A 144,179-nucleotide genomic window follows, 5' to 3' on the forward strand; every position below is an offset into this window, starting at 1 on the left:
AGAGAAGATTCCTGCTTTGGAGTAAAGAGTCCAACTGCTGCAGAACGTCGTGGATGAAATGGATCTCATAATTGTGATTCAAACATTACAGTAATCATGAAACAGGAACTCTCAGATTTCATTTACCACAATGGAAAAAGTTAAATACATTTATGTTATAAGCAATCAAAGATTACCATTTGGAGTTGGAGTGTAAGATAATTCATGTTTTAATAGATGTATTAACCGCATAAATATGCAAGAAATCACAAACTGGTGGATTAAGACCGATTCAAGCATTTGATACCATTGACCATAATGTACATTCAATCAAATACTTGATGTCATTGACCACAGACAGTAATACAGATATTTGACAGCATTGACCACAACATCCTTTTACACAACTGGAACATTCAGGATTTGTGGCATAGATTGTTTGATAATTTGTTTAAAAACATTATCATACCCAAATAAAGCAAAACAATAGGTCTGTGAATCCAAATTTGAAGATATTATTTGTGGTGGTCCACCGGGATCAATAAATGATATACAGGATAATCCTTTACTTTATAAAAACTAAATAAGTGGCTGCGTATCCAGGATGGTCAAAATATGGGAAGAGGAGCCGTTTAGAATTGGTCAAAAGTGAGCCGATTTGGACAAAAAATACAGGGGGCAGACAGTATTCCCCAAAACAACTCTGGATCTGCAACTGATAAGCTTTAACATCTTTGCTGGGATCACAAGCAAGCAACTGAGTTAAATAATAATACCAATTCACCAGTCACTATGACAAATTCCATGAGAGGAAGAAAGTCTGCAGAGAGCAGGTGACAGCTTACTAATATTAATATTTGCCTTATTACTAAAAGCAAGGTTGTGAAAGTTACCTCATGTATATGGATGACTCTGGCATCTCTTCTTTCAAGTGCCAATTTGTCTTGGCAAGCTGGCAAAACAAGTTAATTTTATGACATGAAAGCTTCCAAAAATGTTCCTTTCACACTTGCCTAGTAACCTTTTTTCCTAGAACCCATAGCATGCCATGCTTTGAATTAAGTTTTGACCAAGTAATCAACACAACAAGGGACATAGCAACACAAACTGATCAAATAACAACTTGTGTCAGTGTTGGAACTCAAACTCCAAAGCCAGCTCCTAGATCGGCCACAAAGCGCCATAACCCTAACAACTGTGCCAATGAACTAAGTGCCATGACAGCTCCTGCTGACAATTCTCAGCCTATGTCTGCTTGCTCTTCAGAAACTACTACTTGTGATACACCTATTAAACAGAAGCCTACAGTTGTCCCTCCTGTGCTACCTGTTCCCTCTATGGATGTCCCAACAATTCCTACCAGTAACCCTTTCAGTATTCTTTGTGTGGAAGATACTCTACTAGACTCTGATGACCCTGACCTCCCTCCCCTTCCCCTTCCCTGGATTAAGAACTCAACTAAACAGCCCAGAGCCAAGCAGTCTAAATCTAAGCCTTCAATGCCTGTGCCTGTACCTGAGCCCCTCACACCAGTGACTAGACCTGCATCACCAAAGCAAGCACCAGTGACCACACCAGCATCACCAAAGCAAGCTCCTACTGATGATCAGAGGCCATCTCAACATAGACAAAATGACAGAAGGAAACCATACTACTCGTTGGAGATTCCATACCAAAGTTTGTTAATGGTCGACGAATGTCAAGAACATACAGACTTGTCAACCGGTGTATACCAGGAAGTACACTGAGTTTGTGGACTAAAATCATTGATGCCATGATAGAAGAAACGCAGCCTCACGATGGTTACCATCCACTGCGGTACTAATGATCTTCATACCTACACGCCTTCTGATTGTATAGATAAACTTTGCCATCTTATAAGCGCTATAAGATATGACATTGACATTGTGATTTCTTCGCTTACAACACAACTCAATCGTGTTAGTAGAACTTGGATAACCAATTTTAACTCGCGCCTATATATACACTAAGTAATGAACTGTGCGCAAGATATGGTGCCCCACAAGATCACAGGAAATATGGACTAATATACAGGGCTGCAATGCCTAACTCTATGCATGTAGTTACCATCACTTGCTATTCTTCAACCTGTGCAGTGTCAGTGCAAGGTTCTCTACATGCAGGCTGGGTTGATACTATCCTTCCTGCAATTGGACACCGCCTCATAGCTGACAATGAACTAGCAGTATCTAATCCCATCACTTCAACACCAGCTTAACTCAGCTCTTCCAAGAAATCTGCCTCATCTAACTCAATTCTGAATTTTTCTTTAAACTGAGGATTTCCCACCCCTCCCCAACACTCAATCATCAAGTCAACCAAAAACAAAAACTGTCTCAACTCAAACCACAGCTAAATGTACTACCAGCAAGCATACCCAAACAATAGCAAAGGGGTAGCCAGTACCCCCTAAAAAACCCTGGATCTACTACTGATAAGCTTCAACATCTTTGCTGGGGTCAGAAGAAGCAAGCAAATGAGTTAAATAATAATACCAATACACCAGTCACTATGACATGAGAGGAAGAAAGTCTGCAGAGAGCAGGTGACAGCTCACTGATATTAATATTTGCCTTATTACTAAAAGCAAGGTTGTGAAAGTTACCTCATGTATATGGACGACTCTGGCATCTCTTCTTTCAAGTGCCAATTTGTCTTGGTAAAACTGGCAAAACAAGTTAATTTTATGACATGAAATCTTCAAAAAATGTTCCTTTCACACTTGCCTAGTAACCTTTTTTCCTAAAACCCATCACAAGTCCAAATCCATTGCATGGGTTTGGGCGAAAAGGAGGCGAACCTGTATGTGAACGGAGTGCCCGTCCCTCTTTCATTGATGATTTGGACCAGACTACTCCATGTAACGTTGCTGTATAAGGGGATCGCTATACACCTTTACAGCGAGTCTGTTACATTCCCAGCATCAAAGAATGCCAGTACCTATTTATACACCTAGGTAGAGAGAAGTAATTGAGGTGAGGGCACAACACACATGGCCACGGAGGGGTTAGAACACACAATCTCACGATCATGAGACCTGTGCTCTACCGCTATACCCAGAAGTATCAGAAGAATATAAACCCTAGACTAAACCATCTGCTTGCTTGCTTGCTTGCTTGCTGTTAGTCTCTACCACCCAAGTATTCCTACAATTGCTAGTCTTCTTCCATTGAGTACATCCCTCCGTAGTGGAGTACTAGAATCAGCCAGAACAGGACAAACAATTGAAATGGCAGTGATGTTGGAGGCATACAGTAAGTATTTCAAAATGACTAAATGCATCACTAGTTTGAATTGTCTTGTATATTCTTTTCTGGAAACCATCTTGAAAGACCATCTTTTAATGACATAGTGATGCATATAGCATCAGATAAACATGTTAAGCTAAGTAAAATAATTATATCCCAAATCTGCATGTGTTAGTGATCTTAGGGATGAAATCAAAACTCGAATGGCGGTTCTGTCCGGTTGCTGTTGTTCTAAACAATGGCAACCGGACGGAACAGGACAGAACCGCCGGTCGAGTTTTGATTTCATCCCTTACTGTCTGCATTCCACATACTCTGCACCTTTGCAGCATTTGTCCACCAACTTAAGCTTCTAATTTGTAATATCACAAGGTTTGACAAATTAGGACATCACAAAGACCAGGTACGTCTTTCATTATTATCATATGGACATACCTGATCTTCCAAGTAAATACTTTATTCATCAATCTAAATTGTTCCTAGGTTTAGATCAATGTTCATACAATGAATATTATGAATATTTAGTGGAATACCTAGTTTTTCAATGGAATAAATGAAAATTGCTGTATTGGCGACCCTCTGAGAGAATGAGAGATCCCCAAGATTCAGTGAAACCCATTGAAATATATATTCTACTTGCCTTGGCCATCCATTACCATTGGTACAGACAATGTGATTTCTGTGCATTGTAAAAATACACATCCCTTTTCAGTCTAAAGGCTAACATAGCCAGGCCCGTACACAGTTTTGGAAAAGTATACAAAAAAGTCCCCCACAAAAAATTTTTTTACGCTTTTTTGGTCCAAATTTTGGGAAGAAAGTCCACTTTTCACAAAATTGCCCCCCCTTGGAAAAACTTTTTCAAAATTGGCACCCTTCCAAATGAAACCATGCGTACGGGCCTGACCATAGCATAGCAATATTACTAGTTCTATTGAAACAAATGAGGTATCAAAATGTATTGGCTTTATGGACAAAATTTGAGCGGTGGGAAGTTACTTTTTGTGATGTGTTTAGAATGATACTTGATGACTTGCACCTGCTAAGGTAAAATCCATGTACACATGTCCTACATGTAATTCTGGTTCAAGCATAGTTACAAACACATAATTCTACCTTTATCCATACCCTCAAAAACATTGGTCAGACGGCTATATGATGTAAAATGTTTTTCTCCATCCCAATTTTGTACCAAATATTGTTCAATAACCTAATTCTTCACAAACGAAGATACAATTTGGTCACCTCTTGATATCAAACCAGATACTGCTACCTTTCAGTGTTGCTATGACAACAACCTTCTGACCTTTCTTGACCTCCACCGGTTCTTCCAGGAGGAATGCTGCTTGTTTCCAGTGAGTTTCCTTGTCCATTGAGTTCACATGATGGTCCTTGTCCATGCTGATATCAAACCAGTATGGTATCGCTACAAGGCGGCCATCTTGCGTGATTTCAACAGATATTGATTTTGATTGGTTGAGATGTGAAGGGATTGTACCGTCTGCTTCTTGACAGGGCTGGTTGAAATTCAGATGGAACATCAGGAATGGAAGCGATAACTGCTTGTAGGCAAGGGTTGACAGTGTCAGGTCCAGTTGAGTAGAGACCTGGAAGAAAAAATCAATAGGGAAATGCAAGTGTATGTGTGTGAGTGTGTCCACCAAAAAGGTTATGCGACATTGTGATGCAAATTTGAAATTGAGATAAGACAAAAATATGGAATAAAATACATAATCATCACAAAACTTCATAACTTAAGAACTAAGTATGCTAAACCTGGCTGGTTGATGTGCTTTGCACAAACCTATGTAAAACTCAAGCTCATAAGATTTGTTTAATTTGGCAGTGTTTGCCAATAAATGGCAGAGGTATCCTTTTATAGGTACATGTATTGTTATTTTCAATCCAAATTCTCTAATACAACCTTTCACCAGAATAGTTTTTCACTGAATGAAACTGCCTGATTAAGAAAAAAAATCTTGTTCTCTAATCTCTATCCACCATCACCATTCACCAATGCTGAGAATAAATAAAGGGAATGCAGCTGTGGATCCCCCATCTCCATCCCCAAAGAAAGAAAGAAAACTTTCACTGTGGACTGGACAAAGAAAAAAACCCAGCTCTACTGATGCTGTCCATAGCACACAACCTACTTACTGGTGTAATTGCAACAAGGCATAATCTATAATAAATTACTGAGTTTTTCGAATTGGTAAGGCTAAAAACTTCTACGTTTTACATTTTTTCGAAAACGGATTTTTGCGCTTCACGTGAGAGTAAAGTTGTCCGCACCCCCAATAAAACGTCCAATTTTGTTTTTGTTTACGTTAAGGGTGTCAAATTATGTTAATTAGTTTCAAAGGCACTAGCAGCGCACATACATGCTAAAAATTTTCACGCCAACACAATACACTAATGTTGACATAACATGAATTAGGCCTTCTATCCCGTCATCGGTGTGAGGATATTATGCCTGTAGTCTCAACTATTACATGACACAGTAGAAGTATGCCTGTAGTCTCAACTATTACATGACACAGTAGAAACTCAATTAACATCTATTGTTTATTCAACTAGTTGATCAACATTAGCATGTATTCTGTGTTTTTATGGAGAACCAATAGTTAACAGTAGAGTGTTTGTTTATTGAATTAGTTTGTAAGTGAAATTTTTAAGGACAAATTAATCAGGGTTGCCAAACCACACCATGAATAGGCCTACTCTGCTTTGTGGTAGTGCTATGTTTAATGTTATCAGCATAATGTATGATCAAAAATGATCATAACTTTATATGAAATAGAGTGTAAGGAAATGTGAATAAACTTGTTTCAGCTGCACAGTGGTGTAGCCAGGACTTTTTCAGAGAGAGGGGGGGGGGGGGGTGGCAAGTTTCGGGGGGGGGGGGTTGTCACAAATGGGCTAAAGAGTACGATAAATTTATCCAAAATGGGCTAACAAATAAAAAGTACAACAAATGCATAGAAATCTAAAATATCAGATCAGCCAGCAGGCCACAGGGGGCCAAGAGGGATGTGAATAAAATTGTGTTCATCTGCTCAGTGATGTAGCCAGGACTTTTGCAGGAGGCGGGGGCAGCAAGGTACATTTCAAGGTGGGGGACATACTTGGATGAAAATAATAAAAAATGAGCTAAAAGGTACAACAAATTTGTCCAAAATGGGCTAAAAAGTACTGTAGAGACTTGCTTCGATCATGATCTAATTGCACTTTCAAGCCATTGATTTATATGGAAAAGATACTAAATATTCTTCTTCTAAGTACTAAATGATAATCTCCTCTCATACCATTAATCACATTAAATAAAACATTTACATGTACATAAAATATACAAAATTTACAAACCGCGAAAGACCCTGACCGCGAAAGACGGGTGACCGCTAGTATAGTATAATATCAGTCAATCACATCTTGGGACTACTTCTCATGAAGATGCGTGTCACATCAAAAATTGTGTGAATTTGTGTGCTGAGAGTTAGTTTAACTTTCGGAAAAGTAGTATATTCACATACCTTGAAAACATTGATGTACTTGGCAATGTTGAGACCCATAGTTCGGTCATCTCCTAACACTCTGGAATCAGATAGCAGATTACTGGACTCTACACACACACCAAATATAGTGATCTCACCTGGAAGAACTACACCATTAGGTTTCAAACAAAATGTCCTGTAGTAAACGATACAATAGGTAGGGAAAATGTTATACTACTGTTTGTAAAAATCGCACAAACCCGGGTTGGATTGAAGTGGTGGCCTGATCACGATTAAGACAGCCATCTTGAATTTGGCAATGGTGTTTTAAGACAGCAAAATTCAGCCTTGTGTATATAATCCCTGAGATCATGTTTACATACATTATTTTATACTGCTCTATGATCCAAATACATTATGAATGTGAGGGCTTCATTTTGTCACAAAATATATTTGCACTCTGCAGAGATAGATTATATACCAGCTCACAGAATCCATCCAGAATCTATTGATATGCTTGAGGGAACAGCATATGCAGCATATGCTGTCATCTGACCACTCTGTTCCAAAGCATTATTGTTGCCCTCCTCTGATTTTGATTCTTTTAAAAGCATGGGTCCTACACAAAACTGGATGTGCACACATGATAACTGCCAACCAAATACTATTTGGTAGGACGTCACCTCGTTTATACTTGACATACACCCAGACTCGCACAGCCCCACACACACCCACCTACATACACAAATATATTGGTAACTTCTCACCTAGCAACTGCAATGTCCTCCAGCACCTGTTGTCGCAATGCACCAGTAGGCTCAACAACATCTACAATAACAAGATCCCATAATGCATCAGCGTTGGGATGCAGCACATCACTCTTGGAGACAAATTTGAAGTTGGATTCAATATCTAAGCCATTGTTCTTAGCTATACACTGCAATGCATGCTGGACATTTCTGTTTGGTTGTGTAATACAAACGTTTGTGGTATCATTGAGTTTTGCAGCATAAAGTCCTGCTACTGATAAAACTTGGGATAGATCCAAAACAGACAACTTGTTTGATGGATCACTAGATTGATCAGTACTGATACTGGAAGATATTGTGACAGCAGTTTTTTCTTCTGTTTTTTTCAATTGATCTGACACAAAATTCTTTCTTTCATAACTTTCAGTTTCATCTTTATTCATACTAGCTTGTATTGAGCTAGGTTTCAATCTCATTATTGTGCTTTTAATTGCATTCAAAAGAGCAAATTGAGTTTTTGAGTCATTCAACAAAGCTACGTCATGCTCTTCCAGGAACACTACATTTGTAGTTCCTTCGGATTTTGTACAACTTTGTCCTGAGCTTGAGAGATCCATCTTATCCAGGTCAACGAACCCATCTGCTCCTGACAAAGATACATTCTGTGAATCATTCTCTCTAGATATATTGTTAACCAAGGCAATTGACTTCTTCATATCCACATCATGACCTTTGACATGACTATGCGATGCATTATGGGATATCTTACAACACATCAAACCAAGATGATTATTTGCACATGAAATGGCCACTGTGATGGTATCATCCTCTTTCACACTGAGTGGGTTCTGGCTGGAATCTGTTTCTAGAAATAAAATGAAAAGAAAATGTTTAGGCTACAAAAAAAATCACTGTTCTATGGGTCCGACTGACCCCGATTTAAAGAAATTGGGGAAAATGTCCTGTACAAAAAAAAACCAGACCAAAATGAAGGCAAGTTATGATTCAACTCTTTAAGGAAATGCTAACATCCATGGTGTTTTTATCCTCATGACAACATCTGTTACCACACCACAGGCACACCCACCCTAACCCATATATTCATGCAAGTATAAATGAACATTTACAAGCATAGCAATGAATACCTTTTAATTGTGAAGTATGCACTGGGTATATTGCCTGCTCCCAGCAAGAGTCGTACCCAGGAGCTGTTGAGAGGGACTGATGGTCATCCAAGGCTAAATCAAACCATGTCACAATAGCATCAATCTGCCCACTGCAGTCAACTATTGATGAGATGAAGGATTGATGTTTTGATGTCTGTAGCTCATAGAGTTGCTGTTGGGGAGAAAAAGAAATAGGTTATAAAAAGTATGAAACACTGGTTCCTGGCTCCACATATGCAGAGTAAATCCTTTTGTGGTAAATCCTATAAATTACTTTCTGCACATAAATTATTATAATACCTAGTTTTTGCTCACATCAGTGAGTTCACCTGATCTGCAGCAACATATGAGCAGCACATATAAGGCTGGCAGGAGCCCTACCATTAATTGTGCTTTCATTATACAACATTCATTTATAGACTTGTTGGCTATTGACTGACTGATCGTTACTATTGGTAAGACAATAATTAACAGTTTTTATTACATTTTTAATGATTTTTATGTTAGTATTTGGTTGGTTTTTATTACATTTTTTCGTGGTTTTTATGTATTAGGTTGTATTGTTTTGGTACGGATATCTAATGCTTTTAACTTGGAATTTTATCACAAAAAAAATAGTTTTAGCAACTTTTACTTAGTTTTCAATAGTTGCAGTGTAATGGTTGCGACTACCAAGAAGTGCCCACAATTTTGGTGTGATTGTTCGAATGATTTGTATATGGATCCGTTTGTAATAATATAAGTTGCTATGTAGTAACTTAACAAGAACACTTCTTGGCAGACTTTACCGTCATCAGGGTTTTTTTAAGGGAAAAAAAGACGCTGCACATTATGGCAAAATGTTTTTATAGTTACTCTCAAAAACCACCCAAGTCCCTGTACATGAACACAAATTACACACAGGATTACTTCAATACTCTACTCTAAACACACAAAATGCACTGACACAGAACAGCTTCCGGGACCACATTCACAGGCGAATAATTGGAACCCAGGAATAGAAATCGGTTGGGCTGTGAATTTGGTCCAGGAAGGTGTTCATGTCAGTGCATTTTGCTGTTGTGTCAGTTGGACAATTGTTTGGTTACTGACCAGTGTTTAGAGTAGAGTATTGAAGTAATCCTGTGTGCAATTTTTTTTCATTTTTATGGAGAGGATTTTAGGATATGACCTTGTGAAAAAATTATAAGTTTCTTTTTGAGGCCAGTTTATTTTTCACATGCTCAATAGACACAGAGGATGAATTTAAGTTGTTCTTTCATACATATAACCGGCCTATGTATAGCAACAATTCCCCATGTTTAACTCAATTTGGCCAAAGTATGGACTTGGGTGGGTTTTGTATTCATATATTCATTTATTTATCTCAACCACTAAACCAGTAACATATAGATGTCTTTTTGTCATGGGCTGGTCCTCCAGGGAGGTTGTTTTACAATTTATCAATCAAGTGTGGTGGTGGAGGCTCATACCATATTTATCAACGCACCCATCCTTTTCCCTTGATGTATTCAGTTTCCTCTTTTTTATCTTTAAATTTATCATCAATGTGTTTGTTTGCTCTGGTTCTTTTTAAGAATGTATTTACTAGAGTGGTGATTAAGCATCATTCATTGATCTCCAGTTCCAGTGTTTGTTGTGCTATATGCTGTGCATGTTTTGTGTACCCGACTGTCCAACCTTAGCTTCAGTTTCAGCCGTATTTAGGATGGAGAGTTAATAGTGATCATGGCGCATGGCGTACGTGGAAAGTTCCCATGTTGGTGCATTCTAATTTCTTTTAATTTGGAGTTTGCGCAGACACTTGTTAATTTTGTTTGCCTTAAGTTTTAATTGTTCTGGTTCATGATACACAACTTAACTTACTTTAAAATGCCTTATTCTTATTCCATGATTTGGAGTAATATCATCGTAAGGATATTGTTTCTCAGAATATTTTACATGATTGGTCACATGATTAATGTTGTAAATAAACATGTTAGCCAAATGGCTCATTAGACCACTATTCTCATTATTACTTTTTTCCGACATAAATAAATAGCTACATAAAATAGATAGACACTTTTGTAATTCAAAACCCTCATTTTTGATGTCATTTTTAAAATCTCGCTACAAGCTGATTTAAATAGTTTGAGGGGCTGTAACTACAGAATTTATAAGGAATCTGCTGTAAAATATAATTGGAATGAAGAGCAAATAAAATGTCTAAATAAAAAAAAAAAAATGCTCACAGCAAACCCAAGTATACTCAGTTGAATAAAACCACCCATTTTTGAAACTGCACACAGTTTCACTACCCTAGTACCCAGGGCCGTTCCTAGGGATTTTGCCGCCCTAGGCAAAACCTCTCCCTGCCGCCCCACCAGAACATACCAAAAAAGTGTTCAGGGGGGTTACCCCCTTGAAAACTCATCAGTTGTTTTCCAGTGGCGGAGCTAGGGTTTGTGGCGACCTGGGCTATTGGGGATAATGACACCCCCTAAAAACAATTGCACGCGGAGTGAGCAAAAATGTGCACAAATAGAGCTTACCACTAATTAATTTTGGTTATAATTATATTGAATGTCGGTCTTAAATATTGATATTACAAATGACTTTGTGGAAATGCGCGCGAAGCGCGCGAAAATTTCGACTTTTATCACTTGGAGGGGCGCAGAATCGATCCTGCATTGGTCAATTCGGTGCCCCCTAAGGCAGGAGCTGTCATTTTTTTCTTCCCTTTTCTTTCTCCATTCCGGGTTTTTTTTCTTCTTTTTTTGCCCTTTTTGTTGCGACCGCCTTACCTGGCCTAATGGTCGGAACGGCCCTGCTAGTACCTAGTGTATTGATTTGTAAGGATCTTACCTTGCTGGATTATAGGCAGCGCATACAGAATGCACAAGCCTTCACCGCACTCGCATCACAAGACACGTTATCACTCACAATGAGGGACAGGGCAAGAAGATGTATCAACAGGATGTTGTTTCTAAGAATATTTTACACAATTGGTCACACCATTAATATTGTAAAATTTATAAACATGTTAACCAAATTTTTGATGCGACTTTTCTGCCACAACTAAATACCTACATAAAATTTATAGACTTTGAAAGTACATATGACTTGATTTTTTAACCCAACTACAGCTCGATGAAATTACACACCACCTGGTTCACCAACGTATTATATTTAGAAACAGAATGTGTTACAACTATGCAATGTTGCATAAATACACACAGGTGCCTACAATTTCAAGATTAGAGTCTATGTAAAATATAAATTGAATTTATTTAGAAGGGTAGGTTTTCATTTAAAATGTTAATCCATTTAATTGAATTCGTCATTTCTTTTACCCCAGCTGTGTAGCCAGCCCTCGAATTAAGGATCTGAAGGGGCACGGCAACTTTTTTAGGGCAAGTTGATAATTGCCGTGGATTTTCACTGAAAAGGCAAGGCAGCACGGCAATTTGTAATATTTCAAAAGGGCATCAAGGCAACTGTTGAAAATATGAGAAGGGCACCAAGCCAATTTTTCAAAATCGATTAGATGCATTACCGACCGTCAGCTGAATTCGACACCAAAGTAAAATTCGACTCTCAACTTTACACTAAAACTAACTGATTGCTTAAAAAACCTGCTTTAATTTAAGTTAAATTTTGCGATCCCTAGTTCTGAGCTGCAAAAGCTGCAAAACTGACTCGAAACAGCGATGAAACAGCTGTAACTTTGGTAATAATATTGATAAAATTCGCCGGGATAAAAACTATTTCGTGCAAAACATATCTAGAGATGGGCTCACATGTACAAGATAAGACGAGACCGGAAGGGTATCACCATCGGTTTGCAATGGGAAGTCAATGTTTGATAATCGAGAGAACAATTGATTTGCCCAGCGCTCAGATTCTGTTCACGACACGAGGTTGAGGAGTCTTAGTTACTAACAGCGTTTCTGATTGGTCGATAGTACGTTGGAGGTATTTCTCTGACCAATCGAGAAAATGGGAGTCAGAATGTCAGATTTCTAGCAACCAGATAATGTATAAAAGCCGATGTGATTGGCTGAATATGTATGCTTACGTAGGGGTAATGAATATTAATTCACAACAAACTATTGTGTATACTGTGATTGATAGCTGGGTTATGATGCTCGTAGCGATCGTGTTCAAGATTTTCGATTTAATTTTCCACAATTTTGCAGGGATTTAACCAGTACTTGTTAATGATTTTATAATGAAGGGACAGGGCTGACCGGCTAGGGCACCCACGGCAACTTCATTTAGGGGCACGGCAAGTGACTGCCGTCGGTAAAGGACATTTTGAGGGCATTGCGGCAATGGGGGTGGGCACCCACGGCAATATGCCGTCGGTGCCGTGGGTTAATTCGAGGGCTGTGTGTAGCCCAATGAAAGTACAGATGGATCAAGTTAAACAGTATGTTTAGTTTAACAAATGTTAATCAGAATGCAAAAATGCATATAGGCGTCTATGATGCACAGTAGAGAGTAAAATTCTCAAAATAAGATTTCTGTAAATTCTGTAGTGATGCAAAGGTGCATACAGGGGCGGCTTTAGAGGGGGGCGTCCGGCGCGCGCCACCTCTAATTTTTGCAGAGCGGCGTCTGACTTTGTGTGGGCGCCGAGCCGCGGCGGCAGTAGTGGTGGCTTGGCACCCCCTCTATTGAAAATTCCTGGATTCGCCCCTGGCATAAGATATCCGCAAATTGTATCAAATTCGGCAAATTGCATGCAAATTTTATTACAAAAAAAATCGAACACTGTTTATGAACTAAAAAATCTACCAGTGGAAATCAAGGTCACATTTAGACTGCGGAACTCGATCTTCAATGATTATTGGTTATATAACTATCATTTGAAGACCCGAGTTTATGATACATCCTCCGAGGAGCAGTTTCAGACAATAGCTTGGGATTATTGGGGTAGAGGTTATCTTTAGAATCCTTTCATGACCACTGAAGCATAGTCAAGGTTACTTGTGTGAATTGAAAGATTCGGACAAAAAAAATGTCAAAGTTCATAAAACACCAATTTGGTGTTTTCCACTCCCCATAATATCCGTCTTACGAACAGCAGCTGGGTCACATTGGGGGCCCATTCATTCTTCTCGAGTTAATGTACATGAATGTACTTTGCAATTTTGTAATTTTACTCTTAGCACTATTCTATTATATAAATTTGTAATATTATTTTGGGTATTATATTTTGAAATATTTTGCAAGTAATTCAAATAAATAATTTCAAGACAAGGAATGCTAGCCAGTACTCTAATTAATAAAGTATTGAGTAATTCACACAGTCATAACTTACAGTACTAGTAACTCAGCTATTTCGAAGTGCAGGTTGCTGTCCAATTGAGGTATCGCAAGTTATAACACCAAACCAGTCTTCTAATTTGGGAGAGGAGCCTCTCCACATCCAAGCTGCATGCATGCTTTATCAAACTGAGCAAGCTAATGAATCTCATAGTCCTGCTGCTTTTAGAACCACGCCCATCCCATTCTCTAAGGAGTTGATCACACCCCACACCCTTAGTTCAAGAACCAATGGGAGTCATTGGGCTATACCAATTAAAATCCATACACCCCATGGAAGGCAGGAGCTGAAAAGATTTCAAATGGAGGCACCCATTCAGATAACCTCATTTGAAATTCACACTCCCTGTATGGAAGATTAAGGTAGCGTCTTTCATAGGGGGTGTATGGATTTCAACTGGAATAGCCCACTGTATCATGGTTTACCATTGTCATGACACTACCATATCAACAGCTGATGCAAAAGAGCGCTTGATTGACACTTCTCAATGATCACCTACCACACATCACTTACACCCGAGTTGCCAGGATTGATTGATATGTAAAATTAATTCTTAATTATATCAATAGTTGATGAGCAGACAGTGTGACTGATCAGTGGTGAAATGGTCAATAACCCCAGGGTAGTTATACCTGAGTGATCATGACTGATGGATATCTTGGTGTAGAGAATTCATCCAATAATTAAAATTTGAAATAAAATAAAATAAAATTTTCCCCATAGAGATTGTACAGTGACTCGAGTCATTTGACTCAATTACTCAACTCGAGATATTGTCAGAAATGACTTGACTTGACTCGACCATGAAATGACTTGACTCGTTACAATTATGGGACACTCAGTCAGATCAGGGATGTGTCTACTCTCACATCCTTGGTCAGATGCCTGAAGAAATCTTATGGTTTCTGATGCAACGTGGCATAATGAATTACAAATTGTATTGCCAGTATTATTTTGAAGTTAATTCAAATAAAATTGGTTGATATTTGACATGGATTGGTTGATATTTGACATGGATTGTTTCACACAACACAGCACCACACCCATCCAAATATCAGTGGTGGTACCAGGGTAGGGGAACATGGGGGATTCCCCCATCTTGAACCTTGGTCCCAATCAAAATAAAAACAAAAAATCACCAAAATGTTCCCTTTTTAGGCCAAAAATTTGGGCCAGTTGCATTTTTACGTAGCACCACACGGGCATGTGTACCCCCATTTGGAACTTAGGAAGTGAGTATTTTGACCTCCCATTGAAAATGGCCAACAAAATAGCTGTGCCCCTCAATCAGGTTTGGTGCCCCAAAATCAAATGACTCAGGCTACACTTAAGGGTCCCCATGGCATTTTTTGCCAAAGTCAGCAGGACAGAGTCAATGTTAACTTCTACATAAATTCATCTGTGATGTTTGGCACATGTTACTGATATGTAAGTCATAGAATGTGTCACAAAATGTGGACCAATATAACATTAAAATCTTCAAACAATTACATGTATGTATTATGTGTCAGTCGGCAAAATTTATAGTTTTTTTGTTGCACATCAACAACTTATCTTTTAGACTTGGGAAATGTTTTGGTTTGGCACTTTTGGCAGTGTATGATGAACACAAATATGGTAGTTTGTAACCACCCTAGAAGTATTATACTATTCTATGGGCCACTAGGACATACATTTGTTTTTAGAGCCCAAATTACTGAAGCAAAAAAAAATCAAAACTTGAAAAAGGTATGTGCATGTCATGACCCATCACAATGTGTTACAATCAGGGGTGTAGCAAGAGCCTTGGGGCCCATGGATAAGGAGCAGTGCCCGGGCCCTTGTTGTAACATCTCCTTTATCAGCCCTATTCTAAACCTACTTCAATTTTGCTTTTGCTTGTAGCCCCTGAATCTTTGGGCCCTTGAACTTCATCCACCCTGTCCATCCGCTTGCTATGCCCCTGGTTACTGTGGTCTGCCCGATTAATTGTTGTATTTGAGCAAGAAAACTCCATACCTACCATTGGGTTGTTGAAGTCAAAGTGCATGACTTTAAACACTGGTGTGAGTGTCTTGTATCCACCAGGTAGTGCACAAAGTTTCTCAGAGGTGTACGGTTCAAAGTCAGTATCATCAAGGTGAGTCTGCTCCATACATACAGCTTTGCTTATGAATTCAGTGTTATGGAGATCCAAGTTGCCCACTGTATTGGATAACAATCTGACAATAAAAAAGTTACAGCGATAGTTTCATGAGTTTATTCATCATTTTGAGGAATTAGCATTTCACTTAATACAATGTCAAAGAAAAACAGCAAATGATGGTAAAATTGTTGCTGTATTTGTTCTTGTACAATACAAAAAGACATCAGATGGCTTGAGATTGACTGCTAAGGCCTAAAAAAAATTGTTTGATTGGCGTAACATTAAAAAAAATTTCGGGTAGGTAGGTCGTGATTCTTTTTTTTTTTTTTTTTTTTTTACTTTTTAAGCTGTAAATTTCGTTTGATAAAGGCTTTGGAACTTTTTTTCTTCTTTTTTTTTTAATTTATTTATTTTTATTTCTAATTTTAGGGTAGGTCGGGTTACGCCAATCAAACAATTTGTTTTTAGGCCTAATTGGTGATTCTCCAACTGTGTCACATTAGGACACCATCACTTCATTCATTACTCATCATTACTACTGGACTGGGTTTAACCTGTTGGTGGATATCTCTTGTTAGAAATCATACTATGAAATAGCATTTCTTGTGTTGTAGACCAATCAATCCCATTGGTCGTGCTATTTTCTAATCTCACAGAGCTCCTTTTGACTAGAAATATAGTCAACTACCTATTATAATAGCTAACATGCAATCGTTGTACTTGGTATTATTGGACATATCTTTGATAATTATCATGCAGAATAATGATCCCAAGACTTTACTGAACATTTTCATCAGGACTGTTGTTGAAACATAAATGAAGCGATTTCATACTGGTATGAATACTGGATGCTTAGCAACGCGGTTCCCAGTTGGTTTTCCAAGAAGATCGCCACAACAACAATAGTGTTGAGAAAGAAGTCTGCTAGACTTTGAAACGTCCACAGGGAGTACTGATTTATTGTACTAGAAATATGAAATCTCTTCATTCATGGTCCCAATGTCTCTTATTATACTGTAGTAAAATTCTCCAGACTTTCATAGGCTTATGTTTAAATGCCTTATTTTAACGTGTGACTTTGTCAAAAGCTTCAAAACTCTAATTACTGGCAGATTCTAAGATGCTTTAAATCATCTACTTTACATGTACCTGTGTCTCTTTCTCAAATGTTGACACTCTATAACCTGGCCATATACTGTAGCTCCAGCAGGAATGACTCTACCTCGTGGTGGCGGGAGAAGCAAGCTTTCCCAAGCATGGTGTAGTGTTTCTAGAATATGTTCACCTAGCAACCCTGCATCCACTGTTTCTGTTACTACCAGTGACACTCTGAAAACAAAAATCAAATTTATATAATGGTTGAAAACACTCTCATGTCATACTTACAGTACTTGAAAGAATAGCACAACTGGTATGCAGACCTAGTATAAGCAATGCTATTCTTGGTGTTTAAACCATATCCATTTAAATAACTGACCTTTATTTTGTCACTGCATACATTTCAATATCACATTTATAGCGTGTTTCTACTGAGCAGACGGTTGCGGGTTAATGCGAGTGAATTCGGGGTGATGCGAGGAATACGTGGTAACGGCCCCAGCAGAAACAGATCGGGTGAAGGTTAATGCGCGGTAATGCGAGTGAATCCGTCAACCACCTATTGAGGTGGTTAAATAGTGGTTAATACGCGGTAACGTTCGCAGTAGAAACAGTACGGGTGACGATTTTGCGGATGACACCGGAAGTTAGCCTATTATAATACAGTGTGAGCATTCAAAATCTGACCTTGAAAGGTCACAAGAACTATTTGCTGGACTTCCGCCTTCCCCACTAAATATGTGGGTAGTGAATTGTTACCCTGCATTAACAGCGCAGTAGAAACGACCCAGTGAATGCGAGAGGATTGAAATGCGGGTGAAGGTGAATTCGCGGTAATGCGAGGTGCTCAGTATAAACACGCTATTAGATATTACACAAATATCTTTATTCTCACCTCACACTCTCTTGATTACTGGTTCCATTCTCGTAAGATCTTATTTTTTTATTGTTTGATATCATCGAGTTAGGTTATGGAAATGCATTAATTACATATCAAATTTTAAATCAGTTTGGATATATCTAGGTTTTAGATTAGATTAAAATGATTAGCTACCCTATGAATGTAGTTAACTAGGTGCACCCAAAGGTTAAAGATATCTCAAATACAGTAGTCTGTCCAGGGGGGCTTTGGGTGCTGAAGCCCCCTGATGTTTGTTAAAATTCATGTAAAATCAACCGTTTTTGGCGATTTTAGTCATTAAGCCCCCCTGCATAACTCTGAAAGCCCCTCTGAGCCCCCCGCAGGAAAAGATCATGGACACACAGGTGAAATATGTGAAGTAAAGATCAATGACTCTTATACCATTCACCATTTTATTTGCCCTATGACAGACACAATATAAGGGCATTATTATGTTTAGATAAAACCTGGGAAATTCAAAAGGCTTTTACCAAACTGAATAGAACCTCCTAATGTGTCCACCATTCTTTAAAGGCTAATAAATGAGAAACCATTGTGGATCGAAATATTTTGTAAAAGCACAACAACTGCTATCCATACCTGTTTGGTAAATCACCTGGGACTTTAAGAGCTGATGATTTCTTGTGGTAAATACTGATTTTATCTTCCATTTGATTGGCTGTCAGTACATCATGTGACATTTCATACATTGTCTTGGACATTTCACAAGCATGCACAGATTTTGCTCCAGATTGGACTGCAAACATGCTACAAAAAGAAGGAAAATAACAAATGATAACAAACAATATTCAGCTCATGGATACATTATGACACTGTGTATTACTGCAATTACATGTTAGGCAAGTATTCATTAAAGGCTACAAAATTCTAGCTTCACTTTATATTAATAATAATAAAAATGATTTCAAGGCTACAAAATTCTAGCTTCACTTTATATTAAAAATAATAAAAATGATTTCAAAATGATTCATTAACACTAACCTCAGCAAGCCAGTCCCTGATCCAATGTCCAATACAGTATCATGTCCCATCCCAACAGCTTTCTGTACAGCAGATAAGTAACAAGTGTTCCTTGTGACATCATTGAGCATCCTGAAGTGCCATCTTTCTACTACAGAGTTGGCAATGGACTGCAAGCTGTCTTTAGCACCAGGATTGTCTGGATTGATGTCAAGGGCTTTGCGTATGTAGGATGCTGCTTCATCTGGAAAACCTAGCCTGTGAAGAGTATTGCAAAGATGGCACCAGATTACAGAGGGTGCTATTGATGAAATAATTTTACATAACAGTAAATCATGACTAATGACTGGCCTATTGCAAGGGCTTAAACTTTTGATAATTTGTGTAGATGAATATAAAGTTTAGCTCTTTGCTCTTTGAATATTTGATGAACTGTTTTCACAAGTGATACTTGAAACTGGAAGCAACGGTATAGTGAAAACTACAGCTCTCAAGTTGACAGATTCTTAGTTGTATATCTGTGGCTGCTTTTATTTCAAGATGTTCCCATCCCCATCAGGTTCATGCCCACCAACTTTGAGCGCAGCAATTAAAAAATTTGGACAACAAAACTGCCTGAATTCAAGCAACAGCGTGAAAATTCTCATGCCTGCATATAGGAGACTTTCAATAACTGCCCATTCTCAAAACCATTTCCATAACCATGTAATTGTGCATTTTAGAGATTAGAATTTGCCTATATTTAATAAGCCAGCCAAAATTTACTTAACTTGATGAATCATGTATTTGTCTAACTTATTTACATGGAATCAAGATTTGCATAATTTGATGAAAGATGACCTGAAATTAGCCTATGTAATGATACACAGGATCTAAATTGGCCAAGTCTTATGATAAACCAACTCTTAACCAACTTTGTTTTATAAACAAACCAGAATTTGATCACTAGAATTTTCCAAAGCTTGTCATGCATAATTCTGAATTACAGGATGGGTAACGCAACTTACTTGAAAAGGAAAGCACCCATACTATGCAGTAACATGTCATTATCAGGCCATAACTCCAATGCTTGCTCAAAACACCAAAAGGCATCCTTAGTTTTCCCTCTCTGGTCTAGTTGCATAACCCATTCATCTGGAATAAAACATTGACATCAGCAATATGTGCCATTGAATAAAAACAAATGTTTTTAAATTATATTTTTTAACCACAAAAAAATGGAAGCATGTAAACCAGTACTTGGCAATAAATATGATAAATTTATGAAGAAAAAAAACCCACATTATTTTATAATGTAACAAGGTTCCAAGTTTTTGTTGTAATTTGTGAAGTCTTTTGCAGTCAGGCTTGAAATTTTGTCTCTTTTCACAAAATTCAGAACACAATTGTGTGCAAATAGTACAATGTTGAATAATGTCCCATCACATTATGTCTAGATGAGTCCCCACAAAGAATTCTTGCACTGTGTACACAATTCTAAGATTTACATAGCACAATTATATTACAGAAATTGACATTGCGGGGACTCAAAGTCATACCGTCAAGCACTCATGCACCAGAGTCTTGTGTCTTGACGATGGAGCCAATTGGATTGACTTCTGACCCAGGTAGGGCCAAAAATTAAGGGGGAAATAATCACTTTAAACTGTAGATGGCTTACCTAATGCAATGGCAAACTCCTCCTTCACTGTGGTTTTAAACTCTGCAGAAAGCTTAAGAAGCATCAAGTAATTAGCACAGGCATGTCCATAGTCATTGCTTGTAAGACAGGCTTTGGCTCTGCTATGAATCTCCTCTGCAAACTTGGCTCTATTCTCAGCATTGTTGTCCATGTGATCTAGAAAAAAGATAAAACATCTAAAAAGTCATTGAAAAACAAATCTTGCAGACATTTTTATGCTTGGCTCTGATAGTCATTGTTTGTAATACAACTCTTGTAATTCACAATTATGAAATTAAAGTTTCAACTTTTTGTGGCAATTTTCGGCAAAAATGAGTTAATTCCCCGCCCCCATAAATTTACTTTTCCCCTCAATGACCCCCAAAATTTCTTTTAGGGAATAAATTAGAATGCAAGGGAGATGGGGTGGTATGTAGACTTCTTGTTTATTTCTATTGTTTTATTCCTTTGTTTCCCTGCTTCCAAAACACTTTTAAGAATGAATAATTTGTTTATATTGTGCAATACAAATCCAGATACAGATACTTTTTGTGATGTTTCTGTGAACAAGGCGGTTCTCGAACCTATAAGATCGTACATTATGGCTCAGTTTAATTGCCTCCATAATTGTTACTTCTGGAAGATAAGATTCTAAAGTTCAAGATTTTTCTATTTTCTGTTTAAACTTTCATTACATCTTCGTGACCATTACCCACAAATCCCTTGCTTTGTACAATGCAGTCAGCTTTCCAACAACACCCTCAAGCCATCATCATATGCGATGAGGATGCGATGCTTGAGTTGCGTGTGAAAACAGTCAAGTATTTCAAAGATTTCATGCCTATTCACAACAAACTAGTGGCTGGTGGCCAAATGTGTGAAAAAAATATTTAGGGGTGAAAAGATCCAAAATTCTTGAATGTTTATATGTTTTCAAGGGTAAAATATCATCTATTTTAAGATTTTGGCACTTAAAACTCCCTATTTTTTTTATAGATTTCGAGAAAAAAAAATCAATTTTTTGTCAGATTTTGGCCATTTTGGGGTGACAAAAAGTTTGACTTGCAGATTTCCTGTGAGTTTATGAACATGAAAACCATCAAATAGTGCCTAATTTTCTATGCTAATTGTGTTACAAGGGTACACTTGTGATATTAAAAGCATTGAATGGGATCCATATATTTCTTTATTTTTGTAGCAGGGGTAGAAACTTGAGGGTTTGGGTGACAATTGATTTAGAAAAAAATACAATATTCGCATCATTTTCGATTTGAACATTCGAGCAACATGTTTTTTGTTTAGCCCTGAGTATCCCCATTTTGAAGGACTTATTTTTTTTGCACCAATTTTGGCTCAAATATGCCTGTACACTACAGTGCTATGGGGAAAATTTTCAAGTTGATAATTATGCATTTTTATGTCAGATTCAGTTTCTACACAAAATTTCACCCTAGAAAATGTTCCTTTAAGTAGGATATCTTTCACTTTAAGTTTCCACCATTCTGGCCACCAAACATAAGTCAAAGCTTGAATGCTGTCATATGATCAGTGCAGAGATGGGAGCACATGGTACTATATAAGTATATATGTATATATATGTATGTATTAGGCCAAAAAAAAAAGAAGGTTCGTCTCAAAGCTTATCGCGCGCGTTTGTAAAATCCCACAATTTGACAAAAAACAAATGCGGAAATTTTTTTTATTTTTTTATAGTTTTTTCCAGAAAAAATCGGCGAAAATCAGACTTTTTTCTCAAAATACCATGAAAAAAGTCGGGAATAAAAAAAAAAAAAAAAAAATAGCGCATTTGTTTTTAAATTTCTCGTGAGCTTTGAGACAAACCTTTTTTTTTTTTTGCCTTATGTATATAAATAGACAGGAATCAGAACAAAGATCAGCTGATTGAGGTAAATATAGGAAATTACGCTACGCCTATCAAAGAGTTATTAAAAACTTCGGTCGAAGTTTTGCCACAAGTTTAAAAAAATAACGGTTAGTTCTTGAAAAAGAAGAAGTGAAATTTAGCAAAACGCGACGAGGTTTATTTGCCCGTAAGAGAGCTCTATTGTTCCGCTATTGTATCCGCTATTGTATCCACTATTGTATTCTATTCATAAAAGCTACTGCAAGAATCGCGGCAATCCCTGATATTGCTGATGTCTACCGCCACGTTTAGCATTTATTAACAATCAAAATTATCCCATACTCTTACATTTATAGTCTTATTCTCACCTTTTATATAATATTAAGAAATTGCAATTATGAAAACTACAAACTTTGAAAGTGAAAATATATTTACCATCGAAAATATATCATACTTAAATTCTATAGAGTCTATAATATATGCAACCCAGAAGTGCCCATTTATTTAAATTGTTGTAATAGCGCCCAAATATCCCCACAAATATCTTATACACAATTTTATTGATTCATTTTGGGCTAAATCAAAAGTCAGAAGTAGTTAAAAAGGGCAACATCCTAACCATTACTTGCTGCTTTACAAATTATCCTCGCTTGACCAAACACGCATAGTACGTTGATCGAAAAACCTAGCGTGGTTGTCTTAACAATGCAAAAGAGATGTACAGCTTACCCACTAACACTAGCTCATTTACAAAAACCTATTGAACAGTTACGTAGTCCATCGATAGTGCGGACACTCTTCACTGCAAACCACCAAAATTCGTGCTATTTTGGCGTTGGAAAAGAAATCTCGTGAATAGAGTGCCCTCTACTATCTGCCTACATGTTTACGTTCTAGAAATGCCAACTAAAATCATCCAACAACTTCATTTTAAGAATTATTTCAGTATAGAAATCAATAGGAACAGAAAGAGTATGGTCTACACATTCCAGGAAAATGTTTTATTTGTTTCTTCCGCCATTCTATATTTCCCTAAAATTATCACATTTTTTCTCCAAAATCCTATGTAAATGATTCTCCACGCTACCCAGAAATTATGTGCGATAAATCATACAAATTTGCCACAATTTTACATCACTTTAGACAGTATTGCAATATCTTGATGATTTTTAGGCATTTTCAACGGCAACTTGAGTATATTCAGAAATCAAATATCGCGCCAAGGGGATGACACTCTTATTCACGCATTCATTTACAACGCAAAACTTGTATCGAATCCCGGTGGTTTGCGACCAATGAAATATCCGCACCCTGGATTTATTCATCCCTTGAATTATTTATTAGGTTTGTCAAGGCAATAACCACGATCCGTTTTGTAATAATATAAAAGCACTTGCAATAGAATCCCGCTGAGTTCAATGAACTGCGCCCTGAAACCGATGGAGAGAAGCTATTCCATTGACCTCTATTAACAGGTCAGTGAGCTCTCCATACACAAATGAACAAGTACAATAGGACAAGGCCAGCACCTATTACCTGCTTTGTAACATGTTATTTTGAAGTCGTGAAGATTAGTAATCGTCTGTGCATATGAACTGCGCATTTATTATGATTCTACACCCATTTAATATGTACTCAGGTGGAACCTTGCCTTTTTAATTTTCATTTCTTTTTATGTAACAAATTCAGGTTTTTCCATTACTGCAGGGCACTGGGCAATACAAATTTAATGCTAACATTGAATGAACATGAGAATCAAGAATGGGCGTTTCTAGTACATACAGCGTCTGACTCTACCTGAGGACCTAGCCTAAGTCCCATGGGCTCCAAGAGTGGCTCTCCATACACACATGAACAAATACAATGACGGGTCGCCATTGCACTCCATACACAAATGATCAAATACAATGGAGAGTCCGACTGCCATGCAAATGAGCCAAGTGCCCTCTCAAGGGTCTGCTCTGTGATATCACACTGATCAGACTGATCTTTATGTTATTACAGCGAGGCTCACATACAATGTTCAACACAAAGTGAACGATGTTATAACTTGGAGGGCTAACAAACCAACACCGCCAAATTTGACTGACGTGTGAACAACGTGGGATGCTATGAGGAAATTGAATACTCGTTGTCTGATCATGCATGTGTGTTTATGGTTCGGATAGCGGTTACTTAGCAACTCTCGTTCCGCCTTGGGTTTATTGAATACACTCTATATAAAGTCATCAATATGTCGTTTCCAGTCCTTGGCTGAACTATTGGGTTCAGCTATTAATTTTTTAATAATTCTGTTAACCCCATAGCATTAAAAACTAGTATTTTGATAAATAAAATAGCTGGATGCGGTATGCAGCTGATTGGGGTGGTTACGGTCGTTAAAACCACTAACCGCTGAAATATGGATATCCAACTAGTTTGCCCAGGGTTACAAAGAACCGCTAACCGCGAAATATGGATATCCAACTAGTTTGCCCTCGAGCTTCAAAAACCACTCACCCCAAATATGGATATCCAACTAGTTTGCTCCGCAGGGCTACAAAGCACCATTAACCGCGAAATATGGATATCCAACTAGTTCACCTCGCATGGCTACAAAGAACCACTTAGCGCGCAATATTTTTTTTACCTCAAAAAAAGAATTAATATCTACCAAAAAACGTTTCCTGTGTGGCTTTTCACCCTTTTTTAAACTTGGTCCCATTTATGAAAGTTTCTAAAGACCCATACGAAGTCATCTATAGGCTACTTGTTGGTTTTCTTAGTTGTCAGTGTTTATTTTGTAGAGCAAATGAATTAATGTTCGTATGCGTAATTGAAGTTTTTTTCCGTATAGACGTTATAATGTATTTTGTAGCAAATACTCACTTTGTTTATTCTTCATCGTCATGTGCGATTCTGCGCCTTATGTACAGATGTAGGGCCTATATGTAGCAGGTTGACACACAGTCAATTTGCTAAGTATATATAATACTCTACTACTCTTTAAGATCACGCAATATAATAAAACATAAACCTTGAAATGTTTTTGATAATGGTTGCATGTAAAAATTAGGACTCATTCTTCATGTTATTACTACTTTACTAAATGGGACCAAGTTTAAAAAGGGTGAAAAGCCACACAGGAAAGATTTTGTAAACTTTGGCCGCTTTTTACGTTTTGAAACGTTTTTTGGTAGATAGTTATTGGTACATAAAAATGTGTACATGTATGCTGATCAATATGTTCAAGTAAACATAACCATTTACTGTTAAGTATATTATATTTTGGATTGAGTTGTGAATATTTGGAAACACTATTATAGGTTTTAAATAATAAACATAGTTCATGGATATTGGTTTGTAATAATAGTAATAATATTCACTAGTCTTAATTTGAGCAACATGTATTAAGGTATTACACTATTTTAAAGTGTTGCGATTTGGTAGTTCACAACATCTTGCGAATGGTAATGAGCTTTGGCAAAAATTGCATTGCTCATTTCCTTACGAGCGTGTAGAAGAATTCATATATCACAGAAATAATTTTGTAGGTCCTGTGGTTCTTGAGTTATGTTGTAAAGAGGGCTGAAACAACAACACTTTTGTAAAATGTACATAACTCATTAACAACAATAAATTAAGCAAGTTTTCAAATTATATAATTTGTAGAATGAACTTTTGCAAAACATCAAGGTGTTATTTGTCAATAATTTATTGATCTAGAGAATGAAAATCGATTTTTTGGTTGCTTCGACCAACAACACCTCGTCTACCCTTAAAGGTAACCAATGTCAACGTTTGAATAATATTGATTAAAGGAAACAGCCGGACGATTTAAAAAAAAACATATTGTAGTACTAGCCTTTCTTGTTACATTGACGGTATTGTTAGAATCAAACACTTTTGCTAATTAGTGTAATCAGTTAATTAAAATTATCATTGGAAGTCGCCATGTTTCGATACTTGGGCTGTAATGACGTCACATTGCACACATTGGGGGGCGCTTAGCTCGTGTGATAAGCGATATTGGCAACATGGAAATCAGCGCGAAACGGAACAAAAAAATCGAAAACAACGTACATGTGCAACCATGACTGTTTCAAAATAGCCTGCCAAAGTCATGCATTGAATTGATTTGAATGAGGAATACTACGGGAACCAGCTCCTTTTGTTAGAAGTCACACATGAGTGAAGTGGATAACCTCCATAGGAAAAACTAGCATTGCCCACTCTGCTGTATCGATACTTGGGCTGTAGTGACGTAAAGAAATGATTGAAAATATCCGCCCCGTTACCGGGAAATTTAAAGATATTTTAATTTTATTTCTTTATAACAGAGAGGTTTTTTGTACTTTAAACGAACCAGGTTTTTTGCTATTTGCGGGGAGGAGATAAGTTTAAGTGACCGCTTATGGGTTCGAATTTCTAATTATGTATTACACGTGTTTCAATGGGAAAATGCCTAATTTCGGGTGGAATTTTCTCATATTCAGAACTCTCACAGTTCAATGCCACCAATATCAGGTGAAACTATACGGTGTGTCATAAGTCTGTTCCTCCCCCATAGGAAAACCATTTTAACATGCTTGAAATTAAACTTACACAATTAATTTGATATTAATTTGTTACTGGTTATTGTTTTGGATTAATATAAATGTCACTTAGCAATTTATTTGAAGTTGTTGTCTTTCTGCAAACCTCTGATATTGTTGTTTTTCCATTAAAAATCAAGGTTCGCAGACCTTTAAATCTGCCATAACATACAAAATTAGCTCTAAAATTCTAGAACAACGGCCGACATATTTTTTTCGCTGCAATGAGCCTTAAGGTTCATTGCAGCTAGTAGCCCAAAGGCAAATAAACAGAGGGGGTACTTCCATATTGAGGTTATGCTCCAGGGGAAGTAGGAATATAGGCGGAACGGACTTTCGACACACGGTATATATGATTTAGATGCCAAATGATCAAAAATTCAACATAGGTTGACCTGAGACTTTTCTTGTTTTAACGCACTGAACTGTAAACACCTTAAAATGACAGTGCGCCCTCGAAGCTGAAAGTTACAATATGATAAGGCGACTATTTAGTAAAAACCAAAGCCGTGCGTATGAATTTTGGTACTATTACATCAAAAATGTCATATAATGACAGAAAATGTACCATTTTGAAGCATCAAACTCTAAAAAGTACTTTTTTTTTTTTTTTACTTGATCAATTTCAGCGATTTTAATGCAGTCTTTTCGAATGCCATGAAAACAAATAGTTCCTCATCGTAATTCAATGTATCGCCCAGGCCTATTAGTGGTATTTAACTTATATAAGCACAAAGGTGCTCCAATCTCGGGTAAAATGCCATGAATGTAAACATTGACATTTGCAATACATGTTTTAACAAGAAAAATTCTGGAAAACAGCATGACGAGCAAAATATCAATGATTTTCGGACACCCTGTATGATGACTGTTTTGCTGTTTTTGCTTCAACCTAGGACTATATCTGGAGATTCGTATCTGTAGCCTGTCCTAGCACGATCAGATCAGATTAAGATTGATTTAGGGTTAGTGTTCCGATATAGGCTTGCTGTTTAGTGTTAGAATTGTTGATTAGGGTTAGGTTCGCATTAGGAATAGGGTTTTTATAGGGCTAGGCTCATGGATAGGGATAGAGATACAGCTAGGTCCGAGGATTAGATATGGGTTTAAAATAGAGTTATAGATCAAGTTAGGGTTCCGGCTTGAGTTAGGATAGAGTGAGGCCACACAGGATGCTGTAGAGGCCCATATAGACAACGTGTACACAAAGACTAGGTTTTATTTTACACGTGACTATATAGGCCTTACATGCGCCTTAAAGCTTAAGCAAAATGCCTAGCCTATGCCTGTACTGTATTTACACGTATAGGTCTATGTACGTTATTTAGGGCAAGGAAATCACCAACAAAATGTGCATGTGGGTCTAATTAACAAAGTGGCATGTCTATATGATCATCAACATTGATTTTTCATCATCATTAAGCTTTCTATATGTATACGCACGCAAGCGAAGGTTGTTGAATTTAGAAAACCCTGAAATCACAGAAACCAGCCGTAAACCCAATACTAATGCCACAAGTACCCCCCACACACAACCCGTTACTACCTCGACGGGTTCTAAAAACATACCTTAGTAGTCGAAGAAGATGCACGTTTTCTTGCCGGGGCAAATACAGTTAAATATTGAGAAATGTAAGCAAAAAATAGCTAGAAAAGTCTCCATGACGAATATCAGAGCCATAGAATTCAGTGTTTCTATAGGTTAAATACCACTAATTATGTATTACACGTGTTTCAATGGGAAAATGCCTAATTTCGGGTGGAATTTTCTCATATTCAGAACTCTCACAGTTCAATGCCACCAATATCAGGTGAAACTATATGATTTAGATGCCAAATGATCAAAAATTCAACATAGGTTGACCTGAGACTTTTCTTGTTTTAACGCACTGAACCGTAAACACCTTAAAATGACAGTGCGCCCTCGAAGCTGAAAGTTACAATATGATAAGGCGACTATTTAGTAAAAACCGAAGCCGTGCGTATGAATTTTGGTACTATTACATCAAAAATGTCATATAATGAGAGAAAATGTACCATTTTGAAGCATCAAACTCTAAAAAGTACTTTTTTGGCTATATAACTTGATCAATTTCAGCGATTTTAATGCAGTCTTTTCGAATGCCATGAAAACAAATAGTTCCTCATCGTAATTCAATGTCTCGCCCAGGCCTATTAGTGGTATTTAACCTTAAGGCATAGGTCTCGTAAACCTGAGGTCCTGGGTTCGATTCCCAGGCGGGATCACTTTTTCTCCTTGTCTCCTTTATTATTTGTGACGGCGAACCTGGTGAAAATTAATGTTTATTTGTATAATTCCCGTCGATCATGCCACTGTTTTTCCGCGAACCAGGTATGTTAATTTTAATTAACATTCATTAATTTTGAATTAAAATTCATAAACAATGATAATAGGGCAAAACATAACATGACCAGCTGATCCCTTTAACGATGGTGATGTACATGAAGATTGAAAAGAATTGGCTTATCATGCTAAATAATAGTATTATTTTCACAAGCAAGTAACAGATCATGTTAGGGCATAAATCAGTAGGGTTTATGATTAAACTTAACGTAGCCAGCAATCCAGGGTGGCAAACGTCAGTATCATCCCTATTTTTACTCTCCCTCTCCTCCCTTTCCCTTTTCTTTTTCCCTTCCCTTCCTCCCCTTTCCCTTTTCTCCTCTCCTTCCCCTTTCCCTTCTCTTTCTCCCTCTCCTCCCCTTTCTCTTCGCTTTCTCCCTCTCCTTCCCTTTCTTTCTCCCCTTCTTCTCATCCCCATTTTCCTGCTTCTTCGTTCCCATTTTAGGTGTCCGAGGGGGCAGTCTGCCCCTTGCCACCCCGCTGGCTACGCTACTGGCTTCAGCATGATATGCGATGGTTACAATTTAAGGACTGATCATTAACGTTGCATAATAAACTAATATTCATATTTTCTAGATTGAGTTATGAGTTTAACAGGGAACAAAGTTAAATTCGCAGTTAGATACCCTATAAGTTAAGAGAACTACTATAGATGAATCCAATTTCACGCATTCCTACACCTCAATGGCAGCCATAGCTGGGTCCCCATTAGGTCTATCCCACCTGAAATGTGAAATGATGTGGTCTTGGCGGGGATATTAAACTAAATTCCATCACCTGTGTTACACGTAGACAAAAGAATGATGAAAGTTTACAAAACAATAATTCAACATCGATTTTTAAGGTTAAATGAGATCAAATATTGCTTTCCCTCCTGGAAAAATATATTGTGACTTTACACGTAAGAAAACATCTGTACCTATCATGCTGAATAAAGAAATCAAGAAAAAATGTGTGAAAATGTGTTTTTGGTCTATTTTGTAATGCTGTCAATGACCCGTATGTGACTTTTGTTTACTCGTCCTCCACAACAGTCGCTAAGTAAAATTGATTGACAGGCAATTCTGTCACGTGGACAATTATTTCGATTGTCTAAAACACAGACGCCTAAAAGGATCACGTATTTTGTTAGCAGTCAAGCCGATTGCAAAATTCTACGCCGCTGCACTCGTATTTACAAGCTCTATTTAGTCTATAATTGCACGGCGTAGCCATGTTGAGCCTCGATTCCAATCATGCCAATACTTATTTATTTATTTATTTATTTATTTATTTATTTATTTATTTATTTATTTATTTATTTATTTATTTATTTATTTATTTATTTATTTATTTATTTATTTATTTATTTATTTATTTATTTATTTATTTATTTATTTATTTATTTATTTATTTATTTATTTATTTATTTATTTATTTATTTATTTATTTATTTATTTATTTATTTATTTATTTATTTATTTATTTATTTATTTATTTAAAATTGCCCCCCCCTTTCCTCCCCAATTCACCCAGGGCTCATAATTTATATTGCACACCCTGACCATGTTAGGTTTGTGAATTGGGTTACCAAATATTTGTCATGTGCAAAGGGCAGGATTTGTTGGCAAGCGGAGAGGGCGGGGACTGGGGAAAGGATTTTTATGGGCCCGGGTTTATGGACATGCCAGGGGAAGCAGTATTTTTGTCAGGCCATTTTTCAAATTTTTACATTAGGGACCGTTCACAAACACTTGTTAGGGAGCCTGATGCAAAATGGGAGGCCTTAAAAGTTTTGACCCTCCTACTGAGGGGGGCCCTGAAAAAATTGACCACAAATTTTTCCGGGAAAATTGAGTTTATATGCTTTTCTGATGATGGGGTTGACCCATAATTTTCATGTCAAAAAAAGAAAAGGGGTGGGCCCTGAAATTTTGAGACCTGAAAGGGGGGGGGCAAACAATTTTCGTGATAAAATTTTTTTTGCATCAGGCCCCTTAACAAGTGTTTGTGAACGGTAGGCCTATTATTTGAGGACTTTTTGTAATTCTATAATTTTCATTTATTCATTTTTATTATTTTGTTTTATTTATTTCATATATCCTAGGCCTATATTTAGGAGAGAGGGAGAGAGAGAGAAAGAGAGAGAGAGAGAGAGAGTGGCAGGAGAAAGAAGTGGAGGAAGAAAACGGCACAGAAATTGGACACAGTTGTTTGTCATATAGCAGGGTGAATCGGAATTGGGCGAACTGGTTCTTGGCCATGCGGACATAAGCAGGCGGTGGTGGAAGCGATATCGCAATTTTGACGTCGCAATATCATGAAATCTTCACAAACAATTCTAAATTTGTTATGTGGTGTCAAAGCAAAATTATCTTACTCTAAAACCGTTGGGGTACGACAATGTATCACACTGTACGTATGTTATTTTTCAATAAATGCTAACCGTGTATTTTGAATGGGGCTGTCAGCCTTGTATTTTCGCCAGCCTCGAACGTCACGTGTCGCTTGACCTATGCCGCCTGATGAGCGCGCTACGTCATTGGGATGCGAGTTGTCTGTATCATACGATACAACGTGTGTGTGTTGTGCTGGCTTGAATTCTCGAGGAAATAATATAAAATGGTCCGTATTTCCACATTTGTGATGAAAAAGTAAGTATTTAATTTTTGATTAGAATGTCATGCTAATCATGAATAACCATGTCCATTGTGCTGTGAACAGATTGAACGATAAAGCTAAAACAATTCATTTTGTTCATGTGTATTTCTGTCATGGCCCATAACTCGAGATATTGAAATCCGTGAAAATGACAGCATCAATGTGACAAAACGCACAGATATTTCATTTTTGGCGAATCCTAGTAAAATTAGCATACCACGTGTTGTTTAAGGAGGTATCATAGAAATAATGTGGCTGAGAATTCTGGCGATTATATCATACACAAAAACAATATTATTGATGCAAAATGACAATAAAGTGGTACCAGATTTCACTCAAATTTTGTCAATGCATAAGCTTATAAAATAAAATCCACACAAGCTGTATTTTCAATTGATAGCAACATTATTATGTTGACCTGTTTATAATCTGCAGCCAAATCGAGAGAGAAATCGTGACTTGTATAAATAAATTATGGCCTCTGTCACAAAAAAAAATCTTCATGCTCATTATACATGAACAAAATTGAAACACTTTCAAAGTACATTTGTGCATGAGCTAGATTAATAAATAATAATTAATAATAATGCTTAGAATGTTAGCTTTAGATGACCTATAATTTTTAGGCCTACGATGTTTACTTTCTGCAAAAAAAAAATGGTTTAGGTGGCTGCGTAACAGCCAATTTGAACCTGGAACCATCCAAATTCAGCGTAACCTTAAGCGGATTTACTCTACCCAACTGGGCAGTAACAACATCATTTTGGTGCAGACGGGACCCAGTAATGGCCGACTGAATTCTGACCATCACTTGGCTTGTTGGATTTGTCTATACTGAAGTTAAGAATAATTATTAAAAATTGTATTCTGTGTTTGTTGACCAATTTAAGATACAAATTATAGGTAGTTATGTTTGTGTGAACAAAACATGGCTTTCTTGTTGTTAAGCTGAAATAGAAGGTTGTTGATAAGAATATTATTGATATGTATGCATTTTTTAAACAGATCTGAGTAAGGCTTCATCATGCGTTTAGTGATCTTAGACGATTATGACAAAACTAGTGAATGGGCAGCCAAATATGTGAGGAATCGCATCTTAGGTTTCAAACCAGGTCCGAACAAATATTTTGTTCTAGGACTTACAACAGGTTTGTTCTGGATTTTCCATCATTTCAATTTGTTCATTTGTTTGTTCTCACTTGCTCGCTTATCACTCCTTTTTCCTTTCTCCTTCCCCCTCTCTCTTTTTACTCTCCCTTCATTGCATTCATGTTTTTTCTCTTCCCCTCTTCTACTAATTGAATATTAACCCCAACTCCCTTTCTGCTTTTTGCATAAGTGGAAGGAAAAAGGAAGGAAGAAAAGAAGAAGAAAGGAAAGAAGATGAAGAGTAAAGTTGTTTTCTCGATCTGTACAGGTTTTAAACAACCATTCCCTTGGGTGCTAACCAGCAGAACGGGAAAGTAAACCATGCATGTGACCAAAAATTACCGCAAAAAGTGGAAATTTTCTAATTTTGTGTTTTTTTCTGCCCCCTCCCCCAGATTTTGTCAAAACTACAGCACTTAGAAAGTCTTGACTTTTGCAGGGTTTAATGTACTAAATTACATTACAATCATGTAAAAAACAAGAATTATAAAAAATATTGAGGGTGTCCTCCTCGGAAAATGTTACCAATTTGTATTTATTGACTTTTAAAGGTCCTACTCCAAAGGGTATGTACAAGAAGCTGATTGAATTCTACAAAGAAGGTGTGCTGTCCTTCAAATATGTCAAGACATTTTCCATGGATGAATATGTCAGTAAGTTGGAACTTGAACATTTTTCGATTGAAATGATTTATGATTGAGTAATTTACGAACACATGTGACACTATTATCTGTTTTATTATTATTATTATTATTATTATTTACCATGTAATATGTTGTAATGGTTTGTGGAATTCCTGGATATGAGTAAATTAACTGCTGAATTTGGAAATTTCGGATGAAGGGAGATCGACCATGGCTGTGGGAGTTTATTTGTGGTGCTTACCTGATTGGATGGCTAATAATATATAGGCCTATTCATATTCTGCTCATTAGCTTCATTCTCATTATTTGGTATTCGATAAAGATCCAGAATTATGAAAGTTTTTGAAGGTAAAACATTAAACAAGGAATACAAATTGATCAAGGTTGTATCTTTATTTATCTTTGACCACGCCCACCACTAGAAAATAACTGTTGTCATCTGACAGGCAGAGGATGATTTAAAGAGGAAGCCTCATCAGAGCAGTTCTTCTGGGGTGAACCAAATCTGCCTGGTTACAAAATTAATCAGTGACGAAGTTATCTCTTAATTTGACAGGTGCTAATTGATGTTTTAATGTTATTGCATCAATTAGCACACCTGTCAAATTCAGAGATAACCTTGTCAATGATTAATTTGATAACCAGTCAGGTTTGGTTCACCCCAGAAGATTTGTTCTGGCGGGGCTTCCTCTTTAAGGAAGCCCCATCATGCACTGCGAAAGTGTTATCACTAGAGTTTCAACTACCACTTTACTTTTCAAATCCCATTGAACTCTGTGCAAAAGATGTTGTTTTAGAATTGTCATTGTGCGTGTGTCATTATTACTTGGTCTATTTCAGAACAGAAGTGATGTGTGTTTAAATGATAATACACACCTTCTGTAGATAACATAAAATGTGAAATCGACCAGCATCTTCACAGCCTTTTTTATGTAAATATAACTGAACAAATTCAAATTAAACCATGCACGTGCAGTAAGTCTATATGCAGTGGGCGAGTAGTGGTGTCATGTTCGCTCACACAGCTATGCTAACCACAAGTAACACAGTGGAATGTCGGGTAGTGCTAAAATCATCCTCTGTCTGACAGGCATGGATTATACTATGCACACACACTGCAGTAAAATACATGTACATGTATTATGTAGTTCTGTGGGTGGACACAGCTTTGAATCAATACCCAATTTTAAGCATCCCAAATTCAACCAATCTTGACTCACAGGACGTAAGGGTCGGTTCATAGTGCATATTCAAGGCGAATATTCGACTCGAATACGTTTTGGGCGCCAAAATATATGCGGCTTCAATATAAAACTATGAACCGGAGAAAGATATATTTCTACAATTTACAGCGTTGCCGACTGTTAACAAGTATTGCCCGTTGATCAAGGTAAGCAAAATTTAGAGAATTTCTTTAACGGTTAATAAAATCATAATAGGTAAACTCCATTGAACTACCGTAAAACCCCGTCTACAAGCATATAGTGTGCTTCTGATGAAAGCTACATTAATCCAGTCGCCATTATGGAGTTTGAGCAAATAAATTACGAATCCAAGCATATACAAACAAGTATTATTTTAAGACCGATCTATTGTATTGGTATATTAACGCTTGCTTCGAATTAATTAATTATTGTCATGATTTAATGTCTGTATAAATGGGTCTAAATAGGAGCAGTGGCGTAACCAGTGGGGGCCGGGGGTGCAAGCTGTCCCCCGGACACAACAAACCTGGAAGGAGGGTCAAAAATTGGGAAGGGAAACGGGGAAAGGGAGAAAAGAGGGAAGAAAAAGAGGAAGAGAAAGGGGAAGAAGAGAAAAGGGAAGGAGAAGAGAAAAAGGAATGAAAGAGGGAAGAAAAGGGGAAAGAAGAAAAGAAAAAGAGGGAAGAAAGGGGAAGGAGAAGAGAAAAGGGAAGGGACTCAAGGGGGGGAATCTTGCCCCCGGAAGGTCAGGTCTGGTTACGCCCCTGACCTGAATAGGAGTCAAAAAGATTTGCTTTTTGGGGCATTTATGACCTGCCAGTAACAGGCGCGGAGGTTGACCCATACCTTCTTGTAGGTTTCAACTGCAAAGCAAATCAAGAAATGAATGAGTCAAATGTAAATAAGTGAATAAATAAAAAAGAAATAAATATGTCAATAAATAAGTCAATAAATTCATAAATAATTAAATAAATAAATAAATAAATTCATTAATTAATAAATAAATAAATAAATAAATATATAAATAAATAAATAAATAAATAAATAAATAAATAAATAAATAAATAAATAAATAAATATATATATAAATATCATAAGATATGATTGAAGCGGCGACACAAATATGACAGCCCTCACAAGTGTTATATATGAGACCACCCACGGTGACCCACCAAATATATATCTGTCGAGTTCAACAAAATTCAACTCCCACAAATATATTTCCGGTGAACACTTTTTTCATTGGCTGATATCCACTTGAGATCGGTATCATCAAAGTAGTACTGCTCTCATTTCATGATTCATTGAGCAATCAATTTTGGCATTTGACCTAAATACGCGTCAAAAAGATAAAAAGTCTCGTTCGAACTTGTGTAGGCCTACATTGCTAGGGCGTAAGTGTGTTTTAATGCCTGATTCACAAATTATAGAAATAAACAAGAATTTATTTTAAAAGAACACGCAATGATAGGATACCAACGCTGTGGTTTTGGTTGTTCTGCATAGTTTATGAAGATATTCATTGCAAAGCGCTATATATCCATTCCAACATATTACTTATTTTGCCCTCTTAATTATTAATTATAATTATGAATTTGACTGATAACAACGCATTACATCTTTATTCCGCCCAACATAACATCGTTTATTGGGGCCAAAAACGTCAAGAATGGGTGAAACTCCATGGCAAACGCATTTTATATCAATAACCAATGATTTACCCCCCGACCCTCACACATCCTCTGCCAGGGGTAGATGCATATGGGGACCTAGAACTGGGGCCAAACATTATTTATGTAAAACCAGGGTGGAGGCATATAAATCTGAATTTGGACTTTTTTTCTGCATCAGTCGATTTAAATAGAGCTACGTTAATATGGAAACATTCACTTGTACATTTAGGTTATGTTTGTAAGCCTAAATATCATATTATTTGCATAAAACATTACTTACCATCACTACAGCATTGGAATGCTATTGCCTGCCAAGCATTTTCCTTTACTTTCATATCATATAAATATGGAGTACGCTTGTACCGCACTAATAAGGGACACACCACTAAATCAATGCGCCATTTGTGTAACCCTAATGAGTTCGGTAAAATACAGAAACTATTTGAGGTATTTTGGGCTGGTCTTTATAATTATATCGTATTAATTATTTAATTAATTAATTAATTATTTACATTGAAGATATGGATTTTTTTTCCCAAAACACCAAAAAAAATCTTTTTGGGAAAAAAATCATATCTTCAATATGAAAGGTCAAAATTGTCAATTGATCGTCGGCTTTTCATCCCACCTACATACACTATAAGTATAATGCGGACCTATTTTCTCAAATGCGACATTTTTGGTCGTCGGCTTTTCCTCCCAGCTACATTCACTTTAAGAAAATATCATTAGATTTATAATATTTACTTCGAGGACTGTTATATCAATATGTGAAAAATATCAATTTTTAATAATTTGTCATAAAATTTGTATTATATCGTGAAAATGAAAATTATTTGATATCAGAAAGACATTCTTCGTATTCATAATGTAATTCGATATGTCTGATGTGCTCTCATGTCCCACAAAAATACTGTCGAAACGCTAAAAACGCTCATTCCAGATCCCTTGATTTTCATTGGGGATTTTTGAAATCATCGTTCGTCGAACGATATTCAGGTGACCTCGAGCCTTTCATATAAATCAATAGTATCTCGCTATCAGTTGCGCGATATTTAATCCGATTCAACTCGGCGTGTCATCATATTTTATTCGTTGCCGTATATATTTTGACGTCACAAAAAGTATTCGAAGCCGAATATTCGCCTTCGAATATGCACTTTGAACCAGCCTTAACAGTTGAACATATCTTTCTTTACATCAAAACTTTGAATATTTTCCTGAGTTTGACAACTTCCAATCTATCCATGAGGCGAACTTTTTAACCGTAGTAAACATTTGATTCGTAGTTAACATTTGAATAGGGTTAGGGTTAGTCCGTAGTTAAAATTCAAATCGGGTTAGGGTTAGATTTAGGGTTAGGGTTTAAGTTTCTCTTATTCAAATGTTAACTACGGGAAAAAATATTGCACCCAGGAGACTATTCTGACAAGGTTTCCAAACAAAAACACAGTAAGTGTGACGGGTCCTAATAACGAAACCTTTACATACTAGTAGATTATCAACATGTAAAGAAAAAGAAAGAGAACTAGACTATGCCATAATCGAATTTTGATAAATAAAAATATGTATCAGTAATCATGATGAACACATTCCGTTGAACTCAAAATTATACCAAATGTTTGTTAAAATTAAAGTGTTCAATAGTAAAATGGTCATTAAGAGTTTATATAATTAGTGAAGGTAAAAGTAAAGTATACGTAGCCCTATGTTATTGAACGCAAAATACCTTGCATAATTATAATGGCTCACTTCAATACTGAACAATTTTGTTCACACAAAATGTTTGATGACGAAAAATCGATAATATGTTACATACAATATCTAGCAGAAATATATTATCGATTTTACGTCATCAAACATTCGTTAGAACTTAAACATTACTGGAAATAGAATGGCAATAGATTAAATAACGTATATATTGTACATACAATATTGTACGTGCAATAAAAAGTCTGTATACTGCTTTAAGTATTATTATTTTTTATTATTATGTGAATGCATTTGTAAGTGCTTTGTTGTTTAAGTGTCCATATTTTGATACAGGAGTTGGCAATGATGGTCACATAGCTTACAATGGACCAGGATCTAGCCTTGTGTCCAGATCACGAGTGACGACACGTATGCATCAGGATGTAATTGCTGCACAAGCTAGGTTCTTTGATGGAGATTTATCCAAAGTACCAACATTGGCACTTACGGTCGGTATGGGAACAGTCATGGATGCCAGAGAGGTGAGGACACTCAAATATAAAATGCATCTATGTGAAAGCTATAATGTACGATCTTTTTTAAATGAATTTGGTTAAGTTTTTCCAACCTTATTGGCATTTGTAATGATTACACATACCCAAAATCAAGCTTAATTGGAATCCGTCAAATTGTTGTTTGTAGGACAATGGAGCAATTTGTAAGGCCCCGTATCCATAGGCTGTTCCCTTGTGGCGTGTGCCCTTGTTCCGTGTTCACTTGTTCCCATGTGACCTGCCACACAGACAACGAACCTATGTTTTGCTTAGTGGCCGTATCCATAGGTTGTCTGTGTGGCAGGTCACATGGGAACAAGTGAACACGGAACAAAGGCACACGCCACAAGGGAACAGCCTATGGGTACGGGGCCTAAGTGGCCAAGATATTGAAGATATGAAGTGCACAGGTTTTCTTTCATTTTACAAAGACCATGAACATGTTTTTGAAGCATTTTTTTGATGTACTTAAAAATGGCTATGCTCAATTGAATTTTAAATTGGTCCTGTCAATTGTATTCCTCTAATGATATTGCTGAATGTGGCTTTTAATTGCCTTGATAATTGTTACTTTTGGTTTTGTCAAGATAAGATTCTAAAGTTCAGGATTTTTCTATTTTCTGTTTAAACTTTCATTACAAGCAGGTAATGATCATGGTGACCGGAGCCCACAAATCCCTTGCACTGCACAATGCAGTGGAGCAAGGGGTCAATCACATGTGGCCAGTATCAGCTTTCCAACAACACCCTCAAGCCATCATCATATGTGATGAGGATGCAACGCTTGAGTTGCGTGTGAAAACAGTCAAGTATTTCAAAGGTTTCATGCCTATTCACAACAAACTAGTGGCGGATTCAGAAGATTTCAGTGAGGTTTATTGACAGAAATATGACCAGGCCAGCCTCATCAAATTTTAGCATCATTGGACAGATGTTTCAAATGAACAATTATAATTCAAATCTCTATTGTCTTAAATGTATGCTGATGATTTGGTTCTCATGTCAAAGAGTGCGCTTGGTTTACAAAAAGCTCTCAATAATTTGAATGAATATTGTACAAAATGGAAGTTAAAAGTTAACATATCTGTATCTGTATCTGTATCTGTAGCAATACTGCTCAACGCTTCAGACGAACAGGAAATGGTTGTGCACATGCGGAATGCTATTTATTGTAGTTGCTTTAGGTGGTTGGTTGCTTGCTTCTTGAATTCTTTTGAGTCTTGTATCGTGGTGATGTGGTAGGGTAGTTTGTTCCAGTCTTGTACTGTCCTTGGCCAGAACGAGTACTTGTAGCAGTCCTTATTTGCTGTTATAATTTGATATGAGTTCTGATGAGAGTGCCTAGAAGGACATTGGACCGGCAGAAGGAGGTCGTCGACCGGTAGGGGCAGGAGACCCTCTCTAGCCTTGTGGAGGATGGTTAACCTATTGGCTGTTCTACGATCTTTAAGAGAACACCAATCCAGCTCCTTCAGCATGTTAGTGACACTACTAGTTCTTTTGCGGTCATTCATAACAAAGCGCGCTGCGCGACGCTGCACCATCTCAATTTTGTTACTTAGGTCCTTTTGGTGGGGTCCCACACTGAACTGGCATATTCAATGTGGGGACGTACAAGTGACATGTAGGCATTTTGTTTGATTTGTTTGGTGCAAGAGTATAAGTTCCTTCTAATAAATCCTAATTGTCTGTTTGCAGATGATGTGTTGCGGTTGATGTGATTTGACCATGAAAGATTGTTGGAAATCTCAACTCCTAGGTAGGGATGGCATTTTGTCTCTTCTAAAATGCTGTCTCCCAGTTTGTAATCAAACATTTTAGTGGAGCGATGCATGGGTGATCCTCATGACGAAACATTTTTGGATGTTGAAATGTAGTTGCCAATCATTCTGCCATTTGACAAGTGTGTTTAGGTCATCCTGGAGTTGAACATGGTCATGATTGTGAACTATTTGCCTATAGATAACACAATCATCGGCAAAGAGCCGATAGATAGATAAAACCAAAATTATGATCTTTAATAAAGGTCGTCGTGTTTTATCAAATTATTCTTTTACTTATGGTAATAAAATGATTAAACTTTGTGCCGAGTATAGCTATTTGGACATTATCTTTACTCTGTCAGATAAATTCACGAAGGCTATTAACCTTCTTTATGACAAGGCAAACAAAGCATTCTATAAAATTGGTGAAAATTTATATAATAGCTCTAGTAAGTGTAGTTTTAAGTTATTTCTTTCTCTTTTGAGACCAATTACTTGTTATGTTTGTGAAGTTTGGTCTCCATTTTTTATTAAAGAGTTAAAGAATGATAATTTTATTAATATATGTGATAAAGTTTGTGGTGAATCTCTTCATATTATTAACTTTGTAAGATGATATTGGGAGTTCATCGTAAAGCTTCTAATCATGCAGTTAGAGGCGAGTTAGGAAGTTATCCCTTATTATTTATGCTTAGTTTATCTGTAAAGTACTGGTGGAAATTGAATAATGATTGTATGTTAGGAAACTCATCTCTTGTTATTAAGGCACTCCTTAACCCTAACCCTCCTGTATACTACAAAATACTACTAGATATATGCGCTGTTCGTGCATGCATCCCACGTGGTGTGATGACGCAATCGCCCTAAGTGATATATAGGCACGCAGTTTCGCTGGCCAGCGAAGCCCAAGACCCGTGGCAAAGTGTCGCCGACCGATTGCTTGGCATGCGAGGGGTCTCGGGTTCGAATCCCACCCAGAGCAAACAACTTCTTTCCTTCTTTTCTCTCTTTATTCTTTCCTTCTTTCCCTTCCCGTCGCCAAAAAGCCCCTAGGCGGTTAGGGTTAATGATAGAAAGTTAAATAGTAATAACTACTTTACTTGGTCTAATGGTATAAGAAGTATTTGTACTTTGATTGGTAAAAGTGAGATATGGGAAAAACCTAATATTTAAAAAAAAGTCAACGGTTCTTGATATTGTCAATTCTGGTTTAAAAGTTATTTATGATTCTAATTGGTTTTCATATATATCTAACTCTAATTCCAAGCTTAGAACTTATTGTAAATATAAAACATCTTTTGAGCATGAAAATTATTTGCTCTTTTTTAATCGTGTTTTACGTTCAGCTTTTACCAAAATTCATATCAGTGCCCATTGTCTCATGATTGAAAAGGGTAGATATTCAATTTCTAAAACTCCTCCTGAAAATAGGATCTGTCAAGCATGTAATCTCTTGGAAGTTGAGGATGAATTTCACTTTCTTATGCTGTGTAAGCTTTATGATGAACTTCGGGAGGAACTTATTCAGAATATATCTGACTCTTTTCATAACTTTAATGAGTGCTAATGAATATGATATTGTTAAAGATGTTGTAAGTTTCATGTCTAAAGCTTATACAATTTATAGTAATGATATGTAAATCCATAACACACATTTGTGGTCTCGGGCCCACTCTGGTCAAACTGTTTGCTAGAAAGCAAAACATCTTTAGGACCGACGAACATTAGATCGACTCAAACTGGATGTGTTGGAGACTATCCATATCAATGGTGTTGTACGCATGTGTATTGGGTCTATTATTGTATTGTGAAACAAATTTCTTGCTCTCATTTTCTCATATTTATCGTGCATTTTATATTTGATTTTTCGTATTTCATGATTTGATAGACCTTTAAAAAATATTTTAGTGTACACAGTTAATTTTAATATGTATTGTATGTTTTTGTTCTTTGTATTTGACTACACCTTTATATTTGGTATTTGTCAACAAAAATCTGAATCTATCAAAATATTCAGAAGAGTCAGGAATATCTTTTCTGCTATATTGCCAAATTTGTAACCCACACATTTTTTTTTTGAACAAGTTCATTTGGATTGTTAGATTTCACTGTTAACATAGTTCGTTTTATGCAAATCCAAGAAAAATGAAGATGTTAAACTCACATTTTTAGTGACGTTTCACCACTACACTAGTGGTTTCTTCAGACTGGCAACCCATCACATCTGACTGCTTCCTTTTATAGGCAACAGGAACCTCTATAGAGGCGTGATGAGTTGGTCAAAGATGTTGTTGAGTGAGTAGGCCCCTCGTCCTTGTTTAGAGTGTCTTTTCCTTTTCGGCGTATCCAGATGGCTTCTTTCAGCCACCTAGTGGTCTTGTCAGCTTCTCTGTCGATGACTTTTGAGTCCTCCCAATTGATGGAATGATTGGTAGAGACAACGTGATCAGTGATAGCTGACTTGTGAATGTCTGTGATAGATGACGTGCGGCTGGCTCTTGTGTAGGGCTTCGTTTCAAATTTTTCCACCTCTTTTTGGTGTTCTTTGAGGCGAACGCTTTAATGGGCGACGGTTTCTCCGATGTAGGTCCCAGCACAATCTCCGCAGGGAATTTCATATATCGCCTCTGCTTTTTGTTGAGGGAGTAATTTGTCCTTAGGGTGAACAAGCATACTGCGGATGGTGCGGGGAGGTCGAACAAAAAAGTCAAACAAAATAGAGCCACTCCAAAAACAAAGACTACCTCAAAGAATAAAGATGACAGTGAAAAGTCTAAAGGTATGGTTGTAGTTCCCTATGTAGAGGGCTCACCGAGCGAATATCAAGAGTTTTTCAAAATAAAGCATGGCTTTTCTACCGCTATCACAGACATTCACAAGTCAGCTATCACTGATCACGTTGTCTCTACCAATCATTCCATCAATTGGGAGGACTCAAAAGTCATCGACAGAGAAGCTGACAAGACCACTAGGTGGCTGAAAGAAGCCATCTGGATACGCCGAAAAGGAAAAGACACTCTAAACAAGGACGAGGGGCCCTACTCACTCAACAACATCTTTGACCAACTCATCACGCCCTCTATAGAGGTTCCTGTTGCCTATAAAAGGAAGCAGTCAGATGTGATGGGTTGCCAGTCTGAAGAAACCACTAGTGTAGTGGTGAAACGTCACTAAAAATGTGAGTTTAACATCTTCATTTTTCTTGGATTTGCATAAAACGAACTATGTTAACAGTGAAACCCACACATTGTTTCTAAAATTTCAGTTATAACTTTTGAATGAAGATTTATGAGAAGTTCTATCTGACTATAGCGTTCTATGGCCTTACAAATGTATACTATAAGAAGTAACCTAACCTAAGAAGTAACCTACCAGAAAAACAAAATAAGGTATATGCAAAAGCGGCCCAAAAAGGGGTTTTCCACCATTAAAAAAAAGCCCCTCCTCCTTCCTTATTTTTCAAAAACCTAGACGCTAAACATGTATTTTTTTTTAATTCGGCCTTATTGCTTGTGTTTTTACCCATCAAGTTAAATGGAATAGTCCAATTCCTCCAATGTCCACTTGAGTAGTCAATGGCAACCATATCAATTAACTCTCTGTGCATGAAGTTGTTGCATAGGTTATCAATTATTATAAATGTGTGCTCATATGCATGACTGGTCAAATCTTTCCTGCCTGGAAGTGGGCCAAACTTTTCCATATAAATGGTGCTTGGGTCAGTGCAGAGAAGACATGAGACATCTTCTCTGGGTCAGTGCCATTCCTTGAATAGATGCAATAACTACTGGTCAACACTTCAGAGTCTCATGGTGTTTCTCTTCAAATTTGTCATCAACAGGTATGTTTAAATTATCATTCAAATGTTCTAATATAAATTTTCTATTAAGGGAAGGGGTATTAACGTTTGGACAGTATTTATTGTGGGACATTAGAGCACATCAGACATATTGAATTGCATTCTGAATACTGAAGAATGTCCTTCTGATATCAAATAATTTTGATTTTTTGAAATTCGCAATGTAATACACATTTTATGGCAAATCATTAAAAATTGATATTTTTGATATTTAACAGTACTTGAAGTAAACTTTATAAATCTGATGGTTTATACTTAAAGTGTATGTAAGTGGGATGAAAAGCCGACGATCAATTGAAAATTTTGACCTTTCGTATTGAAGATATGGATTTTTTATCCCAAAACACCAAAAAAAAATTAGGTCTTTTTGGGAAAAAAAATCCATATCTTCAATATAAAAGGTCAAAATTTTCAATTGATCGTCGGCTTTTCCTCCCAGCTACATACACTTTAAGAATATATCATTAGATTTATAAAATTTATTTCGGACTGTTATATATCAAAAATTTGAAAAATATCAAATTTTAATAATTTGTCATAAAATTTGTATTATATCGTGAATTTCAAAAATGAAAATTATTTGATATCAGAAAGACATGCTTCGTATTCAGAATGCAATTCGATACGTCTGAGGTGCTCTCATGTCCCACAAAAATACTGTCGAAACGCCATAAACGCTCATTCTAGATCCCTTAAAGGAAGTCTCTGGCAATCACAACATATGCCTTATATGTTACAAAAACAATTATGAAGCACAAATCACATGCTTTTATTTAAAACAATCTTACATTGATCATGAAAACGACTAAAAACAGCCATCTCTTGAGAAAGGCGCAGGATTGGTTGTTTTAGTAAATTTCCTATACTTAAGGTATAGGGAAATTTTACATTTCGCCACATATATAAATTTTACAAATAGCACAAATAGCTAGAAGTAAATGCAAAAGACAAGGGTTCAAAGGGCTTTAACATACTGGCCATATAAGCAATTTTGAACTTAGATTATTTTTCTCATATCCTAGTTGCTTCCAATGATCGCTATTTGTGCAATTTGTGCAATTGGTGGAAAGGGCTTTAAGGTGCCGACTATATAAGCAATTATGACATTGATCGCCAAGTCCCTTCTAGCCGTCAGCAATCTGTGCAATTTATGCAATTTTGAACTTAGATTATTTTTCTCATATCCTAGTTGCTTCCAATGATCGCTATTTGTGCAATTTGTGCAATTGGTGGAAAGGGCTTTAACGTGCCGACTATATAAGCAATTATGACATTGATCGCCAAGTCCCTTCTAGCCGTCAGCAATTTGTGCAATTTATGCAATTTTGAACTTAGATTATTTTTCTCATATCCTAGTTGCTTCCAATGATCGCTATTTGTGCAATTTGTGCAATTGGTGGAAAGGGCTTTAACGTGCCGACTATATAAGCAATTATGACATTGATCGCTAAGTCCCTTCTAGCCGTCAGCAATTTGTGCAATTTATGCAATTTTGAACTTAGATTATTTTTCTCATATCCTAGTTGCTTCCAATGATCGCTATTTGTGCAATTTGTGCAATTGGTGGAAAGGGCTTTAACGTGCCGACTATATAAGCAATTATGACATTGATCGGAAATCGCTTCTAGCCGTCAGCAATTTGTGCAATTTATGCAATTTTGAACTTAGATTATTTTTCTCATATCCTAGTTGCTTCCAATGATCGCTATTTGTGCAATTTGTGCAATTGGTGGAAAGGGCTTTAACGTGCCGACTATATGAGAAATTATGACATTGATTGCCAAGTCCATTCTAGTCGTCAGCAATTTGTGCAATTTATGCAATTACCCCCCCCCCCCTTGCAAAAAAGTCCACTGTTTCAAAACCGAGTTGACTTGCTGTAAAAATCTTAATTAAACTTGTGGGACTTGTTGTAACTTCGCCGGCAGGACTTGCTGTAAATTATAACTCGCTAGCAAACCTTGTGGTAAACATTTTAACTCGCCGGCAGGACTTGCTGTATGATGATGACACTGATGATAATGATGATGATGATGATGATGATGATGACGATAATGATGATGATGATGTTGACGACGATGATGATGATAATGATAATGATGATGACGATGATTACGCTATTAGCGGGAATAAGGGCTAAATCAACCGGGAAATTTTGTGTATTAGCATTCCCCAACTAAGCCTAAGCATAATGACAAAATGAATGAAGGTGTCATTTTATTAGCGTTATTGAAATTAGGGGAGCCCCGAAAAGTTGAGTGTTACCGATGCCTCAGATTCAGTATGAACATAATATGAGTATAATATCATCACACTGCCGACGCAGCTTTTGACACATCAAAGTTCTGCCGACACATCAAAGTTCCCATTTGGGCACCCATTCTTTTTTTAAAGGAATTTTTATTGTCATATGTTTGTGTGAAGAAAACATGGCTTTCTTGTGTTGTTTTAGAAAGTTATTGATCAGAATATTATTGATATGTATGCATTTTTTTAAACAGATCTGAGTAAGGCTTGATCATGCGTTTAGTCATCTTAGACGATTATGACAAAACCAGTGAATGGGCAGCCAAATATGTGAGGAATCGCATGTTAGATTTCAAACCAGGTCCTGACAAATATTTTGTTCTAGGACTTACAACAGGTTTGTTGTGGATTTTCCATTATTTCAATTTGTTCATTTGTTTATTCCATCATTCATTCTTTCCTTTCTCCCTTCTCTCTCATTTTTACTCTCCATCACATTCATGTCTTATCTCTTTGACTTATTGAATATTAATCCCAACTCCCTTTCTGATTTTTGCGTAAGTGGAAGGAAGAAAGGAAAGAAGATGAATAAAGTTGTTTTCTCGATCTGCACAGGTTTTGAGCCACCGATCTCTTGGGTGCCAACCAGCAGACTGGGGAAAGCAAACCATGCATGTAACCATTGCCCGGCCAACGTTTTTGTGTGTAAACCAGTCACATCACATACAGACCTACAAGTTCAATACCATTTTAAACAAACATGTTTCACATACAGAGCTGTAACGTTAATACCATGTCACACATTGGTACTCGAAAGATTGGCATGTACAATTCACAAAATTTAAGTGTCTTCTACACAAAAAATACCCTTTGAGGAAAATTAATTTAGCAATAGATAAGTTTGAGGTAAATCTAAAACCAGTATTGTATAGTTCTGTATGTGAAACACTTTTATTCGTTTTCATATACATTTTGTAGAACTGTATGTGATGTGACCGACGGATGTAGTTTTGTAGGATTACACAATCATATCATGTGGCATGCAGAGCCCTGCAGTCGCTTTGTGCTGTATTGTTTTGTATAGTCTAGTAACGTTAGGGACTTAGGGTTGATATAATGCAGTTTATCTCTTATCTCTAAACATGTTATAAGGGGACTCCGGCAATCATAACATTATGCCTTATATGTTAGAAAAATAATTATCAAGCACGAATCACATTGTTTTATTTAAAACAAACTCATATTGACCATAAAACAAATAAAACAGTCGGCTCTCAACACGCGATATTCAAAATTCCCAGCGCGAAATTGTCTAAGTGCAATGGCGTAATGGTTATTTGTGTTCAATTGTCGTCAGCCTTCATTGTATTACTGGAGCGTCATTGCACTCGGCGCCGGGAATTTTGAATATCGCGTGTTGAGAAACGGATGTTTTTATTCGTTTTATGGTCACTATGAGTTTGTTTTAAATAAAACCACGTGATTCGTGCTTGATAATTATTTTTCTAACATATAAGGAATTATCTTGTGATTGCCGGAGACTTCCTTTACGGGATGGGGTATGAACGTTTGGACAGTATTTATTGTGGGACATTAGATTGAATTGCATTCTGAATACGAAGAATGTCCTTCTGATATCAAATAATTTTGATTTTTTGAAATTAGCAATGTAATACACATTTTATGGCAAATCATTAAAATGGATATTTTTGATATTTAACAGTACTCGAAGTAAACTTTATAAATCTGATGATTTATACTTAAAGTGTATGTAGGTGGGACGAAAAGCCGACGATCAATTGAAAATTTTGACCTTTCGTATTGAAGATATGGATTTTTTCCCCCAAAACACCAAAAAAATGAGGTCTTTTGGGAAAAAATCCATATCTTCAATATGAAAGGTCAAAATTTCAATTGATCGCAGCTTTTCCTCCCAGCTACATACACTTTAAGAATATATCATTAGATTTATAAAATTTACTTCGAGGACTGTTATATATCAAAATGTGAAAAATATCAAATTTTAATAATTTGTCAATTGTCATAAAATTTGTAATATATCGTGAATTTCAAAAAATGAAAATTATTTGATATCAGAAAGACATTCTTCGTATTCAGAATGCAATTCGATATGTCTGATGTGCTCTCATGTCCCACAAAAAATACTGTCGAAATGCTCAAAACACTCATTCCAGATCCCTTAAATGATTACTTTTTCAAATATTTACTTCACTTCTCTTAAAGCCATATTGTAACATTTCCATAAAAATAGATAAAGGCGATTTAAAAAAAAACCCTGTTCTACAGGCCCGACTGACCCAGATTTTGAACAAATTGGGAAACAAATTTTTCCTGTACAAATGAATCGACCGACCGACCCCACTTGAAAAGTCTGTCCGCCCGTAGAACAGAGTTTCTTTTTTTAAATCGCCTAAGTATTTCTTTTTCCAGAAAATGTTAGCTTTTTTTGTCAGATATGTTCCCTTTTAATTGCAAGCTGAACAACTGAGGTAAAGCAAGGAAAATCGGAATTTACTACCAGCGTCAATGCATGTTACTCCGTCAGTTGTGCTATGCTAAGGTCCTTTGATGTGTGTGTATGACCATCCCGCGCACCATGTACGGGCTGTGTTATGACTAATATACACGTTCGACTAATATTTCCATGATAATAATAAACCATCTTGTTCAGACGGTTTATTCAAAATCTCGGATTTTGACAAAACTACAGGACCTTAAGTCTTGATTTTTGTGTAAAAAACAGAATTTGAAAAAAATATTGAGGGCTTCCTCCTCAGCAGATAATAATACTCCTTTAATTTGTACAAATATCTATTTGTTGATTTTTTTAGGTGCTACTCCAAAGGGTATGTACAAGAAGCTGGTTGAATTCTACAAAGAAGGTGTGCTGTCCTTCAAATATGTCAAGACATTTAACATGGATGAATATGTCAGTAAGTTGTAACTTGTACATTTTTCGATTGAAATGATTTATGATTGAGTAATTTAGGAACACATGTGACACTATATTACTTAGAATGGACTACAAAACGAAGAACCGCTAAGGTAGATCAATCAATTCTCGCTATTACATAATAAGGGCGCCAGCGGTTGCGATAATAATAAATGATGTATCATGGGAAAATCGTGATGTATCATGGGAAAAGGTCGACATCAAATCCGCGCATAATCTGAATATTACCATGCTATTACATAGGAACACGTGACAATATTTTTAGTTTGTCAATATAACGGTATTACACGCAAAATCGATAGAGAAAAATTAATTGTGCACATTTCAAATCACATTATTAAGTATTATTGAGTATCGATTAGTATGTAACACCTTTATTTTGACAAACTAAAAAATATTGTCACATGTTCCTATGTAATAGCATGGTAATATTCGTATTGCGCGGACTTGGATGTCGACCTTTTCCCATGATACATCACGATTACATCGCAAACCGATGGGTGTAAACTGACGAGAATTACTAGTACAAAGTTTTTAGGCATGATTATAGATGAAAATTTGACATGGAAATCTCATATTGAAAAAGTTTGCCAGTTATGTTCCAAAAATCTGGGTGTCTTGAACAAAGTCAAGCACTTCTTGCCCAAAAATTCATGGTATCAATTATACAGGGTGTAACAATAAAATTTGTACAATTTTGACAGTAGAATGGCACAAGTATGCCGCTTATGTTTCGGTTTGATATTTATATGTATATCACGATAATTTCTTTAGCCATCAGATAAGCTTTATTTCAATACAATCGATGGTAGATAAGTGGAGATATGGCCAATTATGTAACCTAGTCTTAAAACCGCTTGGGCGACTTTTGTCTAAGTGTTACAAAAGTGACTGAATAGAGTTGAACCACGGACCAGTTGGACGGTGCTCTAATGATATGTAGTTTTAAACAATGGGGTATTCGAAGTGGTAAAAATGATTACATAATAGAATATCTCCTTGAATTTTTGAAAGTCACAACTAAGCACTGACATAACAACCTCATTTACTAGAAATCGTGGCTGTAGCTCAACAACTTCAACCCCAATTCACGTTGGAAGAGCGTGTTTTATGGTTGTGATATTAAGCTAGCACATGGAGTCAAGCAGAAACCATACGATTGTTTATTTTATAGCTCATTTTCCAAACTCACATCTTCCATCAAGGCAGAAGTATGTAAAATTTGTTAACAGAAATGCTGGCATTAGTGGTCGCCCCAGAACAGCTAGAAACCCAGCTGAACTTAATTTCAAATTGTTTTGTACTTATGGATGCAAAACCTGTTCTCAGTTTTACCAATATCTCAGGGATATGAGAAATTACTTTATTATTTGAAAGAAATAATGACTTAATTTATAGATTTTAAAGAAATATCATATTATTATTAAGTTCATGTTAATTATACGAAGAAACACCACTTATAATTCTTTTGTGTCAGTTCTTTGATGTTTAATGCACGCGAAGCATATCTCACGCGGTTCAAACTTGATTATCAAACATGGCAAAAGTGGCCCAACATGTTTTCTGGACGATTTAATTAATCGGACATAAATTTTGAACCCAAGCTAGTAAAGAAACCAACTAAACGTCTTCTTTTAGCCAAGATAGTACTGATTGTATTGCATATAACATTTGTGCCATAACTCTTTTAGTTTTTGCATGAGAAGTCTTAATGCAATTGTATAAATTTTATTGTTACACCCTGTAGTGTTCTTTTATCTTACCTTATTATATGGAATATTGTTATGGGGTAATGCATCTGTGACCTATCTAACGAAAGTATTCAAGCTTCAAAAACGGGCTATCAGAATAGTATCAAACAGCTCATACTTGTGTCATACAAAACCATTGTTTGAAAAATATAATACTCTGAACATTTTTCAAATATATAATAAAGAGCTGGGTATTTTCATGTATAAAGTACAAGAAGGGTTTACTTCCGTCATCATTTGATCATGTATTTACTGAATTAGGAAGCTTCCATGAATATGATACTAGATACAAAACAAATTTCCGACATGAAATTCATAAAATTAAAACTGTTTTTAACACAGGACCAAAATTATGGAACAGTTTACCTCAATCAGTTAAAGATGCAATAAATTTGAATTCTTTTAAGAAAGCTATCTCTTCTTTCCTAAGTAATACAAATGATAAAATGAGTAGTAGATAGTTGTGAGTCAGTAAATTGCCAGTTAATTATCACCATCATTGTTTTCCCTGGAAACGTTGCAGTTTGGCTGGGGAGGGGGGACGGTGAAGCTTATTTTGTCCTTGTTTATGGTGACATTTTGAAGTGTTTCGGCCTGGGGTTATGTTATCATTGAGTTTCATCTTATTTGTTCCAAGATTATCCTATACTTTCAATGTTTTAGTCCCCTAGTTTTCTTAGTAAGTACAGTTTGCAATTTCGTGTATTATCGTAAATTAATGCTAATTTACCCGTTGATTAGCCGTCATTTTTAATTAGCCGGTAAATTAACAACACTGACTTATTTACTTTTGTTTATCCTTTGTTTGTTAGGCCTCCGCACTTGTCTTGTTTTTAAATTGTTATGTGTGTGTGTTTAATTTCTTTTTGTAAGGTGGTGCAACACTTTTGCAGGCATTTGCCATTCGTTGCATCTCCTCCATCTTGTGTTTTTTAATAATTTTGGTGTTAATTAAGTATTATTTGTATTTTTGATGGAAATAAATTGAATTGAATATATGTTGTAATGGGTTGTGGAATTCTTGGAAAATTAACTGCTAATTTGGAAATTTTGATGGGTATTTAATTAAGAGTGATCCACCTGGCTGAGGGATCGGGTTTGTGGTGTTTAATTGTAACTTATATCACGATCTTGTACCCAATTGGATGGCTAATAAAAAATATGCATATTCCGCTAGCTTTACCTCATTATTTTGTATTCAGTAACATATATGCGAACGTTGTCTCATTCGCCGATGAGCAGATATATTTTTTTTTCCCAAAAAGGCATTGCAAAATTTGGTATCTGCTTCAGAAGTAGGCCTATATGTAAAAAGAATTCTGATCATTTGCCTAATGAGATGCAGAAGACCACTAAAGTGAATATTATGAGAGGCCCTAATAACAAATCATGTAGAAGCCTTTACATAGATTATCATCATGTGAAGAAAGAGAAAGAAATTAACTAGAAATAACAACAAGAAGTTTAAAAATCATCAACAACCTTTATAGTAATACTTCCACCTAACTTACAAGTAAAATTGCTACATACCATAGACCTGGAAATATGAACAACTACACCAGGGCTCTGCAAATAGCGGTGCACGGCTGCACGCGCCACTTGTGGCGTGCCATGGCTTCCCAAGTGGCACGCATATGGTTTAGATTTAAAAAAAAAATCAAAAAATAAAATCAAAATAAAATCAAACCCTTTGATCAAACTTCACATCCAGCAGGAATATCTCCAATATTCTACATTTCAATATAAACTTTTCGGCCTGCGATAATGACTGCTTCAAGTGACTTTCTTTTATTTATGATTTAGCAAAGGAATAAATACTATTATGCATGATGTATATATCGATGATGTATTTTCTTGACATTTTATATAGGTAAAATTAACTGACGGCATAATAATATGCCCTGCCTGACTGCCATTCTGCCCAAAATATGTCCTCTACCGACGGCTAAAATAGTACAAAATATGTTGCATCAAATCATCTATTTGAGGAAGCCTGAACTACACACTTACAAAAATGGGAAATCAGTCCACAAGTGGATCAAATCCAAGTCTTTCTCAAAAGAAATCTGACCCCAACATAACATGACCTACTTTGATTTCCAGATTATAACTTGTCACCACTTTAACATTTAATTTACAGATTGTCCTAGGGAACATCCACAAAGCATGCATTCAAAAATGTGGGATAACCTGTTCAAACATGTAGATATACTTCCTGAGAATGTTCACATTTTCGATGGAAATACATTGGATCTAGACAAAGAATGCATGGAATGTGAAGAGAAGATAGAGGCTGCTGGAGGGATTGAGTTGTTTATTGGAGGTAAAGTGGTGGTAATTAATAACTGCTTCAGTTGTTTGAAGAGTATTATGAAACATTTTGCCTTTGGAACTAAGAAATAGGGTGAGAGGCGTAGCCCTGAGGGATATACCGACTAATACATGCGGCAGATTGGTCTATTATTTGGTGACATTTCAAAATGACCCCCAATAAAAAAAAGTTTGTCTACGAAGACAGCATGCATAATGTGTTTGAATTTTGGCACATTAGTTTCCCCCATGTCTCAATGATGTTTTAGGACATTCGAAGGAGAGACCTTATGGTAGCATGAGTCATGTGTCCATGCGTAGGTGTTTGGCGGCAAACGAGGACACATACTCGCACTTCTAGTACATGTACCTTGTAGTAGTACTGAGCATAGTGGCCAGTACAGAATTCGGTTGAAAATTGTCAATTTCAGTCAAAACATTTGTGAGTAAGTTAGGTCGAACAAAATGAATTGTTTGTCTCATCATTACCCATGGTACGGTACTTGAAAATCAGTATGTGTTTTTTTAATTTAATTTGTTACAATTCAACAACACCAAGTAGCTATAGTCTCTCAATATAATGAAATTCTATTGTGTGTTTACTTTTTCGAAGTTGCCAATTCGATCAGAAATCCCGAGGAAAAATACCGAGGCCCAAAACAAAACCCGACAATTTCACACAATGACCTCAAAATAGATGGTGCAAAGTTATTATTGTCATTCATTACCGTCGTATCTAATATTTTGAAGAAATCAAAATGGCATTTTATGCCATAAAACGCTGTTAAATATAACCAGTTTTCATCATTGTTGTAACCTACCCTACAAAGAAATCAACCAGGCGAATATAACATTCGCGCCAACAAGAGCTACCAATCACAGAAGCGCGACGGCATCGTGTAGGCGTGTGCGTTGCCATAACGTGTAGCTTATACACGCACGCTCGCGCAGAAGTCATTGTTGCGCGTCCGGAGTCATTGTGAGTTATTAATGACCTCGCAATTAGTGCGCGGTCAGGCAATCAATTTCTTTTGATTGGATTACAGGCTTCGCGTATATTAATGAGGTTATGAATTATTTTTATTATTATGTGAATGCATTTTGTAAGTCCTTTGTTGTTTCTATTCACTGACAAGCTTCTTAAATTCAGCTGTCTCATATTTTGATACAGGAGTTGGCCCAGATGGTCACATAGCTTGCAATGGACCAGGATCTAGCCTTGTGTCCAGATCACGAGTGACGAAACGTACTGCGCATCAGGATGTAATTGCTGCACAAGCTAGGTTCTTCGATGGAGATTTATCCAAAGTCCCAACATTGGCACTTACGGTCGGTATGGGAACAGTCATGGATGCCAGAGAGGTGAGGGACACTCAAATATAAAACGCATCTACGTGAAAGCTATAATGTACGATCTTTTTAAAATGAATTTCGTTAATTTTTTCCAACCTTATTAGCATTTGTAATGATTACACATACCCAAAATCAAGCTTAATTGGAATGCGTCAAATTGTTGTTTGTAGGACAATGGAGCAATTTGTAAGTGGCCAAGATATTAAGTGGGTTTTCTTTCATTTTACAAAAACCATGAACATGTTTTTGAACCGTTTTTTTTTCATGTACTTTTGTTCAATTGAATCTTCAGTCCTGTCAACTGTAATGTTCCTCTCATGATATTGCTAAAATGTATCTTTTAATTGGTTTTATCACAGGAAGATAAGATTTTTCTATTTTCTGTTTAAATTACATGACAAACAGGCAATGATCCTGGTAACCGGAGCCCACAAATCCCTTGCACTGCACCATGCAGTGGAGCAAGGGGTCAATCATATGTGGCCAGTATCAGCTTTCCAACAACACCCTCAAGCCATCATCATATGCGATGAGGATGCAACGCTTGAGTTGCGTGTGAAAACGGTCAAGTATTTCAAAGGTTTCATGCCTATTCACAACAAACTAGTGGCGGATTCAGAAGATTTCAATGAGATTCATCAACAAAAAAATAAGTAATGACCAGACCAGCTTCATGAAATTTCAGCATTATCAAGGACAGATGTTTCAAATGAACAAATTATTCAGAAGAGTCTGGAAAATCTTATCTGCTACAAACTCTATGCATTTATGAACCATCAAAGACGGGTGATCTGCTAGTTAAGCAAATTTGTCAGTAAAATTAACAAAGAATGGGTATACAAGCTGTATTAAAATGATTGGTACCCATATGGCCATTTCAAAGTCATCAGGGATCATCCTATGTCAAATAGTAAAGACTGTAGGATTTTCATGAATTTCTGAAATTACGTCCAATTGAAAATATTCAGAATTTTTTTCAAGGACACCAGGAGTCAACTGAGGTCAAAATAGTGTTTGCTAAAATGTAGCTTTACAATGTTCAAGGTGATCACAAAAGCAGGTGAGACTCTTGGTTTGAGAACCAACTTGTAGTAAATATAGGTTGTTTCTTCTACTATATTACTTGTAATTGTTTGTAAGTAAATATAGTATGCATGCAGGGATGTGAGAGAGGCTCCAGGCTGGTATCATAAATACAGGGTGTCCCAGAAAAAAATACTGAGTGAATAAAATTGAAAATAAGTCGAGAAATAGACATCAGAATCAAAAAATTTAAAATGTAGCCCATAGCCTATTTTATTGTGCATAACATACAAAAATTTATTTGATTCAGTTGACTGGTTGTGAAGAAATTAACGATTACATAATGTGCGCATCAATGCAGCTCATTCCAAGTTTGACCAACAGACGCTTTTTTTACTCGCTCACCGCTTCCTAAAGATTGTGTATCTCATTAAATTTAGTCAATATTATCTATTTTATAATCCGACGGTGTTATGTTATTCATGCTATCACTGAAGATGAATAAAAATTTATCCGAGAAAACTTTTGATTTCTGCAATTGGAAGCTTTCCAACTTTAATTCTTTAAGTTGTGCAAATATGTTATATTTTATAAGAATGACAATGATCAAGTGCTTACAGCTTTATGTGTGATTTTTGATACCATGCAACATTAATGTTGAAGTTTTAAAAGATTTAAACTTTCCATTACAATTTCTTGGAAATATTCCAAAAAGTTTTGGTGAAATTGAAAAGGTGATGCAGGTGCCTTTTTTCCCAACATTTCAGAATTATATTTTTGGATTAAAGGTCCGTAACCCGATCGACAGCATCATCCCCCGATTTTTTTCATTGTTGATGAGGTTTTGGTATCACATAATAGATACTATTTTTCTCATTACTATCCTGAAATTTGACGCTCCAAGTCGATGTATTTCGAGAAATCATGAAACACAGCGGTTTTTACAGGTTACCAGTTTGTAAATAATAAAAATTACTTCGGATCATGGGTAGGGAATTAATTATGAACTTCAGTCTCCTCAACAGCTACTTTCGCTTTCAAGCGTCATACACATTCTGTGAAAAAAGTGAACTACGCTAAGTGCTGAGGAGACGGTCCGCCGTATATAATTAAAACAATTCCTTGGTGATCTCAGTTGGTTAAATAGCTCAATTGGTTAGCGCGCCATTCTTTTACCCGAGAGGTACCCGGTTCAAAACCCGGTATCGGAAGGTTTTTTTTTTCCTCTCCATTTTAACCCAAACTTTTTATATTCATTTGAAATGTACATATTGCAGGAAATATATTTTGTTTCCTTTTTTTCTGAAACGGTACGAAAAAACAAAACAAAAAACCCCAAATATTTTCCGCTCAATACGGGCCGGGCATTGTACAGCATGTCAGCATTCGTCATACTGAACGGAATTGTTGTTGTTGCTTGCCTGCCCAGAATGCAATTCACGATACAAGGTATTGGATTGCAAATTTGGCTATTTATTCACATTTACACTGAAAATGCTCTCGTTTTTTTTCACAAAGCAGCATAAAGGGGAGATATTTGATATTATTATGTAATTTTAAAGACAATCCATATCCAAAACCAATAGGGTTACCCCCTTTAATGAGATTATTAAATCGTATAATTTCTGTTATAACTGCACGTCCATCCAAGTCATGCGCTTTAGTCAAGGTTGGCGATGTTGCCTCTACAAGAGGAGATTCTGATGACGACGACAGATACAGTATACAGTAAAGGAAATTAAAATAAATTTATAACACACCATGCGATCTGAGACTTTTTTTTTTGGTTCTCCTAGATGTAATCCAGCGAGAACCTTTATAGAGAACCGGTTCTTGCGCATTTATAAGCCCTTGACAAGAACCTAAAAAGGTTCCATTCATATTTATTCGGCAAAATCGACAAGAACAATAATTATATAATCAATCACAAATTTAGCATAATGAAATACATGGATACAAGCAAAGACACCAAAAAGCCAAAATGCCAGGATAACCCATAAAGTCTAGCTGCAAATGTGTAAACTTATTTCCAATGGGGTCCTACATATCATAAAGACAAGACGGTGCCTGGGACGGAGGACAAAACAAGCAAAAGGACAGAAAGGAACAGGTTACACAAATGCAGCTGACTCTTGGGTTAACGCACTTCTGGCAAGGTGTTTTTTATGGCATATTTAAAAGTATTTTTGCCACATTTGATTGCGAACAAAAACGTAAATGCCGATGTTGTGTTGTTGTTTGGGTTTAGCGCCGCGCTGTGCTTTGTTTTCAATGGCTCCTGACCGGAAGTGACGTAGCTCCGGGGTCACCTATACCCTGCACAAACGACCAAGACCGAGTAGTCAAAATTAGACTCACTAAAGTTGTTTTTTTAAAACTTCTATGGTCGTGCCTGTACGTATCGCGTACACGAGCGTAAACGCAAAAGCAATAAATAATCACGCTGATTGGCTGATCAACGGACTTGACAACAAGCCGGTTGACCCATTGGTCGTCGGCACGGCGCGTAGTAGGCGACCTTGTCACTTCTACGCGATCGCAATTCACCAGCGCCGCACCCGACCACAGCACAGAAGTTTTAAAAACAACTTTAGTCCTCCGAATCCTTGATGCGCTAAATTCTGTGTTTACGCAGATGCAGACCCTAACCCAAACTCTAACCCCAAGTCGGCCCGGCGGTTGGAAATCACAGCCATGCAGCAGGCACTGCCACACAAGCCCACACATCATCACATGCACAGGCAGTGCTACACTACTGTACAGTGGCAGTGCAGAATTCTGCAGATGCCAAATTTTTGGCCGTTTTACACCGATTTCAGGTTTAAATGCCCAAATTGTCGCATGCGGACATTGTACAAACATATATGACTACTAAAAATTGCTCTTGTTACTCACAAATTAGTTGTCAAACTGCAGTATTTTCAATATTTTCAGGCCTGTTTTCTCCAAGTTTTCTTGTACGCGGTGGTTTAAATTAGAGAGAGCTCGTCACCAATTAATGAAATACATCCAGGTGCTGATTCAGGAAGTAAATTGCTTGGCGATCAACGAACACAGTAACTTTACCCTTTAGCATTTTGATCAAAAATGATTTATTGACAGCACCAGCACCTGACCAAAGTCACGTGGTAAATCCCTAGGTCAACAGATTTTGAGTCTCATCTTCTCTGCTTTGTGTGGTAAGTTTTACAACGTTAATGTTCAGTGTGTTATAATAAATAATATGCATTCACTAACATTGGTGATCAAAATAGTTTAAAAAAAATATATATATATATATATATAACCACATCACCATGATCACAGTGTTTTGCTGCCATGTATGGATGGTTAAGCTTAAAATTGTGAACCCGCATCCGCGCAGAGGGGGGAGAACTACTCATTCAAAAGCCATGGCCAAACCAATCACCAAGACCAACGTGTATAAATACTCTTTCATTCCCCGAACCATTCAAAGTTGGAACAGTTTGCCTGAGCATATCATCAGCATTGGGGGGAAGGATAGCTTCAAAGCAGCCGCCATGGACTTCATCAAAATCAATTAGACCACTCTAACCTCCTGTAGCAGTAATGGACGCCTGCGTCCGTAGCTACAGCCCCACAGATGTAGATGTAGATGTAGTAGGTATCCCAGGCAAACCTTAGTTTAACACATTTGCTTGTCAGCGAAATTCGCCTAGACCGGGGGCCCAAACACAATGCATATTTACATAGAAATTTGAAATTTTTTCGAGAACAGGTCGGTGAAGGAAACCTACATAAATATGTTTTCTATACTTCACTTGACCCAAAATATATGATTTTTTATGGGGATAATCAAGTCGCACATGGAATTTTAGAGGATTTTGATAGCAGTTCCATTAAAAAAAGCTGCTATCGCCATGAGATTAAGATCTAGAAACACCCCTAAATGCTGTTTTGGGGAATTTTGCTAGCAGAATCTTTTTGATGAAAGTCAATCTTCAACAAGATGTAACTTTGTTACGGAAAGTGCTATGACAAAAATGTTTTCAGTTTTGGCTTTCTTTACTCAAGGGCTTTAATTTGATATGTAAAATGATGCAGTTTGATGGCAAATTTGAATTCACCTAGCATACCTACTTAAAGCCTTTATTATTTATTAGGGGCTGTGCAATAATTATGAGCCCTGGATCTGGATCTGATCAGCACCGCCTCCCGGGGGGGGGAGCACTCAACTTTAATTTTGGTAGGGGTGCGGCGCTCCGCGCTGAACTTTGGGAACTAAGAACTGATTTTCGGGCAAAATAGGGGCTTGAAGAACTGAAATTAGGGCCAAATTATAGGCTGTTGACCTAAAAAATTCTAAATTTTTTCCAAATTTTAGCTTAAAGAGCTACAATTGTCAGAGTTTGAGGCTCAAAGAACTGGAGCAGATCCAAATGTGGTGCTTAAGGAACTGCCGGAGAGCCTGAAAAAGGGACCCTTGACCGCCGCACATACCCGTACCACCTTAACATGTGAGTGCCCCCCCGGGACCGCCTCCTCTGGAGGATCACGCTAATGGGGGTTAGGGTCAGCTGTTTAGATACGCTGGATTAAATGTTCTTTAAGCCTTTCTTTAAAGGATGGTGTAGAAGGTGCCTCGATGACCTGGGGGAGGGTAAAATTGGGGGGAGCAAGAATTTTTTGGCAAGCCGAGAGGGGGGGGGGGCAAGCAATATTTGGCACACATTCTTGGAGCGCCTTTTAATTTAAATAAAATGCTCTAAAAAGGCTTACGAAAACCATGATACGGAAACGCTTAAATATGCAAATTTTCCTGCTCGCTGCGCTCGCAAACATGTATCACAGACCATTGAAGGTTTGCAAATTGTGATCCAAAAAATTTGACATGTGCAAGGGGGGGCAAAGATTTTTTGGCGGGCCGAGGGGGGGGGCAAGCAATTTCTGGTGGGCCGAGAGGTGGGGAGCAATTTTTGGCAAGCCATTTGAAATTTCACCCCCGAGGCTCATAATTATTGCACAGCCCCTTAGCTTATTATGGCAGCATAACACTCACACAGTGATTTTTGTGATCCTAGCATCCTCTTTTTGACATTTTCAGTAGATATGAATGAAAAAAGCTTGTTCCCAAAATTTCAGTTGATTTCAATTTAAGTTTAAAAAACATTATGCATGATTATGTCTATGACGTACGTATTATTACATGCCAAGCAGTGGTGGCACCAGAATTTTTTTTCGGGGCATGGGGAGTGAAGTTCAGGGGGCAAAATTGCTGCAAAAAGTGGAAATTTACGTAATTTGGGTGGTTTTGCCTTAAAATATTTGAAGGAAAACCCCCTCTTCCCCCCCCCCCCTGTAGCGCCGCCACTGATGTCAAGGCCAAAAAATTAATTGTTTGCTTTTACATAGATCACTTTCAAAAGTTGGGTCGGTCAAGAAAAGGGTTTTTTTTTCAAGTACGGTAACAAAAAGCAGCTATAATGAAATGTGAAGTACTTGTTTAGTACAATACTCACTGACACTGACCACATGAAATTCATGGTGCACTACACTATGCTTCCGCATTTGGTGTAACCCTTCATAGTCCCAGTATATAACAGCGCCTTTGGGAAATATATCAAGCGTCCAGAGGGAACCGGATTTGAGTGACTCTTGGTTGTTTTGATAAAAACAATAGAATAGGGGCTCAACATTTATACAAATCTGTTCAGAAAATGTTCCGAACTGAATGTGCATGGGTGATAGGCTCTCGGAACAATACCGTAAACATTTGCCTAATGGCGCACCTGGACTCCTTTGCCTTGGGGTCAATTTGAGGTACAAATTGAGAGCTTCCTCTAAAATCTCAATCACAACAAGAATTTAGGGTATGTGCCCTTATTTGCTGGTGGGATTTTTATGGGAGGGCACTTTTAGTTTGTGTCTAAAATTTCAGTTATGTCAAGGGAGCCCATAGTGCCACAAACGCCTACAGTATTATGGCTGGAACTGGTAACAAGTGTCACTGAAATTCAGGATGGCGTTGTTCAGTGGTTCGTATCTTTCAAGTTTGTCTTAACTTGTTTTTAAAAAATCAAATTTAAATAAAAATTTAATCAGACATTGGTTCGCCCAAAATATTAAAAAAGTATTATTACATGGGGTAGAAAACCAAGATTACTTTTTTGTATTTTCATGTGGGGTTGGGGTTGAGGTTAGGTTAGGATTATACTTGTCGCAGGGTATACCAGAATTATTCCGACAAATGTCCATCAAGCAATTTTAAGAAGATGCAAGGGGTAGTTACTTTTTGTGGTATGTATTATGAAGAAATTAACATTCTTGTTGAAGGAAGCTGAAGGAAATCAGAATATAATAACTTAATATTGATATCTATGCATTTCTTTACAGATTTGAGTAAGGCTTCAAAATGCGTTTAGTCATCTTGGACGATTATGACAAAACCAGTGAATGGGCAGCCAAATATGTGAGGAATCGCATGTTAGATTTCAAACCAGGTCCGGACAAATATTTTGTTCTAGGACTTCCCACAGGTTTGTTTGGATTATCCACCATTTCTGTTTGTTTGTGCATGCTTGATCATTCTTTCTTGACTCCATCTCTCTCTATCTCTCTCTGTCTCCTCTCTTTCTTTCACACTGTTTGAACATTAGCATAGGGTCATGCATCATGAATTGGGGCATAGGAAAAAGTGGAGGCATTAGATTTTTGCAATTTTTTCAAGATGGAGTTTTCTCCCCAGATCTCCAGAATGAAGAGGGATACTGAAGGGCTCATATTGAAATACCCTACCACGCTTTCACACAGAAAGAAGGCAGGATTCCCTCGCTAAGCGCCAAGCGCCTCAGGAAAGCTTCGGTCATAAAACGGATGGATTATATGCATCAGTGATACACCCTGCTCAGGATTTTGTCAAAACAAGGCTAGCACAGGAAAGCTGCAGGATGGCGCACACCTTCCTGTGTAAGGGAATTTCAATATGAGCCCGAACTAGTTTTGGTCTCATTTTTGTTGCTGTTTATTTATCTGGCCAAAATTATAAAAATCAAAATCTTCATAACTTCATAACCCAGCAATGTATTAAGATGGATTATGTAATATTATTTTGGTATCAATGTCTAGTTTACCAGGTTCATTTGTTTATCTGTAAATGATTACCTTGACAATTTGGCTAAAAAAAAGTTTGTTACTTATTTTTGGGGAGCAACTTAAAGGCCGCATTTGAGAACTCCATTTTATTTGCGAAATCCAGAATAAATGATATATTCTAGCAAAAAAGATGACAAATTTTTGATTTTTTTATCTGTTTTATTTTTTTTTTAACAAAAGGCAAAAATAAAACTCAAAATTAGTATTTGATTTCAAGTTTTAGATTTTTTCGCAAACTTTGGACAAGAAAATAATAAAAGAGAAGAATAATAGTTTGTAGCAGTGACTTTTTTGTCTGCTATTCCAACATTTGCAACATTGGATATTTTGTGCACAAAATGCTTGTCCGAAATCTTGTACTGACACATAAAAATTAAAATAAAAAACCAAAAAAAAACCAGTAAAAACACCGATTCTGCATTAGGTTTTCAATTTCTCACAAGCTTTGAGACACAGGATTTAATTAAGATGGCCTAAGTAATTTAAGGTGCATGTTACCATACATTCTGACAATTTAATAAAAAATAAAAAGGCCTCGCATTCAGGTATTCAGGCCACCGGAAACAAACATGTTTTTTTTTCAAATTTATTTACCTAACTTCTTCTAATTCAATACCAATATGTATTTGTTATGACTATTTCTTTAAAAGGTGGTACTCCAAAGGGTATGTACAAGAAGCTGGTTGAATTCTACAAACAAGGTGTGCTGTCCTTCAAATATGTCAAGACATTTAACATGGATGAATATGTCAGTAAGTTGCAACTTGTAACATTGTTTAATCCTGAAATGATTAAATAGAGTTAGAGGCTTATATATCCAGCGATTTGCTCATACGGTAAATCATGAAAATCATCAAAAAAATCAGTTTTGGCACCTTTATTAGTACCATGGATGTGTTAACATACTCTACTAGAGGTTAAGCTAAGAGTCCGAAGTTTACCGTTTTCTAAAATCCATTTTCCGTGTTGTAATCCGTGTTGTAAAATTTGTAAATCCATGTCATGAATAACGCTTAAAATGTGTAAACAATAATATTAATGTCACAATAAAGTGTTCAATATCGTGATCAATATGCTATGATTGGAATATTCTCACGATAATAGGCCGACTATTACGATGTTTGGAGGGATAAAGGGGGTTCATGCCACAGTATTTTTATCATAGAAATTGACATACACAACTCATGATTGTTTTTAACATCCATTTCTCTAAATCTTTTAACAATTTTTGTCACATCATATAAAAATGTCATTTTCTATGTTGTTCCTCCGATTCCGTGATTTTCTTCCGTTTTCTGTAAAACAGAAAACTTTGGACTCTAGGTTAAGCCAAAAGCTGTGTAGTAAAGACAAAATAAGATATCTTAGATGAAACTGTAATATCTCTACTTAAAGCCATACAATCTTCTGATATGAAGTTGTTAATTTTTTTTAAACCTGATTTTTTGGCATATTTGTAATGTTTACACAAGTCACATATCTTAGCAACTTGCACCTAAATGGAATCGGCCAAATTTGTTATCAACAAGGCAATTTCAACATAACCAGAGGGATTTCTTTCACTTATGTTGTTATTTTTGTTTAAAATGGACAGAGTCCCTTCCCGGCAGTTATTACTAATGTAATTTAAGTATTTTGGGTAAAGAATAAAAAAATGAATTTTACAGAAATCGTACATAGCTTTAAGTAGAGAAATTAGCTACATCATACATGTATCTGAACTTTTTCGTTATTGCTGTTTTCCTTGTTTTTTGCCAAACTTTTCATTTCAAAAATACTTGATGACAATTTTCATGGCTTATCCTTCACTTTTAAGCAATTTATACACAATTTTTACACTTTAAGTGGTAGCTTTGAATGGGCCTTTAACCACCATGGTCCTGTGAGCTTAATCAGCTTATTATTTGTGGGATCTTATTGAAACTATTTAAAAGGAATCTTATTTTATTGATACCACATGGAGTTGGAGTAGCAGTAGCAGTGATGTCGCATGTCAACTCATCTATACCAATGTTAAATCTGTTCATACATGTATGTGGCCATTGCATTGGTTGAGGTCCAAAACCTTCAAAGATAATTTGGAATGTGTTATATAGAAGCTTTATTAAAACACAGGCAAGATAATTTCATGCAATTTTGTTGGCCAAATTTATGCATTTTTTTTCAGCCCATTTTGGGCCTGTGTTTGTGTACTTTTTTCAGGCTATTTTCAAAAAAGCCATTATTATGTCTGCACAAGAAATACATAACATTACTAATACCTTATTTTGGAATTTCATATTATAATTCGTTATCACTCCAATATTTAATTTACAGACATTCCTAGGGACCATCCAGAAAGTTACCATTCTTTCATGTGGGATAACTTGTTCAAACACATAGATATTCTTCCTGAGAATGTCCACATCCTGGATGGCAATGCAACAGATTTAGACAAGGAATGCAGGGAATATGAAGAGAAGATAACGGCTGCCGGAGGAATTGAGTTGTTTATTGGAGGTAAAGTGGTGGTATTTATTGCTATTCATTGTGAAAATTAGAGATGAACATACATACATTCTTACATACATGGCTTAATGCCCTGACCGGGACCGACCTGACATAATGTGTTGGTTTTTTTCACCCTGAAAAGAGACTAACATTTTTGATCAATAAACTCTTGTTTTTCACTGATAAACTAAGCAGATCGCTGAAACAACTTAATTAATCAAATGTAAATCTTGAATGAAAAACTTTGTTTTATGTGATTAACTAAATTTATCAATAAAAATAGACAAATTTATCACAGGGAAAAACAATCTGGGCATTGAGTTGAGAAAGTAGAGTCCCAGTATCGTGTCCGGGATACAATGAGATTCTCTTGGATGGTTGCACCAGTATCGTCAATTTTAATCAAAACATGTGAATAAGTTTAAGGGGTACTACACCCATAAAATAGAATTTGTGACTATTTTTGCATTTTTCTCAAAAATAATTACACACTGGTAACAAAAGTTATGTATATTATTGGGGCAAGGAATCCAATTACTACACTGAAATTTCAGTGACTCAAGACAAGCGGTTCAGTATATATGATAGGAAACGAGGTACATCCTAGTGGTACCTCATTTCTGGTCATAAATAACAAACCAATTGTCTTGGGTCACTGAAATTCCAGTGTAGTAATTGGGTTCCTTGCCCCTATAATATACATAACTTTTGTTACCACTGTGTTATTAGTTTTTGAGAAAAATGCAAAAATAGACACAGATTTATCGAGGGGTGTAGTACCCCCTTAACTTGTATATTTCTTTGATACAGGAATTGGACCAGATGGTCACATAGCTTTCAATGAGCCAGGATCTAGCCTTGTGTCAAGAACACGAGTGAAGTCACTTACAAAGGATACAATCATTGCTAATGCAAGGTTCTTTGGGGGAGATGAATCCAAAGTGCCAACAGAGTCACTTACAGTCGGTGTTGGAACAGTCATGGATGCTAGAGAGGTGAATGTTTAATGGAGTTCACTGTTTGTTCATGCAATCAATGACTTTTTTGTTTCCATAGATGTGCCTATCTGCTTTTTAAGACCATAAACTTTTGAATTTGTATCACTTAAGCTGGTTTCATACTTTCTGCCGCTTGCCGCTGAGCGGCATGACGCTTCATCATGCCGCTTGTACTTTTCTGCAAGCGGAGCGACACACCGCTAAGCGGCAGCGGCATGACTCTGAAAGCTACTCTTGCCGCTCAGCACCGCTCCAAAATCGTATTTTGTTCTCATACGTCGGAGCGGCACCGCTCCGAGTTGACTTGAATTCAACTCCCAGCTGTGCTGCCGCCGCTGCAAAGCGGTGGAGTGATCGATATATCGGCTTGCCGCTGGTCACCGCTAGCGTTTTTAGTGAGATTGCGCAGTGAAGTAAAATCATCTTCAGAGCGGCAAAGCGGCAAGCGGCAGGAAAGTATGAAACCAGCATTAGGCTTACACGTGAGACAGGAGCAAGCGAACATATTTCTTTTTCATTTTATAATTTTCTGCAGTATTCAGGACAAAACAACATATACCAAATAATATAGCTTGTTATCTAAGAACATGGAAAAAAAGGAGAAAAAGGGAGAAACCTGTCTTATTTATACATTTTTGCTATGAGTACATTGTAATTTTTGGATCATGACAGTGTAACTACGAGATTGTTCATGTTGTTATCCTTTTTATTGTTTGCTGTTTTTATGTATTTATTTTATAAGTTAATTTACATTTTAAAGAACCATTCTGTGTTTTAAAGTTATCTTAGTTGAAAGGGAACAGCAGCTTTGATGGACATACAGAAATTAAAAAAAAAAAACTGTAGAAATTGTCACAGAAATTCAGAGATTGTGGAATCTTGCCACTATTTGTAACATTCCTGTTGTAATCTTCCATTTTGCACAGGTAATGATTATTGTGACTGGAGCCAACAAAGCATTTGCCCTGTACAAAGCTGTGGAGGAAGGTGTCAACCACATGTGGACAGTATCAGCGTTTCAACAACACCGTCGAGCCATCATTATATGCGATGAGGATGCAACGCTTGAGTTGCGCGTCAAAACAGTCAAGTATTTTAAAGGTTTGATGCCTGTTCACAACAAACTCGCTGCTGATGATGATTTAAGTGAGGTTCAACGACAGAAAAAAAAGTAAAAGTTTTTTATGTTTTTGTTTTTTGGAAGGAGTGTATTATTCTTTGAAATACAGCTCATGTTTGCCACAACTCAGGTTTGTCAAAGATTTAAGCAAACGTGACTGCAATGGGAGTGCTTAGTAGTGTTAGATTTGCATGCTTAGTTTGTATAGAATATGCTTTAAAGATTCACAGAATGCATTATTGACTTGGGGATTCAATCATGTTTCACCATTGTTCATCACCGTTTAACAATGATGCGTCTGCGCCGGCTGTGTGGTTTACTTTGTGCCCGAGCGAAGTAAACCACACAGATGCACCGGATGCGAGTTGTTAGACGATGATAAACAACAGTGAAATATGATTGAATCCCTTTCAACAACGAAAAGAAGCTAAAGATTGTCTAATTCAAATGATTATATTAGTCATTGCTACTCAACCTTACAAGAAGATGGTTGATTTCTCTGTTGATATCAGCAATAAATCCACAAAATAAAACAGCAATATTTAGCCACTTTTTCCAACTGAATTCAACATGTAAACCAAGTTCCAGGCATGACAAATTGTACGCGCTCAAAGCGTAACGCTTATTCGCGCTTCCATTGCATTGATACTGGAAAAGTGTGGATTCATCACAGATTAACAATGTTTGGCTCCTGTACGTAGGTATATGAAGAGTTGTTGAAAAAGAGATGAGACAAGGAGACCTATAATTCCACCATGTTTCCATGTCTCTGTTGTAGAACTTTCAGGTGGTTTTGCCATGTGCCTGGCAAAGTTTGATTCCAAGTGCGAACTTGCTTGTGATTGGCATGTAATGCTTTTCTACAAGTATATGCATGCCAAGTGCTACTTTTACAGACATGCAAGCCTTTGATGTGCTCACAAAGACACTAATTATTGTTTGATTTTAACATTCACTGAAATATTAAAGTCTAAAGCAATCAATCAGATGAAGTGAAAACTGAGTGGATTTTGCAGTCTTGTAAACCCATTGAATTATAGGTAACCCATGGTGGGTTCCTGTTAACTTCCATGTCTTAAAATGTGTAAATCAGACATTCTAAAATGTTAATGGGACAGTGTCACTTCCATAGGATTGTAAAGTAAGGGAAATAGATCTTTGTCAGATGGTTTACTGCTGACCCAGCAGCCTCACCTGCCACCTTTGTGGTTTGCTGGTGAGGACTTTTCTAGAAGAACTATATCAATGTAGTCATACCATAATTATGTTAAAAATACATGACTTTTTAACATCATAATAAATGAGTTTGAATATCTATTCCTGATTTATATATTTTCTTTAGACCAATTAATCATGTAATTGTGATTTATAACCCACCATTACTGAATACAATTATGTCATGTTTATAATGATCAGTATTAACTTGCATGTGTAGTTCTAATTGAATTCTGAGTTCAAAGACAAACTGTGCAAAACTATTGTCTAAATATAAATTAAAAATTGCATTTTCTAAGTTTTTATAAAATTTCAAATCTTACAAAATGCAATTTTTAAAGCTTGGGGCATTATTAGTATCAAATATAGTTCAATATATTGAGTTTTCTTGTGCCTTGTTCTCCCCAGGTTAAGAAATGGTCATAAATATTTAATATTCTTTGAATTTGTTGCTGAAATCAGACCAGGCAAGGCCATGGGGGACATGATTTGGAATGACAGGATGCTATATGGTTGTATCTAACATAGTAAGAAACAGAACAGAAGACGTAGATACGTGACCAGTTAAGAAATTCTGTGTTGATGAAAACAGTTTGTAATTTGAGACATTATTTTGCACATCAGATATGCCAATGTTTTCACCAATATGTGATAAAATCAGGGTCAGCCAGTCACACCAACCCAACTGTTTTCCCAGGGCCTAATTTGGTAGTTGGTAATGTGCAACAGTTAGATTTGCAATTTTAAGAGAATACATCCACCAAGCTATATATTTTAGTCATCCTTAAGTTATTGGTGATTATATTCACCAGGTTATAGTTATAACATTTCAAAAGGCATTTTGGAATGTAATCAAAGCAGAATCAGAAATTAGTTTTTCAGGAAGTTTGATACTAACAAAGGTGCCAAAACTTCTTTAACAAATCAATATTTTAAAAGAAAGGCAAAATCTGGTTACACCAAGATATCTTGCCTAAAAAGTTTACTTTTTATTAGTTTAGCTTAACTGATCATTATAGCAGTATTTTATAAACCTAATTTGTTGTAACTTGCCATTTTGTCACATTCTACAACTACCCAGTAGTCATTGTTATAATTAACAAACTCAAAAGTATATTTTCAATTCACAATAAATGTAATAGTTAGAACAAATATCTATAAAAAACGGCTATATTGTTTGACCTAATTTTGTAATAATTACATGCAGATTGGCAACCCAAGATATTATAACTGAAATACGTTTAACAATGCATTTGAAGTACCTATATGTTGTGATGTTCTGTTTGTATCATATGGACTGTTGTTTTGGTTTAGAATCTCAAATACCAACCGTCCCAAAACTATATCCCCTTATCATTAAGGATAACAATGTAAAATTGTGTAGAATTGTTTAGATGAATGTTCTAACTATAGTCAAGTCTCATCTCAAGTTGAGAGTAATGCCATGTTGGATTTCGCAGTGGCAGATTAAAATTGTGGGCACTAACCTAATCTCACGGGGCGTATACACATGCGTACATGTATATACATGTAGAAGGGCGATTTGTCTGTATGCTGGTGATGCAACCACGTAAATGCACTGATTTGAATTTGCCACTGCGAAATCCAACATGGCGTTACTCTCAACTGGAGATGAGACACATAAGATATTGCTGACCAACAATCTACAAGTGTCCATGTACAATTTTCTAAAATGCTTTGAGCTGCATGAAAGGTGACATATTTAGGGGTCTAAAGCAGCTTCATATCAAACAATTGAGTCAAGGGCCCATAGACCTTTGGAAATACATGTACTATCCTAATAATTCTTATGTGATGAGAGTGACTGATTGAAGATTTACTTGCTGTGCAGTGAAGTTTTTAAATGACTGAACCCCTTTCATGTTAGCAGCATTAGGCCAAAAAACTTGTGTACACAGCTGTGAAATCAGTTTTGTCATGTAGCCCTATGCAACAAGTCATTTTAGCTGAAAATTTTTCCATTTACTGACCTGCTGCATACACTTGCACTGAGAATTTTACTTTTACCAAGTCAGTCTGATAAAAATGATAATAATATTGAATGGCTTATTTTCATGCGATGCAAGAATATATTGCACTAAATACAAAAATCTTGCACCCATCTTGGACTATTTTTTTTATCTCATGCAATATATTGTTACAGTTGCATCACATTCACAGCCATTTAATTATATAAATATTCTGTGTGATATTCATTAAATACATGTCAAATGCTTTAGTATATTCTAGAAATGAGGGATAAATAACTTGTGTGGGTAAAATTCCTGGGAAGGTTATACTTTTAACTACCGTATACATAATTATGGTAATTGGACCACTCGTCATTACGTACTTAATGTAGATTAACTTCCTTTAAATATTTTTTTAGTAAAACATAAGTTTGTTCCTTCTATATTCACTTGTAATTGTATGTAAAATGGGTGCTTGTTTTATGATAGATGACGATATATGCACAAGAAGAGAATAAAATGGGTGAGATCAAGTCTATATTTTTGAGTTCATTGTTTTATTGGCAAGATGCACAAAGAACACCTCATTTTTTTTCAACTGTCCCCCATATAAACAATTTAACAACAATATACTACACTCAAAAGAATTAAAGGATCAGTTGAATATAATCAGCATTTTTGAAAACATTGGATATGATGATAATATTGATTTTGTGCTTGATCTTTCATTACATCACTTGTTCCCTAAACTGCAGACAAAATTCACTCATTACAAATATCCGCCATCACCCAAATCGTGAGGGGAGGGAGAAAAATGGAGCCCAAACGTCACCCTGGTCAAGGTCAAGTCACATATTGGGGTGGGTTTGTGTATGTGACGTGTGTGTGGGTCTATACGTCACATTAGTGGGTATAAGATGCCCTCAATGTATCCCCGGGGTGGGGAAAATAATTAATGTAACCGTACAAAAGATGACCACCCGGTCCCCTCGTTTCTTTGAGGGTAGGGGTCTTAATCATGATCATTAAATGGCACAGAACAACAGAACATTAATATTTATTTATGCATTATGTTGCAATATTAAGGGAGATACCCTCAGATATGTGAGGAGGGGGCTGGGAGACCTTGACCTCAAGATGAGTAATATTGTTTACAACGCAGGGAACAAGTGATGTAATGTAAGATCAAGCACATTTATCAATAATATTATCATCATATCCAATGTTTTCAAAAATGCTGATTATATTCAACTGATTCTTTAATTCTTTTGAGGAGTGTAGTTTTGATTTAACATTGCATGGAATAAAACCCATGAAAATATAAAAAAGGTAAATACCAGTGTCTTTTCTGATTTCTCCTGATCTGTCCTTCATTATATGGCATGGCATGGCAATTTGCTCCTGGGACAGGTAAAGTTAATGCATTTAAATTGCAAGTAGACTGATAGCTTTAAAAATGTTAAGGGAATGAATTTCTCAGTGAAGGCTAAGTAATAACATAATTTGAACTTGTTGAACCAGCGAGTTACTTCCCTAGTTAAATCCGTTGTTGTCTGAAACCTGGGTATACATAGACACTGGTAAATACATGTACATGCAACACAGCAAAAACCAAAATATTTTTAAAACATTAATTATAAACATATTTTGGATTTGGTCAAAATGTTTTAAAACTGTCAGGTTATATAAAGGTCATGAAAACATGTTTGAAACATTTTATATGAGAAAAATGTAAGAACATTTTAAAAATGTTATTGTAAAAAAGTTTTTGGCAAACATTCCTGCAAAATATTTTGTTACCACTTAAATAACAAAGTTTTGCAGCAAATGTTCAAAAATGTTTTTGAATGTTATTAAAATGTTTTACACGCTTTATATGACCTGACATTCAAGCATTTTCTGTTTTGTGTTTGCTGAGTTTATAAATGTGAAAAGTACACTTTCTTTTTTAATGTAAAAAGTACAAAATTCATCTGCTATTTACTAATATTGGTAGAATTAGAAAAACATTGACACATTTTAGTATGAAGATGTAGATAAAGTTTATTAGTATAGGCCTACTCTGCATGATTCAACAGCAGTTGCAGCATGTTGATTTAGCTTGTTACAATATACTTGATCAACAAACATATAAACAAGGACAAAAGTGTAGAAAATGTGCAAATTACAGAGTAATTATTGAAAGAGAACCAATTGGGTCATCCTATTAAACAAAGAAGTGTGTATCAAACTAATGGAATTGGTTGATGGTAAACCAACAATGGCAAAATGTGGTATTTGGTCATGTTTCTTTAACACTTCTAATTCCGATTTAAATTTTGACATGCATTCTGATCCTGGATTCTGATCTATTTTTACATAAATAAACATGATTTTTTACCAGGTTTTATTTTTACACAACTTATCAGGTTAATTCAAAAAGTGGATGCAGCTACTCTACCCTCTGTACGAGCCAACCATTTATGAAAATATGGATATAGCCTTTTCAACATTTTTTGTGAAGTCGTTAACCTACATGTAACAGGCCTCACCTGAAAAGTAGACTACAGATTGTCCCATAAAGATTAGTATGCCCATTATGCTTTGAACTACGAGTATGAATGTAATTTATATTGGTCAAATTGTTCTAGATCTACCTTCTATATACTTTGGTAAAATCTCTTGACCATGCTCAACACAAAATGTTTTGAAACATTTAGATATTTTATGGTGTTTCTACCAGCTAGACAGGCATGTAAATAAATGTGCAAGCCATCAGTTGTCTTGTCAGTGTCACTCTGGTGTTAGGGAACGTCCCTGAAATCAACTAAATTTGTACAAATCTGATTCATGCCTTACATGTAGTTGAGCAGCATTGTCAGTATCAGTCTAAAACTACATTCACATTGTACCTTCATTGTAAAAATTTACATCATGCAATAGAAAAGTTACTAACATAGATATTGAAAATACAAAAAGTTTTCAAAATACACCAAGTCCGACTTTCCTTGGATCATTTGGCAGCACACTTATACTGTCTGAACCTCGTCCACAAAGCATACAAGTCATAGAATACTCCTGGTATTCTCCATCCACACAAAATGTATACTGATGTTCAGCAATGATATGTCCGCATTCTGAGCACACATGATCAAAGGTTATCAATTCCTCCTCTCCACCTTCCGCATCCTCTTCCGCCGCTTCTTCCTCAGTGCCTGATTGTCTTGCTTCAATTTTGATGGGTTCTTTCTTGTGACATTCTGCACATCCTTGAAAGTTTAACAAATATGAGCCAGTCTCCAGACAGGTTCTTCCTCTGTCTGGGCACTTATCTTTGACACATTCAACACACATGATGAGCCTAGAGAGTAAATGGTGTCAGTCTAGTCACTCCTCACCCTGTAGTGATAAATAAACAAAAGTACATACTTTGAAGGTTAGACCATCATTTTCATCAGCGTTCGAAATAGGGCCGGTCAGCCGGCCATTGGCCTGTAACTTTTTGGCCTGGCCGGTAACTTTTCTGATTGGCATCTAGTTGCCGGCCCGGCTGGCCGGTAACTTTTAAGGTCAAGCCCGGCTGGCCTGTAACTTTTTGAGGCATATTTCGAACACTGATTTTCATATAGACATTCTGTTGTTCTTAAGGGGGTACTACACCCCTGGCCAATTTAAAAAAAATATTTTTATTCCTTTTATTTGTAGGGATCACTGATACAGACTTTTTGTAACTTTTCATGAGTTTACTTGAACTCAATTGAACTGCATTCCAATCTCAATTTTTAATCCAATAACTCACACAGCTAAGTTTGGTAGATTGTGGTAACATCAATATCAACGCATCCTATAAATCATTTCAAATAGATAGATTTCATTTCAAATAGATAAATCTGAGATATACATCCAAGATGACTGAAATCATTTAAAGGTAAAGTGCTCGACCAAAATGAGAGCTAAATAAAATTAATTAATCAATTCCAATTTTTTTAGTTAATTAATTTGGACTTGCAAGTCCAAATTAATTAATGAATGACTGTATTTAACTTAAATTTTAAGGACACATTGTATTGTAGGTTGAGCTTTCTTTACTCGAGAAACACAATGTTAGAGAATATTTCAAACAAGTCGAGCTGGTACCATCCACAAATTTTGACACAAAATTCAACAAATATTTTATTTATAAATACACTTAATAGATAAAGGCCCTTGATACTAGATTTCCTGTTTCCCCGTCACCGCACACGCTATGAAATTCCATCCACATTTTTAACCAAGAATCGGGAAAAATTGGTAAAATTGTACTTTAAGAATATTTTTTCTTCATAATGTTTTTCAAAGTGAAAACAGGCCGCAAAAATCATTTCGAAGCAAGAAATAAACAATTCAGACTTTGGTGATCCCCTGATCATTTCGCTAGCTTCTAGTGTCTTGTTTGCGTAAAAAGGCTAAAAGCCCTTGCAACGCCTGGAACATTTAGTTTATATCGCACAGTAAATAATTTTTGTGAGAAATGGAAATCGCCAAAATAATGAATAATGAAAAAGTTACCTCAATATGAAAAAAAAAGTGACTGGAAACAGGAAATTGAGTTTCAAGGGTCTCATATAGCAAATAATGTGATCAAGCAAAATGAGTCAGATGTCGGGAATATCGATTTTGAGATAGGCCTACATAATCAATTGTATACATTCAACTTCCTTTGTATTTTATTGTTTTGAGCAATTAACACTAAAATGGCCATAACTCTGGAACCATAAGCCTAATTATGATGGGGTTTTCTAGTGAGAAACATCCCACCATCGCGTCGTTTATCATATGGGTGTCTATCTCGCTACGGAAGGAATTTGTTGTGTACATTTCCCCGATAGCAAGTACCGCACTGCCACACAAATTCAATTACTGCGGGTAAAAACCTTCCCGCAGTTCGCCGTGTCATGTTGGCTCCCAATCTCCAAGCATGCTGGGCGGATAAACTTACTGGGGACCATCACGATCTTCCGCTACATGTTTCAGGGCTATTTAATTTACAGAATGTACATGTATTTGCGACTGATTATTCGGTCTATTTATTGTCCAACTTGTGGAGAGTCAAGTTCCGTTAACAAAATGTCAGTACGATATTAAACAGTTGATTGATGTCTCAGGTCTCAGGTTTAAACTTCAGTAATACACAAAGCTTTCAATTACATGTACTATATCATCTTCAGCAATTTATTGGTAGAGAAAATCATTGCGGAACTGTTTTCGCGTAAAGAACGAAATATCAGATTTGATTGATTTTTTATAATAATAATGACTGAATAGAAAAATACTTACTATTTTATTAATAGAAACTGCTCTGAAATTCTTGTTTGCAAATATTCTAGCTGATAGTCTCAGATTCTAGCATCTAGATGTACTTCCTGTTGTTCAAGCTAGACTCAAAAGATAGCAAAAAGTTCATTGACCCATTTGTTTATATTGTGTGTTTTTTTATAAAAACATTGATCAAATTCACCTAAAACATTTAGAGTTGAAATAAATGCTTTCATTTTTTTCTCGTAGAATAGAGTTAATGTATGTCTGTACTCATTATTTCATACAATTGCACGTTTCTGTTAATGGAGAAAACACAATCAAACAAACAAAAATGATGAATTGAGAAAAGTATTTATGAATCTGTAAACACTGAATCCTGCGTGCGTGCGACCTTTTTGCGACCTTTTGACCTGCGGTCACTTTTCCTCCCATCGCATCAGGACCGCGACACTCCGGAGGACAGCAGAGGACAGAAAAATGTGACTCTCCTGCTAGTCTCCTACACAACCAGTTAATTATGTTTTTGTTCATACCGCATACAGTCTGGCCCGCGCCCGAGACTAGCAGGAGAGTCACATTTTCTGTCCTCACATCGGTATAGGCCGTCTGCACGTTAATTGTACGGAGTGTCGCTTCTCTACCTTTATTTTCTCTGATCGCATACATGTGTGTTACTGTAGCACTGAATTGAATGGTCTGAAAATGCATCGGTGTCAGGCAGTTTTCAGGAGTTTTTCTTCTGTAACAAGATGTATGACAACAAACTGCATCAGGTTTGGGAAAAGTAAGTTAGTATTCTTCATATTCTTGATACGGTTTAAAATACATATTGACGTGTACTTTGCATTTTTTAAGCTTTAATACTCATCATGCATGCTTGCAACAGTGTGCAATGGCATGCATGTTCTGCATGCCATTGATACAGGCCGGGGGATGTGGGACTCTCGGTCACAAACCGTTCAAACCCAAGGGAACGTCCATTATATATCAGCCTTATATGGAAGTCACCACTTGACTTCGATTATTCCGTGGTATCAAAAGCCACAAGTACTTGAGTAGGCCTACCATCACCCAGCCACGGTCAGCTGACATTATTTTAGCAAATTTAAAAATAAATAAAAATACATTTATTATAAATGAAAATGAATCATGATATTATGATTTAAAAAAAAAAAAAAAAAATACAGGAATTATTAGTACTACAGATTTATCATGTAAAATAATAAACAAAGTCGTCATTTTAATAAATCATGACAAACTTATAAAATAATCATGCTACTATGCTAGCCTACAGTGCCATCTAAATAAATTTAAATTAATTCATGAATGATAAATAAATGAAAGTTACCTGAAGAAATTAACAAAAATAAGAACATAAACAAATAATATATTATACTTAGCTGTACAAATAAACGAAAAGGCCTATAAAAAGAAAAAGATAAAGAAAAAATCTGAAATGAATTTAGTGTAGGCCTACTTTTTAATTGTATTAAATTCAAAAAATAAGATAGTGATATTAAATAATAAATAGTAATAATAATATTAGGTCTAGTAATAATAATAAATAATAATGATAATAAAATAATGATTAATATTTATAATAATAATATAATAGTAATAAATAAAAATAACAATAATAGATAATATAAATAAATAATAATAAATAGTAGTAATATAATATTTAAAAATAATATTGATTACAAAAAACAAAACAAAAAACAACAACATTCATCGTGTTTATATCGTGTTATTTTTAATAATATTATCAAACTTATTTCTCCACTGAAAATTGTAAAATAACTGTAAACAATTATAACTAAATATATTATAACTAAATATTAATTGAGTGACAGCCAATCGATCAAAACCCATCATAAACATCCAGGCATCCATTGCCAAGACGGCGTAAGAGGATTAGGTAAACAATAACAGAATAATAACAAAGAACTAGTATTATAATAATAAAGGACGTTCCCTTGGGTTTGAACGGTTTGTTCTCGGTCGGGGTTGTTCATCATCGCCACTTTTCACAACATATCCCGGCAAAATATATTGCGATAATCGATAATGGCGATAATGAGGGAAGCTTAAAACATTTTATTTGACGAAGTTTCTATTTCGAAAAAAAAACCCATGAAAATATCATGTCATGATATTGTTAAATACCGTATTGTATAAATGTAAATGTTAGTCTGTATCTTTTTTTTTTTTTTTTTCAGCCCCCTCCCAAATAAATCCTGGCTATATGCCACTGACCGGTGCAGGTCTTAATATGAGCCGGAGTTGGGCCCTTCTTCCACTAATAAGGCCAAATAAAAAATAAAACATGTTTCACGCCCCTCCCGCTTCCTTTTTGAGGTTTCTTCAATTTTATTTTTATTTTTTGAAATTCAGTTATAACTTTTCAAAAAATATGTCTAGGAAGTAGAGATGCTTTCTATAGCCTTGCTAATATACAAGAAACACTTTTATAAGGTTTTGGGATAGTTTGAGGGGGCCTATCTCTCAGAACAACAAATAAAAAGAGGCCTCCTCCTTTTTCAGGCATTATTGTATATGCTAAAACAGCTCTAATTATGGGTATTTACACCGATTTTGCGATAAAAAATAAAAAATAAAAAGCCCCCTCTTCCTCCTTTTTTTCAAAAACCCGGACGTGAAACATGTTTTTTATTTTACTTGGCCTAATATACTACAACTTTAAGTACAAGTGCTAGTCCTGTAAAAAAAATAGGTGTGTTATAAATAGCTACAGCAGGGGTCCGCAAATAGCGGCGCGCACGCCACTTGTGGTGCGCCGTGGCTTCCCAAGTGGCGCGCGACGCCGTTTAGATTTAAAAAAAAATGAATTTAAAAAAATCAAATCAAATCAAACCCTTTATCTCCAATATTCTACATTTCAACATTAAACAATGCGATTCCCATGTTATCCTTGTAAAGACAGGCTAAAATAGTACAAAATGTTGCACCAAATGACGTCATTGCACCTCAAATTTCAAAAAATCGATAGCTTCAAAGGGGGAACACCCCTCTGACTCCACCCGGTGGTGCTAAATCACCGCGATGGCAGCCATTGAGTGGCACTTTACAGTTTTCTTTTATTTCATGTGGCGCTTCAACAAATCTATTTGAGGAAGCCTGAGCTACAGAAATCTATTAATTAGAAGCATGTACCGGTAATACTAATATAAAGTTATTGTAGTGAAAAGCATATTTCATGGAGTTGGGCCTTTCTTCCATGAAAACCATGATTAAATGTACTTGCAAGACTATTGAGAGAGTGAATGAATTGGCAATAAAATACTGGGTCTAACTCATTTTTTAAATGGAGTTGGTCCCTTCTCCTCTAAGCTACGGTACATGTATTCAATTATCAAGTCGAAAATTTAGGGGACTAATTTGAACTCTTTTTCACCATCAGCACCTTGTGTGAAAAGTCGCAGCAGGTTTCCCACTCAACCAAGAAGATGCGCGAGCCAAGGATCTGGTCGTAACCCCAATGAAGGGGGATATTTGCTTGGTTTCAGCATTGTTGCAGTTACCGGAGCTGCTTTTTTTGTAAGTTGTTTGTCACATCATATTCTATTTATAGCAAGGTCTATTTTGACACAGTATATGTACCGGTAATATATAATTTCAAGGGTATCATAGAAGTCGTTTGTAAATCATGATACTGAAAAGCCATGTTTTGTTCACATTTGCAGGTGGGTCAAATTTTGGTAAATGTACTTCCATAGACATGTCCATGTGTTTATCCATCGTATCTATAAATTTTGCAAGCATTTGAGGGATAGTTGGCAGTCCTTGTTAGCGGCTGGGTCAGATGAGGATCCAAGCTACAAAAATGCTTTTGAATCCAAAACTATCAGCAATTTGTGAATAATATTTATGGTCTTAATTTGAACAAGTTTTTAAGAACCAGAATGTAAAATCATTTTACGGGAACATAGGTAGGAACGGGAATGTGAGCAAACAGTTTTGCAGGGTGGTGTAATATATCCTGGATTGACCTTGTTAACTCTGCATCAGTATTTAATTTTGATCATGACCAATTCTTATTGATCTCAGTATCTGAAGAACTGGTATATACATGTAGTGTAAACAGGTACAGTCAATATTGTATTGTGACTCAAGACATTTGACCATTTCATATTTGCTAGTATAGGTCAGTTGCATGGAAGGTCATTAGTTCCAACCATCCTCCAGAAGACATGCAAATCCATGGAGTACAATACCAATCACCTGTTAAAGTGGTATTGATTCTTTTGTACTCCATGCATTTGCATGTCTTCTGGAGGAAGATTTGAACTAATGACCTTTCGTGCAATCACCATATTAGTCAATTAATTAGTGTGAGGAGTTTTTTTCATGTGCGATAGCTGATGCATCATGCATGCATAACTGCATACACAAGTAGTTGTAATCAAAACAATGTTAGCACTTATAACATATTATGTCTCCTGTTCTAAAACCAGGCCTATAGATCAATGCAAAGCTTGCAAATCAAACCCAAGCCAAAGGAAGAAGCAGAAGATGCACCTGCTGCCACACCTGCCACAGAGGAAGCAAGTTCTGGAAAAGATGAGACTGACACAGGTAGGAAGAGTATGGCTGTCCTACAGCTGAGTATAATTGGCTGCCCACCATCCTGTAATGATCAAATACACTAAGCCAAAAAAAGAAACTTATAATTTTACACAAGGTCTATCTTAAAATCCTGTTCCACACTATTCCACTTACTGTTTGGAAATTGTCATCTGTGTAAGGATCTTATATGCATTCTCGCATATTTCTTGTGATGGGTGCCAATCATTGGGCTGTGAATGTTGTCCAGGAATCTGTTCAATGTCAGTGCATTTTGCTTTTGTGTCAGTTGCACAACTGCTTGGTTACTGACATGTGGTTAGAGTAGAGTATTAAAGTAATCCTTGTGTACTTTTTGTTCATTTTGATGCACAGGATTTTAAGATATGACCTTGTGAAAAAATTTCTTTTTTGGCTTAGTGTATTTGATATGTATAAATTTAGAATTTTGATACCATTGAAATACATTGTATATTTATAACACAAGCAAGGGAACAGAAACTACCAAGGGGTTGCATGCATTGATATCTAGGGGACTGACCCAATGGGCTAGTGAAATTGTCAAGATCTGTACAGTTGTTACATCATGTCATGTCTTACTGTTAGTACATGTGCATTTCAATGCCCTAAGACCCTAACCCCTGGTAGTGAAGTAATGATTAGAAAGACCTCATTATAAAGTATGCAAGGAATTCATCAATATTGTACTGTAATATACATAGAGTTACCAGATTTTAATCTTAAAATGTTAACATTATTTAATGTCTGACCAGTTTACACTAGGCCCAAATGCTTTCTCAAGTTGAATGAACTACTTCCTACTTACTCATTGGCTGCTTAATATGTTCATAAGTGGTGATAGAATAACAGGTGCTTATGAGATTACAGACAAAGGAAGGTATAGTATAAATCAGGAAAGGAGGAGTTCAACAGATGAGGTGACCTACTATCTACCAACTACTACCATCTTCTGGGGACTTTCCATTCAAGGGGTAGCTAACTGGTGAGCAAAATGAACAACTGTGACTATGATGTGGGAACTCCCTGAAAAGACCTCATCACAAGAGAAATAGAGTCATGACTGAATGAGATTGCCAAGCATGGCTATTAAAGTATTGGCATTACTTTTCTACTATATCAACATTTGCTTGATATACATGTTATTCCCTTCCCTTACTATTTGCAGCTGCTGCTACCACTGAAACCACAGCACCTGCTGCAGTGTTTCCAGAGAAGGTACCATACCTGTTGATTGGTGCTGGTACTGCATCATTTGCAGCACTCAGAGCAATAAGGGCTAATGATGCTACAGCAAAGGTAAGACACAGCACCTGCTGCAGTGTTCCCAGAGAAGGTACCATACCTGTTGATTGGTGCCGGTACTGCATCATTTGCAGCACTCAGAGCAATAAGGGCTAATGATGCTACAGCAAAGGTAAAACACAACACCTGCTGCAGTGTTTCCAGAGAAGGTACCATACCTGTTGATTGGTGCCGGTACTGCATCATTTGCAGCACTCAGGGCAATAAGGGCTAATGATGCTACAGCAAAGGTAAGACACAACACCTGCTGCAGTGTTTCCAGAGAAGGTACCATACCTGTTGATTGGTGCCGGTACTGCATCATTTGCAGCACTCAGGGCAATAAGGGCTAATGATGCTACAGCAAAGGTAAAACACAACACCTGCTGCAGTGTTTCCAGAGAAGGTACCATACCTGTTGATTGGTGCTGGTACTGCATCATTTGCAGCACTCAGGGCAATAAGGGCTAATGATGCTACAGCAAAGGTAAGACACAACACCTGCTGCAGTGTTTCCAGAGAAGGTACCATACCTGTTGATTGGTGCTGGTACTGCATCATTTGCAGCACTCAGGGCAATAAGGGCTAATGATGCTACAGCAAAGGTAAGACACAGCACCTGCTGCAGTGTTCCCAGAGAAGGTACCATACCTGTTGATTGGTGCCGGTACTGCATCATTTGCAGCACTCAGGGCAATAAGGGCTAATGATGCTACAGCAAAGGTAAGACACAACACCTGCTGCAGTGTTTCCAGAGAAGGTACCATACCTGTTGATTGGTGCCGGTACTGCATCATTTGCAGCACTCAGGGCAATAAGGGCTAATGATGCTACAGCAAAGGTAAGACACAACACCTGCTGCAGTGTTTCCAGAGAAGGTACCATACCTGTTGATTGGTGCTGGTACTGCATCATTTGCAGCACTCAGGGCAATAAGGGCTAATGATGCTACAGCAAAGGTAAAACACAACACCTGCTGCAGTGTTTCCAGAGAAGGTACCATACCTGTTGATTGGTGCTGGTACTGCATCATTTGCAGCACTCAGGCCAATAAGGGCTAATGATGCTACAGCAAAGGTAAGACACAGCACCTGCTGCAGTGTTTCCAGAGAAGGTACCATACCTGTTGATTGGTGCTGGTACTGCATCATTTGCAGCACTCAGGGCAATAAGGGCTAATGATGCTACAGCAAAGGTAAGACACAGCACCTGCTGCAGTGTTTCCAGAGAAGGTACCATACCTGTTGATTGGTGCTGGTACTGCATCATTTGCAGCACTCAGGGCAATAAGGGCTAATGATGCTACAGCAAAGGTAAGACACAGCACCTGCTGCAGTGTTTCCAGAGAAGGTACCATACCTGTTGATTGGTGCTGGTACTGCATCATTTGCAGCACTCAGAGCAATAAGGGCTAATGATGCTACAGCAAAGGTAAGACACAGCACCTGCTGCAGTGTTTCCAGAGAAGGTACCATACCTGTTGATTGGTGCAGGTACTGCATCATTTGCATCACTCAGGGCAATAAGGGCTAATGATGCTACAGCAAAGGTAAGACACAGCACCTGCTGCAGTGTTTCCAGAGAAGGTACCATACCTGTTGATTGGTGCCGGTACTGCATCATTTGCAGCACTCAGGGCAATAAGGGCTAATGATGCTACAGCAAAGGTAAGACACAACACCTGCTGCAGTGTTTCCAGAGAAGGTACCATACCTGTTGATTGGTGCAGGTACTGCATCATTTGCAGCACTCAGGGCAATAAGGGCTAATGATGCTACAGCAAAGGTAAGACATGCTTCCATATGCATCAGTTTGCAACTGTGTAATGTAGATTTAAACATCTGTTTATTTGTAAGAAAGAAAATAGTATATTTAACTAAATACAAAGAGATTTTGACTTGGCTTTTGTTGTTTACTATGAACAGGTTGTATAATTTTGCATTATGGTGTGCTGTAAACATTATTTGATGTGATACAAACTTTGCAACATATTTCTTATGTAACAACTGATTTTATATACGGGTGCACCGTCAGAAATCACATTACCGGTGCAGCCGGTCAATGTGTGAAAACTACAGTATATAAAATCAGTTGTTATGGAATCCTGTTGTGAAAGCCTGTCTACTTACTTTCTTATGTAAGTCGAACTACATAATACACACTATGGAAGGTATTTGGTAATGTGTATTATTTGTACACATTTCGTCCAGATTCTTAATAGGCCAGATATTATGATTCAAAGAGATTGGGCCCAAAGAGTACCGACTCAAAATGATCCCATGTAACATGGCAAATTTGCCACAATTGGTCTGTTGCTTATTTAGAGCAAATAGTGTACCTTCTGCGTTTATCAGCTAAAGCCTGAGATGGAAAGATAATTGGCATCGTTAAGCGTGAGTGTTACACAAAGGTCTGTTCATGCTGAAGAAGAGAATTAAAAGTTCATACTTTAAATCAAAGTTTGCCGGGTGCATAGCAAAATAATCCTGGCTACACTATTTGCCCTCCATAGTGGAGTCAGTACTCTTTGGTTCTACCTCTTTAGATTCAATTCATACTATTACTTGTCTTGTATTTAATATTTAGTTTCATAGTGTGATACAAAATTGAGTCAACACTTGTCACTGTGATTCATTTTATACAGGTATTGGTTATTGGATTAGAAGATGAAGCACCTTACAAGAGACCACCGCTATCCAAAGACTTGTGGTTTTGTGATGATAAAGAAGCAGTTGCAAACTGGAAATACAAGCAGTGGGATGGACAAGAAAGAAGGTACAAGTATATTCCTAAGCTCTAGTGATTAACCGATCACCCCAGGATTGGTAATTGCCATTGTCGGATCACATGACCATGATGACCAACTAATTGGCCTGATTCAGTTCTGATTCCTGCATTGGTATTATATTGAAGACAATCTTCACCAAGTATAGCTATATGTAAATGCAATAACCCTCTGCCACTAGATGATCGACTTGTTGCATATTAATGGGAGTTTTATGGTTGTAGTTAATTTTCCAGACATATGTATATTTAAATGTTTACAAATATAACACAATCTGAACCACTCACACCAAAGTCGTGTTGAAAGTTGAGTTATATCCATGACCAATTTGCTTAATACTTCTTATTTTTGCCAATGTTAATTTCTATACAACAACTTTGGTGTGTCACAGTTTTATTATGGTTATTTCAAAGAAATTAAAAAGAAACATATTAAATGGAATCACAGTCAATACTTATCCTAATTGTATCTTGGCAGCATTTTCTTTGAACCAGATGCCTTCTACTGCAATCCAGAAGACCTTGCAGATAGAGAGAATGGTGGTGTAGCACTTCTAACTGGACGCAAGGTGAGGTATCCATGCAGTCACATTGTTTTCTATACAGTGGTGGCACCAGGAATATTTTTGGGAGGGGGAATGTCAGGGGGATCCAAAAATGTTTCTAAAATTTGACATATTTACCTGAAAAGGGTAAGATTTTTGCTGATTTCTTTTTAGACTGGGGTAAGCCATGCCTTCACTTGTTGTCACCACTGTGTATATACTTTGAATGCCTTAATTGGTGATAATTGTGCATAACAAATTTATCTTTGGTTACTATAGATAATCATCACAGTGGTTACTTCATTATCAGTGCCTGATGATTAGGTGCTCTGAATAGCTGTTAAGAAACATTTGAAAGCACCTGTGCATTGCCAAAGACAAACAAATATAATGCAAAGTAACTTTTGTAGCACAGATTATAATACACAGCCAATATCAGAATGAAATCAACGATATAACTCATCATGCATCAAAACATGATACACTTTAATATATGTACAAGACCATATCAGAAAATTCTTGATTGGGGGGTGCTAATAAGTGAATGTTTTTACTGATTACCTTCTGTGAAATTTCCCTTCAAAAATGGGCTGATTTTCAATGCAATTTACAGAAAAAAGGCAGATCGGCATGAGGGCTGGTGTTCACCCTACATCCCCTGGCTAGCTATGGGTCTGGTCAGAATGACTGTATTTTATCCTTCAAAAGGAAATTTAAAACTGGCCAAATATTTAAGAAAAAACATTTTCCGCCATCAGCACTGTCAAAATGCTGTTTGTTGACCAATTGATGGCACTCTGCTTCCTCTGGAAGTATTCTATTCTTACTGATCATAAAATAACTTTCTTGCTTGTGTGATGAATAGGTGGTGAAACTGAGTGTGTATAAGCAGATAGCAGTACTAGATGACGGCAGGGAAATAGCTTATGACAAGTGCCTTCTTGCAACAGGTAATATCAAAATAAAGGTACTCTTATACTTTGATCAGCTCATAATCGGCGAGCCTTATAACATTGCGGATTAAGATCAAAATATTTTATTTTGAGAATTACCTTGTGACACCTCGCCAGAAGCATCACAAATTATTAATTCAAGTCCTATACTTTGTTACTTTCTTTAACACACAAAATATAGACCAGATAAATCAACTAATAGTTCTCTTATGGTGGGTCTACTTTTCGGCGTAGTGGTTAAAACCTAACATTTCCCGCCTATTACGAGCTGATCGAACTGTAAAATCCCTAAATACGTATGGAGCAGTAGATCACATTGACACTTATTGGCCAGCCATTTAGTTATCATGAAAATAAGCAGCTTACCATGGAAATGTCATTTGCGTTTACCACAATGTTGTGCTTGTTCAGAAAGTGGAGGTTACCACCCTTTTCATTTTTTCACACAGACATAATTACTTGTGCATGGACCATCTTGGAAGGAATTTAAAAATGTGGCTACATATGCCACAATATTTGAGTATTTCATGACCTAAATTATTAGATGGACAAACTTCATTTAATAATGCACCATGAAATTTAGACTTACATGTGTGTATGTATGTATCTTTGACTTCAAATCTTTGAGATCACATTGAACTACAGGGTTCACAAGTCCTCCAAAGACTTTTTGAATCAAAAAGTTTTTATGAAATTGAAAAATTATATCATATATTGGTATCCTATTTTCTTTTACACAGCTGGCCTGATTTGCAATGTCAGACATTGTTATGTTTTTCAATTGAATGAACACAGCTTTCAACAACTGTACACGATTGTCACACTATGTTGAAATTCCCAGTATAGGTCCATTTAACTCTCACACTGCATGCAGAATTTAATCTTCAGTTTAGAATATTCTGCATGGTTTGTGAGAGTTGTATAGACAAAAATTCAACTTTCAAACTTGCATCTCTTCTTACATAATAAACCTATGTGATCAAACGCAATGATTTGTGACATTATATATTGAATCAGGTGTGTGAACAAATTAAGCTACCAAAAACTGTTATAATTTTTTGTAATTTTGTCAACATCTTTTCAATTTCAACTAAATAGTCATAGGGGGGGGACTTTAGAACTTGTGAACCCTTTATGTATGATGTACATGTCCCAAGGCCCTTCTTGGCCAATTTCACTAAAATAATACTCTAATTTTGTCTTTCACGTCTTGTTTAAACTATATCAAATTCTGCATTCTGTAAATGTGAATGATAATAATTTTTAATACAATCATTCTAAAATACAGAATTTTGGAAATAAATCTTAATACTGGAGCTTACTTTGCGCATTTTTGCTAGGTTGTATCTGGAGACTTCATCAGGCAACTGACCCGCTGGCCTGGTCATGTGATAGATGGCTAGGTATTGTCTTGATGGCCCTGGTCTACCACATGACCAGTCCAGTGGGTCAGTTGCCTGATGAAGTCTGGTGGTTCCAGATGCAATGTAACAAAAAGGAAGTTCCTGTATTAGATTTATTTCCAAAATTAGGTTTACAACTAATGGATGACTAAGAACGTTCACTCCTTCTAAAATATGATAACCAATCCAGTAAGCAGCATTTGAAAATACAGTTCTACTTTCATTCCTCTCAGCTTTCTTGATGCTAATATTTTTCCCTCAATTTTTTCTTTCAGGTGGAGTTCCTAGAAATCTACCGTCAATAGTCAAAGCAGGTGAAGAAGTAGCGAGTAGAACCACTCTCTTCAGAACGGTAAGTTACATGGATCTATAAGTAGAAAAGCCCATCATCATTTTTCTGTGGTAAAATGAATTTGTGAGCAGAATGACTTCATTTAATTTAATGCTACCACTCTGTTTATCCATTGTCACTGATAGGGTTGTAGCATTCAGAGTTATCATTCAAATGTTAGAATTGGGGTTATGCTGAGGGTCATAGGAATGCCATGGTTAAGGTTGTAAGGTTGTAAATAATGTGAGAGAAGAGAGTGGCAATAGACTTGAAATTGGGGTTAAGCTGTGGTTTATATGAATGTCATTATTATGCCGGCATAACTTTTCATCATGCTGCTTGCACGATGAAAGCCAATGTTGCGGATCAGCACCGCTTTGTCAAAATTTGTATCCTGTTCACATACACTGCTCCCGAGATGACAACTTATAGGAATCTGCCACTTCAGGCAAGGCGGTGGAGTGGTCGATATATCGGCTTGCTGCTGGTCACCGCTAGCATATCTGGTGCAACTGCACAGTAAAGCAAAATCATTGACATAGTAGCAATTAAGCGGCAAGCAGCTAGAAAGTATGAAACCAGGTTGTTGGGCTGGCTTAAGGTGAGGAGGAAGTGGTAATAGATCTGTTCAATTACAGGTTGAACAAATATGTTGATAAAACAAGAAATCTTCATTAATTCTTTTGTTTTTAGACGGCTGATTTTAAGGCTCTAGATGAAACAACTCGTAATGCTAAGGCAGTAGCTGTGGTTGGTGGTGGCTTCCTGGGTAGTGAACTTGCCTGTGCACTAGGCAAAAGAGGTATGGATATGACAAATTGGCACCAGAATTACTCTTTTCACTCTTCCATATATCCGTACTGTAACTTTATCCTCATTGTATCTTCAGATAGATCCTATTAAAAATAAATCACAAGGTGTTGATGATTTGCTATAAAAGAAAGGGGCCAAAGAGAAAGTAAGAGGATCTGTTGACACTTTGCATGGATCTGTCATCTGGTGTATCCTTTGTGTAAGAGAATACCAAACAAATCCCAACTCTAATCCTAACCCTAACCCTAATCCTACCCTAACCCTAATTCCTAACCCTAACTCTAATCTTATTAGTATTTCGTGTTCTCTTACACTAAGGATAAACCCGTCATCTTGCTATCAAATTGAGGTTCTCCATGCAAACTTTTTTTGCCCTTTTCTTGAACGCATTAACACAGTGCACCAGAATGCTTTTACAAAGAGTAGATGTTAATTAGAGCATGTATCAAATGAAAGACATAGCAAACATAACCCAACACACACTTTGCAAGTAGAACCTCACTTTGAGATGGCTGTACAAAGGGTCTATAACCATTCAGCATTGTCCACAGATACAGATTTGAGGTATGCAATTACTATTATTACTGCAGTCCAACCGGACTGTTTACCAAGTCCCAAATTCAAAGAATGAATTGAAAGTGGATATTGTTTGCCAGTCTGTTATTGTGTCATGATATGTCATGATTAAGTACAGGTTAAATTGTACTCTTGTTTCAAGAAATCTCTAAAAGTTTCTTTGTTTGTGTCTTGCAGGAAAAGAGACAGGAATGACTGTCAAACAAGTATTCCCAGAATCAGGTATGAACATTTCATTATTTGACAGTCAGTTAGGCTAGGTTTTACAATTTAGGTACGCCACCCACAAAATATGCTTTATTCCATGAGTATGCACAGTGCTCAAAATAATCAGAGGATATATAACAAGAGTGACGTGCCAGATTCTTAAATTGCGACAACTACTAAACACAGGTCAGGAAGTCTGTTAGTGGTGTTATCTATGGGTAGAGCTGTTTCTTGTTATTCCAAAAAGCTCTTATTCATATGTTCATGCATATGGCTGCAGACCTGTGTATATGGACGAGAGCCGGTCCTAAATAACATTAATGCCTGGCTGATCAGCATGACGGGTGCAGGATAGAAAAAAGTAGGAAAATCACATTTTCAAGAATGTTACATCACAGTTGTTGTTATTATTGTGATGAAATACAATGGCCAAATATTAATGGAATTGTTTATGTCTCCCATTATATTAATGGGCCCCTAACTCTTGTTGATACTTTAATATTTTGTGTATACCACAACTTGATTATTCATTGAGGTATCAAAAAATCAGTTTGGCTGTGACTGGTGTTAATTCACAAAGTTACCTTGGTAATAGAAATACATGATATCATTTGAAGAAGACACAGTAAATGTTTTATTTGGATGACTTGTTTTACAGGTAATATGGGGCGCGTCCTACCTGAATACCTCAGTAAATGGACCACAAATAAAGTCAGAAGTGGTAAGTTGTTGGATTGAATGCACACTGCTGTGAAATAGCTTTGTAACATTTAAGTAATTGATAAATTTTCAGAATTGTTCACAATAACTCTGAACCAAAAAATGGTATGTAGATCGAACAGAGATCTTGTGATGTAAAACCCAAATGCTGTAGAATTTTATATATATATGCCTCTAAATGAGGGGTTTTTTTAATGAAAGAGACAAAATCATGGAGTCTACCTTTCATCTATTTCTTCAAAAACACTCATTTAGAGGTGTATATGCTGCCTGTAGTTGCAATTCTATGGTATTTTTGGGAATAGGAATGGAAGCCACATTTGATGTTGATTTAATTTCATGCATCTTGTAAATACAGAAAGAATTTTTTAACAGTGTTGTAATGAAAATATTGTCTACAAGTATGTACAAATACAGTTTGACTTTTGAATAATATTAGAAAATAGAAATATGCCTCTAGGGGTATGTAGCAATAAGAATATTACATTTTTTAGTAATATGTTAAAGCATATTTTAGCACTTATTATGTTATGTGTCAACAAAATGGTATACACAGATAGATCAGTGGAGGGAATTCTACTGTGTATGACAAAAACATACATATTGAAAGCAATGTTTTGTCAGGGTGACTCAAAGATTTTCACATTGTTTTACAGAGGGTGTTGATGTGATTCCTGATGAGTTTGTGACTGCAGCATCATTTGATAAAGAATCAAATCAAGTGAAACTTACACTAAATGATGGAGAAATTGTGAGTACACAAGCCGCATTTGTTTCAGCCATACTTCTAGCAAGACTTTCTTTGCAGCGAGAAAACAGGTCCATAGAAAGTATGTTAAAAAACATCAATAAATTTTGTTTTCATCATGGTTTATTTACTGCCAATAAGTGTTATTATCTGTTCCAACTGTAATTTGTGTAGTGTGTCATCATAGCTTTCTGTGGTATTGATTTACAGATTGATTGATAAAATATGCTGTTTCTAGCCAAGTTAACATGGTATCATTGATTCTTTTTTTCCTATTAAGGTATCAGCTGATCACTTGGTAGTAGCTGTAGGTTTGGAACCTAATGTTGAGCTTGCTCGCCAATCTGGCTTAGAAATTGATGATAAACTCGGAGGCTTCAGAGTTAATGCAGAATTAGAAGCTAGGAAAAATGTTTGGGTGGTAAGTAATAGTGTTATTATCTTATTATTTTATTTTTTAATACATGATTGAAGGTGATTCATCTCTGAGTAAAATAGCATAATTCAAATATTAATAAATCCCTGTGATCCCTTTCGTGACTTTCTGTCCCAGAGTGGATCCGCCATATCTGCTGATGCTACATTTTCACAAGTAGCATACAAGCAAAGAGTGATTGGTATACTTTTTGTACTGCAGGTTAACAGACCTCAGGTTGACTTGTCTTTCTAAACTCATCCCAAAAAGAAAGTATCCAGTTTGATTTTGGTTCATAAGTTAAAGATGGGGTCTTAAATCAAGACCTACCAAAGGTATGTTTACAGATAAATTTATTCCACACAGTTTGATACCTCATTTGTCCAAATCAATGCGGAATTGATGACACAGCGACCTTTTAAACGCAACGACCTCAATTTTAAAAATTGCAGTAATTCCTATTGGTGTGGTTTCCTGCTTCTCAAGATTAGTCATAAAGGTACACAATAACAGAGACGAATGAAGACTGTTTGACTTCACTTCATGTGTTTTATTCAATACAGATACTCCTTTACTCCTTCCTTAATGTTTTGCCCTTCACTCTTCACATCTTCTCCTGCTGCATCAATGACTGCCATACAGCTGCGGTGCATGCTCTCAGTGAGACGTCTGATGCGCCCTTGATCTATCGCTGCCCATAATTGAGTAGCAGGACCAAATCAATAGGAATTATTGTAACTTTTTTTAATGGAGGTGATTGCATTCAAATGGTCACTGTGTCATCAATTCTGCATTGATTTGAACACATGAGGTATCAAACTGTGCGGAATAGATTTATCTGTAACATACTTTTGGTAGGTTTTGATTTAAGGCCACATCTGTGACTTATGGAATAAAATCAAACTGGATACTTTCTTTTTGGGATGAGTTTATATGGAATCAATTAGGCAACCAAAAAAAACCCTGTACTACAGGCTGGACCAACCCAGAATTTGCGTTTTGGAGAATTTTTGTTTTAATTTTGCTAAAATCATGTAAAATCAGCTGGTTTTTTTTGGCTGAAATTTTTAGGAACTATGTTTACAAGTAATCTTCAGATTTTTTCAAAATTTTCAAACCTGCTTGTTTGTCCAAGTCATAGCTGATGCTATTGAGTCAAAAGACTTTAAAAACATATAAATTGTCACTTGTCCATTGAAGTATAATATGTTTGCATTAGTTCCACAGTATTTTCATGGTACAGATATGAATAGTGTTGGCATTGAGACTCAATGTTGACAATTAGATAATTCATAATTAAAAAGACGGAAAGATGAAAAAAATAGTATCAAAATGTATCGGTTGGTCTATTCATTTCAGGCTGGAGATGCTGCATGCTTCTATGACATTAAGCTTGGTAGGCGTCGTGTAGAACATCATGACCATGCTGTTGTAAGTGGCAGACTAGCAGGAGCCAATATGACTGGTGCTGGCAAGCCTTACTGGCATCAATCAATGTTCTGGTGAGTGAAATAAGAGTGAACAACCTATGTTTTGCGTTATAGCTAATCTTTCCCTTTAGATGGCTGAGAAATGAGAAAAGTCATTCTTCAAGCTGGAATTGAACCCATGACCTCCAGTTTATTATATTAAGCTGACACTCTTACCACAGAGGTATAAAATGGTAAACGCATCAATAACTCAGCAGTGATAAGAACATTCGCTTAATAAACGGGCGGTTCTGGCTCAATTCCCGGTCGAGGGATGAATGTTTTAATTTCTCAAACATCTTGAGGGAAAGATTACTTTTTGGCACATTCCAATACCTCAAGTATTAGCTAGGCTGACCCCAGGCACTGGGTCTAATGTATCTTCTTTGTCAATCTATACTATGTGTACTAGACAAGAAAAGAGATTGAAGGTTTTGTATTGGCTTCACATTATTGCAGGTATTTTTTGTTTTATTCAGTTAATGTAGTTGGAGTTTTTATATTTATTTTTTTGCATATTGTGATTGTGCACATACACTTTCTGCATGTCTGAGAAAGTGCCTTGTTTGAGAGTGAACCAGAGAGTTAAAATTGTGAAAATATAAAAAAAGATAAGATTATACAAAACATGAACGTTGGCCAATTATAACTAATATTTTTTTCATTCTTCAGGAGTGATTTAGGTCCCGATGTTGGGTATGAAGCCATTGGTATTGTAGACTCTGCCCTTCCTACTGTAGGAGTATTTGCCTTAGCCACAGAGCAAGATACACCCAAGGCTTCAGTAGAGGCTTCCGGAGAAGGTCTCAGGTCAGAAGCTACAGAGGTAAGAAAAACAAAACCTCCTTTATCTGGCCATGATGGGATCAAGAATTTGCCAGATAAGTGAAAAGTTTGTAAAAGTGAATGATGTGTAATTCTGCATTGAATGACTGAAGTGCTAAAATTGGGACAACAAAAGAATTATTTAATATGGGGGTAATACCACTAACAGATATATAATATATAATATTTGAGTGTTATATGCAGCATAGACATGTCCTTAAAAAATAATTCAGAGCCTTAGTGAGAAATGGTTGATCAAATTTGGAATTTTAACTTTCATTCCTAGTTAAGGTGGAACAAATGGATTATGAGAGGTTTCATTTGGCAAAACAGAATAATGCTTAAAAAAATGCTGTACTTTTCTAACATCAGAAGTAGGTGCATGATGTTAATAGCATGTGTGGGGGCTATACTTCCTCTCACTTTGAGTTGTCTAGTGATATCAATGCTTTTATGTGGTTTTGCTGCAAGCATGCCAACAATTTACCCTTAAACATGTGTATATAGGCTATACGCTCTGTGGGATAAGGTTAGTGCAGACAATTTGTGGCTGGGACCAGTAAAATATGCCTCAGGTGAAAACAAGTATAGACACAGTAAAGACACAATATCCTAATGACAATAATGTCCTAATTATATCATCAAGATAGGAATCACGTCAGGCAGTGTGTGTAGTTGTTTGATGGTGCCTTTGTTTCCTTGCAGACATCAGTAGCATCCACTCCAGCCTCCACAGGTCAACTGGCTAACCCGTCCACAGGTGAAGATTACGGTAAAGGCGTGGTGTTCTACCTTAAAGGCAAAGTTGTTGTAGGTGTGCTCACATGGAATATATTCAACAGAATGCCTATTGCTAGGAAGGTAAGTGCATGTCTTTTTAAAACATTTCAGCTGTAGTTTCTGACTTTTTCATGTTTACATTGGTTTCTTCTGGTGTAATAACTGGTCAATTACATTGGTAAAATGACATTTTTGTTGGAAAATAGCAATTTTTAAGATTCTTTAAATTTGCTGAAAGTTGTGATGATAAAATGATCAGAACATTAAAATTCTAAAAACATTCTTAATATCTGTGCCTAGGTAGAGTATTGTCATGAGCTGTTGTATTAGAAAAAGTTAGAAATGTTATGGTCAAACTAATATTATAACTTTTCCTGGGATGCAAATTTGTGGTGCAGTGATTTAAACAGAAAATATCACTGTAACAAATACCACTGACTGTAGTGTAGTTTTCCTGACCTCGTGTAATAACAACAGATGTCATCAAATGCTGGATGATCAACTGCAGATGACCGGTTATTTTTAGTCATAGTTAATTCATAACCTCATTAATATACGCGAAGCCTGTAATCCAATCAAAAGAAATTGATTGCCTGACCGCGCACTAATTGCGAGGTCATTAATAACTCACAATGACTCCGGACGCGCAACAATGACTTCTGCGTGGCGCGTGCGTGTATAAGCTACAGCGTTATGGCAACGCGCACGCCTATGCGATGCCGTCGCGCTTCTGTCATTGGTAGCTCTTGTTGTCGGCGCGAATGTTATATTCGCCTGGTTGATTTTTTTGTAGGGTAGGTTACAACAATGATTAAAACTGGTTATATTTAACAGCGTTTTATGGCATAAAATAACATAAAATGCCATTTTGATTTGTTCAAAATATTAGATACTGACGGTAATGAATGACAATAATAACTTTGCACCATCTATTTTGAGGTCATTGTGTGAAATTGTCGGGTTTTGTTTTGGGCCTCGGTATTTTTCCTCGGGAGCTACCGCTCCCTCGGAAAAATACCTCAGCCCAAAACAAAACCCTCCGATTTCACACAATGACCTCAAAATAGATGGTGCGCAGTTATTATTGTCTAATTAAACCCTTGCGTTTGCTAATATGGGGAAGGACATGGCCGAACAAGAAACTGCATAAAATGTAAGAACAACATTGTTCTATTTTGATATCATATCCAACCTGTTTACCATATTTGGTTTGTTTTCTTATCTTGTAGATTATCAAAGAAGGCAAAGAATACGATGACTTCAGTGAGTTAGCCAAGCTATTCAGCATTCACTACAAACCAGAGGAACAAGCATCATAAAACTTACTTTACGTCCACAGGACATTAAATCAGATGAGAAATTTTATTATTATAGAGAAATTTAAGAGCAAATATTGTATTTTTTGTGATATGTTGAAGTTCATATGAGAGGAAGATGATGATATAATTGCAGCTATTGTTATGAGACTATTCTTGTAGGTTTGTATTGTTTTTTTGCATGTTTAGATACACATTCCTGTGGAAATGATATTGACTGCTGGGTACACAAAAATGTTATGTGCTTTTTCAAATCAGTCAATTGTACATTGGACTATAAGCATTGTAATTGTAATATGTGTAAGGAAAGCCATGGGCACTGGATATTTCAGACCTGTTCTGAAAATGAGCTGAAAGTCACCAAGGAAGAAAAGGAGATATGGTTCAATTTAAAACAAACGAATTGAGGGAGCAGCCCTGACAAGTGTATCACTTTAAAGCTTATGATCCAGAGAATATGAATCTGGACATAACTCAAAATTAAATTTCAAACTTTCCTCTCATTTATGTGGGAACAGATATCATTTCAGAAATGTAGATACTTATTTAAATCTGATCGCAGTGCATGTAAAGTCTGATTAGAGATTTCAGAAATGTCAAATGCTCTTAGCTTTGTATATAGTGCTCATACTAGTCGAATGTACAAGTGACTGATTTGAAAAAAAAACACTTGCACTTTTTGTGGTCCAAGCAGTTGATGTGCTTATGTAGTTCACACAAAGTCAAATTTATTACCAATTTTGGTTTGAGATCAACCGAGTGCATCGTAATCTACAACAGTGTTACCAAGATGTGCTATATTAGTGGGCAGATGGGTAAAAAGTGCACATGGTCTCTAATTTGACCCACTCTCCAGTTTCTATAACTGTTATAACTGAATAACTGAATTTTGCCTATCCAAGGAGCAACTGTCTGTTTTATAATGGTGCGTGGTCAGTGGCTTGCTACGGCATTGTTGGTCACACGTTACATACAGTTTGTATATCTATTCCTTGCACATTATGGCTTGTGTCACAAATTGGTTAAAACACTTTCTCTTGAGTATAGATAGCATTGTAATCAAGTATATCTTTTCTGATGACTTTTATACTTGCTTAATTTTCTTCTAAAAACCAGTTCTTGATGTTCAGGTTGTTGGAATTCAGTTGCCACCTTGATATCAATTATGTAATTCTGCAGAAAAAATTTATAATTTACCGCGAGTAGAGTCATTCATAAAGAACAAGTCAGCTGGCTGATGTGTATTATTATACTGTTGTGTTTTAGGCAACACTGCAACATTTGGACAAAAATGTCTCAAAGATTTTAAAATCCAATATGGAATGCAATTTTCCCATTCTTTCAACTCAAACTTAATCAAAATAAGCTTGAAATGCTTGAAACTTTCAAAACTTTTGTTTTTATACACATAATGAAATATAATTTAAATTCAGTAAAAAGAACCGTTACCAATATATATGTTTATATAAAATGGAAATAAAAATTATTGGACAATTTCTCTGAGACAACTGAGCACTGCAAAACGAACATATGCACATATTTTTTAGGGCGGTAAGCCCTTATGTGATGTGCTGCAGTGTAATTTAATGTACAATGTGACATGGGTTGACCAAGTCTATAAATGAGTAAAGAGGATTTCACGATGAGAATCCATAACAACCAACAATGCTTCAACAGGTTCACTGTTGGATTGGGGTAATCCTGTTGAAATACATGAAGACATGACCTTAATCTGCCACACAGGGGGTGTTGATTACAAATGGGGTGACTCCCTTTGAAATCTACACTCCCTGTGTGGGAGATTAAAGTCATGTCTCCCATAGGGTGTGTGGATTTCAACTGGATTGAAGGTGTGGCTCTGACTTCATCAGGAAAGTTCAACTATTCTGATTAAGTCGGAGCCATACCTGACAAAAGTTTGTTAAACTTGGCAATCAAGTGCAAAATTGCTGAGACAGTTGCATAGTTCAATGACCCTCCCCGCTCCCTTAATCAATGTTGTATACCAAACGCCTCAATTTTGAAATGCGTGATATGTTTTCTCCAACATTGCTTGGTGGGGGGGGGGACTCAAAATAGACTGGAATCTCTACAATTGAAATAACATATGGTGAACTTCACAAGGACAGTTTTACTTAACCATGTGCATGAAATATTAACAAGTGTCCCAGGGAATTTTGCACTTGATTGAGGGTTGGTCTGACTACAGATGTCACATTGTCAGTGTACTTTTGCTTTCAAAAACATCTCACATCTCAATATTTTCTTGCTATGTATCCAGGTTTATTTGTCATGATGTAGGAAATTTATATTTATAGTTACATGCTTGAACTGCTTTCTCTACACTGCTTCCTCTACAATTTTGTTTTTCATAGGAGTAACTTGACTCACCCAGGATACATAAAATGTTTTTAAAATGTTATAAATACATTTTGGTTTTGGTCAAAACATCAAAAACATTTAAATGTCGGGTTGTATAAAGGGCATGAAAATAATTCTTAAAATGTTTCATATTGAAAAATACTTTATAACATTATGGTAGATGTTTCTCATGTAGTTTTCAAAAATCTTCTTTCTGAATGTATTTACCCAGACCCATAACTAGGGGGAGGCAAGGGGGACGGATCCCCCTCAATCACCAAAGGCTACAAAAATTTAACCCCAAAAGACCCAATTTGCAACCATATCGATCGAAAAAATAGAGGTTTTTGATGCCTTTCCAGTCTAAAAGGTCCAAATTTTGAAAAAAGGTCCACTTTTTCAATATCCGCCCAAGTCCAGTTTTTCAAAATCAACCCCCTCACCCAAAATAAATCCTGGATACAGGCCTGTTTATACCCTATAACCTGACATTTGTGTTTGCTGGGCAGTTAACATTGATGTTGTGCTTGATAATTAGCAGTCTTAATTTGTAAAATGCAACAAGAGATTTGTTAGCAGGCATGAGATTTTTCAACTGATCAGCTGAATTCAGGTTTTTTGATTGCTCGAATCATTATTTTCAGCCCAATTTTGGGTTGTTTTTGCCAATGTCACACTATTTTTTTGTACTATTTCGGCTTTTTTTTCTTTAAGTAAAGCCAATCTCAAGCCTGGTTACAGAGCATGTGTGATGACAGTTTAAATTGATAGCAAGATTATTTGAGTGCTATTGATGCAAGCATATGTTGTTCACATGCACACAATGTTTGGTAACAAAGTTCATGGATATGGTATTCATGTTACTTTGTTTTCCAATTTCCCTCATCAAAATTATGAATTCCAAGAATTCACATACCGTATTTCGTCAAATAGTCACCCCCCCCCCTCAAATAAACGCCCCCCACCACTTTTTTCAACCAAGATGTTTCAAAAATGCAGATATTTCCATGCTATCTTGTGTAGTAAGCTTACCAAGTTGTCCATGTGGTCGTAAATTGCGTCAATAATTGGCGAAAATCTGGATTGGAAACCCGGAAGTGAACCAGAAGTCAGTGTTTCTAGTTCATAGTTCGTCATTTTAGCGTGAGTTTTTAGTTTTCCTAATGATTTTAATGGGAATTATCGTTCTAAAATTGACCTTGAATAAACGCCCCCCCCCCTTGGGAAAATGTAACGCCCCCGGGGGCGTTATTTGACGAAATACGGTATGTAGGTATTCAAGTGAAGACTTTTATATTCCAGTAGATTTATAGGCAACATCAAATACAAACTTTAATCATAATCATAATCTTACATGTATAAACCAAGGTCATTTGTAAACAGGTACTATACGCAGATCGTCTAGTTTAGGTGATGCAATGAGTCAAATAACCATGTTCAATTTCATGCTTTATATATAAATTTTCCTGGAATGCTATCAAAAGTGAATCATGTTTTAAAGACATTTATCATGTTGCTTAAAAGGGCATTTTGTGATCCACAGCATCATCCTCCCCCCTTTTCTCAAAAACAATTGAAATTTTTATACCACTGGAAACCTGTGGCTACATAATGTTTATGTACAAAAAATTCTTGCAGATTAATTTGTTTAGCAAAAATATTGTGAAATTTGAATTAATTTCTGGTACACCAGAATGAAATTACAACACATTGTCTATGGAGCAGTGTAATATACATAATAGCTCATATATAATAATTACAGATTGTTTTTACAAAACCAATATATTGTGGTGAATAGATGTAATAACTCACCAGCTGACGTTTCATCCGTCTTGTTCAGTCGGATTTCTTCAGAGTTGTGATGAAGCTCTGCTACTGTACGACCTGGTGTTGCCAGTCCTTAAGTCGCTTTGTAGCAGAGGGTTGTAGAGATTGCTCAGGTTGTAGGTGCCCTCGTCTCGGTTCATGGTGTTATTCATTCCTCTCCTCCTGATCCATATGGATTCCTTTATCCATCGCTTGATACGTATCTCCTCCTTATCAATAACTCTCGACTCCTCCCAGTTAATTAAATGATTGCTTCTTGCTGCATGGTCAGCAACAGCTGACTTATTTTGTTCACTCTCAGATCCGGATTGGGCAATCGAAAAGGTCAAAGATCAGATGGAAAAGAAATCAACAAACAAGAAACCAACTAAGAAACACAACAACGCAGACACTTCAAAGAAACAAAACCTTGCAGTCATACCATACATGCAGGGTTTGTCAGAAAGAATTCAAAGAATCTACAAGAAATATGACATTACCACGGCCATGAAACCACATACAACTCTGAGACGTCTATTGGTACACCCAATCCGGATCTGAGAGCTCCATAGACAATGTGTTGGGAGGTGTGGCAGAAAGACACCACTCATTTACTGTTTTTAGTAACATGACTGAAAACAATCTTGCGGACTGCTGATCCAATTTTTGAAGCAGTTTTAGTCAATAATGTAAGCAATGCTGTTAAAAATGTTTGGCTTCTTGAGAGGCTTTTATTTTGCTTGACAACACATCTGCAAAGCTTGTCCTTCATTATATGGGATATGAAATATTTGATTCCTGGAATGGTTTCGGTACTGTTTTTTTTATAAAAAGCTTCAGTTTTTCAAACACTTCAAGGGATGCATCAAGAGCTTTCCCCCTCCCATCAACCAGGTGATGTCTGTAAATGTTAATTGTATGTAAGAAGAGACTGAGCTCTTTAAATGTCCCATAAAAATTTTTGACTATTTGCTTGCCATAGAAATCAGATACTATTTGCAATAAAAGTGAGCAAATGTCAACTTCATAGAAATTGAAGGTAAAGCACTAATAAGAACAAATAATGAGAGATACACTAACAAGTAGAATATGAACTCTGCAGCTTACCATGTTATGACAAGAATGAGAATGAAATAAAAGAAACAATAGAATGATGATAATCAGATGTCACAATGTTTTGATTCTTTTGTTTGTATTATTAAAAGTTGAGTTAACTCCTACATTTCATTGAACTAAATGCTTAGTAGCAGTTGTTTTTGTTCTTACACAACCATAAATTAAGTCCAGAAAGTGCTAAAATGGGCCATAATTATAGGTTGATTTTTAGCTGAAACAGGTCAAAAGGGAAAAACTTTGGTCAAATTTGTCCTTGTATTAATTTCCCTGTCCCCTGGTCAGAACTGGACATGCAACATTTTTCATGGACACTCCATTGTAACACTTCCAAAACATGTTCTTTTTTTGCTAATGTTACATAAATTACATAAATTGCAACAATTATTAACAGAAAAGAATGGGAAATGTGCTCATCAAAAAAAGAAACATTTGCAACAGTAAAAATCTTTTATCTGAAGAAATAATTTTTAGGAGCTTGTTTGCAAAAACATTTAACAAATTTGGTGGTCTTTATTTTAAATTTTTTTTTAATGGTCTTTAATTTTAAATTGTTGAGATTTGTATTGTTATTTGTTTACATAAATAAACATGTTTGATATGCCATTTTTTACATTTTCTGCATTTTTGTTGCTTATCATAAATTATCACATTGATTTGGTGAAGAGAGCTGTGTAGGAGCCCGTTTTTGTCATGCCTACTGAATAGTGTTCAGGAAAAGACTTTGCAGTCACTCACTGTCTGTCTGTTTCAAAGCTTTTGGATGAGATGTCTGATGATCCGTAAGCAGGGTTGTAAGCTAGAATTTGCTTGTCTTTATCAAATCTCCCTGTCCAAAATTTGACCAAAATCCTACCCCACTCTACTTCAGAAAACATGAACCAGAGCTCTGCACCTTCTGGTGGGTCAGTCAGTTCAAATAGCTATTGCTATCGGCAGGCATGTACGCAATTGTTAGGTCTTATTAAAAATTGTATATCTTCAATAAGAAAGGTCAAAATTGTCAAATGATGGACGACTTTTCCTCCCAGCTATATCAGCAGTAGATAACTGCTTCATCAATATCAATATCAGCAGTAGACAGCTACTTCACCAATGCCAATATCAAGAGTATATGGCTACTTCATTAATACAAATACCACTGAGCAGTAGATAGCTACTTCATCAATACCAATATTAGCAATATATAGCTACTTCATCAATGCCAATATCATCAGTAGATAGATGCTTCATCAATGCTAATATTAGCAGTAGATAGTCACTTCATCAATGCCAGTATATAGCTACTTCATCAACACCAATATCAGCAGTAGATAGTTACTTCATCAATACCAATATCAGCAGTAGACAGCAACTTCATCACTTCCAAGATCAGCAGTAGGAAGCTACTATATCAATGCTAATATCCGTATTACATTATTTGGCTACTTCATCAATGTCAACAGCGGTAGATAGCTACATCATCAATGCAAATATTAGCAGTAGATAGCTGCTTCATCAATACCAATATCAGCAGTAATGCAGTATACAGCTACTTCATCAATGCCAATATCTTCAGTAGATAGCTGCTTCATCAATAACAGTATTAGCAGTAGATAGTCACTTCATCAATGCCAGTATATAGCTACTTCATCACTGCCAATATCAGCAGTAGATAGCTACTTCATCATTACCAATATCTGCAGTAGATAATTACTTCATCATTACCAATATCAGCAGTAGATAGCTACTTCGTCAATACCAATATCAGCAGTAGATAGCTATTTCATCAATACCAATATTAGCAATACATAGCTGCTTCATAAATACCAATATTAGCAATAGATTACTACTAGCTACTGCATCATAACAATATTAGCAATACATAGCTGCTTCATCAATACCAATATCAGCCTCATCGATACTGTTATTTTCAGGAGACAATTACTTCATTAATGCTAGTATCAGCAGTATAGTAGATAGCCAATATCACCAGTAGATAGCTACTTCATCAATGTCAATATCAGCAATAGATAGCTACTTCATCAATACCAATATCAGCAGTAGACAACTACTCCAGTATACCCATATCAGCAGTAGATAACTACTTCATCAATACCAATATCAGTAGTAGATAGTTGCAATACCAATATCACTAATAGACAGCGACTTCATCAATAACAATATTAGCAGTAGATACCTACTTCATCAATACTGGTATCTTCAGGAGACAACTACTTCATCAATGTCAGTATCAGCAGTGGATAGCCAATATCGCCAGCAATAGATAGCTACTTCATCAATACCAATATCAGCAGTAGATAGTTACTTCATCAATACCAATATCAGCAGTACATAGCTGCAATACCAATATCAGTAGTAGACAGCTACTGCATCATAACAATATTAGCAATACATAGCTGCTTCATCAATACCAATATCAGCCTCATCGATACTGTTATTTTCAGGAGACAATTACTTCATCAATGCTAGTATCAGCAGTATAGTAGATAGCCAATATCACCAGTAGATAGCTACTTCATCAATGTCAATATCAGCAATAGATAGCTACTTCATCAATACCAATATCAGCAGTAGACAACTACTCCAGTATACCCATATCAGCAGTAGATAACTACTTCATCAATACCAATATCAGTAGTAGATAGTTGCAATACCAATATCACTAATAGACAGCGACTTCATCAATAACAATATTAGCAGTAGATACCTACTTCATCAATACTGGTATCTTCAGGAGACAACTACTTCATCAATGTCAGTATCAGCAGTGGATAGCCAATATCGCCAGCAATAGATAGCTACTTCATCAATACCAATATCAGCAGTAGATAGTTACTTCATCAATACCAATATCAGCAGTACATAGCTGCAATACCAATATCAGTAGTAGACAGCTACTGCATCATAACAATATTAGCAATAGACAGCTACGTCACCAATGCGATTACCAGCAGTAGACCGCTACTGTATCAATGCCAATATCCGCATTACATTATATGGCTACTTCATCAATATCAATATCAGCAGTAGATAGCTACATCATCAGTGCAAATATTAATTATTATCAGTAGATAGCTGTTTCATCAATACCAATATCAGCAGTAGATAGATGCTTTATCAATACCAATATCTTCAGTAGACAGGTACTTCATCAATGCTAATATTAGCAGTAGATAACTGCTTCACCAATACCAATATTAGAATAGATAGCTTCTTCAGTATATGAATACTTCATCAATACCAATATCAGCAGTAGATAGCTGCTTGCCCGCTTCATCAAAATCGGCAGTATACAGCTACTTCACCAATGCCAATGTGAACAGTATATGGCTACTTCATCAATACCAATATCAGCAGTAGATATCTGCTTCATTAATACAAATATCTGCAATAGATAGCTACTTCACTAATACCAATATCAGCAGTAGACAGCTACATCATCAACACCAATATCAGCAGTAGATAGCTAACAATTGGCAGCTACTTCATCAATACCAATATCAGCAGTAGAAAGCTACTTCATCAATGTCAATATCATCAGTAAATAGCTGCTTCACCAATACCAATATTAGCAGTAGATAGTCACTTCATCAGTGCCAGTAATCACTACCAATATCAGCAGTAGATAGCTACTTCATCAATGCCAATATCAGCAGTAGATTGCTACTTCACCAATACCAATGTCGACAGTAGATAGCTACTTCATGAATACCAATATTAGCAATACATAGCTACTTCATCAATGTCAGTATCAGCAGTAAATAGCTACTTCATCAATACCAATATCAGCAGTAGATAGCTACTTTATTATTGCCAATATCAGCAGTAGATAGCTATTTTGTCAATATCAATATCAGCAGTAGACAGCTACTTCATCAATGCCAATATCAGCAGTAGATAGCTACTTCATCAATGCCAATATCAGCAATAGATAGCTACTTCATCAATAACAATATCAGCAGTAGATAGCTACTTCATCAATGCCAATATCAGCAGTAGATAACTACGGTACTTTATCAATACTGGTATCTTCATAAGACAACTACTTCATCAATGTCAGTATCAGCAGTAGATAGCTACTTCCTCAAAACCAATATCAGCAGTAGATAGCTACTTTATTATTGCCAATATCATATAGCTACGTCATCAATACCAATAATAGCAGCAGATAGCTACTTCATCAATACCAGTATCAGCAATAGATAGCTACTTCACCAATACCAATATTAGCAGTAGATAGATACTTCATCAATGCAGTTTATGGCTACTTCATCAATACCAATATCAGCAATAGCTGCTTCATCAAAACCAATATCAGCAGTATATGGCTACTTCACCAATGCCAATATTAGCAATAGATAACTATTTCATCAATGTCAATATCATCAGTAGATAGCTGCTTCATCAATACCAATATAGATAGTCACTTCATCAATGCCAGTACATAGCTACTTCATCTCTACCAATATCAGCAGTAGATAGCTAATTCATCAATACCAATATCAGCAGTAGACAGCAACTTCATCAATGCCAATATCAGCAGTAGATAGCTATTTCGTCAATACCAATATTAGCAATAGATAGCTACTTCATCAATGCCAATATCAGCAGTAGATAGATGCTTCATCAATACCAATATCAGCAGTAGACAGCAACTTCATCAATGCCAATATCAGCAGTAGACAGCTACTTCATCAATACCAATATCAGCAGTAAATAGCTATACTTCATCAATACCAATAACAGTAGTAGATAGTTAATACTTCAATACCAATATCAGCAGTAGACAGCAACTTCATCAATGCCAATATCAGCAGTAAATAGCTGCTTCACCAATACCAATATTAGCAATAGATAGCTACTTCATCAATGCCAATATCAGCAGTAGATAGATGCTTCATCAATACCAATATCAGCAGTAGACAGCTACTTCATCAATACCAATATCAGCAGTATGATAGATGCTTCATCAATACCAATATCAGCAGTAGACAGCTACTTCACCAATACCAATATTAGCAGTAGATAGATACTTCATCAATGCAGTTTATGGCTACTTCATCAATACCAATATCAGCAATAGCTGCTTCATCAAAACCAATATCAGCAGTATATGGCTACTTCACCAATGCCAATATTAGCAATAGATAACTATTTCATCAATGTCAATATCATCAGTAGATAGCTGCTTCATCAATACCAATATAGATAGTCACTTCATCAATGCCAGTACATAGCTACTTCATCTCTACCAATATCAGCAGTAGATAGCTAATTCATCAATACCAATATCAGCAATAGATAGCTACTTCATCAATAACAATTTCAGCAGTAGATAGCTACTTCATCAATACCGATATTAGCAATACATAGCTACTTCATCAATGCCAATATCATCAGCAGCTAGCTGCTTCATCAATACCAATATTAGCAAAAGATTGCTACTTCATCAACGTCAATATCAGCAGCAGATAGCTACTTCATCAATACTGGTATTTTTAGGAGACAGCTACTTCATCAATGCCAGTATCAGCAGTAGATAGCTACTTCATCAATACCAATATCAGCAGCAGATAGCTACTTCATCAATACCAATATCAGCAGCAGATAGCTACTTCATCAATACCAATATCAGCAGCAGATAGCTACTTCAGTATATCAATATCAGCAGTAGATAGCTATATATTTCAATATTGCCAATATCAGCAATAGATAGCTACTTCATTGATACCAATATCAGCAGATAGCCACTTCATCAATACCAATATCAGCAGTATATAGATGCTTCATCAATACCAATATCAGCAGTAGATAGCTATATACTTCATCAATACCAATATCAGCAGCAGATAGCTACATCAGTATATCAATATCGGCAGATAGCTACTTCAATATTGTCAATATCAGCAGTAGATAGCTACTTTATCAGCAGTAGATCGCCACTTCATCAATGCCAATATCAGCAGTAGATAGCTGCAATACCAATATCAGCAGTAGACAGCAACTTCATCAATGCCAATATCAGCAGTATATGGCTACTTCACCAATGCCAATATTAGCAATAGATAACTATTTCATCAATGTCAATATCATCAGTAGATAGCTGCTTCATCAATACCAATATAGATAGTCACTTCATCAATGCCAGTACATAGCTACTTCATCTCTACCAATATCAGCAGTAGATAGCTAATTCATCAATACCAATAGGCTATCAGCAGTAGACAGCAACTTCATCAATGCCAATATCAGCAGTAGATAGATGCTTCATCAATACCAATATCAGCAGTAGGCAGCAACTTCATCAATGCCAATATCAGCAGCAGACAGCTACTTCATCAATACCAATATCAGCAGTAAATAGCTATACTTCATCAATACCAATAACAGTAGTAGATAGTTAATACTTCATCAATACCAATATCAGCAGTAGACAGAAACTTCATCAATGCCAATATCAGGAGTAAATAGCTGCTTCACCAATACCAATATTAGCAATAGATAGCTACTTCATCAATGCCAATATCAACAGTAGATAGATGCTTCATCAATACCAATATCAGCAGTAGACAGCAACTTCATCAATGCCAATATCAGCAGTAGACAGCTACTTCATCAATACCAATATCAGCAGTAAATAGCTATACTTCATCAATACCAATAACAGTAGTAGATAGTTAATACTTCATCAATACCAATATCAGCAGTAGACAGCAACTTCATCAATGCCAATATCAGCAGTAGATAGCTATTTCGTCAATACCAATATTAGCAATAGATAGCTACTTCATCAATGCCAATATCATCAGTAGCTAGCTGCTTCATCAATACCAATATTAGCAAAAGATAGCTGCTTCATTGATACCGATATCAGAAGTAGACAGCTACTTCATCAATGCCAATATCAGCAGTACATAGCTACTTCATCAATACCAATATCGACAGTAGATAGCTACTTCATCAATGCCAATATCAGCAGTAGACAGCTACTTCATCAATACCAATATCAGCAGTAAATAGCTGCTTCACCAATACCAATATCAGCAGTAGACAGCTACTTCATCAATACCAATATCAGCAGTATGATAGATGCTTCATCAATACCAATATCAGCAGCAGACAGCTACTTCATCAATACCAATATTAGCAGTATGATAGATAATTCTTCAACACTAATGATTAAAGCAGCAACTTCATCAACAGTAATTTCGCATTCAATAGCTTGTTTATCTACAATAATATCCGCAGTAGATAGCTACATCAGCAGCACCGGAAGATTTCTGATTCATCAACAATAATATCAGCACTACCGATCAAACACAAAAATGTCTTTCAAACGTTTTATCAACGTGTTATAAACACGTTTTATTTTGGTCAAAACGTTTTAATAACATTTAAATGTCTGTTTATATAAGGTAATAAAAACATTTTTGAGGGACATCCAATATGGGGCTCACAAAATTGTCCATCCTCAGTGGCGGCACTACAGGGGGCAAGTGACGATATTTTCTTCCCCGGTCCCCTCCCCCTCCCCCGGCAATTTTACGTGGTGACTTTTTTCGTAATATTGACTATATTGTGCCCATCACGATCAACTTCGGATTGAAGCCCACTTGCTGTCAAAAGTAACCCTAGCTCAGTTTGCCGAATTATAATGAGATCGTGGCAACACTTGATAACATTCTTTACGCCAACAATCTATTTAATTATATCGATTGAGGATATCAGGGGTCACGGTCTTTATTCCTTGTTGGGTTGTGTTTGTACCAGAGGGTGAAAAGATCGTCAACTACTTTTTTAGAATGATGATATTCCAGGGAACCTGCACGTAGATATATTCATGTACTGATTTCTTCTTCATTTTGGTTATTACAATTTAGGGGGACGGGGGCGAGCACGATAGATCCGGGGGAGGGGGTATGAACACCTCATGAATATTTGATAAGGGGGATAGTCCATACAATCATCCTCCATGTTGATGTTGTTGACACCTGGGTTTCTAACCAAATTACTCATAGGGCATATTTGGCGATTTTAGCTTAATTTTTAGCAATGGCAACATATTCTGTTGCCAAGAAGTGCTGGATTTACTATAATTCAAGAATTTTTTAAAACCCCATCCCAAAAGGAAATCTACGCCGCGCCGCGCCACTGGTCCCAATGCATCTAGGCCTATGGATTTTTTTTTATCGCTACGCCATGCCATCCCGTCGCCATCCAAATCACAGTCCCCCAGGTGGTATATTTGTATGGTTGCCAAATGATGACGTTGGGCATTGTTATGATAATAACGTCATCAATGACAATGGTCGATGAGGTTTTCTTGACAATGAAATTCATTCTTGACCATGACATGCGCAGTTGATGCAGTTCAATGTATGCAAAACATTTCCCGCCCGAATTCAATCATTGAGATGTCAGCATTGTGAACAGACTGTCGCTGTTGTTTTCACCGCAGCAAACATGACTAATGATGAATGCTGGTATGTGTATAATGGACTTTAATGGTATGTATAATTGATTACATTTACTGCATTAGATGTTTTGGAGAGATCTGAAATTGATCATAAATCATAATCTGAAAAGTTGATTAACATTAGGCCTATTTATTTTGGTCTGACTGTGGCCCAATTTAAATTTTATATTATTTTCATTTTGCCTTTCTTGGGGCTCCTGCGCAGATATAGGCTGTATCAGTATCATGGCTTTAATAATTTACACATTGATTTCAGCAAAATCAAGTGGTGCCACCAAAAAAAATAGAGGTCAAACTCGGACATGATGCTGGGGGAAATTTTGTGGCTATCATTGGTCACTATTACTATTATTATTTCCATTGTTCTCATTATCATAATGAGAAGTTGAGGGAATGGACTGATGATGATCAGTTTGTAACCGGATTTCTCCAAACACCTGTTGTTGTGTGCATGTTATCAGGGATGTAAATCTTCAGGAAATTTCCTGATTTCAGGAAATTTTGCTTGGTGGCATGCGCAAGGGGGTGGGGGCAGGGGGCATGCCCCACTTTTGTTGGTCATTCGGGGAAAACGCTAAAACCGCACCTTACACACCTAAATCAGACTCCGTTCGGGGGAACTGAACAACCTGGCCCCCCCCACTTTCAATGTGCTGCACACGCCACTGCTTGGATCTTCCCTGTACAAAGTATATGGAAATACAAATTTTCAGGAAATGTTATATCAGTTTCAGGAAGTTATGTCAGTGCTTGTTTTCATCCCTGGTTATCATGTGCAATTTCATTTATTCTTAGGTATTAAGATTAATATGAAATAAAATGAAATGAAATGGTAAGTCTGAAATACGACATTTTTATTGATGCCTTGATTGTCCTGGTAAGCAATTGGGCCGGCGGTACTTTGGCATATTAAATTCAACACAAAAAGGACAAAAATTGGAGAAAAAAATTGAAAATGCTACAAAAAGTAGTTGTTTTTCTTTGCTTCGGGGCAAAGTGCACTCATCAAATATTTTTTAGTCGGGAATGATAAAAAAGTTGCATTCTGGTTTATCTCAAATTAAGCACCTGCTGCCAAACTTTGGCCCAGTGTTTTTTAACAACATAATTAAAAAAAAAAGTTATCTCAAAGCCCCTTTTGCATGTTCGTTTCACTTAACGTGCCCATTTCTTTCTTTTTTATATTTTTTTCCATGAAATCATGGAATTATTTTTATTTTTATTTTTATTTTTATTTTTTAGATACTATACTTTGCAAATTTTAATAAAATTTATTCAAAATTAAGTTTAAAAAAAAGAACGCATTCGCGGCATTCGTTTTTGAAAATGCCACAGGCTTTCAGCCATAACAATAAACATGAGTAAACATCTGCTTGCTTCCTTTGCATCAAACTTTTAGACACTTTTTGACTTGAGAGATCACCAAAAAAGTCATGTATTCAAAAGGGCATGGGAAGAGAATTTTGGATACCTCAAGAGGGCTGTCAAAGACGTATAAGCGCTCCACAGACTCCGAGTATTACACGTACAATATTGTATGCAACATATCTACGTTGTTTAATCTATTGCCATTCTATTTCCAGTAATGTTTAAGTTCTAACGAATGTTTGATGACGAAAAATCGATAATATGTTACATGTAATATCTAGTAGAAATATATTATCGATTTTACGTCATCAAACATTCGTTAGAACTTAAATATTACTGGAAATAGAATGGTAATAGATTAAACAACGTAGATATGTTGCATACAATATTTTATGTACAATAAAAAGTCTGAATACTGCTTTATATTACAGTTATTGAACTGATTTATTGGATCATTGATTTGTTCATGGTGTTGATGGTTTTGATCAGTGGCTGATATCATCTAAAATAACTATAAACATGATAAAGAAAAGCAACACCCTTCCAGATATGCACACTTTAATATAAATTTTACTATATAATGCCAAGTTTAAATGATTTCATCTACTTTTTTAGATTTCACTTCTTTTCCATGTAGATGACAATTTGGTACTACCTGTAATATTTTATGGAGTCCAGTACAACAATCAACGAAGAGGCTAAAGAGACACTTCAATGGCAGAAAACGTGAAGACAGGAATGAGATGTACGCACCATGTGAATATTGGCAGTGTTTGATTTACAAGATTTACAAGATTTTTTATCACAAAATCCAAAATCCTCCGGTACGTGTTTACTTGTTTACTGTTGGTGATCCCCCTAATCTTTTCAATGCCAGTTTCTACCAATAGAGGAACCACTTTGTAGTGGTTACACAGGGTTCCGCAGTCCGCACAACCATTTTGGTCAAAGGTGACAGCTTTTAATTAGTCGTTAGTCTCCTCTTTATGTTACACATGTTTAAAAGGGCATTTTGTGATCCACAACCTCATCCCCCACTTTTTTCAAAAACATTTGAGATTTTTATTTTTATTTCACTGGAAACCTCTGGCTACATAATGTTTATCTACCAAATATTTCTTGTAGATTAATCCGTAAAGCAAAAATATCGTCAAATTTGAATTTTGAGCATAAACGCAAAATCGGAATCAACTGAAATTTTGGGAGTAAGCATTTTTTCCTGGATATCTACTGAAAAATGTCTTAAAAAGAGGATGCTAGGATCACGAAATCCTCCTTTAACATACGACTTTCAATTCTGAAAAGTGATGCAAACTGAGATATTTATTTAGGTTGAATGTGTTTTTTGTACATTTTTATTAAACAATGTTGATGCAGCCATAACTTCCAAAAGAAAATGGACTGCAACCTTAAATTTTACTCTGAATAATAGAGGGTATGTTTATTTTCTTATATCTGTGAACAAACATTCCATTCGCATGCCATATTGAGTTGAGATTTGAGTTTTTTATTATTGTTTACTACTACAATACTACTAATCTTGCTTAAGTTTAACCGATCACTTCCACATCGTGCTAAATTTTGATAAAACACAGGACATTTTTATGATATTGGATCAAATTCTGATCAATCTGCTAAAATAGTAAAAATAGCTTTAAATTGAATAAAATTATACAAAATTTTAACCAATCTTGCCAAATTTTGACTGATCACACTACAAATCCTGCACTGGAAATTGAAATTGGAGCCCCTGTTTTGCCATAAAAGTGGTTTTAAGGTACCAAAATTTGGCAATTTGTACCGCAAACCGTAGTGTACCAAAATAAAAGGCATTTGATGTTTTGTCATCATAGTAATTCTATTTCATGTAAATTAATTGTCTGTATCTTCATTCTTACAGTTATTTTCATGATGCATACCTGAGCAGCATAGACAGAAGAAGGCATAGTGATGCATACAGACTTACAGAGGTAAGTACTTTGAAGCATTTTATTCCCACAGAGTGAGTTTGAAATAAATCAACATTCAAGGGCCATTCAGGCTCCTATAGTCTAAAATTTTATTCACTCTCGTCATTTTTATGGGTTCAAAATCAATTTCAAAATTAAGGGGTACTACACCCCTTAATTTTATGCCAATTTTTGCATTTTCTCAAAATTATAGTGCATTGGTGACAAGTAAGATATGTATATGATAGGGGCAAGGACTACAACTAACTGTACTGAAAATTCAGCAACTCTAGGAAATTAGTTATTGATTTATTGATCAAATATTGGTTTCCCTCATTTTTGACTGTAACTCCACAACTGTTGTCTGTGCTGAAATAAAATTTCCAGTGCATTAGTTGTAGTCCTTGCCCCTATAATATACATATCTTACTTGTCAACAATGCGCTATATTTTTTGAGAAAAATGCAAAAATAGGCACAAAATTGGGCAGGGGTGTAGTAGTACCCCCTTAATGTATTTTTTAATGTTATAATGGTTCACTTTTTGTGACACTCGAATATCAATAACAAGAGTCCAAAAAGCAGGCAAGATATTATGTAAAAGTCCGCTTTGAGTGGATTTGCCAGCTTTGAGAAAATCACACAGGTCCCATAGGGTAGCATATTAGCAAGACATAAAAGTAGAAATATTCGTGCATGTAATATTTTGCACTTTGTTGTTTTTATATGGCCTCTCTAGACTAATAAGATTTGCAAATTGGGTTCCTAAACATTTGGCATGTGCTAAGCTTAAAGCCCAGCAGGGGCATAGCGGGAGTGGGGAGGCAAACTGCTCCACTGAAATTTTAAGGGATAAAATGGGGGTGGCAAAAAGTAAAGAGTAAAGTGTCCTTAAAATTGCTATAAATGGGACAAAAATTGACAAAATGGGGACGAACATTTTGCTTTGCCCCCACACACTAAAATCCTGGCTATGCCCAGGATTCTTAGACATGGCAGAAAGGGGGACATGATGGAAAGTAGCAAACTATCATTATCCCTAAGGCCTAAAAATCCTTAAATCATTGTATACCATCATATTTTGGGATGAAATTTTTAAATATTGTATGTGGCATAACACATTTTATTAAAAAAAAGTAAACAGACCGACCAATCCTGGCTTTGGAGCTTTAAGGGCAATACAAACTTTGTAGGCCGTATAAAGAGTATGTAAGGGTTAGACAGCATAATCAGTTTTGTATATCTTGTGATTATTTAGATCTGCATCAAAATGATTGTACCTGGGGGGGGGCACTTCAATATGACATGGATATAGGTGTAGAGCAAAATGTAAAAAATATGGGGTCATTGTGTGAGAACATGACCTTTTATTTAAATGGAACCTTTGGGTGAGAGCCAAAACAGTGCCACAGAAACCTCGAACATTGAATTTCCAGTTCCAAATGGCTTAAAATTGTTTTGTTTTTTCAAAATAAGTAATAAAAATCAGTGATAAATAAAAGTTGCTGTTCAAATTGAAAAAAATGTCTTTAGGTGACAGATCAAAATAATGGGGAAAAATGGGGGTCTTCGGGTGACAGAGCATGTGTTTGTAAACAAATATGGGGTCTTTGGGTGACAACGATGCTGAAAAAGGGGGTCTTAACAGCCCTACATATGCATCACCTAGACTAGACTACCACATCGAAATAGCTGATTTGTTTTATGCTATAAAACTACATTAATTTGTGAAAAATTTCATGATAACATATCAAAATGCATATTGAATACGAGGAATATCCTTCTGATATCAAATAAGATTCCTGAAAAGGTTTAATACACATTTTAAGGCAAATGGAGAAAAATTAATATTTTTGAAATTTAACAGTTCGCAAAGTAAATTGTACTTAAAGTGTATGTAGCTGGGAGGAAAAGCTGTCAATCATATGAAAATTTTGATCTTTCGTATATTGAAGATATAGATTTTTTTTCCCCAAACATCAACAAAATTTAGGTCTTTTGGGAAAAAATGTATATTTTCAATATGAAAGGTCAAAATTAGATTTATAAAGGTTAAATATAAAATTTAATAATTTGCCAAATAAATTTTATTTCGAGGGTCAGTCAGTATGTAATAAGAGTTGACTTGTGACGTCATATGTGGAGTATTTATGTAATAATTGAGAATGCCATGAAAACAATCCACATGACGTCACAAGTCAACTCTTATAACATACTGACTGACCTCGTAGATATTGGGAATTTCAAAAATCAAAATTATTTGACATCAGAAGGACGTTCCTCATATTTCGAATGCTATTCAATATGTCTGATGTGCTCTTGTGCCCCACAAAAAATACTGTGCAAACATTGCAATCTGATGCCTTAAAAACAATCGAAACTGATATGGGAATACCATAAAGCTTGCGCTTTTTTCTTTAGTCCATATCTAGCAAAACATAATGTATACATTTATTTAGCATCATCTGAACATGACCCAATCTAACATGTTGGCAACCTACACTGTAACGGCTATCTATAGTCCATATGCCTTCCTCGAGTCAGTAAAGTAAAATCAAATTTTCTCAGAAACTGCTCATTTTTGTGGGAAACTATTATGCTAGTTGGGATTCCTTGCATCATTTCCTTTCCGAAAATGTATACTTATGTTTAGAGTATCTAAATTACTGACTTGAGGAAGGTATATGGACTTATATAATAGTAGTCCAGTCAAAGTGGGTTTTGACTCACCACTAATTGCAACAGAATTTTTTTCACTCCTATGAATGTCAGAGATGTCCCCTGAACAGCATACAAAAAGTAGGCCCCTATACTAAAATATACTTGGTGGAAAGGTAGTTTTTGGCGGGAAATGGTCATACCAGGGGTCAAATTTCAAAATCGCTCCAATCATTTTAAAAACTATACCAAATTATTCCTCTAGTCATAAGGATTCAGAAAAAATATAGTTTGCCATATCTGTGATGTACGGTTCTAACCAAAAAGGTCAAAGGTCAAATGTTGGGGTCAACAGATCAAAAACCTAAAAATTGTCTGATTTTAACCAAAATGGTCTCAAATTGTTCGGCTTGCAAACATAATTCATTTAAAGAATATTTGCACTGTTTAGGTTGTTTAATTACATGCGTAACATCGAAAACTAGGTCGGGGTCAATAGAGTTCAATGGTCAATGACCTCTTTTACCCTGCTACCTAGGTAACGAAACATCCAAGATATGGCAAACTATTCTTATTTTGGAGTGTTTTTAAAGGACAAACACATTGAGACCATTTTCAAAGAGATCGGAGCATTTTTTCGAAGTTGACCCACGTGTAGCCCAAAATTTGACCTTTTTGCTTATAACTTAAGAATGGTACATCACAGATATGACAAACTATACTTTTTCTGAATCTAGAGGAATGCCTTGGTATAGTTTTTAAAAAGATTAAAGCAATTTTGAAATTTGACCCCTGTGTGACCTTTTCCCGCCAAAAACTACCTTTCCACCAAGTATATTTTTGGTATGATGTTCAGGGGACATCTCTAAAATGTATAAAAGTGAAACAAATTCTGTTGCAATTAGTGATGGGTGACACCACTAATTTGTTTAGATTGACTGGACTATAGCACATGTTTTTGCTCTTTTCGGAGAGCTGGAGTACAACACAAAAACACCACCCTGTATTATCATACTCATTTTGTACATAACACAGAGTATATAACATGAAAAAGGTGCCATATTTGCCCCCCCCTCCCCCAAAAAAATGAAAATCTAAGGGGACTTTATAATTGATCTTATGTAAAAATGTGAACAGTTCTTTTTGGGTGGGTGCGGCGTGCCGCACCCACCCTGTATTCTCTGACTATTGACCTACTTTTTCACATGCCGCAGTGTTGAGAAAATATTTGTGCCGGTTTTTTTTAATGCTCCGGCGGCCGCCGTGGTCTACGGTCTTTCCCGTCACGATTCTCTTGATTTTGATATGTAAGTAATACGATAAAGTCGTCATAGGCAGTAATGTGTTTGTATTAAAAGAAATAACAAAAATAATTATTTAAGTAATAGAAATACTATTTGGAAATTGCAGCAAGATTTGCAGATGTTTTTATTTGAACAGTACCAGTTCACCAGTTTTGCTAGTTTTCCTAATCTTTGGGCTAAATTAATAGCATCGTGAAAACCAAACAGTCAATTAATTTATGTCAACATTTCCTTGTTTGACATCGCATGCAAACATTATCTTATTTACATAATGGTTTTGACCTCGAGTCATGAGTGGTGATTCATTGTTTAGACCAAGTAAAATAAATAACGTGTATATCGTCCCCGCCCTCTCCGATTTTTGGAGATTTTCAAATATTTTAGTTATTTTTCCTATTTGCTTCCTTACTTTGTTTATAAAATTGTTGTGATGAAATGACATGTTTAGAAGTTCTTGGTTTTCATTTATAAACACATTGCAAACACTTTCTTCAAGCTAGGGGTAGGGCTTTGAGGAAATAACAAAAATATTAGGGGCCTCCCCGATTTTATGATGTGTTGACAAACATTTGCCATTGCAATTTTACACAGAAATGAATGGTAAAACAATAACACGATAACAAATAATGACCTCCCTCACCAATTTTTGAAAAAGTCCGGACATATACATTTTTTTTTACTTGGCCTTAATTGGCATACTCCTAAATATTTTACCATATTTTACTATGGTGGAGGGCTATTTTGTTGTGTAGTCCTACAAAGGTGGGTGACTAAAAAGTAGCCTGTTGGTACATGTTTTACCGTACAATCCTCTAGTGTGGGTTTTTTTTTTTATTTTTGTTGTCCTAATTGATTGCTCTTAGTTCGTTATTTATATAACTTCAAACACAAACCTTCTTAGGGATGTACCATTAGATTCTCAGGGTGGGGTAGGAAGTTTTTCAAAAAAAATCAACAAACTTCACCCACTTCATGAGCAAAAAAAAAACTTTCCCCACCAACTATAAAAAATAAAAAACTTTCCCCGACCCCAACTTCCTACCCCCTCTCAGTATCAAATGGTGCGCCCCTTAGTTTAATTCTTTCAATCAAAATTTCACTCCTCTGCTAATGATGACAAGTGATAATCGAAGTAATACTGCATTAGGCCAAATACAAAAATAAACATGTTTCACGTCCCCTCCCTCCTTTTTGGAGGTTTCTTCAATTATATTTTTATATTTTGCAATTCAGTTATAACTTTTTTAAAATTATGTCTAGGGAGTTGAGAAGGTTTCGAGATCATTAGAGGGTGCCTACCCCTCAGAACAACAAATAAAAAGAGGCCTCCGCCTTTTTGCAGGCATTATTGTGCACGCTAAAATAGCTCTAAATATGGGTATTTACATCGATTCTGCGATACAAAATAAAAAGGCCCCTCCTACTCCTTTTTTTCAAAAACCTGGACGTGAAACATGTTTTTTATTTTACTTGGACTTATCAATATGGAACTACACCTTTATCTTGACAATTCATTTGCTCGCCTCTATTCCTTTTAAAGGAATTTTTATTTATTGTGAACTTGACTTACTCATTCTTTCATTTCTCTTGACAATTTTTCATTTGCCCACCCTATTCCTTTTAAAGGAATTTTTATTTAAAATATGATCATGTTCATGCATCCAATAATTTACTAGAAATGATTTGATAATTTGTAACTCCACATTACAGCATGGAAGTAGAAGACAAAAGATTGATACTTGCAATTGAAAACAACATACATCAGGGGTGTGATTTTTCCGGATTTTTCCGGATTTCCGGATTTTTGGGATTAAAAAAAAATTCCGAATTTTCAAAAAAAAAAAAAATTTTTTTTTTTTTTTTTAAATTTTTTTAAATTTTTTAAATTTTTTTATTTTTTATTTTTTTTGTCGCTTTTGGAGTGGCCCTGGACCAAGAGCTAAATGCTTAACAGAGATGTCACATTTCCGGAATTTTCAGTTTCCAGATATGAGAAAATCTCCAATTTTAAAATGAAAATTCCTTAGAACCCTGACTGGATGATTTATAGACACACTGTACTGTGCAAAAATGGTGATGCAATTTCTCATGTGTATGTGAATGATATGATACTGGAAGTATGTATTCACAGGTAATAAATGTTTTCTCATTTTGCATTTTACCCCATGAAATTGCATCTCCAGTCGTGCTCAAGTGTGTAAAACCCTTGGCTTTGGGGCTTCATCATTCCTGACCGGGCGTTGCCCCTGGACTCCACCAGGGGCCCTTAAGCGGCCCCTGGACCCCCGGCCAAGCAACAGGCGATAGCTCCGCTCGCCGCTGGCTCCGCTCGCAATTTCATTGCCTTGGGGTTTTTTTCAAAAGCTCCAATCACACCCCTGATACATGGAATGGATGGTAATGGTAAAACTATAACAGGTAGTGACCGAGAACAGTGGTTGTAAAATGGCAGCTTAATGATGAAGGGTTCCAATCACAAGTACTATGTAAATATTATAAGCAGCACAGATGGTGAGTAATTGGATGTTTTGCAGTCAAAATCAAGAAAGTGAAAAAAACATGCTTTTTGAATAAGCTTAAATTATATGCATCAATGTTCCATGGGTCTGGTCTGTCTTTGTTAATTGAATAGTGTTGTGTGTGTCTTGGTGTTAATGTCCTGTGTCTATCTTGGCTCCTGTCTTGGCTGAAAGAGTTTGTTGCGCTTGTGAACGTACTATGTTTGATTGTATCTTTCATTCCATTCTATTCTATTCCATTCTATTCTATTCCATTTTATTGTCCATTCAATTGTATTGCCACTGGATGTCTTGGATGTGAGGGGTGTAACCTAAAGCACTGACCACCTTACCCTTGACCGAGAGGTATCGTCTGCCATCTGGATGCCCGAACTGTTCTGAATCTCAGGATGCTTTCAGTTTAGGTCATGTATAGTGCACACACACCCCCACCGCACCGCTTAGGTGTGTATCTAAGCTGCTGTGAACCCACTGATTGGCCCACATGGTTGTCTTTTATAGTGCCTATGTGCCTATATAAGTTATAGCTTGAAATTTTGCATCCGTACATAGTACCTACTCATGAGGAGCATTTAATGCAAACATGATGAGCAGTATGGTTGGTGTCTTCATGTTGTGCCTGCTGGATGGTCTTTTGTTTGTCTTCAGAAAGCGAGTCTAGTGCTTGGCAATTGAAGCACTGTGTTCCTGTTTTCATATGATTGTTGGCAACCTAAAATGTATAACGTAGATCATATGGTGAGATAGATATGCTTGTTGGCAACCTAAAATATAAAATATAGTCAGATAATGCTTGTTGGCAACCTAAACACAATAAAATAGATAATTAGATATGGTGAGATAGATATATACTATGTATAACATAGCTAATGATGAAATATGCTTGTTGGCAGCCTAAAATGTATAAAATAGATATGGTGAGGTAGATGGTATGATTGTATTAACATTTCTCTAGTATGCTTTGTATTTCAGATCGTCATGCTTTTGTTGTATTTTATCAAGTTACTTTACTGACACTTTTTTTTTTGTAAGTGATTTTATTCTTTCAGATCATAATGGTATTTCAGATGGCTTGTGGAGCTGGAGATTGGGGTTACGGCAGAAAAGGAGGCAATAAAGGGTCAGTATTTTGTTTTCTGTATGTTTTTGTATGTATAAAATAGATATCGTAAGATAGATATGCTAGTATTGGCGACCTAAAATGTATAACATAGATATGGTGAGATAGATAGCCTATTGGCGACCTAAAGTGTATAAAATAGATATGGTGAGGGGCTGGTCTTTTACCAGAGTGAGGATGTGAGCTTCCTCCACCTCCCTAGCTCTTCTAGAATGATAGATAGCCTCTTGGCGACCTAAATTGTATAAATTAGGTATGGTGAGCATTTTACTTGAATTGCTGAGTATGAAGCCCACTCAATGTCGACTTCCTAAGCCTTTTCAGCTTGTGTAATGTGTAGATACATACTTGCTGTTCATCATGATTGTAAGAAATACTGTAAGTGAGTAGATCTATATATTGATCGGGAGTTCATTGTCTGGTATCTAGTTAGGCTAGGGTTAGAGATACGGTTAGGGCCAGGGTGTAGGGTTAGAGGTGGGGTTAGGGCTAGAACTAGGATTAGGCCAGGGTTAGGTTTAGAGGTACCAGCTTGAAATTTTGCATCCGTACATAGTACCTACTCATGAGGAGCATTTAATGCAAACATGATGAGCAGTATGGTTGGTGTCTTCATGTTGTGCCTGCTGGATGGTCTTTTGTTTGTCTTCAGAAAGCGAGTCTAGTGCTTGGCAATTGAAGCACTGTGTTCCTGTTTTCATATGCTTGTTGGCAACCTAAAATGTATAACGTAGATCATAATATATGGTGAGATATAGATATGCTTGTTGGCAACCTAAAATATATAATATAGTCAGATAATGCTTGTTGGCAACCTAAAAACAATAAAATAGATAATTAGATAGCTAATGATGAAATATGCTTGTTAGCAGCCTAAAATGTATCAAATAGATATGGTGAGATAGATGGTATGATTGTATTAACATTTCTCTAGTATGCTTTGTATTTCAGATCGTCATGCTTTTGTTGTATTTTATCAAGTCACTTTACTGACACTTTTTTGTTGTTGTAAGTGATTTTATTCTTTCAGATCGTAATGGTATTTCAGATGGCTTGTGGAGCTGGAGATTGGGGTTACGGCAGAAAAGGAGGCAATAAAGGGTCAGTATTTTGTTTTCTGTATGTTTTTGTATGTATAAAATAGATATCGTAAGATAGATATGCTTGTTTGGCAACCTAAAAAGTATAATATAGATATGGTGAGATAAATAGCCTGTTGGTGACCTAAAGTGTATGAAATAGATATGGTGAGGGGCTGGTCTTTTACCAGAGTGAGGATGTGAGCTTCCTCCACCTCCCTAGCTCAATAGCCTGTTGGCGACCTAAAGTGTATAAAATAGATATGGTGAGATAGATATGCTTATTGGCGACCTAAAATGTATAACATAGATATGGTGAGTTAGATAGCCTATTGGCGACCTAAAGTGTATAAAATAGATATGGTGAGGGGCTGGTGCTTTACCAGAGTGAGGATGTGAGCTTCCTCCATCTCCCTAGCTCTTCTAGAATGATAGATAGCTTCTTGGCGACCTAAATTGTATAAATTAGGTATGGTGAGCATTTTACTTGAATTGCTGAGTATGAAGCCCACTCAATGTCAACTTCCTAAGCCTTTTCAGCTTGTGTAATAAGTAGATACATACTTGCTGTTCATCATGATTGTAAGAAATACTGTAAGTGAGTAGATCTATATATTGATCGGGAGTTCATTGTCTGGTATCTAGTTAGGCTAGGGTTAGAGATAGGGTTAGGGCCAGGGTTTAGGGTTAGAGGTGGGGTTAGGGCTAGAACTAGGATTAGGCCAGGGTTAGGTTTAGAGGTACCAGCTTGAAATTTTGCATCCGTACATAGTACCTACTCATGAGGAGCATTTAATGCAAACATGATGAGCAGTATGGTTGGTGTCTTCATGTTGTGCCTGCTGGATGGTCTTTGTTTGTCTTCAGAAAGCGAGTCTAGTGCTTGGCAATTGAAGCACTGTGTTCCTGTTTTCATATGCTTGTTGGCAACCTAAAATGTATAACGTAGATCATATGGTGAGATAGATATGCTAGTTGGCAACCTAAAATATATAATATAGTCAGATAATGCTTGTTGGCAACCTAAACACAATAAAATAGATAATTAGATATGGTGAGATAGATATATGCTATGTATAACATAGCTAATGATGCAATATGCTTGTTGGCAGCCTAAAATGTATAAAATAGATATGGTGATGTAGATGGTATGATTGTATTAACATTTCTCTAGTATGCTTTGTATTTCAGATCGTCATGCTTTTGTTGTATTTTATCAAGTTACTTTACTGACACTTTTTTTTTTTTTATGTTGTAAGTGATTTTATTCTTTCAGATCATAATGGTATTTCAGATGGCTTGTGGAGCTGGAGATTGGGCTTACGGCAGAAAAGGAGGCAATAAAGGGTCAGTATTTTGTTTTCTGTATGTTTTTGTATGTATAAAATAGATATCGTAAGATAGATATGCTTGTTTGGCAACCTAAAAAGTATAATATAGATATGGTGAGATAAATAGCCTGTTGGTGACCTAAAGTGTATGAAATAGATATGGTGAGGGGCTGGTCTTTTACCAGAGTGAGGATGTGAGCTTCTCCATTAGCTCAATAGCCTGTTGGCGACCTAAAGTGTATAAAATAGATATGGTGAGATAGATATGCTTATTGGCGACCTAAAATGTATAACATAGATATGGTGAGATAGATAGCCTATTGGCGACCTAAAGTGTATAAAATAGATATGGTGAGGGGCTGGTCCTTTACCAGAGTGAGGATGTGAGCTTCCTCCACCTCCCTAGCTCTTCTAGAATGATAGATAGCCTCTTGGCGACCTAAATTGTATAAATTAGGTATGGTGAGCATTTTACTTGAATTGCTGAGTATGAAGCCCACTCAATGTCAACTTCCTAAGCCTTTTCAGCTTGTGTAATGTGTAGATACATACTTGCTGTTCATCATGATTGTAAGAAATACTGTAAGTGAGTAGATCTATATATTGATCGGGAGTTCATTGTCTGGTATCTAGTTAGGCTAGGGTTAGAGATAGGGTTAGGGCCAGGGTATAGGGTTAGAGGTGGGGTTAGGGCTAGAACTAGGATTAGGCCAGGGTTAGGTTTAGAGGTACCAGCTTGAAATTTTGCATCCGCACATAGTACCTACTCATGAGGAGCATTTAATGCAAACATGATGAGCAGTATGGTTGGTGTCTTCATGTTGTGCCTGCTGGATGGTCTTTTGTTTGTCTTCAGAAAGCTAGTCTAGTGCTTGGCAATTGAAGCACTCTGTTCCTGTTTTCATATGCTTGTTGGCAACCTAAAATGTATAACGTAGATCATATGGTGAGATAGATATGCTTGTTGGCAACCTAAAATATATAATATAGTCAGATAATGCTTGTTGGCAACCTAAAATGTATAAAATAGATATGGTGAGATAGATGGTATGATTGTATTAACATTTCTCTAGTATGCTTTGTATTTCAGATGTCATGCTTTTGTTGTATTTTATCAAGTTACTTTACTGACACTTTTTTGTTGTTGTAAGTGATTTTATTCTTTCAGATCGTAATGGTATTTCAGATGGCTTGTGGAGCTGGAGATTGGGGTTACGGCAGAAAAGGAGGCAATAAAGGGTCAGTATTTTGTTTTCTGTATGTTTTTGTATGTATAAAATAGATATCGTAAGATAGATATGCTTGTTTGGCAACCTAAAAAGTATAACATAGATATGGTGAGATAAATAGCCTGTTGGTGACCTAAAGTGTATGAAATAGATATGGTGAGGGGCTGGTCCTTTACCAGAGTGAGGATGTGAGCTTCCTCCACCTCCCTAGCTCAATAGCCTGTTGGCGACCTAAAGTGTATAAAATAGATATGGTGAGATAGATATGCTTATTGGCGACCTAAAATGTATAACATAGATATGGTGAGATAGATAGCCTGTTGGCGACCTAAAGTGTATAAAATAGATATGGTGAGGGGCTGGTCCTTTACCAGAGTGAGGATGTGAGCTTCTCCACCTCCCTAGCTCTTCTAGAATGATAGATAGCCTCTTGGCGACCTAAATTGTATAAATTAGGTATGGCGAGCATTTTACTTGAACTGCTGAGTATGAAGCCCACTCAATGTCGACTTCCTAAGCCTTTTCAGCTTGTGTAATGTGCAGATACATACTTGCTGTTCATCATGATTGTAAGAAATACTGTAAGTGAGTAGATCTATATATTGATCGGGAGTTCATTGTCTGGTATCTAGTTAGGCTAGGGTTAGAGATAGGGTTAGGGCCAGGGTATAGGGTTAGAGGTGGGGTTAGGGCTAGAACTAGGATTAGGCCAGGGTTAGGTTTAGAGGTACCAGCTTGAAATTTTGCATCCGTACATAGTACCTACTCATGAGGAGCATTTAATGCAAACATGATGAGCAGTATGGTTGGTGTCTTCATGTTGTGCCTGCTGGATGGTCTTTTGTTTGTCTTCAGAAAGCGTAGTCTAGTGCTTGGCAATTGAAGCACTGTGTTCCTGTTTTCATATGCTTGTTGGCAACCTAAAATGTATAACGTAGATCATATGGTGAGATAGATATGCTTGTTGGCAACCTAAAATATATAATATAGTCAGATAATGCTTGTTGGCAACCTAAAATGTATAAAATAGATATGGTGAGATAGATGGTATGATTGTATTAACATTTCTCTAGTATGCTTTGTATTTCAGATGTCATGCTTTTGTTGTATTTTATCAAGTTACTTTACTGACACTTTTTTGTTGTTGTAAGTGATTTTATTCTTTCAGATCGTAATGGTATTTCAGATGGCTTGTGGAGCTGGAGATTGGGGTTACGGCAGAAAAGGAGGCAATAAAGGGTCAGTATTTTGTTTTCTGTATGTTTTTGTATGTATAAAATAGATATCGTAAGATAGATATGCTTGTTTGGCAACCTAAAAAGTATAACATAGATATGGTGAGATAAATAGCCTGTTGGTGACCTAAAGTGTATGAAATAGATATGGTGAGGGGCTGGTCTTTTACCAGAGTGAGGATGTGAGCTTCCTCCACCTCCCTAGCTCAATAGCCTGTTGGCGACCTAAAGTGTATAAAATAGATATGGTGAGATAGATATGCTTATTGGCGACCTAAAATGTATAACATAGATATGGTGAGATAGATAGCCTGTTGGCGACCTAAAGTGTATAAAATAGATATGGTAAGGGGCTGGTCCTTTACCAGAGTGAGGATGTGAGCTTCCTCCACCTCCCTAGCTCTTCTAGAATGATAGATAGCCTCTTGGCGACCTAAATTGTATAAATTAGGTATGGCGAGCATTTTACTTGAACTGCTGAGTATGAAGCCCACTCAATGTTGACTTCCTAAGCCTTTTCAGCTTGTGTAATGTGTAGATACATACTTGCTGTTCATCATGATTGTAAGAAATACTGTAAGTGAGTAGATCTATATATTGATCGGGAGTTCATTGTCTGGTATCTAGTTAGGCTAGGGTTAGAGATAGGGTTAGGGCCAGGGTATAGGGTTAGAGGTGGGGTTAGGGCTAGAACTAGGATTAGGCCAGGGTTAGGTTTAGAGGTACCAGCTTGAAATTTTGCATCCGTACATAGTACCTACTCATGAGGAGCATTTAATGCAAACATGATGAGCAGTATGGTTGGTGTCTTCATGTTGTGCCTGCTGGATGGTCTTTTGTTTGTCTTCAGAAAGCGAGTCTAGTGCTTGGCAATTGAAGCACTGTGTTCCTGTTTTCATATGCTTGTTGGCAACCTAAAATGTATAACGTAGATCATATGGTGAGATAGATATGCTTGTTGGCAACCTAAAATATATAATATAGTCAGATAATGCTTGTTGGCAACCTAAAATGTATAAAATAGATATGGTGAGATAGATGGTATGATTGTATTAACATTTCTCTAGTATGCTTTGTATTTCAGATGTCATGCTTTTGTTGTATTCTATCAAGTTACTTTACTGACACTTTTTTGTTGTTGTAAGTGATTTTATTCTTTCAGATCGTAATGGTATTTCAGATGGCTTGTGGAGCTGGAGATTGGGGTTACGGCAGAAAAGGAGGCAATAAAGGGTCAGTATTTTGTTTTCTGTATGTTTTTGTATGTATAAAATAGATATCGTAAGATAGATATGCTTGTTTGGCAACCTAAAAAGTATAACATAGATATGGTGAGATAAATAGCCTGTTGGTGACCTAAAGTGTATAAAATAGATATGGTGAGATAGATATGCTTATTGGCGACCTAAAATGTATAACATAGATATGGTGAGATAGATAGCCTATTGGCGACCTAAAGTGTATAAAATAGATATGGTGAGGGGCTGGTCCTTTACCAGAGTGGGGATGTGAGCTTCCTCCACCTCCGTAGCTCTTCTAGAATGATAGATAGCCTCTTGGCGACCTAAATTGTATAAATTAGGTATGGTGAGCATTTTACTTGAATTGCTGAGTATGAAGCCCACTCAATGTCGACTTCCTAAGCCTTTTCAGCTTGTGTAATGTGTAGATACATACTTGCTGTTCATCATGATTGAAAGAAATACTGTAAGTGAGTAGATCTATATATTGATCGGGAGTTCATTGTCTGGTATCTAGTTAGGCTAGGGTTAGAGATAGGGTTATAGGGCCAGGGTATAGGGTTAGAGGTGGGGTTAGGGCTAGAACTAGGATTAGGCCAGGGTTAGGTTTAGAGGGTACCAGCTTGAAATTTTGCATCCGTGACATAGTACCTACTCATGAGGAGCATTTAATGCAAACATGATGAGCAGTATGGTTGGTGTCTTCATGTTGTGCCTGCTGGATGGTCTTTTGTTTGTCTTCAGAAAGCGAGTCTAGTGCTTGGCAATTGAAGCACTGTGTTCCTGTTTTCATATGCTTGTTGGCAACCTAAAATGTATAACGTAGATCATATGGTGAGATAGATATGCTTGTTGGCAACCTAAAATATATAATATAGTCAGATAATGCTTGTTGGCAACCTAAAAACAATAAAATAGATAATTAGATATGGTGAGATAGATATATGCTATGTATAACATAGCTAATGATGAAATATGCTTGTTGGCAGCCTAAAATGTATAAAATAGATATGGTGAGATAGATGGTATAATTGTATTAACATTTCTCTAGTATGCTTTGTATTTCAGATCGTCATGCTTTTGTTGTATTTTATCAAGTTACTTTACTGACACTTTTTTTTTGTTGTAAGTGATTTTATTCTTTCAGATCGTAATGGTATTTCAGATGGCTTGTGGAGCTGGAGATTGGGGTTACGGCAGAAAAGGAGGCAATAAAGGGTCAGTATTTTGTTTTCTGTATGTTTTTGTATGTATAAAATAGATATCGTAAGATAGATATGCTTGTTTGGCAACCTAAAAAGTATAATATAGATATGATGAGATAAATAGCCTCTTGGCAACCTGAATTGTATGAAATAGATATGGTGAGGGGCTGGTCCTTTACCAGAGTGAGGATGTGAGCTTCTCCACCTCCCTAGCTCAATAGCCTGTTGGCAACCTAAAGTGTATGAAATAGATATGGTGAGGGGCTGGTCCTTTACCAGAGTGAGGATGTGAGCTTCCTCCACCTCCCTAGCTCAATAGCCTGTTGGCGACCTAAAATGTATAACATAGATATGGTGAGATAGATAGCCTGTTGGCGACCTAAAGTGTATAAAATAGATATGGTGAGGGGCTGGTCCTTTACCAGAGTGAGGATGTGAGCTTCCTCCACCTCCCTAGCTCTTCTAGAATGATAGATAGCCTCTTGGCGACCTAAATTGTATAAATTAGGTATGGTGAGCATTTTACTTGAATTGCTGAGTATGAAGCCCACTCAATGTCGACTTCCTAAGCCTTTTCAGCTTGTGTAATGTGTAGATACATACTTGCTGTTCATCATGATTGTAAGAAATACTGTAAGTGAGTAGATCTATATATTGATCGGGAGTTCATTGTCTGGTATCTAGTTAGGCTAGGGTTAGAGATAGGGTTAGGGCCAGGGTATAGGGTTAGAGGTGGGGTTAGAGCTAGAACTAGGATTAGGACCGGGTTAGGTTTAGAGGTACCAGCTTGAAATTTTGCATCCGTACATAGTACCTACTCATGAGGAGCATTTAATGCAAACATGATGAGCAGTATGGTTGGTGTCTTCATGTTGTGCCTGCTGGATGGTCTTTTGTTTGTCTTCAGAAAGCGAGTCTAGTGCTTGGCAATTGAAGCACTGTGTTCCTGTTTTCATATGCTTGTTGGCAACCTAAAATGTATAACGTAGATCATATGGTACGTGAGATAGATATGCTTGTTGGCAACCTAAAATATATAATATAGTCAGATAATGCTTGTTGGCAACCTAAAAACAATAAAATAGATAATTAGATATGGTGAGATAGATATAATCTATGGATAACATAGCTAATGATGAAATATGCTTGTTGGCAGCCTAAAATGTATAAAATAGATATGGTGAGATAGATGGTATGATTGTATTAACATTTCTCTAGTATGCTTTGTATTTCAGATCGTCATGCTTTCGTTGAATTTTATCAAGTTACTTTACTGACACTTTTTTGTTGTTGTAAGTGATTTTATTCTTTCAGATCGTAATGGTATTTCAGATGGCTTGTGGAGCTGGAGATTGGGGTTACGGCAGAAAAGGAGGCAATAAAGGGTCAGTATTTTGTTTTCTGTATGTTTTTGTATGTATAAAATAGATATCGTAAGATAGATATGCTTGTTTGGCAACCTAAAAAGTATAACATAGATATGGTGAGATAAATAGCCTGTTGGTGACCTAAAGTGTATAAAATAGATATGGTGAGGGGCTGGTCTTTTACCAGAGTGAGGATGTGAGCTTCTCCACCTCCCTAGCTCAATAGCCTGTTGGCGACCTAAAGTGTATAAAATAGATATGGTGAGATAGATATGCTTATTGGCGACCTAAAATGTATAACATAGATATGGTGAGATAGATAGCCTATTGGCGACCTAAAGTGTATAAAATAGATATGGTGAGGGGCTGGTCCTTTACCAGAGTGAGGATGTGAGCTTCCTCCACCTCCGTAGCTCTTCTAGAATGATAGATAGCCTCTTGGCGACCTAAATTGTATAAATTAGGTATGGTGAGCATTTTACTTGAATTGCTGAGTATGAAGCCCACTCAATGTCGACTTCCTAAGCCTTTTCAGCTTGTAGATACATACTTGCTGTTCATCATGATTGTAAGAAATACTGTAAGTGAGTAGATCTATATATTGATCGGGAGTTCATTGTCTGGTATCTAGTTAGGCTAGGGTTAGAGATAGGGTTAGGGCCAGGGTATAGGGTTAGAGGTGGGGTTAGGGCTAGAACTAGGATTAGGCCAGGGTTAGGTTTAGAGGTACCAGCTTGAAATTTTGCATCCGTACATAGTACCTACTCATGAGGAGCATTTAATGCAAACATGATGAGCAGTATGGTTGGTGTCTTCATGTTGTGCCTGCTGGATGGTCTTTTGTTTGTCTTCAGAAAGCTAGTCTAGTGCTTGGCAATTGAAGCACTCTGTTCCTGTTTTCATATGCTTGTTGGCAACCTAAAATGTATAACGTAGATCATATGGTGAGATAGATATGCTTGTTGGCAACCTAAAATATATAATATAGTCAGATAATGCTTGTTGGCAACCTAAAATGTATAAAATAGATATGGTGAGATAGATGGTATGATTGTATTAACATTTCTCTAGTATGCTTTGTATTTCAGATGTCATGCTTTTGTTGTATTTTATCAAGTTACTTTACTGACACTTTTTTGTTGTTGTAAGTGATTTTATTCTTTCAGATCGTAATGGTATTTCAGATGGCTTGTGGAGCTGGAGATTGGGGTTACTGACAGAAAAGGAGGCAATAAAGGGTCAGTATTTTGTTTTCTGTATGTTTTGTATGTATAAAATAGATATCGTAAGATAGATATGCTTGTTTGGCAACCTAAAAAGTATAACATAGATATGGTGAGATAAATAGCCTGTTGGTGACCTAAAGTGTATGAAATAGATATGGTGAGGGGCTGGTCTTTTACCAGAGTGAGGATGTGAGCTTCCTCCACCTCCCTAGCTCAATAGCCTGTTGGCGACCTAAAGTGTATAAAATAGATATGGTGAGATAGATATGCTTATTGGCGACCTAAAATGTATAACATAGATATGGTGAGATAGATAGCCTGTTGGCGACCTAAAGTGTATAAAATAGATATGGTGAGGGGCTGGTCCTTTACCAGAGTGAGGATGTGAGCTTCCTCCACCTCCCTAGCTCTTCTAGAATGATAGATAGCCTCTTGGCGACCTAAATTGTATAAATTAGGTATGGCGAGCATTTTACTTGAACTGCTGAGTATGAAGCCCACTCAATGTCGACTTCCTAAGCCTTTTCAGCTTGTGTAATGTGCAGATACATACTTGCTGTTCATCATGATTGTAAGAAATACTGTAAGTGAGTAGATCTATATATTGATCGGGAGTTCATTGTCTGGTATCTAGTTAGGCTAGGGTTAGAGATAGGGTTAGGGCCAGGGTATAGGGTTAGAGGTGGGGTTAGGGCTAGAACTAGGATTAGGCCAGGGTTAGGTTTAGAGGTACCAGCTTGAAATTTTGCATCCGTACATAGTACCTACTCATGAGGAGCATTTAATGCAAACATGATGAGCAGTATGGTTGGTGTCTTCATGTTGTGCCTGCTGGATGGTCTTTTGTTTGTCTTCAGAAAGCGAGTCTAGTGCTTGGCAATTGAAGCACTGTGTTCCTGTTTTCATATGCTTGTTGGCAACCTAAAATGTATAACGTAGATCATATGGTGAGATAGATATGCTTGTTGGCAACCTAAAATATATAATATAGTCAGATAATGCTTGTTGGCAACCTAAAATGTATAAAATAGATATGGTGAGATAGATGGTATGATTGTATTAACATTTCTCTAGTATGCTTTGTATTTCAGATGTCATGCTTTTGTTGTATTTTATCAAGTTACTTTACTGACACTTTTTTGTTGTTGTAAGTGATTTTATTCTTTCAGATCGTAATGGTATTTCAGATGGCTTGTGGAGCTGGAGATTGGGGTTACGTCAGAAAAGGAGGCAATAAAGGGTCAGTATTTTGTTTTCTGTATGTTTTTGTATGTATAAAATAGATATCGTAAGATAGATATGCTTGTTTGGCAACCTAAAAAGTATAACATAGATATGGTGAGATAAATAGCCTGTTGGTGACCTAAAGTGTATGAAATAGATATGGTGAGGGGCTGGTCTTTTACCAGAGTGAGGATGTGAGCTTCCTCCACCTCCCTAGCTCAATAGCCTGTTGGCGACCTAAAGTGTATAAAATAGATATGGTGAGATAGATATGCTTATTGGCGACCTAAAATGTATAACATAGATATGGTGAGATAGATAGCCTGTTGGCGACCTAAAGTGTATAAAATAGATATGGTGAGGGGCTGGTCCTTTACCAGAGTGAGGATGTGAGCTTCCTCCACCTCCCTAGCTCTTCTAGAATGATAGATAGCCTCTTGGCGACCTAAATTGTATAAATTAGGTATGGCGAGCATTTTACTTGAACTGCTGAGTATGAAGCCCACTCAATGTTGACTTCCTAAGCCTTTTCAGCTTGTGTAATGTGTAGATACATACTTGCTGTTCATCATGATTGTAAGAAATACTGTAAGTGAGTAGATCTATATATTGATCGGGAGTTCATTGTCTGGTATCTAGTTAGGCTAGGGTTAGAGATAGGGTTAGGGCCAGGGTATAGGGTTAGAGGTGGGGTTAGGGCTAGAACTAGGATTAGGCCAGGGTTAGGTTTAGAGGTACCAGCTTGAAATTTTGCATCCGTACATAGTACCTACTCATGAGGAGCATTTAATGCAAACATGATGAGCAGTATGGTTGGTGTCTTCATGTTGTGCCTGCTGGATGGTCTTTTGTTTGTCTTCAGAAAGCGAGTCTAGTGCTTGGCAATTGAAGCACTGTGTTCCTGTTTTCATATGCTTGTTGGCAACCTAAAATGTATAACGTAGATCATATGGTGAGATAGATATGCTTGTTGGCAACCTAAAATATATAATATAGTCAGATAATGCTTGTTGGCAACCTAAAATGTATAAAATAGATATGGTGAGATAGATGGTATGATTGTATTAACATTTCTCTAGTATGCTTTGTATTTCAGATGTCATGCTTTTGTTGTATTCTATCAAGTTACTTTACTGACACTTTTTTGTTGTTGTAAGTGATTTTATTCTTTCAGATCGTAATGGTATTTCAGATGGCTTGTGGAGCTGGAGATTGGGGTTCTGACAGAAAAGGAGGCAATAAAGGGTCAGTATTTTGTTTTCTGTATGTTTTTGTATGTATAAAATAGATATCGTAAGATAGATATGCTTGTTTGGCAACCTAAAAAGTATAACATAGATATGGTGAGATAAATAGCCTGTTGGTGACCTAAAGTGTATAAAATAGATATGGTGAGATAGATATGCTTATTGGCGACCTAAAATGTATAACATAGATATGGTGAGATAGATAGCCTATTGGCGACCTAAAGTGTATAAAATAGATATGGTGAGGGGCTGGTCCTTTACCAGAGTGGGGATGTGAGCTTCCTCCACCTCCGTAGCTCTTCTAGAATGATAGATAGCCTCTTGGCGACCTAAATTGTATAAATTAGGTATGGTGAGCATTTTACTTGAATTGCTGAGTATGAAGCCCACTCAATGTCGACTTCCTAAGCCTTTTCAGCTTGTGTAATGTGTAGATACATACTTGCTGTTCATCATGATTGAAAGAAATACTGTAAGTGAGTAGATCTATATATTGATCGGGAGTTCATTGTCTGGTATCTAGTTAGGCTAGGGTTAGAGATAGGGTTATAGGGCCAGGGTATAGGGTTAGAGGTGGGGTTAGGGCTAGAACTAGGATTAGGCCAGGGTTAGGTTTAGAGGTACCAGCTTGAAATTTTGCATCCGTACATAGTACCTACTCATGAGGAGCATTTAATGCAAACATGATGAGCAGTATGGTTGGTGTCTTCATGTTGTGCCTGCTGGATGGTCTTTTGTTTGTCTTCAGAAAGCGAGTCTAGTGCTTGGCAATTGAAGCACTGTGTTCCTGTTTTCATATGCTTGTTGGCAACCTAAAATGTATAACGTAGATCATATGGTGAGATAGATATGCTTGTTGGCAACCTAAAATATATAATATAGTCAGATAATGCTTGTTGGCAACCTAAAAACAATAAAATAGATAATTAGATATGGTGAGATAGATATATGCTATGTATAACATAGCTAATGATGAAATATGCTTGTTGGCAGCCTAAAATGTATAAAATAGATATGGTGAGATAGATGGTATAATTGTATTAACATTTCTCTAGTATGCTTTGTATTTCAGATCGTCATGCTTTTGTTGTATTTTATCAAGTTACTTTACTGACACTTTTTTTTGTTGTAAGTGATTTTATTCTTTCAGATCGTAATGGTATTTCAGATGGCTTGTGGAGCTGGAGATTGGGGTTACGGCAGAAAAGGAGGCAATAAAGGGTCAGTATTTTGTTTTCTGTATGTTTTTGTATGTATAAAATAGATATCGTAAGATAGATATGCTTGTTTGGCAACCTAAAAAGTATAATATAGATATGATGAGATAAATAGCCTCTTGGCAACCTGAATTGTATGAAATAGATATGGTGAGGGGCTGGTCCTTTACCAGAGTGAGGATGTGAGCTTCCTCCACCTCCCTAGCTCAATAGCCTGTTGGCAACCTAAAGTGTATGAAATAGATATGGTGAGGGGCTGGTCCTTTACCAGAGTGAGGATGTGAGCTTCCTCCACCTCCCTAGCTCAATAGCCTGTTGGCGACCTAAAATGTATAACATAGATATGGTGAGATAGATAGCCTGTTGGCGACCTAAAGTGTATAAAATAGATATGGTGAGGGCTGGTCCTTTACCAGAGTGAGGATGTGAGCTTCCTCCACCTCCCTAGCTCTTCTAGAATGATAGATAGCCTCTTGGCGACCTAAATTGTATAAATTAGGTATGGTGAGCATTTTACTTGAATTGCTGAGTATGAAGCCCACTCAATGTCGACTTCCTAAGCCTTTTCAGCTTGTGTAATGTGTAGATACATACTTGCTGTTCATCATGATTGTAAGAAATACTGTAAGTGAGTAGATCTATATATTGATCGGGAGTTCATTGTCTGGTATCTAGTTAGGCTAGGGTTAGAGATAGGGTTAGGGCCAGGGTATAGGGTTAGAGGTGGGGTTAGAGCTAGAACTAGGATTAGGTCAGGGTTAGGTTTAGAGGTACCAGCTTGAAATTTTGCATCCGTACATAGTACCTACTCATGAGGAGCATTTAATGCAAACATGATGAGCAGTATGGTTGGTGTCTTCATGTTGTGCCTGCTGGATGGTCTTTTGTTTGTCTTCAGAAAGCGAGTCTAGTGCTTGGCAATTGAAGCACTGTGTTCCTGTTTTCATATGCTTGTTGGCAACCTAAAATGTATAACGTAGATCATATGGTACGTGAGATAGATATGCTTGTTGGCAACCTAAAATATATAATATAGTCAGATAATGCTTGTTGGCAACCTAAAAACAATAAAATAGATAATTAGATATGGTGAGATAGATATAATCTATGGATAACATAGCTAATGATGAAATATGCTTGTTGGCAGCCTAAAATGTATAAAATAGATATGGTGAGATAGATGGTATGATTGTATTAACATTTCTCTAGTATGCTTTGTATTTCAGATCGTCATGCTTTCGTTGAATTTTATCAAGTTACTTTACTGACACTTTTTTTGTTGTAAGTGATTTTATTCTTTCAGATCGTAATGGTATTTCAGATGGCTTGTGGAGCTGGAGATTGGGGTTACGTCAGAAAAGGAGGCAATAAAGGGTCAGTATTTTGTTTTCTGTATGTTTTTGTATGTATAAAATAGATATCGTAAGATAGATATGCTTGTTTGGCAACCTAAAAAGTATAACATAGATATGGTGAGATAAATAGCCTGTTGGTGACCTAAAGTGTATAAAATAGATATGGTGAGGGGCTGGTCTTTTACCAGAGTGAGGATGTGAGCTTCCTCCACCTCCCTAGCTCAATAGCCTGTTGGCGACCTAAAGTGTATAAAATAGATATGGTGAGATAGATATGCTTATTGGCGACCTAAAATGTATAACATAGATATGGTGAGATAGATAGCCTATTGGCGACCTAAAGTGTATAAAATAGATATGGTGAGGGCTGGTCCTTTACCAGAGTGAGGATGTGAGCTTCCTCCACCTCCGTAGCTCTTCTAGAATGATAGATAGCCTCTTGGCGACCTAAATTGTATAAATTAGGTATGGTGAGCATTTTACTTGAATTGCTGAGTATGAAGCCCACTCAATGTCGACTTCCTAAGCCTTTTCAGCTTGTGTAATGTGTAGATACATACTTGCTGTTCATCATGATTGTAAGAAATACTGTAAGTGAGTAGATCTATATATTGATCGGGAGTTCATTGTCTGGTATCTAGTTAGGCTAGGGTTAGAGATAGGGTTATAGGGCCAGGGTATAGGGTTAGAGGTGGGGTTAGGGCTAGAACTAGGATTAGGCCAGGGTTAGGTTTAGAGGTACCAGCTTGAAATTTTGCATCCGTACATAGTACCTACTCATGAGGAGCATTTAATGCAAACATGATGAGCAGTATGGTTGGTGTCTTCATGTTGTGCCTGCTGGATGGTCTTTTGTTTGTCTTCAGAAAGCGAGTCTAGTGCTTGGCAATTGAAGCACTGTGTTCCTGTTTTCATATGCTTGTTGGCAACCTAAAATGTATAACGTAGATCATATGGTGAGATAGATATGCTTGTTGGCAACCTAAAATATATAATATAGTCAGATAATGCTTGTTGGCAACCTAAAACAATAAAATAGATAATTAGATATGGTGAGATAGATATATGCTATGTATAACATAGCTAATGATGAAATATATGCTTGTTGGCAGCCTAAAATGTATAAAATAGATATGGTGAGATAGATGGTATAATTGTATTAACATTTCTCTAGTATGCTTTGTATTTCAGATCGTCATGCTTTTGTTGTATTTTATCAAGTTACTTTACTGACACTTTTTTGTTGTTGTAAGTGATTTTATTCTTTCAGATCGTAATGGTATTTCAGATGGCTTGTGGAGCTGGAGATTGGGGTTCTGACAGAAAAGGAGGCAATAAAGGGTCAGTATTTTGTTTTCTGTATGTTTTTGTATGTATAAAATAGATATCGTAAGATAGATATGCTTGTTTGGCAACCTAAAAAGTATAATATAGATATGATGAGATAAATAGCCTCTTGGCAACCTGAATTGTATGAAATAGATATGGTGAGGGGCTGGTCCTTTACCAGAGTGAGGATGTGAGCTTCCTCCACCTCCCTAGCTCAATAGCCTGTTGGCAACCTAAAGTGTATGAAATAGATATGGTGAGGGGCTGGTCCTTTACCAGAGTGAGGATGTGAGCTTCCTCCACCTCCCTAGCTCAATAGCCTGTTGGCGACCTAAAATGTATAACATAGATATGGTGAGATAGATAGCCTGTTGGCGACCTAAAGTGTATAAAATAGATATGGTGAGGGGCTGGTCCTTTACCAGAGTGAGGATGTGAGCTTCCTCCACCTCCCTAGCTCTTCTAGAATGATAGATAGCCTCTTGGCGACCTAAATTGTATAAATTAGGTATGGTGAGCATTTTACTTGAATTGCTGAGTATGAAGCCCACTCAATGTCGACTTCCTAAGCCTTTTCAGCTTGTGTAATGTGTAGATACATACTTGCTGTTCATCATGATTGTAAGAAATACTGTAAGTGAGTAGATCTATATATTGATCGGGAGTTCATTGTCTGGTATCTAGTTAGGCTAGGGTTAGAGATAGGGTTAGGGCCAGGGTATAGGGTTAGAGGTGGGGTTAGAGCTAGAACTAGGATTAGGTCAGGGTTAGGTTTAGAGGTACCAGCTTGAAATTTTGCATCCGTACATAGTACCTACTCATGAGGAGCATTTAATGCAAACATGATGAGCAGTATGGTTGGTGTCTTCATGTTGTGCCTGCTGGATGGTCTTTTGTTTGTCTTCAGAAAGCGAGTCTAGTGCTTGGCAATTGAAGCACTGTGTTCCTGTTTTCATATGCTTGTTGGCAACCTAAAATGTATAACGTAGATCATATGCTTGTTGGCAACCTAAAATATATAATATAGTCAGATAATGCTTGTTGGCAACCTAAAAACAATAAAATAGATAATTAGATATGGTGAGATAGATATAATCTATGGATAACATAGCTAATGATGAAATATGCTTGTTGGCAGCCTAAAATGTATAAAATAGATATGGTGAGATAGATGGTATGATTGTATTAACATTTCTCTAGTATGCTTTGTATTTCAGATCGTCATGCGTTTGTTGTATTCTATCGAGTTGCTTTACTGACACTTTTTTTGTTGTAAGTGATTTTATTCTTTCAGATCGTAATGGTATTTCAGATGGCTTGTGGAGCTGGAGATTGGGGTTACGGCAGAAAAGGAGGCAATAAAGGGTCAGTATTTTGTTTTCTGTATGTTTTTGTATGTATAAAATAGATATCGTAAGATAGATATGCTTGTTTGGCAACCTAAAAAGTATAATATAGATATGGTGAGATAAATAGCCTGTTGGTGACCTAAAGTGTATGAAATAGATATGGTGAGGGGCTGGTCTTTTACCAGAGTGAGGATGTGAGCTTCCTCCACCTCCCTAGCTCAATAGCCTGTTGGCGACCTAAAGTGTATAAAATAGATATGGTAAAGATATGCTTATTGGCGACCTAAAATGTATAACATAGATATGGTGAGATAGATAGCCTGTTGGCGACCTAAAGTGTATAAAATAGATATGGTGAGGGGCTGGTCCTTTACCAGAGTGAGGATGTGAGCTTCCTCCACCTCCCTAGCTCTTCTAGAATGATAGATAGCCTCTTGGCGACCTAAATTGTATAAGTTAGGTATGGTGAGCATTTTACTTGAATTGCTGAGTATGAAGCCCACTCAATGTCGACTTCCTAAGCCTTTTCAGCTTGTGTAATGTGTAGATACATACTTGCTGTTCATCATGATTGTAAGAAATACTGTAAGTGAGTAGATCTATATATTGATCGGGAGTTCATTGTCTGGTATCTAGTTAGGCTAGGGTTAGTGATAGGGTTAGGGCCAGGGTTTAGGGTTAGAGGTGGGGTTAGGGCTAGAACTAGGATTAGGCCAGGGTTAGGTTTAGAGGTACCAGCTTGAAATTTTGCATCCGTACATAGTACCTACTCATGAGGAGCATTTAATGCAAACATGATGAGCAGTATGGTTGGTGTCTTCATGTTGTGCCTGCTGGATGGTCTTTTGTTTGTCTTCAGAAAGCGAGTCTAGTGCTTGGCAATTGAAGCACTGTGTTCCTGTTTTCATATGCTTGTTGGCAACCTTAAATGTATAACGTAGATCATATGGTGAGATAGATATGCTTGTTGGCAACCTAAAATATATAATATAGTCATATAATGCTTGTTGGCAACCTAAAAACAATAAAATAGATAATTAGATATGGTGAGATAGATATATGCTATGTATAACATAGCTAATGATGAAATATGCTTGTTGGCAGCCTAAAATGTATCAAATAGATATGGTGAGATATAGATGGTATGATTGTATTAACATTTCTCTAGTATGCTTTGTATTTCAGATCGTCATGCTTTTGATGTATTTTATCAAGTTACTTTACTGACACTTTTTTTTTGTTGTAAGTGATTTTATTCTTTCAGATCGTAATGGTATTTCAGATGGCTTGTGGAGCTGGAGATTGGGGTTACGGCAGAAAAGGAGGCAATAAAGGGTCAGTATTTTGTTTTCTGTATGTTTTTGTTTGTATAAAATAGATATCGTAAGATAGATATGCTTGTTTGGCAACCTAAAAAGTATAATATAGATATGGTGAGATAAATAGCCTGTTGGTGACCTAAAGTGTATGAAGTAGATATGGTGAGGGGCTGGTCTGTTACCAGAGTGAGGATGTGAGCTTCCTCCACCTCCCTAGCTCAATAGCCTGTTGGCAGTGTATAAAATAGATATGGTGAAATAGATATGCTTATTGGCGACCTAAAATGTATAACATAGATATGGTGAGATAGATAGCCTGTTGGCGACCTAAAGTGTATAAAATAGATATGGTGAGGGGCTGATCCTTTACCAGAGTGAGGATGTGAGCTTCCTCCACCTCCCTAGCTCTTCTAGAATGATAGATAGCCTCTTGGCGACCTAAATTGTATAAATTAGGTATGGTGAGCATTTTACTTGAATTGCTGAGTATGAAGCCCACTCAATGTCGACTTCCTAAGCCTTTTCAGCTTGTGTAATGTGTAGATATACATACTTGCTGTTCATCATGATTGTAAGAAATACCTTAAGTGAGTAGATCTATATATTGTAAGTGATTTTATTCTTTCAGATCATAATGGTTTTGCTAACCACTGAACAGCCTCCTTACCAACTGCCTACGCAACATCCATGGCATTAAGCAAGTACCCAACAGTGATGAGCTGTAGGCCTACAGGCAGACACAACCCACCCAAAGCCACTGTAAAAGAGTTCGGCAATGCCTGTTATACCCAGAGTATTTAGCAAAGCTTATCTCAGAGGATATTTTACTTTCAGCTCAAAATATCAGAAGATGGTCAAGGATATAGAATACACTCGAGATAAATTGTGTCCAGTGCTGTGCTTCACAGGCAACTGATAGATAGATACACATGGGCCAGACAAGGATGGGATGGACAGTTTTTTATTATCCTGCAGGTTGCATGGTATCTATTACATGTCATTGAATACTCACTCTTCCTGGATTAAGGTGGTTTTAAATGCAAATTAAAGATCTTTGGATCATTTTCATCTTTAGCACAGAAGAAGATAATAATTTTTAAACATTTTCGGCAGTGTTTTTCTGCACCTTACCTCCTGATTATTGCTTTCCAGGGACCGAGAAATTTCAGACCTGGATACTGCCCTCATACGGTTGAAATTGTACATGTCCAAATAAATAAAAAAATGGTGTCATCGTTCAAGAACATCACGTAATATGGAATCTATGGCCAAAAAGCGAAAATTTCACTTTGCCCCCCGTAATTCCACTGGGATTTTTACGGAAAAATCAGTGGAGGTGCGCAGGAACATGACTCAACATGTGAGTATACTTTTATTGGGACAAATGAAGTGATTTGCGAAAAGACAGGAAAAAAACAACTTTCAATGTGATTGGTCAGAAGCCAATAGCGACTGCTTGGTTACCATGGCAACAGTTTTATTACCTTCATAACATGGCCAACATATCCCTACATAAGTACAAACTCACTTGAGATTGTATCATGAAAGGTTTTGGAAATAATTGAAAAAATGTTGGAATTCATGATTTCCCTAAACCTTGCCTTTAACACCACCTTAAGGCATAGCTGTCAGTTCAAATTTACGAGGTATTACTTTGCCTAGCTGATGTTGGACAAGGAAAATGCTACCTTATACTTTTGGTGAGAGCAAAATCAAAATGATATCGAAGGCGACAAAAAAAACCCCTAATTTTCTGGAAACTAAAATGACCCAGAAATATTTTCAAAATAAATACGTTTTGCCCCCTAAACAGCTGATTTTTAGCAAAAAAATCTCCCAAAACGGTATAATGCTTTCAAAATGGATTGAAGATACAAGTAACATTGTAATGTATTATTTTGCATTATACCTTTGCGAAATGTTCTGTGTGTTGTCTGTATTTTGTGTGCTTGGTGACTGGTGGGTAAGTGAGATGATATTATTTATATAGAATGTAAGCTCTTTCTTTTTTTGTTGTGTTTTGCAGATGCCTTGATTGATGTTGAGATGATTTAGTTTGGATATTCAAGATTTTTAGATGTATCTTCTAACTTCGAGTGGTCTATGTAAGTATAGTTTTATAGCAAATGAGATGTTTGCGACCGGGACGGCCGCGCACACTGTACTTACATAATTGTACAGCACCTCCTGGGAGATACTGAAGGGATGCTGCAGCCAAACAAAATTATTTCGCTTGCCCAAGATCGCAATAGTTGGAGAAAGCTTGTAGTCGCATGCTCCGCAGCCGACTGATGATGATGATGATGTTTGTTTGCAATGGTGCAATATTGCATTGTCCAGTTTTGAATCATGCATGTAGCCATTATTTCTGGGTAAGGGTGTAGCGGGACTTCAAAAATGTGAACCTTTTTAAAAAAATGGGATTCTGTGTGAAATATATATACTTCACCAATATGCGCGACTCACAAAATTTGAGCTGTTTCAAGGCCTTTAAGGTTAGCCGAAAGGTTTTTCATGCGCTTGATTTCATAACAGAAACAGCCATGCAGAAAATGAACAAGCGTACCGGGAGGTATAAGCCTACTTTAATAATTATAGTATAGAATATCGATCCACGGTCAAGACATGAAACTTGGCTCAGCTCGTGCCTGGAGCTCGTTATGGGGGGGGGGGGCACAAGCCGTTTTCGGCAATTTTCATGAGGATTTTATAAAAATAGAAAATGTGTTGATATTAAATTTATAGAGCCTTGATATCTTTGATGAAATAAATAAATAACATCAACAACAACATCACAAAGCAATTATTATTTGTAAATCGAATTTGGGAATATTCAACAAGACAGACTTAGCAGGCCTACAAATTTCTGAATTATATAAAGTGAAAAACAATCAATCACTGTAGTCAGCGAATTAATCAAATATACAAAAACTATAAAAGAAAGGAGCAAGAAAGAATAAAGAAATAGTGAATAAAAAAAGAAAGAAAGAAAGGAAAGAAAGAAAAAGAGAAAGAAAGAAAGAAAGAAAAGAAAAGGAGAAAGAAAAGAGGGAAGAACAGAAGTAAAAATGAGAAAAGAGGGAAAAAAAAAGCGAAATTTCGCCACACGGGACTCGAACCCACAAAAATTAATCATAATAGATTCAAAGTCCAACGCTCTATCCGCTCAAGCCACACATCACCTTACGCAATTGATTGGCGAAAGGGATATATAATTATAATTTGACGTGATTACAATTGCGTCCGCATAATGGCTCTTAGAATAAACACGCATGTCGCCGCTGAAATTTTGGACAAACCCGATGGAGAAAAACCTCGTTTTTTGCAAAACTAGCTTCAATTTGGAGTGAAAATCAAATGGAATAGCAATTGGCAGAATGTTGAGAAATAATGTAGGTATTCAGATGTCTAAATTAACGTCCCGTAATCAAGATATCGATAATTTCACAAACCAGCTTTTTCTCAAGCAAATTCTCCAAAAATTTCCCCCAAAACGGGCGTTTAAAATTTAATCGGTACTTTATTTGGTTCTTTCCCAGGGCAACATTATTTCTTTGATCGATTTGTACTACAATACGAAAAAGAAGAAAACAATCACTCGGCGTGGATTTATACGGGGCGCACATTTGAAAAAAACGTCATAGAACGTGTTTTTGATCTTGTGAACATGGTGCGTAAAAATGCTTTAAACGAAGGATTTTCAAATTTATTCTAAAATTTTTTATATAACACACACAAAAATGTTAAGCTACATCCAATGCACCAACATTTCACTCGCTGCGACATTTGATTACTGAGAAAACTCTGTTTTAGAGAACAACTTTATACGTCTTTTATACGTTTTTTATACGTTTCTTCGTGTAACCTTAACATAGAAAATGGTAAATTGCTCAAAATCGACCAACTTGCTGAATAGTTGCATTATGATAAATATAAACTGCTCAAATAAAGAAAGTCCGCAGTCATGTAACCCGTCCTACACCAAAACCTGATCTTGTTATGACAATTTGATTGATACGGTCGTGTGCAGAATCTTGTTAGCTCCAATTTGATACCAAATTTGCCACCAAACACTCAAAAGTGACAAAGATTGATACCAGTTTATGGCATTTGGTGCAAATTCAAAAGTTGCAAATCAAAACGAAGCACGCAGTCGAAATTGCTTAGCATGGCAATATGGTCAAGCTTGCCTGCCCACGACGGGCCCCGTCGACTATCCCAAGTAC

General features: G+C 36.5%; 6 protein-coding genes across 7 annotated transcripts; 4 read left to right on the forward strand and 2 right to left on the reverse strand.

Moving 5' to 3' along the window:
* Nucleotides 1-4,109: 4,109 nt before the first annotated feature.
* On the reverse strand, nucleotides 4,110-59,349 carry LOC140161370 (protein arginine N-methyltransferase 9-like). Of its 2 annotated transcripts, none has more exons than XM_072184880.1 (11): nucleotides 59,266-59,349; nucleotides 20,731-20,907; nucleotides 20,078-20,204; nucleotides 19,092-19,328; nucleotides 18,690-18,857; nucleotides 17,240-17,419; nucleotides 15,968-16,166; nucleotides 8,634-8,826; nucleotides 7,507-8,347; nucleotides 6,779-6,935; nucleotides 4,110-4,855 (listed from the first exon to the last, which is right to left on the reverse strand). In XM_072184880.1, the coding sequence occupies exons 2-11, from the start codon at nucleotides 20,900-20,902 to the stop codon at nucleotides 4,490-4,492; spliced, it is 2,640 nt and encodes an 879-aa protein (XP_072040981.1). In that variant the 5' UTR covers nucleotides 20,903-20,907; nucleotides 59,266-59,349; the 3' UTR covers nucleotides 4,110-4,489. The 2 variants fall into 2 exon arrangements, with proteins under 2 accessions (XP_072040981.1, XP_072040980.1); XM_072184879.1 differs by having other exon boundaries at nucleotides 7,507-8,353; nucleotides 59,266-59,346.
* LOC140161372 (glucosamine-6-phosphate deaminase 1-like) lies at nucleotides 9,049-40,017 on the forward strand. The gene is given in 7 exon segments (XM_072184882.1): nucleotides 9,049-9,109; nucleotides 33,179-33,321; nucleotides 33,874-34,039; nucleotides 34,815-34,847; nucleotides 35,922-35,963; nucleotides 38,856-39,078; nucleotides 39,736-40,017. Coding segments are annotated over 6 exon segments (825 nt in total). The 5' UTR covers nucleotides 9,049-9,109; nucleotides 33,179-33,197; the 3' UTR covers nucleotides 39,973-40,017.
* LOC140161373 (glucosamine-6-phosphate deaminase 2-like) lies at nucleotides 44,493-57,172 on the forward strand. Its single transcript, XM_072184883.1, has 6 exons — nucleotides 44,493-44,694; nucleotides 47,214-47,356; nucleotides 49,812-49,913; nucleotides 53,825-54,007; nucleotides 55,166-55,356; nucleotides 55,753-57,172. Exons 2-6 carry the CDS (start codon nucleotides 47,233-47,235, stop codon nucleotides 56,002-56,004), a joined length of 852 nt encoding a protein of 283 aa, XP_072040984.1. The 5' UTR covers nucleotides 44,493-44,694; nucleotides 47,214-47,232; the 3' UTR covers nucleotides 56,005-57,172.
* A 67-nt stretch (nucleotides 59,350-59,416) lies between the features above and the next one.
* LOC140161371 (glucosamine-6-phosphate deaminase 1-like) lies at nucleotides 59,417-71,814 on the forward strand. Its single transcript, XM_072184881.1, has 6 exons — nucleotides 59,417-59,549; nucleotides 62,725-62,867; nucleotides 64,134-64,235; nucleotides 65,800-65,982; nucleotides 66,784-66,968; nucleotides 67,898-71,814. The coding sequence occupies exons 2-6, from the start codon at nucleotides 62,744-62,746 to the stop codon at nucleotides 68,144-68,146; spliced, it is 843 nt and encodes a 280-aa protein (XP_072040982.1). The 5' UTR covers nucleotides 59,417-59,549; nucleotides 62,725-62,743; the 3' UTR covers nucleotides 68,147-71,814.
* An 820-nt stretch (nucleotides 71,815-72,634) lies between these two features.
* Nucleotides 72,635-76,616, reverse strand: LOC140161374 (protein Churchill-like). The gene is made up of 2 exons (XM_072184884.1): nucleotides 76,572-76,616; nucleotides 72,635-74,654 (listed from the first exon to the last, which is right to left on the reverse strand). Exon 2 carries the CDS (start codon nucleotides 74,607-74,609, stop codon nucleotides 74,238-74,240), a length of 372 nt encoding a protein of 123 aa, XP_072040985.1. The 5' UTR covers nucleotides 74,610-74,654; nucleotides 76,572-76,616; the 3' UTR covers nucleotides 72,635-74,237.
* Nucleotides 76,617-77,222: 606 nt separating this feature from the next.
* On the forward strand, nucleotides 77,223-98,032 carry LOC140161376 (apoptosis-inducing factor 1, mitochondrial-like). Its single transcript, XM_072184885.1, has 17 exons — nucleotides 77,223-77,337; nucleotides 79,975-80,111; nucleotides 81,029-81,149; nucleotides 82,324-82,454; nucleotides 85,084-85,214; nucleotides 85,702-85,792; nucleotides 86,634-86,718; nucleotides 88,400-88,476; nucleotides 89,149-89,257; nucleotides 90,022-90,066; nucleotides 90,710-90,772; nucleotides 91,428-91,522; nucleotides 91,800-91,940; nucleotides 93,294-93,436; nucleotides 94,076-94,229; nucleotides 94,934-95,089; nucleotides 96,238-98,032. Exons 1-17 carry the CDS (start codon nucleotides 77,256-77,258, stop codon nucleotides 96,325-96,327), a joined length of 1,851 nt encoding a protein of 616 aa, XP_072040986.1. The 5' UTR covers nucleotides 77,223-77,255; the 3' UTR covers nucleotides 96,328-98,032.
* Nucleotides 98,033-144,179: the final 46,147 nt, after the last annotated feature.

This window comes from Amphiura filiformis, chromosome 9 (genome assembly GCF_039555335.1).
Source record: "Amphiura filiformis chromosome 9, Afil_fr2py, whole genome shotgun sequence".
NCBI lineage: Eukaryota > Metazoa > Echinodermata > Ophiuroidea > Amphilepidida > Amphiuridae > Amphiura > Amphiura filiformis.

Coding starts and splice junctions, on each gene's coding strand:
- LOC140161370 (XM_072184879.1), bottom strand. CDS start 20,902: ATGGACAACAATGCTGAGAATAGAGCCAAGTTTGCAGAGGAGATTCAT. Junction 18,858..19,091: donor TCAGGGACTGGCTTGCTGAG/GTTAGTGTTAAT, acceptor TTCTTTTTGTAG/CATGTTTGCAGTCCAATCTG. Junction 8,827..15,967: donor TTGACTTCAACAACCCAATG/GTAGGTATGGAG, acceptor TCTCCCCAACAG/CAACTCTATGAGCTACAGAC.
- LOC140161373 (XM_072184883.1), top strand. CDS start 47,233: ATGCGTTTAGTCATCTTAGACGATTATGACAAAACCAGTGAATGGGCA. Junction 49,914..53,824: donor TAACATGGATGAATATGTCA/GTAAGTTGTAAC, acceptor TTTAATTTACAG/ATTGTCCTAGGGAACATCCA. Junction 54,008..55,165: donor GATTGAGTTGTTTATTGGAG/GTAAAGTGGTGG, acceptor ATTTTGATACAG/GAGTTGGCCCAGATGGTCAC.
- LOC140161371 (XM_072184881.1), top strand. CDS start 62,744: ATGCGTTTAGTCATCTTGGACGATTATGACAAAACCAGTGAATGGGCA. Junction 65,983..66,783: donor AATTGAGTTGTTTATTGGAG/GTAAAGTGGTGG, acceptor TCTTTGATACAG/GAATTGGACCAGATGGTCAC. Junction 66,969..67,897: donor CAGTCATGGATGCTAGAGAG/GTGAATGTTTAA, acceptor CATTTTGCACAG/GTAATGATTATTGTGACTGG.
- LOC140161374 (XM_072184884.1), bottom strand. CDS start 74,609: ATGTGTGTTGAATGTGTCAAAGATAAGTGCCCAGACAGAGGAAGAACC.
- LOC140161376 (XM_072184885.1), top strand. CDS start 77,256: ATGCATCGGTGTCAGGCAGTTTTCAGGAGTTTTTCTTCTGTAACAAGA. Junction 86,719..88,399: donor CAAGTGCCTTCTTGCAACAG/GTAATATCAAAA, acceptor TTTTTCTTTCAG/GTGGAGTTCCTAGAAATCTA. Junction 89,258..90,021: donor CTGTGCACTAGGCAAAAGAG/GTATGGATATGA, acceptor TGTGTCTTGCAG/GAAAAGAGACAGGAATGACT.